Source organism: Haliotis rufescens, unplaced genomic scaffold (assembly GCF_023055435.1).
Source record: "Haliotis rufescens isolate VD_foot unplaced genomic scaffold, xgHalRufe1.0.p SCAF_9, whole genome shotgun sequence".
Lineage (NCBI taxonomy): Eukaryota > Metazoa > Mollusca > Gastropoda > Lepetellida > Haliotidae > Haliotis > Haliotis rufescens.
In genome coordinates this window covers 46,943,084-47,061,329 of record NW_025964383.1, presented here as the reverse complement: position 1 = coordinate 47,061,329, position 118,246 = coordinate 46,943,084, and the positions used below count along the sequence as shown (strand labels likewise).

Genomic DNA, 118,246 nt, shown 5'->3' with positions numbered 1-118,246 from the left:
GTATGGCAAATTAAACAATTTGAACACTTACAGGAGTCTTTCATCTGTTGCAAACCGAAATTGTTTCAGATTTGGTAAAAAACATAACTTTTCATTAAATCTTATTCAGTGTCACAGGAACTTTTGTTGTTCAGTATATAACACCTGATGGTTTACACATTTGTCATTTGTGTTTGCCGATGATTCAATACTAATTGCCGATTAAAAGAAAATACAAGTGTTACTTGATGGTCTGACAAAACAAATGTTTGTGATACAAACATACTAGTTACCGATAGATATAAGTACTCAGGAATTACATTTGAAACAAATGGTAAACTTACAAATAGTGCTAAACTTCTCCTGAAAAAGGCCCTCAGGCCTACCACAAGCTTCAGTCTTTATTCTTAACCTACAGATAGATATACCTACAGCTCTTACTTGAAAATTATTCAAAGCATTAATTGAGCCAGTAATCCTATGTAATAGTGATATCTGGGGTATAGAATCAATCCACCATTCATTCTCGAGAAACTGCAGCTCAGATTTTGTAAATCCATTACTGAAGGATTTTTTAAAGCATCTTTACCACCATATGTGCGTCGACAGATATTTTGCAAATCTTTTCATGCTCTTAATTTAAGTGCTCAGGTGATTTGATGCACTTCAGTAACAGCAGTCGACAACACTTCTCATAAACTGACAAACAAAGTTTGCTCCCTGCTGCGTCGGTATGTTTATGATAGTTTTCAAGGTTCCATTTCAATGTTTCGAAATGCATCCCGCTTCTCCGACACAATAAACTTCTCCTGCCTTTAGATTGCCGATTGAATGTATATATGACATCATCGGGGCGTGGTAAGAAATCTCGAATGTGATGCACATAACTTCAGCAAATTATATATCTAAATTAAAATATAGATGTAAGCAGCAATGTCATGTTGCAAGTGTTGTGCGTACACAAAAACATTCGGCCATATTCAAATCCTCAAATGTTTTTGCTAGTACCAACGCTGTTAAAAGTAAGGCACAGCTTGCAGTATATCGCTCCTATGGAATTCGCGTATGCCGGAGTGACCCAAGGTGTTCTATATCTATTTTCGACCTCTTCCCTAATCGAATTCTCAAATGGTTTCCTTGTACGAACGCCTTCAAAAGTTGGGCACCGGTTCCACTTGCATTGCCGCTACGAAATTGGCCAGAGCATTATGGATTGTTCTTCACCCAAGTCAGACCTCGACATCGTACAGCGATTCCCCTTTATGCAAATACCTAAATTTAAAAAAAAAAGTCTCCTACGTGCCAAAAAAACAATACAGCACGTGGTTGTAAAGGCCTCGGGTAACTCTAGCGCTTAGGGCAAAAGATGGTTAAACGGATCTATGTATTATCGATCAGATCGTCTTGACATGACGCCGCCATTTTGTTTGAAACATTTGCAAGTTATATGTGATATGTCGAGTCTGGACATTCCAACATAGTTTGGCAAGGGTGAAAACTGGCCTTTTATAGTCAGTTAACGCCCTTGCCCCGGGAAAATGTAAAAAAACCACTTTGATTAATATACGGATAGGTTGTGTGTACCAGCTCCGTCTATTCTTAGAAAAAACAAACAATAGTAAAAGTAATTCAGATTTCCTATCATCAGTATTCAACGAGACAATCAAGTCTAAATTATACTCTCTCTTCTAGATGCTAATGGAACCAAAGGCCCAGGGAACAACCTTGGGACATAAATGGTAGATAAAAATGAAATATAATTAGAACCTCATCTCAGTCACTGTAAAATATAGGAAATATCGAGTGCTCTTTTCATAACTAAGAAGAAGTAACCATAAATTAACTACTGAACTTGGCAGACAAAAAAAACTTCCCACTACATCCAAGATGTACATGTGCTCCACATGGTCAACCAACAGGCTGCGTGGGTCAAGCAAAGGGGGAAACCTTATTTGTTTATAGTAGTAACCTGATACATACGTTCTATACTGAGAGGAATTTCTGGAGGGTGGGAGGTGTCATAATAATTACTAAATAACACTTTCACTGCTTCTGTGAGATCCTAAAAGATAGGCATTTTTCTTGCGTTTGGCCTGGGACAATATTCAATGTTTAGGGCTTAAAAATGTGCATTGCGTAACAGACAAGAAATCAACGCAAAGGATGTAATTATTAATCTTATTATTTTATAAAATAAAACTAAATATATAGAAAATAAGAAGTTTAATTTCTCATTGGTGCAATGTGTTCAATAATAGTTTTTGTTTGATTGTTTGTTGTTAAATGCTGTATGCAGCATTATTCCAGCTATAATGACGGTGGTTTGTATGTGAGTTAATATTTAAAGTCACATCGGCAATAGTTCAGCCATATCGTGACTAAAGCGATAAATACATTAAGGAAACAGTAATTTAGTCTATATAAAAACCTGTCAGCAAAGGACAGTAAAATTACTAGACTTATCACAGATATCAATTTTTAAAACTAGTATGTGACCATAAAAAGCTATTACAAAACAGAACAATACCTTGTAAAAACGGGCTATAGATCGCCAGTAATTGAAGGTAGATCACCATACTAGGGACCATGGGGACTAATAGTACCTTTGCTACCTACATGGACCCCAGCAGGATTTACACCATCCCTTCAGTCGCTGGCGATTGTATGCAAGTTTAGCCATTGATTAAAACTAACAAATATACTACGAATAAAATCGTGGTAGGCCTAAATGTACTTCGAGTGACGTGGAGCTTACGTATCCTCCCCGGGGGACAATAATTTTACAGTGCTTTAACCCCCTTCGAGGATACAGCCACTGACAATCTCAGTTGCTTATTTAATCTACCAAATTTAAAACAACATTTATATATTTGGCTAATCAGATTAATCAAAAATGTTCAAACAATTATATTTCTTTTAAAAAACCAATGATTAAAAGAGAACTAATATTATTAAAAAGATCCTTGACAGATGAAGATTTGAAATACTTATTCCTTGTAATTGCAAAATCAACACTGTCAAGCAGAACATGCTTGACCGTGATTCTCTCATCACAAGGGAAACAAAATGGAGGATCGTCACCTTTCAATAAATGTTCATGTGTATATCTCGAGTGGCCAATAAGACATCGCCGCATTACGACCTCTTCAAATCTGGACTGACAAGCCAAGTAGGTGTAACATATAGTTGGTTTAATTTTATGTAATTTATTGATACCTACTTGGGTGTCCCACTTCTCTTGCATAAGATTGTTGATGTAAGATCTAATTGCAGGTTTAATATCACTGTATGGAAGTAGAAGTGGTGTCACAGATTTGTTGAGCGCTGCTTTTGCAGCTGCATCAGCCATTGTGTTACCAGTTATTCCAACGTGGCTTGGTAACCAACAGAAAATGATGTCGTATTGGCCAGTAGCAAGATCATTATATAATTCAACGACGTCAATTAAAAGTGGATGCGTACATGACATATTTTTGATAGCCTGAAGACACGAAAGAGAGTCGAAAAATATTATGAACTGCTTATGCTTAGATTGATTTTGAATATATTTAAGTGCTGTTAAGATGGCATGTGATTCTGCGGTGAAAATTGAACTGTCATGTGGTAAACTGGACGAGATGGTTCTGCATCCAATGATAGTAGCGCTAGAAACTGCGTCACCATCCTTGGATCCATCAGTAAATACAGATTTGTATGCGTCATATTTATTTCGCAGTTGGTTGTATTCTTGTTGATAAATTAGTGGATTGGTTTGTGATTTTTATAGTGCTGTTAAAGTCAGGTCTACCTCTGGCTTAATCAGTTGCCAAGGAGGTGAAGACAAAAGACGATAAGGAGAAATATTAGCAAGGTTTATAGATACAGCCGAAATGCCAGGTTTTATTCGTATTCCAAGAGGGGGAATAAGTGAGTATTTCTTCTGATAAAGTTCCTCGTAGAGGGGATTAAAAACGCAGTCGTATGCAGGATTAGATCGGTTTGAAGATAATTTAGCGATATACTGTAATGATAATTGTATACGTCGGAGGTTAATCGATGGCTCGTCAGCCTCTACATATAGACTATTTATTGGAGATGTTCTGAAGGATCCCAGGCAGAGTCTTAGTCCTTGATGATGAATAGAATCAAGTATTTGAAGATTACTTCTGCATGCTCCTCCATAAACGATGGAGCCGTAATCGAGTTTTGAACGTATGAGAGCTCTATACAGTTAGAGGAGGGTCTTCTGATCACCTCCCCAATTGGAATTTGAAACAACTTTTAATAAGTCGAGCACCTTCAGGCACTTTGCTTTCAGGTAGTTTATATGGGGTTTAAATTTCAAATGGCTATCAAAAAAATAAGACCCAAGAACTTGGCTTCCTTTACAATCTTGATAGGTGTGCCATCCAGATATAGTTCAGGATCTTGATGTGGCCTATATTTTCGACAAAAATGTAAACAGTTGGTCTTGGCTTTAGAAAATTTAAAGCCATTTTCTAGCGACCATTTTTGAATTTTATTTAGACATAGCTGTAATTGTCTTTCTATTGAATGCATATTTTTACCACGACAAGATATGTTAAAATCATCCACAAAAAGCGATCCGTCTATAGAATCATTTAAAACCTTAGAGAGACTATTTATCTTAATACTAAATAGTGTAACAGACAAAATACTGCCCTGTGGGACACCCTGATCCTGATGATAATGATCAGACAGGGTTGAGCCCACGCTGACTTGAAATTGTCTGTCAGTTAAAAATCTGGATATGAATTGAGGCAAACAGCCTCTCAATTCCAAATCATGTAAATCTTTCAAAATCCCGTGTTTCCATGTAGTGTCATATGCTTTTTCTAAGTCGAAAAATATAGACACTGCATGCTGGTTATTAATTATTGCACTTTTTACAAATGACTCTAACCGAACTAAATGGTCAACAGTACTCCTTTCTTTCTAAAACCACACTGAATATTTGTAAGTAAATTATTAGATTCAAAGAGCCATGTTAATCTATTGTTGACCATGCGTTCCATGGTTTTGCAAACGCAGCTGATCAATGAAATGGGTCTATAATTTGTTGGATCAGTATGATCCCGTCCCGGTTTCGGTATGGGTACAACTATGGCATCACGCCATAAAGAAGGAAATTTACCTGATGTCCAGATATCATCAAAAATTAACAAAAGGGTTTCTATAAACACGGTTTTGGTAAATGCTTCAGGAGTTGATAGTGTATATTATCAGCTCCTGTAGCAGTATCGTGAACCTGATCAAGAGCAGTATAAAGCTCATGGATTGAAAATACTTCATTATAATCTTCCCCATTATCTGATTTAAAATTAATAGTTTTCTTTTCGTGCTGTTTTTGGTATATTTGGAATTGAGGTACATAGTTTGAGGAGGAAGAATGTTTTGCTAACGTTTCACCGAGTTTATTTGCAATATCCGATTTGTTAGTTAATAGTTCATCCGCATTCTTAAGATGGTGGACGCTAGATTTGGAACCCTTCCCTTATTTTTCTGAATCATGTTTCATACCTTAGACATGGGCGTTCGTGAATTTATTTTTGAAACATAATCTCGCCAAGATAGGCGTTTATTATGTTTAAAAGTACGCCTGGCTTTAGCATTTGAAATTTGAAATTGATTCAAATTATAGATCATGGGATGGCGATGGAAATAGTGCTCAGCCTTACTTGCCTGCAGTCATTGTAAAACCATTGTTTACGGAATGTGTGGATTTGCAGAGGACTTTGGAATACATTCATCAGCTATTTTGTACAGTTCATCAGTGAACACCTTAATAGAATCAGGAACATCAATAAACTGAGCAGGATTTAGTTTGTTCATACAGAGTAATTTGAACAAAGGCCAGTTAGCCTTTGTGAAGTTCCATCGTGATGATGGAGGAACATCAGTTTGAATTATTGTTTGAAGAATAGTCAGAAAATGGTCACTTCCACAAAGGTCGTCGTGGACTGACCATTCGAATTCATTTAACAGATCAGAGTTACTAAGTGATAAATTGAGAGAAGAATATGTGCCTGTTCCAGGATGTGAATATGTTTTAGAGTTATCATTAAAGATGCATAAATCGTTGTTCGAAATGAAATCTTCTAATATCTTACCTTTACTGTTCGTATCAGCACTACCCCAAAGTTGATTATGCCCCTTCAAATCGCCCATAATGATACAGGGCTTGGGGAGCTGGTTGTAGAGTGCCGAAAGATCAGTTTGTTGAAGAGTAGAAGATGGAGGTACATAAAGCGAGCACAATGTGAAAACAATGTTGAGGCCTAAACGGACTGCAACAGCTTGAAGTGGTGTATTAAGTGGAACAGGGCCATGTATAACACCCTGTCTCACCAACACTGAAGATCCTCCAGTAGCCCTAGGTCCTGGAGGAGAAAAGAAGTTATATGCATCATATTGTCTCAAATTGATTTGATCATTATCTTTAAAATACGTTTCTTGTAAACAAAATGCTGATGGTTTAAAATCCTGTACTAGTAACTGTAAATCATTAAAATTATTCTTTATTCCCCTGCAATTCCACTGAATAATATTATTGGAGCCATTCATGGAGGCTCAACTGGAGTTCTTGAGCGAGAGGGAGGTCCACTCCCGCGAACCGGGAGTGAGGGACTGACCTCCATCGCTAGAGGCTCAAATGGATTATGAACCTCTACTGTGGTGTCAGCAAGAGAAGGCAATTCCAAGTGCTGGAGAGCCCTTATCTTTTTTAACTTCTTTTTTTCCGTTTTAGTCAGATGGGCTTCGCCCTGAATGTTTTTGTTGTCTTTCACATTGCTGGGTTCTGATGGACTTACCATTTTCTGAGTTTGCAGAATCTGAGGTGCTGATGTTAGATGTTCTGTTTGGGAAGCAGAAGTAGATTTCATAGAGTGAGATGTCTGTGCTTCGTCGATGGTAAACTGGTCATCCTTTACCCAAGAGTTCAAAGTCTGGCAGGATGTAGAGGCTGTAGTAATTTTGAGAACTGGAGTCGGAGAAGAGACTGCAGCTGAATAAGTTATATTTGCGGGTGATTTTGATGGAATTTGTACTAATTGTGTGGCAGCAGAGTAAGAAATATTTTGCGTGCGCTTTAGTTTTAAGATTTGTGATTCTGATACGAACACTGGACATGATTTGGACGAGGCCACATGCTCCCCGTCGCAGTTGGCACATTTGACATCATCTGTGCACTCGGAACCTTCGTGAGTTCCACTGCAACGGAAGCATCTGGCCTTGCGAGTGCAAGTTTTTGCCCTGTGTCCAAACTGTTGACACTTGTAACACCGGAGAGGATTTGGAACATAAACCTCCATTCCGATGTTAAAGTAACCAGCTTTGATGGATTTTGTTTTTTTGGCAAGACAAAAAGTGAAAAGATAGGTGTTGGTTAGAATAAATTTTCCATCTTCTGATTTTTCTGTTGAACCGCTTAACAGCAGTGACCCCTTGATGTTTCAATTCAGCAGGAATCTCTTCTTCTGCCATGTTAGAAAGACAGCGAGCGCGGTCCCTGACAATGCCTCTACTTTAATTCAGTGTCCTGTACACCGAAACAACAACCTGGGTGTTAACAAACTGCTGTAGATCCAGCAGATTAACAGATTGTTGTCTCCGTGTACATTCCACAAGAATGGAACCAGAACGAAGACGTGTAACATTGGTTACTTCTCCACAGACACTTTGAATGCCTTTCGAGATAGCAAAAGATTTAGTTTGAAAGGATTGCTATCAGCAGATGCGGTGCTGCAGATTCGGAAGTCACAGAATTCATTTTAATCACATCGGATGGTTTCTTCCCTATTAATTTCATTACTTCACTATTTAGCGCTGATACAACAGCTGATAATCGTGTCACCCATTCGGTTGATCTTATTCGTTATGATTTCATTTAAATCCCGTACTGATATCCAAACAAACGTTCCGCTAATGTCCGATTAAATCTTTCAACAATAGCTTAACTACGGTGGGCCTCTTTTTCACCACGGCTGATTGTGGTGTCGTGCTTTGTTAATAGTTCAGATACTGATCCCATAAGCTCGCGACCAGGATCTACTTGAAATAACTTGGGCCATTTTAGTGGTCCACATTTATATATACGGCTCAGTGCATTAGCTACTTCTGTTGAATCATTTGAGGTTAATTGTTCAGCCTCCTTGTAGCGACTAGCCACCTCCACTATGGTTAAAGCATATTTATATGTTTTGTGTCTTACCCTATCATCGGGAAGAAACAAGAGGTCAGCCTGATGAACTTCATTCGTTGTAAAAATATCAAACTTCTTCCTCGGTATATTACGCCGTGCTGGTAAGTATATTTGCCACATCGTTTGTTTTTTAGATACCTAAACCGCAGTGGCTTATTTTTGTATTGCTCCTATACCTTTCGAATATCCTAGTGGGCTATGGTAAATTTTATTAATTATTAATTAATATTGATGTTTCTTTTAATACGAATCATGACGATCGTTGAATCACATCATCATATTTGCATAAAAAATTCCCACTGTAGCAGAAGTTTAGGTATATAAATCTGGCTCTAGTAGGGTTGTGTCGGAACCCTCATTGTCTATACTACTCAGCACCCTCTCATATTGTTCTGGCAATACACATACTCTGTACAGGCATACATAAATGACTACGTGAACAACAACAACAACAGTGATATAAGTGACAATCAGCCTAATCAGTCGAGCGTTTCTGCGACAGCAAGAGGTCTCATTCAGGGCGAAAAAAGGAACAATCAGTACGTCACGTGACTAGTTGAGAAACTGACTAGTCAAACTACCGGCTACGCAGCATCCATACCGAGCCAATCAAAACTTGGGTAAAACTTTTAGACATCCGACCCACTCAGCTCAGTCTGGTTGTAGAGCTCTTTGAGCACAGGACAACCGACCCGTATAACCTTCTCAAGATTTGTTCACGTTTTCAAACCAGTTTCTGCAACACGTGTTAACAGGACATACGGAATATATGTGCCGGCACTCAATAGTTTTCTGTAGTATAACCAGTTTAGGAATAATACAGAAAGCAATAATCTATTTTGGTTATATCTAAACGTAAAAATCGCGAGGAAGTCGACTAAAGTGAAGAGACGACCATCACAAGTCAACATCTGACAGCAGTGGCAGTGACGTATTCGTCAACGTAGAAGAAAACATGAGTTCTTGGAGATCCCGCTTCAACGATGAGGTAAGAGTCACTCTGCTTCCCCCTAGCTATAGCCATGTGGACCTAATACTACCGCAGAGACTGGACACCCCCGGGTTGGATGCCCATACTTTGTGTTCATGAAGCACCAGTAAGTACCAAAGTTTTTCGCATGAACTGACAAAGATCACCGTTATGTTGAATTACCAAGACAACGTTTCTACCAATGCCGCTATGACAGTAATATTAAGTTACATTTCACATGTTGTCCAGCTGTTATCCTTACTTTTCTGTCTCTTTTCATAATCTATAATATGCATGGAACAATTTTGTTTCTCGGTTAATATTGGCGCATTGTATTTCATTGTTACAGTTGTTAACATCTGATATTTATTTTATAAAACTGATACCATGCCAGGTATATATAATAATATATTGACACGGGTGCAGGCTAAAACGGCACCTCAGCACTTTCGTTCCTTTTTAAACATATACTTAATATTTGAATGTCAGCCGCCTGTGTTTTTAATTTGATATGCGATGTTAAACGTTCGTATGTCGTATATTTTGTACATTTGTGTTGTCTTGTCACTTTTCTATATAGTTTCATATGTTATAGAATATATAATTCAATTATTCGCGGAGGCTCTTCTTACAAATCGAATGAAGAAACCATGTGTTTCTATGCTTGGACATAGTGTATCTCATTCATCACTAAATGCTCGCTAAATCCACAATTACCGGTGTTCTGAATGAGGTGCCTTGTGTCGGCCAATGTAAAACATCAGCCCTCCAGGCGTGGTCCCGAGTATATTCCCTCAACACCACAGCCTCCCTTCAGGCAACAACACAATGCTGAACCTGTTTCGTATTGAATCTATAATGTCATAATCCTTAAACTCTGAACTTGTTGACCTGTTTTTGTGGCGGACATATTCAGTAAACCCACAATGACGTTTAATTTGATATTGAAACACTGAGTCTCGTCGACTTAACAATACGACGCTGGGAATAAAGTAGCGGCTTGAATTTCTTTTCACCACAATATCCCTGAAACCCCATGAACATGTCTGTTGTCCTTCATTAAATATTGGAAGGTCTTAGTGAGGGTGGTAATAGGTGAGGTGAGGTGAAATTTGGTTTAACGTCGCGTCTAAGATTATTGCACTTATATAGCGACGTGCATGCACGTGTGTGTGTGTGTGTGTGTGTGGCTGCTTGTACTAGAACGGACTGATGCCGATTTATAGTGCTAGCCCACTGAGATACCATGCCGCAGTTTAACATTAATACCCCACTCAGACACAGTATACTGACTCCGAGCCGACCAGTCCTTGTTTTAACCCCTTAATGCCGAGCGCCAGACAGGGTAACAACAAGTACCATCTTTTAACGTCTTTTGGTATGACGCGGCCGGGGATCGAACCCCGGACCTTCCGCTCTTCGGGCGGACGCTCTACCACTAGACCACGGAGGCGGCCTGAGAGTGGTAATAATGGCCCCTGGACAGCTGCAGTATATTAATCTGAAGGCCTGTTCATACAGGCGACAATTTAAAGTCATGATATCTTATACATGGTCGACTCTCGTAACTGAACCTTTATTTATGATGTTTGTGACGTGTGTGATGTTGATGGTGTATTTTGTTGAAGACCTGAATGCTAAAAGCCTCGTAAAATATGGAAAAGTCTATAGTTAGTGAAATATATTACTTTATATTTAAAACTCATCTCTTCAAGCAAGCCGGTGAATAAATCTTTCCTAGTCGAAGCGCATTTAAAGAGTTATAAATTGGAAAGTGCGCTTTACACATTCTCATAATTCATCTATGAGTATGGATGATAGATATATATTTATTTTCTCTCAACTTATGAATAGACGGAGTATAAACCCGGAGCACGGCTATGACGTGGAGACGACGATATGGCATGACAACATGACTCTGTATTCCATAATCACAGATATTGAGTTGGGTTTATGTCATTTATTGACATACATTCAGAGATCAATCTCGTGTATTCTGGCCAATGCAGACGGGTCTATAGCAACTTTACCCGAGGCGAACAATGCGACAATGTGATGTATTAGGTAATGCACGAGATCTATGTTTTTGTTATGTGATTTGTGATTGGAGGAATATTGGAATACTGGATATTGCGTGTATGAAGTTCCTGATGCTATTGTTAATGGGTGAGTGAGTGCCGGTGGGTGAGCGAGTACTGTGCTATGATGGCCGGCGGGAGGGTCAGGTCACACTCATGTCCTTCTCTATGTTCCATCTTGGTCTTTAATGACGTAACAGAGGGTGGTATCAGACGTGGTGACCGTGAGCACAAAACCCTCTCGATACTTATAGCTTATACCTAGCTGATATAAATCTTTAAAACGACCTTAAAATTAACATACATTATCAACTCCTGAAGCACTTACCACAGTATCTTTAGAAACACTTTTGAATATCTTTGTAATTTGGACGTCAGGTAAGTTTCCTGCTTCATGGCGTGATGTTATATTTGTCCTGATATCCAAACCCAGTTGAGATCATACTGACCCAGCAAATTACTGACCAATATCATTGACAACCTGCGTTTGCAAAACCATGGAACGCATGAAATAATCGACTCGTCTGGTACTTAGAAACCAATAATCTCATAAGAAACATACAATGTGGTTTCCGAAAAAACAGAAGTATGATCGATCATTTGGTTCGCTAAGAATCATTTATTAAAAATGCAATAGTAAATAAGCAACATGCTGTGTCCATCTTTTTCGATTTGGAAAAAGCATATGACACTACATGGAAACACAGTATTTTAACAGATTTACATGAATTTAGATTACGAGGTAGTTTGCCTCAATTTATATCCAAATTTTTAACTGACAGACAATTTCAAGTCTATGTTGGTTCTACACTGTCTGATCATTATAATCATGATGAGGGTGTCCACAAGGCAGTATCTTGTCTGTCACATTGTTTAGTATTAAGATAAATAGTTTGTCTAAAGTTTTAAATGATCTGATTGATGGATCCCTCTTTTTGGGTGATTTTAATATTTCTTGTCGTGGCAAAAACATGTGTACTATTGAAATGCACCTGTAGCTATGTTTAATAAAATCCAGAAATGGTCTTTAGAAAATGGTTTTAAATTTTGGTTATTAGATAACACTCCCATTAAAGTTGTAATGGAAGCCAAATTCTTAGGTCTATGTTTTTATCATCATTTGACCTTTCTGCCCCACATTAAACACTAAAAGAGTAAATAGGTGATGGCCCTAGATCTGTTAAAAATTGTCTCTAATTTCAAGTGGGGAGGGGATCAGAAAACGCTCCTCCAACTTTATAGAACACTGATCCGATCAAAACTTGATTATGGCTCCAACGTCTATGGTGGAGCTTGTAAAAATAATTTAAAATTATTAGATACAATTCATCATCAAGGACTGAGGCTTTGCCTTGGTGCTTTCAGACCGTCACCCATTAATAATCTGTCCATAGAGGCTGATGAACCATCCCTCAAACAACGCCGCAAGAAACTGTCATTACAATATGTTACAAAACCTTTTATCTAATCACTCAAATCCAGCCTATGAGTGCGTTGTAAACCTCTGTTTGTGGATCTATATAATAAGAAACAATCCCTTATTCCACCCCTTGGATTCAGAATCAAACTTGACCTTTCTGCTGCCAAAATTCAGCTCAGTGGCATATCTCCCACCCAAGTTCTGTCGTCTCCTCCGTGGCAACTGGAAAAACCTCAGGTAGATCTCTAAACTAAAGAAATCAGACACCAATGAAATAATGTCCCAGCACGAATATCATCAATTAAGAAACAACTATCATACATACAACACTATCTTTACAGATGGATACAATGATGATGACGCAGTTGCTAGCGCCACTGTCGTTTGATCTAGAACCATATCATCCAGATTACCAAATGACAGTTCGAATTTTACAGCAGAATCAAAGGCAATCTTAACAGCTCTCAAATATATAAATACTCAATCGAAGCATACACACAGTTCATTAAATTTTCCCTTTCCTGCATTCAAGCCATTAAGAATATTTCCTGTCAACATCCATTAGAACGTGACTTCATAGAACTTCATAACGATCGAGGTACTGGCTAGTACGACATCGTCTGTTATTGGTTACCCAGCCATGTTGGAATAACTGGTTACACAATGGCTGATGTTGCAGCGAAGGCAGCACTCAACAAATCTGTGACACCACTTTTGATCCCATACACTGATTAAACCCTTTATTTGATGTTACATCCGTGATCTAATGCAGGAAGTGGGACACTCAAGTAGGTATAAATAAATTACATGAAATTAAACCAACTCTTGGCTACACCTACTTGAGTTGTCAGTCGTATTGGCCATTGCAGGTACACAAATGATTATTTATTGAAAGGTGAGGATCCTCCATTTTGTATCCCTTGTGAGGAAAGAATCACGGTCAAGCACGTCCTGCTTGATTGTGTTGATTTTTCCATGATAAGGGATAAATATTTCAAATCACCCTCAATAACGGATCTTTTTAATAGAATCAATTCTCTTTTAATTATAGGTTTTTTAAAAGAAATTGAACTTATTGATAAATTTTGAATTGTGCAAATAGCTATATGTTATATTGGTAATGTATAATTTGTAACTTAGATTGTTAGTGGCTATATCCTCAAAGGGGGTTGAAGGAGCATAAAATTATTGTCCCCTGGGAGGATATGTACGACCACATCTTTCAAAGTACAGTTATTCTTACCTCGGTTTTAAACGTAGTATAGTTGTTTATTGTAACTGTTGGCTTTATTGCATACCATCACCAGCAGCTGAAGGGTTGGTGTAAATCCTGCTGGGGAGCCGTGCAGGTAGCAGAAGTAATGTCAGTCCCCACTGTCCCTGATAAGGTGGCCCAACTTTGGTTGCTGGTGATCTATAGCCTATTTTTATATTGTATTATTTATTGGAAATGTATTCTTTTAAATGTTCTAAACTAGTTTTAAAATTGAAACTGTGATACTCTAGTTATCTTACTGTCCATCGTTGACAGCTTTTTATTAGATCAAAATGTAATTATTATAAATGTTTCGTCACAATATGGCGGAAATATTGCCTATATGACCTTAAATTTCACTCACTCACTCACTAATACGCCTTGCTACAGATGCAGAATGTTGTTAAACTACATATTGTTCCGTTCCAGTGGTGATGGAGAGACACTGCCTGATGGGAAGATGTAAACAACAAATATGCTCACTGAATGCAATTTGCTTTTATGTTTCCTTTGAACAAAAATGAACGTCATGAAAGAATGTTAACATCTAAGCCTACACATTTCAATTTCTCATAAAACATGAGACTGAATCCTTCTCCCGGCGGGGATGCTGCTTTTCTATGGGTTTTAATGGAGGCAAGTGCAGGTACCCCACTGCGCACGGGGATGATGACGTGGGATGCAGCTTTCTGCACTCGTGTGCAACGCGTGACACACTCATTAGAGGGGGGACAAACTTTTTGACCAAAGGAGGACCCGTGTTAAGCTGTACCTGGAGGTGATAACAAGGAGAGAAAATTTTGTTATCCTGACGAAAAATGATAAGACACATGTATTTGCTAATGTCTCCTTTTTAGATGTGATTTTGTGGGAATAACATGAATACTGTTGTGATTAAATAGATCTGTCTTGTTTTATACGACCATTGCTTCTAAATGCGATGGTGTTAAGAGAATACATGGTCCTGGAACATGTTATTACTTACTTACTTACATTGGAGATTTTCGTGCGCTTTCCGACTGTACCTTTTTTCGCACACGGGCCCGGCCGGGCCATTTAGTGTATTTCCGAAAAGGGAAACGAAAAAAGGCAACCCAGTGGGGGAATTTAGTTGTTGCTTATATAGAAAAGTTTGGAATTTTTTAGATTTGGAATAGATGCCAAGGGGATATGGTGGGCGGACTAAGGGAGTTGATTAAGGTGTGATTGTTGGTTTATGTGGTTTGTTTTGGTAGTTTGTTGGATATTAGATGCATTCTCGTGTTTGGGGTATATTTACCTCGTTTCCAAAGGTCGAGATCGCGAGAATGCGAGATCGCGAGAATGTCCCTTACAGTATTCCATACGATGAGCTTTCATCGTTCTTTTTGTCCGTTTGTTTAGGCTGAAGAAATGCATTAACATGCGCACTTTGTCTGAGATTCATAGATTACAGGTAACCAATCAGTGTTCTTGAAGACGGTAGCCAAGTCTCTTGTCACGCTCAGTGGCGTCAGCGAACTAATCGACTCACGGCAGATAGTGAGCCCCAGCTGGCAGTGTCAGACAGCCGAGAAGAAGATTAGTGCCCCTTTAAACCGACAAGCCGGGATATAACTAAAATATACACACTGTTCAAAGCAGTGTTAAGCCAAACTCACTCACTTATTCAGAGTCATGCCGGTCCCCAAGCCTGGATATTGGGGGTACTTTTCCAGTATAAGCGTGCCTGTCATTTAAATGTTAAGGCCGCTATAAAATTAATAGTTACAGTTTGATTGATTTTTTAAAAACATGGGAGACAGGAGGCATTTTATTTTTAACGTTTTTATTTTGTTCTTATCGACCTACTTTAGGCATAGGTGTACAATTGCTGTCGGCGGATGCGATTCGCATGCATCATGTGTGCTCAGTAGGGCTACGTGTACGGAGTATTTTATCAGGTAAAGAAAGTAGGAACACTCATATTAACGATACTTCTATTCCTAGGAATTTGAGGGCATTAGAATAATGTAAGGCAGGATGTTTTGTTGTCAGGCGGGGGCGGATGAAAATCTATTAATTAAAGTAGCGAATATGGTATCGTATAAAAAAACAAAAAAACAACATCGGACAATATCATTTTATCCGAATGCTACAAATTGGTCTGTGAGAATTTTATTTTAATGAATATTGTATAAAATTGCCTCATTGAGAAACTCACTGGTTTGTGATTATTTCTGTAACTGACAGTGTAGCCGCGAATAACTTGAATACTGCTGATGCGGCTTCAAGCAATATTACTCACTCACTCACTGACGGTAATAAATTTTTTTTCCAGCTTTCGGACACATTTATGTCTTCACCATCATTGGACATTCATAGACACAATTTCTTTTGTTAAATTATATTGAGCATGTTCAGGGTTTTATTATAAAGTACATAGGAAACTGTAACAACGGGAGATGACTCAGACTTTGTGTATGTAAATTACGTTATAGCATGTTCAAGCTCAAGTCATAAGTTTGCTAAATGCTACTTGGAGAATGAAGAGCATGAAAGAAGCATGACCAAAGGACTACTAACGTGGGCATGCGCTTGACCTTATGATATTACGCATGCGCACGGACAGCGTCTAAAACGCGAGAACACGAGAACGCGAGATCACGAGAAAATGAAATGTCGCATTCTCGCCTTCTTGCGATGTCGTTATTTTGTGGCCTAATTTGACAAGTCGAGATTGCGAGATTGCGAGATTTTGCATCATGTCCAAATGTCGCATTCTCGCGTTGTCGACTTTTGACAAAAAGTGCTTTGTACCAAAAACACGAGAATGCGAGATCGCGAGAACGCGATATTTTGGCCAAATCTCGCGTTCTCGCGACCTCGCATTCTCGTGTTTGGGGTATATTTACCTCGTTTCCAAAGGTCGAGATCGCGAGAATGCGAGATCGCGAGAATGTCCCTTACAGTATTCCATAATTTTACCACAATATCCCTGAAACCCCATGAACATGTCTGTTGTTCTTTATCAATTATTGGAAGGTCTTAGTGAGGGTGGTAATAATGGTTGTTTGGTTGTTTGTTTTGTTGTTTAACGCCGCACTCAGCAATATTCCAGTATATGGCGGCGGTCTGTAAATAATCCAGTGATTGACATCATTAGCATCGATCCACGCAATTGGGATCGTTGACATGCATCAACCAAGTCAGCGAGCCTGACCACCCGATCCCGTTAGTTGCCTTTTACGACAGGCATAGTCGCCTTTTATGGCAGGCATGGGTTGCTGAAGACCTATTCTACCCCGGATCTTCACGCGGCCTGGACAGCTACAGTATATTAATCTTAATTATAAGGCCTGTTCATGCAGGCGACACTTTAAAGTCATGATATCTTATTGCTGGTCGATTGTCGTAAAGTGAACCTCTATTTATGATGTTTGTGACGTTTGTGATGGTGATGGTGTATTTCGTTGAAGACCTGAATGCTAGATCTATAGTTTCTGAAACATATTACTATGAGTTAAAAACCCATTTCTTCAAGCAAGCCGGTGAATAAATGTTTCCTGGTCAAGGCGCATATAAACACTTATAAATTGGAAAGTGCGCTTTACAAATTCTCGTAATTTATCTATGACTATGGACTATACATAGATTTCATTTTTCTCTCAACTTATGAATAGACGCGGTATTAACCCGAAGCACGGCCATGAAGTGGAGACGGCGAAACGGCACGCCAACATGACTCTTTATTCAATAATCAAGCACAGATATTGAGTTTGGTTCATGTCATTAATTGACATACATTCAGAGATCAATCTTGTGTGTTCTGACTAATGAAGACGGGTCAAAAATAGCTTTACCCGAGGCGAACAATGCGTCAAAGTGATGTATTAGGTAATGCGCGAGATCTATGTTTTTGTTATGTGATTTGTAATTTGGAGGAATATTAGAGAACGAGATATTACGTGGATGAAGTTCCTATTGTTACTGTTAAGATGTCTAGGCCGGTGGGTGAGCGAGTGCTGTGGTATGATATCTGGCGGGAGGGGCAGGTTACACTTATGTCCTCTCTATGTTCCATCTTGGTCTTTAATGACGTAACAGAGGGTGGTATCAGACATGGTGACCGTGAGCACAAAACCCTCTCCATACTTATAGCTTATTCCTAGATATCAATCTAAAATTAAGTATTCAGGTGGGGACAGATCTAGATTTGAATGAATTTGGTTTAGTTCATTTTGGATTTGACATTGTTTGAACTATCCCTAGGCTTTCCCCGAGAAGAAATATGTGGTGTCCTAAATATAATGTGCATTCTCCTTTTCATGAACGTATACGGGATTTGTAAGAATTCAGTTGGCTCTGGAGTAAATCTAGAATTCAGTCACTTGGTTGTATGATTCCTTTCATGCCGTTCAGGTATAAAAAACAATCTACACCATGACACTACAGCCACCGAAATTATCGAATTTACCTACACAATGTGGAACAAAACGCTCATTTCAACGACGATAAACACGTTTACTTCCATCTCGCCAGTGAAGACGAAATCGTGAGTCATCACTAAACCACACTCGTCTCCAGTTTCTCAAATTCCAAGGCTGTGAGGTATGACACCAACGCAAGCACCACTGTCGATGTATCTGTTACAAAACAGGGACGATAACAGGTCTTCTGAGTCTGGTTCGATATCCTCCTCAAACCAGGGACACGTCCTACAGACTCCGTAGCTGTGGCATTGTGATGACATAGAATAGATAGATTATCTTTATTTCCTCCAAGAGATGAAGATACATTAATATGACATATTACGGTATTCTACAAATGTATATAAACAACGGGTGATATATTGTATGTACAGGCAGTTTCACATCGTTATCATATGTTTCTCAGTAGGTTGTTCAACATTTTAACAGTTTTACATACTAAAAGCATTATATTTGTCCATAGATTGTATTCAATAGCCATAGTACTTTCTGTTTCCAAGCCACCAAGTAGAAAGGACAAAAGGGTATTGTCATCGTCGTTCCCGATACTAGAAAAGGACTAAACAAGAATATTGCTGTGTTATTGATTCTTTTCACAATACATAAATACATATTTGTTAATATCAAAAGCAAATGCGCCGCATAAGCATTCATCGGATTGAATACTGTAGGTGCTTAGACATAATAAATATGCTAAATCATAGAAGTGATCCGGCCTTTCAATTGTTTGTAGCCATAGTATGTGTACCTTAGGTGATCGTGTAAGAAAGTATCATTTAAGGTTTTCTCTTGAATTAAGCTGTGCATAAATTACGTTACGGTCACATAGACTTATTTGTTCTTTAACTCGACTCGCCCATGCTTGTTTGTTGGGGAATTGAGAAGAGATGGTATAGGTGTTTATGTCATTATTGAGTTCATACTTGTTTACTAGTGATAGCATGTGGTATACGGGTGACATGTACTGAACAAGTCTGTGTTGTAATAGTCTTTTAAATGCAAAGTTAATGTCACTATTACAGAGTCTTCCAAGGAATAAGAGAGCTGATTGATCAATGTATGCCTGGAGAGAAATTAAGCCAAGACGTTCTCTGGTGACGACGAAAGGAGTGCGTCTAAAAATCATTAAATCTTTGTAAAAAAATAACGTTGACCAATTTCAAACATTTTGTTTACCTTTGGTGACTGTTAACCCCATAAACTACAAGCAAATAATCCACATGGTAATATTACCCTTTCCCATATACCAACAGCTGGGAGATGATTTCAACAACTAAAATATAGCCAATGATTATAATTTATATTGACTAACATTCTTTTTCACATATTAAATGGGTACGTTCTAAGGTTTTCTTTGATGTACTTGAAAGCAATCCTACATAAGTTACACTTTCTTTTTTAGGAAGTACTTGTGAACCAATGCAGAGACATTGACAGACCGATTTATTTTCCCAAACAGTAGATGGTATACTTAGTTTAGCTTCAGCATGTAAGGATTGTAGGATATAGTCGTGATATTTTTCAGTGTATTCATGAGGACAGGCGTACTGAGTCTCATCAAACTGAGCGCATCTAAGACAGTTTTCAGTTTCATATCGGTATAGCATAAAGTCTACATCATTAGCCTTACGCCAGTTCAGATGTTCATCGCCATAGGGGCATGGCTGGGAATAAGTACTCAGACATAGGAATATTGGACAATGGTCAGATACTGATTGACCTCCAGTATAACCAACAATGTTACTAACATGTTGGAGATATATGAACACATACATGTAATCTATCATACTTCTAGTAGTTTTACAATTGCTTGTGAAGGTGAAAATAGTATTATCATCAAGGGGTACGACAGAAATTAGATTCCATTCAGTGAGCACTCTTTGCAGACATTTCGCTCTGTATTTCAATGTAATTCCATGACGCAGGTCTGCATTGAAATCATGGCTTTACCACCTGCGCCTCTTTGAGATGAGCGCATTTCTTTTTTTGAGAAGAGATGAATAAACCCCATGGTTAATACAGACAGATTTATTGCAAACAACTATCTCTGCTGCATCATATAATGGGACACTGCTTCACATACTCTTAACTGCACCTTTTTGAAATACAGGATTGAATAATGAGTCCATGACTAAGGCTGATAAATCAGGTCAGGTGGAAACCATCTTTTAAACAGCAAAGCATGTCTTTAATCTAATCGTTGATGCAATCCGGTAGAAAACTGGGACAACGAAACAGGATAACTACACCATATGAGTCGACGCATATGAATGCCAGCTGTGAGAAAGAAATACTCCGCACATGCATGAATAACTCCAAAAAACATGCAAATGTGACCCTGCAGAAGCGACGATGAGATCGGCAGGTTTCTCACTTCCCTTATCATCTGATGACACCTTCCCTAATATCACAAATATTAGATGTTTAAACTACACTGAACACATGACGTTTGATATATCCTGAACACACTGTTTGAGACCCAACCCTATATTCCCGGTGATTGACGTCCAAATATTGACTCATTGTGGTTCAAATCATTATCCTGACATGTCTGAGGGAGAAATTATCTCTGAACTAAAAGATCAAGGTGTCATTTATGTTAAAAGATTTACAGCCCGTAGAAACAAAGAAACTTTTCAAACGAACAAGTACCTATTTTCGTTTTCATCCTCAAGTGCTCCCAAGTCAATCAAGGCAGGTTACTGCAATATCAATGTTGAAATTTATATTCCAAACCCTCACAGGTGCTTCAAATGTCTTATAAACCTATTCATTGGGATCGCTATTAAGTAAGAGACTTTTTTCTATAGGCATTAAAACCTATTGTGAGGTTTTACTTTCCAGTCGGGTTAAATCTTATAAACAGGGACGTTGTAATGTCCCTGCGATTTTATATATCACAGCGACAGGCCTTTGATAAATTAGAGAACACCTGGGGAACTACACAACCAACTTTAGCGAAGTCTGGGCTTTCGAGTAAAGTCACGGGTCAATCGTTTTGCCAGCTCAAACAAGAGTTTTCCGTGTACCTATAAAAACTGCTTGTTGTTGCTTATAAACCAATGAGGAAGCATTGATTGTGCAGGAAACAGCGTAGCGGTGGACACATCGCAGCTCGTTTAATCTGAGGCAGTGAACAGGAAATATGTACCTGACATCACACGATATGACTACCTTATCAAGCTGTATAGCTCATATTAATTATACATTGAAAGAGAGTCACGAACGCGTAGACATGGGCACTAAGCCCCCCTTTGACAGGCTCAAGCCCTCTTGCGGCAGATATACGCTGAAAACCTGCGCAGCGGAACATGCTTTGATTGAATATAGATTAGCGCTAAGGACACGAGTGGTAAGTAGGGGAAGGAGAGGGGAGCTGCCAGAGTTTGCTACAAACCAAGAATAAATAGGCGCTTATTTTCAAACAAATAAGAGGTAATTTTATACCTGTTAATAATGCTTTTAAAAATCTATCGCACATGTACCACACTTGTTAAGCTCGTTTTCGGGTTGAACACAAAATACGACGTTGTTCTCGAGTGTCATCTCACTATTCCTGGCTGTACGTCCAAAAGAAACTTGACACTGACTTTCAAAATGTAATTAAATGCAATTGTGTCAAAATAGGACACATAAGCCATAATTGAAACACTGTTTGAAGATCAATGTACACAATGTTCAAAACATTAATCGTGTCACCTAGACAGACACACGTACACGATACAGTTAATGTCACAGGGGTACAGAAAATATCAGTATCGGTTGTGCCCACACGTGCATTAATCATCGCTTGACACCGACGACCCATAGATGCAATCAAGTTGTCAATAACACGCTGTTGGATGTGCTGCCATTCATGCTGAAGTGCATCAAGAAGCGCCAGAAGTGTTTGGGGCGGTGGATTCCTTCTGCGAACGCGTCGATCCAACCCATCGCACAGATCGGGGACAAATCTGGTGACCAGGCTGGCCAAGGAAATGTCTGGATGTTGTTGTGCTGTAAGAAGTGCTGTAAGAAATGCTGACAAACACGTGCAATATGCGGTCGAGCGTTGTCCTGCTGGAACAGTCCGCCATGAACGTTGGCGTGAGGAAGAACGTAAGGCTGTAGGATCAAGTCTCTGTAACGCACACCTGTCAATCCACCTGCCACGTGCACGAGATGCGTCCTACCGCCGTGATGAATTCCGGCCTATACCATGACACTCCCGCCGCCACATGGGACAACCTGCTGCACACAGTTGGGGGCGTAACGTTCACCCCGACGTCTGTAGACACGTGCGCGCCCATCAACACGTGTAAGTAGGAAAGGGACTCGTCAGTAAACATTACATTTCTCCACCTTGCACGTGCCCATCTAACCCTCTGTTGGCACCAAAGCAGACGGTCCGCCAGATGACGTGGGGTCAATACATGACGTCGAACAGGTCTTCATGCAAAAAGTCCAGCCTCCCTCAATCTGTTGTGTACCGTTTGATCTGATATTCTGCGTACCCCAGGGATCTGTGTGGTTGTAGACGTGGCTGTGTAAGTGCGGTCTCAGGGGAGTCGCAGTCGGATGTATCGATCTTGTGCTTAGGTTGTCACCCTTGGTCTTCCTGACCTTGGTCTGTCGTCAACTCTGTTGGCGTTGTTGTATCGGGTCCTAAGTGCGGGGATTGTCTGTCTGGATACGCCAAAGTGCCTGTCCACTTCTTGCTGAGTTGCTCCAGCTGGTAATCTCCCAATGGCGTTCTTCCGTTGAGCTGGATTCAGTCTTGGCATTCTGTCACCGCCTCTACAACCGTTATAAGGACTGTATGAACAGCCGTTGATGTGGACTTTTATACTCATTTAACAGGGGGGCCTGCATGCCTAAATGCAGGATCCTGTGCTGCACGTTTTTTACAGGCGGTTGCGTTTGGATGAAGCTGTAAAATTGATCCCCAAACGCTACGTTTATGTGTTTTCGCGAATTATAGACACATCATCTTTCTGTTTGACTTCTTTGGATCTCATTTAATGTAATTATTTTAGATATTTGGCAAAAAGTGGTTTACATCTATGTCAAGTTTCTTTTTTTAAAGAGTACATATGTGTTGTTATGCTAGTTGGTTGGTTTATTGTTTAACGCCGCGCTCAGCAATACTTCAGCTTTATGACGGCGGTCTGTAAATAATCGAGTCTGAACCAGACAATCCAGTGATTGATAGCATGAGCATCGATTTTCGCAATTGGGATACGATGACATGCATCAACCAAGTCAGAGCGCCTAACCACCCGATCCCGTTGTCGCCTTTTACGACAAGCATGGTCGCCTTTTACGGCAAGCATGGGTTGCTGAAGACCTATTCTACCCTGTATCTTCACGGGTCAAGTTGATATGTAAAATGAATTATCATTTCCATTGGACCTGTGGCCCTAGTCGTCAAATAAACTTTTTTACTACCCTCTTCTTATGCATTTTAAAGCTGAAATGTTAACGTGTGGCAATAAAGGCACTTAACACTTATTTATTGCCGGTAACTGATCTCAAATTTTAGTTGCATTTATCCTTCACACACAAAAATACATCAAGGGAGGAGGATGAATTGGTTTAGTATCGAATATTTTGGCGGCAGGAAACCGTCATGACATTTCCACCAAGGCCACTTTCACTCACTGCATGTATTTAGTGATGATTTAAAAAAGCGAGTCCCCATTGTGGCATCAGGATCCATGCCTTTGCCTTCCTCGTTCCTACCATGAACAGGGGCAGTCTGGTAGCGTAGCGGTTAAAGCGTTCGCTTGTCATGCCGAAGACCCGGTTTCGATTCCCGACATGGGTACAATGTGTGAAGCTTTGTTTCAAAACTGACTTCACGTACTCCACTCAATTAAGTATGGAATATGGTTCGAACGATAAAAGGTAAAGAGTCTACTAGCAGTGTTCAACACTTAACAGTTGATAATGAGACATTTACTTCCAAAATGGACATCGCTAATAAGCTGGCCGAGACAATCAGTAAAAATTCATCGTCTGCCAATTATGATCCTAAATTTCAAAGGTATCGAAATCAGCAGGAAAAGAAGATTCTTAATTTCAAATCTGATAATACAATGATACTATACAATGAATCCTTTTCGTTATGTGAACTGCAAGAGGCTCTAAACAAAGCTCACGATACAGCATCTGGGCAAAATGATATCCATTATCAATTATTGAAACATCATCTCAGTTAACTCTCTTGTACATTTTCAATAGTATTTGGGAATCGGATAATTGTCCGTCTTCTTGACATGAGGCTATTATTATCCCTGTGCCAAAACCAGGGAAGGATCACACGAATCCTTCTAATTACCGTCCAAAAGCTTTACTAAGTTGCATCTGTAAAACCACGGAACAAATGATCAACAGGTGTCTTAACTGGTATTTTTGAATCTAATAATCTGATAACTGATATTCAGTCCGGTTTCAGGCACCAGAGGAGCACCATTGATCATTTGGTTAGATTAGAGTCATTTATACGCAAGGTTGTTTTTTTTAAATAATCAACATGTTGTATCAATTTTTTTTCATTTGGAGAAGGCATACGATGCAACATGGAAATATGACATCTAAAAAGATCTCCATAAAAGGGGTCTTCGTGGCCGTATGCTTGATTTTATTACAAGCTTTTTAGAAGAATTTAAAGTTCGAGTTGGCTCCACATTATCTGAGATATATGATCAGGAAATGGGGATCCGTCACGGCAGTATTTTATCAGTGACACTTTTAGCATAAAAATCAATAGCCTTTCAAAGGGTTTAGATGAAAACATTGATAGTTCGTTTTTTGTTGATGATTTCAATGTATCTTGCCATGGTAGAAATATGAATACTATTCAAATTCAGTTACAACTTTGCCTTAATAAAATGCAAAAATGGTCTCAAGAAAATGGTTTTAAGTTCTCTTAAACTAAAACCTGTTGTATTCATTTTTGCAATAAACGGAAATTACATAAAGATCCAGAATTGACTTTGAATAATATTCCTATAAAAATGGCCAAAGAAACCATGTATTTGGGTATTACCTTTGATCATATCTTATCTTTTATACCTCATGTAAAAATCAAAAGGCTAAATGTTTGAAAGCACTTGATATCAAATGCAAAATGGGGTGGAGACCAACAAACTCTGTGACATCTATTTAGAACATTCATTCGATCTAAACTGGATTACGGTTGTTTCATATATGGTTCAGCCCGACTATCATACATTAAAGAGCTTGACACCATTCACCATCAATGTCTTAGATTGTGTCTGGGTGCATTTCGAACTTCCCCTGTTGCAAGTTTATATGTTGAAGCTAATGAACTTTGTCTGGATATCAGAAGAATAAAACTGGCACTCCAATACGATACTAAACTTCATTCCAATCCACCAAATCCAGCTTTTAACATCGTTTTTAATCCTCCTTATCAGACTTTGTATGATAAGAAACCAAACTTAATTCCTCCACTTTGTACCCGTGTTCAACAGCACAAAACAGATGCGGATCTAAACATTTTTTTTTAACCTTGTCTGGATATCAGAAGAATAAAACTGGCACTCCAATACGTTACTAAACTTCATTCCAATCCACCAAATCCAGCTTTTAACATCGTTTTTAATCCTCCTTATCAGACTTTGTATGATAAGAAACCAAGCTTAATTCCTCCACTTTGTACTCGTGTTCAACAGCACATAACAGATGCGGATCTAAACATTTTTTTCATTTGCAACTTTTAAACTACCGGAAGTGCTACGGTGGCAGTCAATACAGCTTACTGTCAATTTTGAGTTAACGAACTTAAAAAAAAGCAGATACAAACTCCTTATCTTAGCAGGGGCGGTTGGGTAGCCTACTGGTTAAAGCGGTTGCTCCTCAGGCCGCAGACCCGTGTTCGATTCCCGACATGGGTATAATGTGTGAAGCTCATTTCTGGTGTTCCCCGTCCTGATGTGGCTGGAATTTGCTAAAAGCGGCATAAAACCAAACTCAGTCACTCACCTTATCTTACCAACAAACCTTCCTAGAACTTAGACATCTCCCGTTGGAAGCGGTTGTTGTTATCATGGCTCCCACAAACATCAGAGAAAAGGATTTGAAAAGAAGGTCAATAAGTGACAAAATCCTACTCAGTAAGCATGGGTGTTCCGATAAATATATGGAGAGTCCGGATCGGATGTTTTCAGCAGCCAAGGGGTCACGAACGGACTGAAAAAATGCAACCGTATCGATCAACATCGCAATGGACGCCAGGAACAGAAATGGCATATCGGATACTACTTTGTACAGTGTTATTACTGTCGATCTACACTTCAGGTATGATGATTGCAAACAACGCAAGCTACGTGTGTTCTTATCTGAGTATGTTCGACACCAGAATAAACTTTCATATATGTGAGTACAATCACAACCCTTTATTTACATTTGAAAAAACAGACTACTCTCGAGAGTATTAAATAAAGACCTAGAAGACATGAACTTAGCAATTATTCAGCAAAAAAAAGATTCGGAGGATAAACAAACAAACGAGATCAGTTCGATGAGGAACGACATTCAGTTGTTACGAGGTGACGTCACAGATCTTGAAAAACAACTCAATGAGATCAAAGAAAAACATAACATGATGAGGTTGGATATTGATGCTGTCAATGATAATGTTGATAAGATCCATAATGGTTTTGATGCCATTGATTCACGCAGAGAGGATATTGAGAGGCGTAGCAGAAGGAACAACATTATTATCTATGGTATCCCAGAGAGCGCAAACGAATCTTATTCTGTTTGCAAAAATAAAACTCTGAATGTTCTGAACTCTGCCAGAACTGATGACAATGAACTATTAACTCTGATGGATATCGAGAGGGCACACAGGATAGGACGCACGACGTCCAAAAAAAACCACGCCCAGTTATTGCGAAAATGGTTCATTGGGGCGATAAAATAAAGACTGAACTTGAGAGGTTCTCTTGTTCCAAAATTTTGATATTGAGTCACGTCACGAATCACAGCACCTGCCTATCACAATGTCATTACGAGCGCTTCATTCAGGTGGAAAAACATCATTTGAAAACGCCTACCATAGTCATTCAATGTTTAAGTGGGATAACAGCAAAGCAGATATTTTCCAAGAACGACTGTTATCAGACACCATGCCTCCTAAGAGAAGCTATTGATTCTGTTTTTCCAAATATTGATGAAAGTGTATCGTTATTTACAGAAGCTATTACATATGCAGGGAATGTAATGAAAAGGGAAGTAACCCCTAACAGAGAAAGTAAACAGTTGTTTGACTGGGAATGTGAGTTGTAAAAGAAGCAAAGATGCACTCTTTTAAACCATTTCAGAAAATTAAAGGATAAAGACTCACTTGCTAAGTACACTGATTCGAAAAGGAAGTATAAAGCTACTTGCAGAAAAAAAGAAACAAAATTTCATGGATAGAAGCAGAGAAAAACCAGAAGAAAATATCAGCTCATCAAAACAGTTTTGGACGACCTTGAAAAACATCAGCAAAAAGAAGGAAGCTAAAAGTAACATAGAAATGCATGAGTAGTTTTATTACTTCAAAAATCTTTTCAGCGATGATGATTCAACAAATAACTTCCAGTTGAACTCTTTTGATAATGATGAAACCAATTTTGCAACGGAAATATTAGATTCCCCAATCTCAAAAGAAGAAATTAAATCTGCTATTCAAAATCTGAAAAACTTGAAAAGTTCGGGATTTGATAAACTTATAACAGAATTCTTTAAATACTCTCTTGATAATACCCTGTCGTATTTGGAAATATTTATTCAATACAATAATTGATACCTCTTACTTTCCAAAAGGTTGGACACTTGGAACTATCGTTCCAATTCACAAAAAAGGCTCAGTGACTGATGTTGAAAATTATAGGGAGATATTCAGTAAGGTATTTCTTAGCATTATTAATAAACGCTTGGTATTGTGGTCGGAAGCACTTGATAAGATTGAGGAAGAGCTGGCAGGTTTTCGACAAGGTTACTCAACCACTGATAATATGTTTATTCTCCAGGCTCTTATAGATAGGTATATTCAACGTAAACGTGGAAAATTGTATGCTATATTTGTAGATTTTTTCGAAAGCATTCGATTAAGTCTGTAGAGATCAGTTATGGTATCTATTTAATTCACATGGTGTCAGTAATAAAATTGGTAAATTGTTATGTGGTATTTATAAGGAAGTTAAATCATGTGTTAAACAAAACGGCATGTATTCAGATTCTTTTATATGTCATACTGGTGTACGCTAAGGATGTGTGTTAAGCCCTTTTTTGTTCTGTTTTTTTATTAATGAGCTTGCAGCCCAAATCAAAAGAAGTTATGATGATGGTATACAATTACATCCTGAACTTATAAAAATATTTATGTTACTATTTGCAGATGATATAATCATGTTCTCGAGTACTGTAAAAGGATAAATCAGTTAGAATTGTACTGTGATACGTGGAAACTTAATGTTAATCTAGATAAGACAAAAATTGTTGTAGTTAGCAAAGGAAATACGCTGTCAAAAAAACGAAAAGTGGTACTTTCGGGGACAATTACTCCAAACTGAAACCTCATATAAATATCTTGGTGTAATATTTTCAAGTAAATTATCATGGAACCGAAATATATGTTATGCAGCAATCCAAGCTAAAAAGATGCTATTGGGCATTTTACAAACGTTTGAACATTTTAGCGAGTGTGCTAATAAATCTTTCTTCAAAATCTTTGACACAAAAATAGCTCCTATTCTTTCCTATGGTTCAGAAATATTGGGGTTTCAGAGGCTAAAGAAATTGAATCCGTACATTTATACGCATGCAAAAGATTTCTTGTTGTTAAACATAGTACGCCTAACGTAATGGTTTATGGTGAATGTGGTCGCATGCCCTTGTATATATATCACTACTTACAAAGCATAAGATACTGGTTAAAATTACTCAAAATGCCAGTAAGTAGATTGCCGAAAAAATGTTATAATATGATGCTATGTATGAAAAGAATGGAGATCAAAATTGGGCATACAATGTTAACTGTCTACTGTATAAATGTGGGTATGGTTACATCTGGGAAAACCAATGTTTCTTAGAGAATCATGCCATGTTCATATCGAAAATAAGGCAGACGCTTTTTGACATGTACTTTCAAACATGGAGATCTACTGTAGATGTTTCTAGCAAATGCGAATATTATAGATATTTAAAAATGCAAATATGCGCAGAAAAATATTTAATTGATGTAAATATAAGAAAATGCAGAATATCATTAATACAATTAGGTGCAGCTCACACAGGTTAATGGTTGAAGTTGGCAGTCACAACAAAATACCCAAATGTTTAAGATTATGTAAACAATGTTCTTTAAATGTTGTCGAAGATGAATTTCATTTTCTACTTGTATGTTTTAAATATGATAATTTAAGGAAAAAATACATTGAACAGAAATACTATGTACATCCAAATAAATACAAGTGTATCTCTTTAATTTCACATGTGAGCAAAACGGCTATACAAAATCTCTCTCTCTTTATATATCATGCTATGTTATTAAGAAATGAATCCTTGTAACATTCCTAACCGCTTCCACATTGTCATGTATTCTGTACTATGGGCCTGTGGCCTTACAGTTATGTATGAATAAACTGATTGATTGATTGATTACCACTACTACTACTACACCACTGTCACCACGACCACCACCACCACCACAGCCACTACTACTACACCACTGTCACCACGACCACCACCACCACAGCCACTACTACACCACTGTCACCACGACCACCACCACCACTACTACTACTACACCACTGTCACCACGACCATGCCACCACCACCACTACCACTACTACACCACTGTCACCACGACCATCACCACCACTACTACTACTACTACACCATTGTCACCACGACCACCACCACCACAGCCACTACTACACCACTGTCACCACGACCATGCCACCACCACCACTACCACTACTACACCACTGTCACCACGACCATCACCACCACTACTACTACTACTACTACACCATTGTCACCTCGACAATTACCACCACCACTACCACTACTACTACACCACTGTCACCACTACAACTGCCATTACATCACTGTCACCACGACCATCACCACCACCACCACAACTACACAAGCCTTGCTCCTTTCGTAGGACATCAGCCAGACAATGGAAATCAAAATCGTCTAAAAACATCCCACTCACAATCTTTTATCAATGATATTATTATCAGTTGATCATTCTTGATCCTTATCCTTGTTTCACCGTCCATTGTAAAATTCAGTCACCACCACCACCACCACTACTACTACTACACCACTGTCACGACGACCAACATCACCACCACTACCACTACACCACTGTCATCACGACCATCACCACCACCACCACCCCTACTACTACACCATTGTCACCATAACCGTCTTCACTACTTCTACACCACTGTCACCACTACTACTGCAACTACGGCACTGTCCCCACGACCAACACCTATGCTGCTACGACTACTCCACTGTCACTACGACAATCACCATCACCACTACTTATACATCACTGTCACCATGACCACCACCACTACTACTACTACACAACTGTTACCACGACAATCACCACCACACCACTACTTATACACCACTGTCACCATGACCACCACCACTACTACTACTACACCACTGTTACCACGACCATCACCACAACTGTCACCACGACCATCAACATCACCACCACCACTACTACTACTACTACTGCAACTATTACTACTACTTCAACCAGTACCATCACTACCACTGCATCTTCTACCTCTTCTCCCCACCCGTGAAGATCCGGGTTGGATTAGGTCTTCAGTCGTAAGAGGCGACGAATTGAATCGGTCTTTTAGGCTCAGTTGACTTGCTAGATGCATGTCATCGTATCCCAACTGAATGGATCGATGTTCATGATGTCAAAACTTGAGACAGAGATTTTTGTCTTTCAGTTACACGTGTATTATGTACCGTTTGACAACTGCAACTGTTTTACACACCAAGATTCAACTGTAAGTAATTATGTAGATCTAGTCCGTTAGCACTAGGCACGTTGAGTTTCATGGGTCCGAGTTCAATAGTTTAATTAGCAACTTTGTTGCAAATTATTATAGGTATTGGCCGTAGTCTGCCGGTTGGCTATTGGGGTGTCATGCATATTCATTAATTGTCGTTTTATTCCTGTTAAATATGATACATTGGTGGTTATTCATCTGTCAATGTGATATATTGGATATATTTCATCAGCAGAGATTCAGACAGGCATGACGGGCGGGCATTTATACATGACCAGGGTATATGCAGATTGCCGTGTTTCGGAATGTTGGGGTATGGCAATATTCATGTATTGACATCTGTGGTATACGTGGTTATATACCTGTCCATACAGGGCAACAGAGAGACGGTCATATCACTTGTGAATGCATTTTGAATGGGCGATCGCTGACAGCCTGCGTGTTAAGAAACTGGAGTTAAGTCCCTTAGTGCGTTGTCTGCTCGGCTGCCTTTCCTGTGACAATGTCTTTCAGGGTGAAAATGTATTGCATTTACTTGTGAACAGATACAATTTACAATTTGATATTATGGTATGTAACGGGTTGGGGTGGGGAACGTGGTTGTCAGGATGTTTTCTGTCCAGTCCCAACCGTCAGTTTCAAAAATATATCATTAAGACGGATTTAAAAGAAAACTATTACAATTAATAAATGTCAATTGAAACCTTTACTTGTTGTTATTATTTATGGCAGTTACGATGTCAATACATATATGAACTAACTGCAAGTCGTACTTTATTTTAACGCTAGTTGGGTTTGACAGTTAGATCTAAATAATTCATTTCTATAAATTCTACCTTTTGTTTATTTAATCTACTTGAAAAGAAATTTGGTCGACTGGTGATTATTGTGGGTAAATTGATATATTTAGGAACGTAGTGGGTGGGTTAGTTTAAGGGGAGTTGAACGGGTGGGTAGTACCTATCTTTGTAGTCCTTGTTGTAGCAGATTATGTCCACGCGGGGGTGTGGCTGGGAAGGCGTGACGATGTCACGCTCCTTGCATGCTCTGCTATGGGAAGCAATGATTGGGAGAGAAAGGAACGTAAGGAGCGTGTTCATTGGTTGTATCCGTTCTCCTGGTCACATGGTCCGCGTGTTGGCTTTATAAGCCTATCCGTGGTAGAGAACCGCCAGTCGTCGTGCACCAAAATCTGGTGAGGTACAGTCGACTCATGCGCCCGGAATCAGGACCATTTATAATGTATTACACTGTTTTAAATAGGTTCGTTTGGAGACGTTTTACATTCGGGAGTTAAGTAAGTGGGGTAGCTAAAAGAACAAGTTCAAGAAAGAGGGTTGAATTGTGTAACGTAGGTAGGGAAGGGGGAAAATATGTAGGTAATAATTAAGTGGAGGAAGATTTTGCCCCCTGTTGTTGTTGTTTTATTAAACTTTAAATCAAACTTCACTCCTTGTGCTATAATTTATCTATAATTAAAATTGGTAACTAGGTCAGGAGCCTCTTAGATCATTAAGACAAAAGAATACTGCCCAGCGAGAAGAGAACACAACGCAAAGCACCGCAGTAAAACATCAGACCTTTTGTCAACTTTTTGTATAGGTCTACTGTCACTGGGCGCCTTTTACGGCTTGGTGCCGAGACCAGTATCGGGTTGTATTTTTCAATTTCTAGTTATAGTCTGTTTCTGAAAACTAAATTAAAATTCAAGTGAAAATATGACTGAAGGTTTAGGCTTCAATTGGTCAGTTTTGTTCCAGACTGACGATGAACATTTTCTTGGTAGTGCCAGTGCTAATCCGCAGGAACCACTTATCAATTTGACAAGTGAGTTACCACCACCTCAGCAAAATATGTGTTCAAAATTTGCACCCTACACACTTCTGCCTTTTGCAGGAGATGCTGTTGGTTTAAGGAGTAGACAGGCTGGCGGGGATACATATTTGGGGGAGGCCCAAAACAGTCTATGTCTGATTTAGTGGGAGAATTTCAGGATGTTTTCGTCAGTGAAGATGGTTTGTGTCATGATGTGTAGGCTCACTAACGCTCCAGCTTCTTTCAAGAGATTAATGGACAGGGTACTGGGAAAATTAAAATGGAAAAAGTGTCTATGTTACCTGGACAATGTGATCATTTTTGGGTCAGATTTTCAGTCTGCTTTAAAAAATCTTAGGTTGGTTTCATTCAGTTTCGACAACCTAATTTAAAACTCAAACCTATAAGTTGTACGCTCTTTCAACCTGAAGTTGTTTTTCTAGGACACATAGTCTCAGCAAATGGCCTTAGATGTGGTCCAGAAAAGGTAGAAGCTTCCAAGGTCTGGCCTAGACCGGAAACCCGGTCAGATGTATCGCAGTTTCTTAGGTCTTATACATACAATATACATAGATTTTACACACATGTATGCAATAATAAATAATCATGGCTTGAACAGCTATAAAAGAACGTCAGCCATGCTTCCAACTGCAAATAAGGGGTAAGTAACGTCTGCATGAGATATGTTGTAACATCACTTTTCTATATTCTAGATACACCCTAGGAATCACCATCCATCATCAGCTTTCTTAGTCAGAACTAGAGTGAATCCCATACCAATCAACCATATCCACTAAATAGTTTAGAAAGCTTACATTAAGCCTGAATTTTAAATCCTTACCAAGTAAAAGATATGTTGCATTAAATTGTTGCATTAAACTTTCGTACCAGAACATTCCCCAGATAACATTTTGATCTGTTGCCTCTACAACGCAACCAGAATAGTCATATCTTCATGAAACTAAAATATAAAAGAGATCAGATAATATCATGTGTAGGGAAACAAGTGAAATATAATTGTTTTCAGATTCATTTGGAATAACAGTACACTAACAGTATGTGAGAATGTTGAAAATATGGTGTCAAATGTTCTTAATGTGAAAAATAAAACTAGTCTGTGAGAAAATGACATCACAAGTCAGTATCTCATGTGTCCGCCATGTGCATAGATACTGCCTTGCAACGTCGATACATGGAATGGATGAGGCGGTCGAGGAAGGCCATAGGCAGTTGAGCCAACTCTCTGAGGAACGCCTGGCGCAGTTCAGCTGCAGTTGTCGGTCTTGGACAGACGTCATTCAGCCGTCTTTGAATCTCGCCACACAGGACCTTTAGTCTTCCACTACGTGGTCTGTCATCTGTAGTGTTGGTGGTCTGGTACCGTTGCTGGAGCCTGTATATGTTTCTTACAAGGACTTGAAATGCCTTTTCTACTTGCCGGGCGGTTTGTCCAGCTTGCAATCGTCCAAGGGCTTGGTGTCGCTGATTTCTTGTCAATCTTGGAATATTGTGGCAACTCAATCACGAATGAATGTTATCCGATCAGGGTGGATTTTTATAGGGCAAGAAATGGGGGAACGTCTGTGAATTTCAATTTGCATGGAACGCACGTGCATCGGGTTACCATGGCCGTTGCCGTGATGCATTTGGGCGATTGGTTTTATTGTCATCTGCATTGTTTTTTATCATCAAATTTCATTTTTACGGACAAGGGAATGTTAGGTTTTCGAAACTTTGACAAAAATGATCTAGAAATGTAAATGACAACTTTTCATGCAGTGTAACTTGGGGTGACGTTCTTTTGCGGTTCAGTATATATATTACGTCAGTATATATATTACGTCAGAAGGTTAGTGATGTGTCATTCGGGCAGTGGCAACAGTCAATATAGTTCCAACTGAAACCTGTTTCTTATACAGCTGAATAACTACATATAGGCAGAACAACACTGCTTCACAAATTGTTTCTACTTGCCTTTCGCGGCAATCCATCGGTCTGTCTGCTAGGGTAACTGCCCTTTTTCAAAAGGAAGCTACTCTAACCCTAGTCTATGTGACGTTACGTTTGTTTACCTTGTCATGACATTAAGACGTGCGGTCAGGTGTACACACAGTGACAAAATGAAACAAGGTAACAATTCGGACATATTTTGGCCAAATCCAACTGTTTTAATGTGGGGAAAAGGTTCCAATCCACAGAGGCCCTGCCTACAAGCAGAGCTCTGGAAAATTGGAAACTTATCCCGCTTGGCTCGTGTCCTCGAGCTATATTGTTTCGCAATTTATATCTCCAAAGTTACCAAAACTTGTAAAATGCCTTGGCTACGTCGCAGTTAGACACTGTTTTTCAGTGTATTAAGATATTCTTTTGATAATGTTAGCAATAATCGCAGTCGTTTCTCCAGATGACCGATGGTTAATTCTGACTCAATCGCTGAATGACAAGGGCGACGCCATGCTTGTTTGTAAACACAAAAGTAGGTCCCAACTTGACCTTTGGCATTTGCATCTCTTTCCGCATATGACCAAAACGGATATCGTTTTCATCCGTTGGCTTTATCCTGCCGAGAAACCTACCCATAACTAGTATTTATATACACCATCAAGCAACTACCCATGCAGTTATCGTGACCTTTAGAATTGTATTTATCTGTGAAATCACGAAATCAATATTTTGAAATTTATCAGATCCGTGAAGATATGGGTTACAATAGGTCTTCAGCAACCAATGCTGATAGAAATCGACAATGCTGGTCGTAAGAGGCAACTAACGGTATCGGGTGGTTAGGCTTGCTGACTTGGTTGATGCATGTCATCAAATCTCAGTTCAGTGGATCAATGCTCATGATGTCAATCACTGGATGTGGGGTCCAGACTCGATTATTTACAGACCACCGTCATATAACTGGAATATATATTACCGAGTGCGGCGGAAAACAACAAATAAACAAACAAACAAACCAAGCATACGAGTCTTTCCAGACCAGCAAAATTGAAAAAGAATGGCCAAAAAGTCTATCTTAAGCTTTAGATAAGTGGATGCTTCGCTATCGTTCAATAATGGTCAACTAGCCACTTCCCTGCCACTGATGTATGCATTTGAGGTAGAAACAACAGTGACCAGTGAAAGTGCCTCAAGTGTTTCATATATAGACCTGTGAGTGACAGAAACATGCCCACAGAAGAAGGCATTATTTAAATTTTCGCTTTTGCTCAAGTAATATTCGATCGACTCCAGACTTCGTTGTTTACATTTCAAAATGTTTGCGGTACAAACATGAAACATGCAGAGCGTCATACGACGATTGCTCAACTTGTTTCATCAGGGTTACAGCACTGAAGGCCTCAGTGACATGTTTTATGATAGGCATGTGGCACAGCAAAATGTCTGATTCCCGGCTTTGATTTGTACTATATGTCACCTTGTTGTTTTAGTAGCATGTTTTGTGATAGGCATGTGGAGGACATTTCGCAACGTAATGTATCAGACACAACAAAATGTCTGATTCCTCATTTTGACCTGTACTTTATGGCACAATGCTATTTGAGGTGGAAAATTGACTTGCCTTTGCATGTGTTTGTAATGAATGCCACTGACGAGGCAGGATATACTCACGTTTTCGGGAACACCTGGTGTAATCACCACTTGATAGTGATTAGTAAACACATCCTTTTGATATAGTCGGAATCATACAATGTATTTTGCTTTAAGTAAATATTCACTATGATTATTGAAAAAGTTTCCAAGCTTTTATGCATGTGATAGCCATATGCATGTTGAGCACCAAATATTACTGAGTCAATGAGCTCATCTTTTACAAGCCCATTCAAAATAGTTGCGTTCATAACCTCGACAGCTTATTCAGCAGACAGATCGTAACACGTTCGTTAGGTGGGTACTGTGCTACATAAAGACGTTATAGTCGATGGTCTGACATGAAACATTAATTAGATCTGGTGTGCTAGTTCTTGATACATCAATATTGATGTTAACAATAGCATATAGGGCAAAGGTAAAGGAGTTACGTTACACAAAGCAATATAACACAATCAGTTTCTGTTCTCCTGCGGTGTAAATAGAGAATCTCACCCAAGTGTCTTTTGATATCAAATATGTCAACACGAGTTGATAAAAGTGGGAAAACTCTGAGGCTTGCCGAGGATTTTTTTCCACTTTTATCAACGAGTTTTGATATATTTGAAATCAAAAGACACGAGGGTGAGATTTTATTTATCATCCAACATCATTCTTCATACTTTTTTCAGTTTGTAGACAGTAATAAGCAGTGTCTTAAGTGTGAAAAGTACTGCTAACAGCTTCAGTAGCAGAGCCAATAGTGAAGTCATTTGATCGTGACGTCATGGTAACCAATGACGTCACAATGGTCTGCAAAGCATGGCGATGCAATTTCATTGCAGCGATATCTACAGTATAGATATCACTTGATCTCAACCAAGCGATATCTCCTGTGGGAGCCAGTTTTGGATGATAAATAGAGGTTATTACGCGAGTGTGTTTGGGGATTGTAAATATCCCGCATTAGGAATAAACATTGTATTTAGCGAGCCTTGGCGAGCTAAATACATAGTGTTTATTCCTAATACAGGATATTTACCATCCCCAAACACACAAGCGTGATAACCTCTTTATCATATAATGTCATTCTTTAATTCTGTGCTTGAAAATAGCTCTCCCTCTCTCACAAACATTACCGAAACATTGTTTTCCTGGAATGCGCGCATTAATATTTATTACGTCACAGGATAAGTGATGTGTCAGTCGGACTGTGACAGTAGCCAATATAGCTCCAACTAAAATCTGTTTCTTATACAGTGGCGAAGCAACATATACGCAAAACAACAATGTTTTTACTTGCATTTCGCGGCAAACCATCGGTCTGTTCAATAGAGTAACTGCCCTTTGTCAAAGGGAAGCTACTCTAACCCTTGTCTATGAGACGTCACGGCCACGTTCAGACGTTGTTGACAGTCGGTCTGTCCTGTCATAACGTCAAGTACAGTCAGATGCACACAGAGCGACAAAACGAAACAAGGTAACCATTTAAACATATTTCGGCCAAATCCAACTATTTTAAATGTGGAAAAGGTTTCAAGTGGCAGAGGTCGACAAGCACAGATATGGCTACTGATCCCGCTTGGCTGGGCCTAGAGCCCTCGCAAAATAGTTTCGAAATTTATATCTCAAAAGTTGCCAAAAGTTATAAAATGCCTTAGCTACATCACAGTTAGACACTGATTTTCAGTATGTTAGACTGTTCTTTTGACTCGGTCGCCGAATGACAAGGGCGACGCCATGTTTGTTTGTAAACACTGAAAGTAGTCCATACTTGACCTTTGATATTTGCATCTCTATCCGCATATGACCCCAATGGATATCGTTTTTATCCGTTGGCTTTATCCTGCCGAAAAACCTACCCATTATATGATAAAAAGAGATTACTACACAAGGGTCTGTCAGATACCATTGATCTTACAATGAGTTGTTTCAAAACGTATTTAACGAGCGAAAGCGAGTTAGATACGCTTTGTAACAACGAGTTGTAAGATCAATGGTATCTGACAGGCACGAGTGCAGTAATCTGTTTTATTACACACCCTAAAACCGCACCTTTTTAGCATCAAACCGATGCATTTTGTCTATTCTCATGATTGCAGTAGCGCATTAATACAAAACACCATTGTCATAAGTGACGTCATCCTATGTGCTGCTTACTACTCATAAATAATGTGACCCTACACAAAAAGGTTTCCGTCATATCTGTGGATTATCAAGGCGATGATAAAAATGCAAACTAGACAAAAACAAAGAACACACTGGGTGCCAAGTTGAAAGTTTACACCTCAAAGAAATGACCAAATATGTACAACAATGTTCACTTCCGTATGACATCACTACCGGTGACCGACTTTTACAAAATGGCGTGTTCACTGGCAACAGTAAGCGGGATTTCCAGAGGAGGATTTTCGTTGATTGAGGGATCGAACGCACATAAATGTGTTGCGTAAGTAATCAGAGACATTCTGACAATCTGCGTACTGTTATTTGTTTACCATGTTTTCCAATGTAACAAAAAGAATTAGTCAGAAATGCAGATAACTACCGTCATCGTTGTGCGTGATTTAGCGTCAGTCATGGCGCCACACAGGACGGAACTTTTACGGCTTCTGTTAAATTTACCACATCCTTGTAATGTATATATGTGTAATTCCATAATAAGTGCAACGATACTCTTCCCATGAATATTTTCAAACGCGTGATCGAGCCAATGTAAGACGGAAGTACCTAAAAAATGCTACACAGTGTAAAATCTGAATTTTGCTTTGTTTACATTTCAGCAAGTAGTTTTCCGAGCACAGTTTTCGTTTCCATACCTAATGTATTTCTCATGATTTCACCTCGATAATTTGCATTGGTGACAAAGACCATTTATCCATTGTTTCGAAAATGTATGAGGAATTCATGGATGCATGTATAGCAGCTGAGTTTGAAATATACCTGATCGAATAGGCGTCTCATAACCGGCATTTTGTAAACACAATCCAATATGGTGGAAGGTACACTTCGGCGTTCGTGTACGCGTATTTTCCCAAACATTCTAAGCGATTCTCGGCTTATCAGCGACGTTTCAGAATTATCGTTAGTGATTTGATACCCGTGATGCTATTTTTCTACTTCAGTTATTCGAGTAAATATCCGATATTTAGATTCCTAAACACACAGTAAATATTTTGCGAGATTTACAATGTACCTAATTTCCAGAAGTCACTTTCAGTAATTTTGAATTGCCTAAAATGACAGTAAATGATAAACAGAAGGGGGAATTCAAAACTGTGAAGTGTATTAGTCTGCGTGATGTATTTTGAATTTTATTCAACTTCGAAGTGAGTGTTGAAGAGGAGGGACATATGTGTCGCTGTGGCATCCAGGGGGTTTACACTCTGAAAAAAACGATAATGTTGACATAACAACAGATAATGTAACTGAATGATTAAAGACGGGGACGAGTTTGTTTATTTTTATTATTGATTACACGGTCCTGTTGTTCAATACAGACGTAGGTGAACATTCGACTGAAGCATGAGCAACTTATGAATGACTTACACTCAGGAAAGTAGTCCGTCATCATTTGACCCCAGGTCATCACCATGGAGTAGCTATTCAGGGGCCTGGAATTCGATCTCACACACATGTTTGATACCAGTTTTCTCAAATGGGTTTCTGACCCACAGGTGTGTAAGAAAGAAACTATGAACCGTGACATCGAGGCTGAACACCAGATCCATTGTGGCGTGTTGAACAACTATCACAGGTTGTTCGCGGTCAATTCCGTCCCGGAATCCCAAGAGGGGAACGAAAGGGCGTCCTACATGTGGTTGTAAGTCGTGGCAACAAATGGCACATAAACCTGAAGCTGTACCTTCATGTTTTAGGGATGAGCTTGTTTGTTTTACCGGTGTTCATTCAGTTGTGTTTATTGATTCATCTAACAATAACACAATTCGCATAGGGTAAACAGACACATTACCCTACTCCCTTGACGACTTGACTCGTTCGTGTTGTAGTGTCATTCTTTGCAATTCATTGTAGGTATTAACATATTGTCATGACGCCAAAGAGATATACAATTAGATACAAAACCATTCCCGCTGTACTCAGATGGTGTTTATACCATAATTGTGGCACGATTAGATGGACAACTGAGATATGTATCGATTGTTTTGGTATTGAATGTTTTTTAAAAATGGTTGGACAGGTTAATTCATTGTGAACCACGGTGTTTACAAACAGAATGTTATTTATAATTGTGGGCTTATTATGCTCTTGCTTGTGTCTGTCAAGACAACACGTGTGCACAGATGTGAACAGATTCCCCCAACTGAACAACAACTACACGGTGGTTGGTCTGCCTTTAGAGACTATTACTGTGGGAGGCATGTTGGGCTGTGTGCGAGAATGTCAAATGATGGCAACATGCAAAGCTTTCACTTACAAGAAGACAAGGAACTGCAGTATGTACGCCCAGTTTGAGTTTTCTTCACCAAACAACGTTGACGTCAGTGATGTTACCTCCATTATCAGCGACTGGAACACTGTGCAGGTATGTCATGTTAAGATGACGTGTTTGTCAATTCACCAAGATGTTGTCCGGAACCTCAAATTGTCCTGTTTTCTTCACTATTCCTTAAACAAAGGTAATGATTTTAGTGACAGGAAGTGGCCAATTGTGTGTTTCTCATTAGAATGATTTTGTTAATTTTGGTGCTTCCATCTCTGATGCGTACTCATGTCATAATACTTGTAGTTGTTCAGTTGATTAAGTCCTCCTGTAGATTTTATTGTATTTTGAGATTCCTTTGGTCGACATCGTTTTTGCTGCGACTCTAGATATCATGCTGATGTCACGGTTTCTCTGCCAAATTATGTTTCCAGTCGATGCTATCCTGCTAACGGCATACTTCTTTGCCAGAATTGCCCTTCTGTGAATACATCTATTTACCAAAGCAATCTTTCTGCTGGAATGTTTTGACCACCAACGTACTTAACAAGCAGATTTGTGTTAAAGGGCAAGTTCACACGGAAATTAACCTATTTTTCTTGTACTTTTTCCACATTAAAAGTGTTAACCTAGAAGTGTCATAGACAAAAATATAAAAATATCACAATTAATTAACATATTTTTCGCATTAAAACGATTTATATTTTTCACATTTACCAAGTGTTCTATTTCCACAACAAAAACACCATGGCTTATGCCCCTTGCAATATGACGTCATTGGTGCCAATTGATAAACATTATGACGTCATAATGCTTTGTTAGAGCCGCTTCACGTGGTGTAGGTCTAGGTGTGTGATTCTAGCGTCTCAGATGCCAGCCAGCATAGTGTTATGCTGAGTCACCACTGCGCCGGAGTGTGTCGTAGGCCATGTTGTTTTACCGCAAACTGGTACTTGATATCTTTTGCGTTGAGAATAGACAGGGACCCAGTTGAATTGGCACCAATTACGTCATAATCTAAGGGGGATAACTCAGGCCTGTTTAGCTCGAAAAACGAAGGCCTCATAACGACAGATCATTTTCACACTATTGTGAGCTTCCTACTTTCACTGTGAAAAAAATGAGTGTATATTTTCAAACACAGATACTAATTAATTCTAAAATTGCGTTTTGTTTAGAAAAAGAAAGAAAGTGATTTTTGCGTGTACACTTCCCCTTTAAGATTGTCGGAATCATACAGTGGACAGTTTGACAGCCCAACACGATGCAGTTGAGCATGATTGGGGAAACCTCGGTACTGACGTAGTGCTTATAAATCCAGAACAAAAGCGTCTGAAAGACCATAATCATAGGATTTTGGTGAAGCGGCATTTTCGACAGCAGAGCCACGAACCATATGTCCCGCTGCCATTAGAGTCCTGCCAGCTGTGTCAGTTCATGACATGCATGGTGCACGGGTGGCCCAGTCGTCTAAGGCACGCCAGAAACGTATGATTGTGGGTTCGAATCACGGTTCGCCCCCATAATGTTTCAATGTTTGTCAGAACCATATCCGTGCTCGTGGGTTTCACCGAAGTTGTAAACGTCTGAGACCTGCATCACTTCGGGCTTTCCACCCACATTAAGCTGATACGCCGTGATATAACGCGAATACTGTTAAAAGTGGCGTTTAACCCAACTCACTCACTTACTCGCTCACTCATGACGTCCACTGGCTGTTCCATAGAGCATCTTGACCACATGCAATTAGAAAATGATACTTTACTTATACAATCCTTTTATTGAGTGCATACAGTGCATCCAAATCATGTAGCACTGACATTGCATCCCGCGACCTTCATCTCAACTCAGACGTCCTCTGACTTGACTCCAGAGTTATAACACGAAGTCGATATAGACTTCCGATCATCCCTGAAGCAACGTGAAACTACCACTATCATTCACATGTCACCTTTTGATGTCTCGTTTATGTACATATGACCCCAAAACTAAAAATATAAAATCCAAATCATGTGACCAAACAATGATAATTGAAATACTAACACGCAGACCACAAATTTGAGCCTCTGTCCAGAAATCCAAGCGCAACGGTCCGTGACAGAAACTTTTATAAGGAAGGCTGGAGAAAAGAATTACACCCTGCTTCATTATCATATACAATACCGAGACAGAGGTTGCCTTTCATTTTTGATATTATGCATATTTCAAAATGCTCACTTTATATTTATCTTCTTGCAGAACTACACAAAATATCGAGTGACGGTAACTCCAGTATTGACGCCAGGTATGTTTCCAAATGTGGGTGACTGAGTGAGTTTTGGGTTAAACGCTGCTTCGAACAGTATTTCAGTTATGTCACTGCTTGTCAGTTTGACGTCATAGTAAAGGAATGGAGGTGTTTGTACTTTTACAACTTTGATAACAAGGACAGGCATGATACCGACAAAACTCGGACCGTATTAAGGGCTAATAACGGCGTCTAAGAGATCACAGCATTATATGCCTCCTATTTCCAAGAGAACTATTACCACTCTGCATAGAATTCCACGGCAGACTGACTTTGTGTCCGTGTTTTTGTACAGAAAGACTGCCATGATCAGATTGACATGACATCTGAATTTAAGTTCTAGTTGATTTAGGAAAACAAATAAATATACCTTATCGTTCTTTGGACGAATAAGGTAAATTCCGACATGGCTTTCAGCTAAATATAATTGTAAATTCAAGATAATAGCAAGTCTTGATTGCCTGCCGAAACAGATTCCATTTGGCGTATTAGGCTAAATAGCTGTGAAAATTATATGAATGGATAATTATACTGAAATCAGTGATGACACGAGGTGTACGCGAAAAAGGTAAGCATGCCCAACCAAACAGCCATTCATACAATTTGCATAAACAAGTCATCGAACAAATTCAAACCATTAAGCCTTGCATATTCCTAATCTGCCATCAGTAAAAACGCTAGAGGAGTAAGGAGCCAACTGATTATGGCAGTAACAAATCTAAGACAGTATGATATAGAAAGGTTTTATAGCATACGCGAGGTGCACACTAATGCCTGTTTGAGGAATGTAGTCATGGTTTGTTTGTTTATATGGTGTTTAACGCTGCACTCGGCAATATTTCATCTATATGGCGGCGTATGTAAGATCATGGACCACACTCAGCAATATTCCAGTTTTATGATGGCGGTCTGTAAATAATCGAGTCTGGGCCAGACAATCCAGTTTTGACATCATGAGCATCAATTTGCGCAATTCGGATACGATGACATGCATTAACCAAGGCAGAAAGCCTGATCATCAAATCACGTGATCGTCTTTTTCGACAATCATTTGTTGTTGACCATGCCGACATGTCAATTTCAACTTTTAGTAAGTTTTCAAACAGCTTCTCGTACACTGGATCCCTCGACAGAATGTATTGCACATCAACAGGTAACGCTTTTACTCAGGTCAAGAATGCTACAAACCGAACACGGAAGAGCTGCTTCTCAACGCGACTGTTGTCAAGACAAGAGCCTTCTGTAATGGCTATCATAGTATTCTTTTAGTAAACCAGATCCTCGTTAATCCAGATAGTTTCAATTGATTTCATACCGTGAAAATACGTACCTCTGTGTACATGCCTTGACTTTTGTATTTTATATGTCACGCTTTTGCTCAGGGCAAGATTGTTACATACCGGGTACAGAACAGCTGCTTCAAGACGGGACTGTTGTCAAGACAAGATCCTTCTACAATGGCACGTCAAATGTCACCCTTTCAGGCAGAGAATGTCAGATGTGGGCTGCACACAATACCCACAATCATCACGGTAATGGCGACGACCCTACACATTTCGCGACTGGAGAAACTATGGATGAAGTAGCGAACTACTGCCGTGTTGTACTTCCTGATCCAGAGGATATACCGTGGTGCTACACAACAGATCCCAGCAAGCGCTGGGACAATTGCACCATAACTGAATGCACCTAGTTGCCATGGGACCCATGCAGCATAACTGAATGCACCTCGCAGTCCCGGGACCAATGCAACATAAATGAATGCACCCAGCACTCTCGGGACCAATGCAACATAACTGAATGCACCCAGCACTCTCGGGACCAATGCAACATAACTGAATGCACCTTGCAGTCGTGGGACCAATGCAACATCACTGAATGCACCTAGCACTCTCAGGACCAATGCAACATAACTGAATGCACCTTGCACTCTCGGGACCAATACAACATAACTAAATGCACCTTGCAGTCTCGTGACCAATGCAACATAACTGAATGCACCTTGCAGTCTCGTGACCAATGCAACATAACTGAATGCACCTTGCAGTCTCGTGACCAATGCAACATAACTGAACGCACCTTGCAGTCTCGGGACCAATGCAACATAACTGAATGCACCTTGCAGTCTCGGGACCAATGCAACATAACTGAATGCACCTTGCAGTTTCGGGACCAATGCAACATAACTGAATGCACCTTGCAGTCTCGTGACCAATGCAACATAACTGAATGCACCTTGCAGTCGTGGGACCAATGCAACATAACTGAATGCACCTTGCAGTCGTGGGACCAATGCAACATAACTGAATGCACCTTGCAGTCGTGGGACCAATGCAACATCACTGAATAAACCTAGCACTCTCGGGAGCAATGCAACATAACTGAATGCACCTTGCAGTCTCGGGACCAATGCAACATAACTGAATGCACCTTGCAGTCTCGGGACCAATGCAACATAACTGAATGCACCTAGCACTCTCGGGAGCAATGCAACATCACTGAATAAAACCTAGCACTCTCGGGAGCAATGCAACATAACTGAATGCACCTTGCAGTCTCGGGACCAATGCAACATAACTGAATGCACCTTGCAGTCCCGGGACCAATGCAACATAACTGAATGCACCTAGCACTCTCGGGACCAATGCAACATAACTGAATGCACCTAGCACTCTCGGGACCAATGCAACATAACTGAATGCACCTTGCAGTCGTGGGACCAATGCAACATAACTGAATGCACCTTGCAGGCTCGGGACCAATGCAACATAACTGAATGCACCTTGCAGTCGTGGGACCAATGCAACATAACTGAATGCAGCCTGCAGTCGTGGGACCAATGCAACATAACTGAATGCACCTTGCAGTCGTGGGACCAATGCAACATAACTGAATGCACCTTGCAGTCGTGGGACCAATGAACATAACTGATTTACCAAGATATGTGGTAGCCTGTTACGAACAGCATACACGTAGGTTGTTAACCTTGAATCCACACCAGTGATGAATAGGAAACGCCGGTTTTAACGCAGGTACGGCGTGACGTCACAGTACTTAAACAACTAGCAAGGTGTTCTGCATCAAAGGGACGGCATTCTGATTGGTTAATCATGTCCGAGACGGTGAGCTCACACTAAAAATAGAGATCAGTAGCCAGTGTATTTCAAGGTGTGTTGCAATAACCGGGAAATCCCGCGCTATAGAGAGATCAACGGTTATACATTCAAACATTGTCTAATAAGTATCAAAGTCTGTAGTATAGTATGTATGAAATTCCTTTGAAATAATGAGGAAGCAATGTTGTTAGTTCTTTTATTTTTACATTAGTTGCATAGGTAGAGGAGAATTGTTTTGTTACTGTAAACAGAGTGATGAACTAGGTCACATAACTGCCTTGTCCACTGAAGGCAATCAGCTGTGTAGACAAACCTTTGTGGAAGGCAGCCCTCTGTCTGTATCCACACACAAGTACGTTTGTCATTGAATGTAGCCCAGCTCCGTCTCTATAGTTATGAATGGCTATGTAGTTGATAAATATTTAAGCTCTATTTACATCGTGTAGGCTTCATTTCACGTGTAACCATGCCTGCTGACGGATGGAAAGCATATGTGTCTACTATTTATTTTAACCTTGCTATAGGCAAATGACATTTGAGGAAATCATTATTATTTGGGGATTCGTTACATAATACACCGGACGCTTGGACAACGAGGTCGTGTTATCGTCCGTGAGGTCGGGTCTGATTGTATCAGTGTAGGGTTTCACATCTCCATGTCCCTGAATGTCATCTCTGTAGCGCATACATATCATCATGACCTGTTGTAGGACATGGAGGTCGGTTCTTCCAACTCTACTGATCCCACCTGATCTTCAGCACTATCCAAATAAAAACCCGTGTTGACGGGTCAGTGGGATGCGAATGCATGCTCCCCGTACCCTTAGACCAGCCTCGTGAAGTAGATTACACACAAAGTAGATACGTTGACATCACTGTCATTCCTCAGGTCATTTGTGTGTGTGCTGGCAGTCACGAAGTAATGACGTCTGATCTTTCTAAAATTAGAAATAATCTCCCTGTCGACACAGCAGTAAATCTGCAAATATACGTTTGGTATAGTATAACTTTGGACTTTGGTCGCAAGGAAAATGTTTGTCTATCTACTCCCTGTTGTACCATTCCAAAATATAAGTTAAAATTAAACCCTCAGAATCAGGCTTTCTATCAACTTCCCTGCAAAACTCTCACTGCAGTCCATCGAGGTTGGTACACTTTAAAACTACTCAGCCACAATCCTTTGTCCCAGATGATGACAAAAAATTCCACAGAATCCCAAGTCAGTCGCATTTAATCAAATAATTGCATCAGGACAAACATGACATCATCAAACTCACAAATCATCAAAATCATATTGATGAGTTACGATATTGACACGTTGGCTGATAACAGATATTTTTCTTTTCTTCTGTACGGTTCGGATTCGACACTCAAGTCAAGTGTCTATCACCGTCACATCAAGTTTCAATCTCAATCTTGCAGAAAATCTTGTTCGGTTGGTTTCTGTTATGTGTTGTTGTTGTTGTTGTTGTTGTTGTTGTTTAAAAAAGCAATCATTACAACGTAATGAATTGTTGCTTTAAGAAAATAATTGTTTGCCGTCTTTCGAAGAATATTTCTTTTACGTCACGTTTGGAAAACGTACCAAGGAAACCTACCACCCCTTTCCCAGACGAGTTCAATTACCATCTCGTGCCATTCCAGATTTCTCCCTGGCATGAAAGAGGTCGATATAAAATTGGTCATGGTAGAAGGAAGACCAACCTACAGTGTTTGAAAAATGTATGACGCCAGCGCTGCTTTGAAAAGAATACTTAATTGTTTAAATGTAAGATGTGTCTGAAGATGACTCAAGAAGTACTTAACGGTACTGGTATTTGTATTGCATGATCATGGGAAACATCGCTGGTAGTTCTGAGAGTTAAGTATTTGTGTCAAAATGTTGATGAATTCGTAGTGAAACAAGTTCTTCAATCCAATGTCTTGACAGTCACTGTAACAAGAAGCATGTCATGCTTCACATGTGATGTAATGAGTCTATCGTCTGTCAGAAGATTTCACTGTCTGGGTACATCAGATTGAATGTCATGCATCGGGGAACAATATGTGGTTACATAAATACACGTTTTTCTTGGTGTCAGTACCACATGCCCGTGCTCGTGCGTTTTACACAAGTGGTAAATGTCCATGCCCAATTGGGGTTTTCGTCCCACATCAAACTGACAAGGGTTATAACGGGAATATTGTAGAAAGCGGCTCTCACTGGTACCAGGGTGTCAAACTGTTACAACACTTAAATTGCGAGACATGCTATTACAAATAGACATTCAGGTTAATGTTCCCTTGAATGTACTCTGAACAATATTCAGGCCAGTCACTGCTGCAATGATGTTCGATGTTTACCATAACAACAACGCCATTACACAATGCTTCTGGAGACCAGTGAAGATCTGGGATAGAATAAGTCTTCAACAACTCACGCTTGCTTAAAAGGTGACTACGCTCATCATAAGATGTGACTGATGGGATCGGGTGGTCAGGCTCGCTCACTTGGTTGACGCATGTCATCGTATCCCAATTATCTTGATCGATGCTCATGATGTCAATCACTCGATTGTCTGGCCCCTACTCGATTATTTACAAACCGCCGTCATATAGATGGAATATTGCTAAATGCGGCGTTAAACAACACACGAAAAAAACAATGCTTCTGGGCTCTCTGGCATATGCTCTATACCCCCTATAGACCACGAAGGTGGTCCTTTGTTGTTTCCTGCCAGACTATATGTAATGGAATCGAGATCAGACAAACCAGTGACTTTAATATTGTTGGGGCGGAGTGGACAAGCGGTCAAGACAGTCATGCCAGCAAGCGCCATGAGCTGAGATCGTATCCCGCTCGTGACCAGGTTGTTATTTAGCCTTGGGACCAAGAATGTTTACAGGTTTTTTACAGTGTTGTCACTCTCCCTAGTGTACAGCGTATTCACCATTTGCAGTCAAAAGAGCCCACTCATGCAGATGGTAGAAACACGAATATGTTCATTCACCCGAAACACAAGTGTCAAAACCTGTGGTGTCCCCCTGGGCAAGTGACTTAGTTCAAATGTGATTATGTTTACCCTGAGGGAATGGGTACCCGATGTGTAAGGTGTATGTTAAAACACTATAGTACCTGTATACTCCCCAGGGATTTGAGAATGATAACGGTAATGCTTACGGATCCACTGGTAGGGGAAACGTCCCTCAACCTCTGGAGACCCTCCCAGCCAACGTATGACATCCACCCTCCCATCTCCTGTGACCCTATCATACCAACTCATGAGCCTCGCATAACATCCTCATTGGGGCGGTGCGTTCATTCGTCACGCCTAAGTGCAGGGTTTGATTCCCGACATGGGTACATTGTGTGAAGCCCATTCCTGGTGTTCCCTCCGTGATATTGATGGATTACTAAAAGCGGTGTAAAACCATAGTCGTGCACTCATTCACTGAACAACCTCATGATACCCGAGTCTTCTGCTGTTAATATCTCTGAGAAGCAACATATGCACCGAAAGGAAAAAGAAACGTCACTACTGAAAATACTGATAAAGCTTAACAGACACTGGCAGTTACATGTTCTGTGGTCAATAAACTCATTTACCGTTCTACTGCTTCTTCTTGTTGCCTTAAAGTCCAATTATCAATTGAGTTTAAAGTGGAGTGCTTTCCCCAAACGTAGCCTACAAAAGGGACTGTCAAAAACATGATGCATGTGCATATCGTGGATGGTATGGGTATAAAAGACACCCGAAACTGTTAAGCTGGCTTTCGTTATTTCGATTTATCGGCGGCCCAAGACTCATGGTTTGGGGTGGAATCGGACTGAACCTGAGAGTGGGACCTATGGTCTTTCAGAATATTGGTCCGGGCAGGGGTAATGGCATCACAGCTTTCCGCTACATTGACATAGTCCTCAGACCCCATATCATGCCTTTTTTTGCCCGTCATCAAAACCACACCTTTCAGCAAGACAACGACCGTCCCCACACTGTCAGAGTCACCAGGGACTTCCTCCAGCAGTACAACATCCAAATCATGCCTTGGCCTGCTCTCAGTCCGGATTTGAATCCCATTGAACACTTGTGGGATGAGATCCAACGCCGACTCAACGACGTACGCCCAAGGCCGACAACTGCAGCAGAGCTGTGTGCAGCGTTCCTGAGGATATTGGCCCATATCCCAATGGCCTTCATCAACAGGCTAGTCCACGCCATGTAAAGGAGATGTGTGGCTGTTGTCAACGCCCGTCGTGGCCACGCCAGGTACTGATTTTGAACCCCCCAGGTGTGATGTCTTCTGGTGCCTCCACAAATTCACAATTCGGAAAAACATTCCCCAGACTGTTAATTTCATGTGGGTCAAACACTGACTTTCTCCGATGTCTTTACTTACATATATAAGCATTTGAAAATAAAGATATTTATATTTATACATCCACATGACGTTTCTTTTGCCTTTCAGTGTATATGGCTGCAGTCAGGTATATCCACAAACTGTCGCTAAAGTCCACATCATGCTGCCAGCCCGTCACGAAGATAAGACAGATATATTGTAGCGTACACACCAAACCGATGATAAATTCCGCAGGTTTCATAGATTATTGTAAGATTTCAACAAATTTAATAAACCCTGTATAAATATTTTATCCATTTGTTTTGTTTAACATGATTTTAATACTTTATTGCATACGTTTATCACATAAAAAGGTACGCATGTCTGCTTACAATGTGTAGACAGGTTTTAAATTGTATAGTGATGACCTATAGCGAAACGACAAATGATAATAGAATAAAGAAGTTGTCATCTTTGAAATAGCTTGCCATTAGTGCAACTTGGTTTAAACATGTCATCCATACCAATTGTGTGGATCGATGCTCATGATTCCAATCACTGGATTATTTACAGACTCGATTATTTACAGACCTCCGACATATAGCAGGAATATTGCTGAGTGTGGCGTTAAACAAAAAAACAATCAATCAATACTAATTAACAAACTTCAGAAAAGCCAGTTAAACAGTTCTAAAGATATTCCATATGATCTTCAGAGTATTCAGAGCAATTTATTGTAAACAGTATCATTACTCCAAGAAGATACACTATCAGACAGAGAACATTGCCTTGGCTGGTGTCATCCATGAAATAGCTTGCCATTAGTGTAACTTGATTTAAACATGTCATCGATACCAATTGTGTGGATCGATGCTCATTATGCCAATCACTGGATTATTTACACACCTCCGTCATATAGCAGGAATATTGCTGAGTGTGGCGTTAAACAAAAAAACAATCAATCAATACTATAACCAACTTCATAAAAGCCAGTTAAACAGTTCTAAGGATATTCCATATGATCAAACAGTATCATTACTCCAAGAAGATACACTATCAGACAGAGAACATTGCCTTGGCTGGTGCTGAAAGCATACTGGTTGCACGATTGGCCCGGTGGAGAACAATCGATCAAAAGTTTTCTTAACAGAGGTTGATCGGGTTTCTTCACTGCTGTGTAGACGAACATTATGTTAGAGATTGTGGTTGTATTATACTCTTACTTATGTCTGCCAAGACAAAACGTTTGCAGAGATGAGAACAGATCCACCCAACTGAACAACAATCACACGGTGGTCTCTAGTAGAGACTATCACAGCAAATCAGCCCTCTCTATATGGATGACTTACTGTATCAACTGAACGACACCGTTTAAGGACATAATCTCCCCATGGGGACAGTGTCCCGGTGTACTCCTTGCAGATGATGCAGCCTTCTACTACATACTACTGAAATGAACCGAAGGCAGTTCAAATACAATGCAAGGAAAAGTGCATTACATATTACCATTCAGACGTGCACGAAAACTGGCGCCATCCTCCAACTATCTAGGAGAAATCAAACTCCCAGTAAAGGATTCTGTTAAATATGCTGGTGCATTTATCTGTACAGGCAGATCATTCCTTGAGCGTCCGACCCTAGCTTGTGAGAAACTGAGAAACATGAGTAATATTGATCACAAGCTTTGTTTGTACTTTGGTGATCTTAAACCAATTGCTGCTGTTCGTATATGGGAAAGTTTTACCATGTGGTCTATATGGCTATAATGTGTGGGCAAGGCTCTCGCTGAAAGACTATGAAATTTTAGAAATAAGACAATGATTCTTCTGCAAGAAAATGCAAGGGTTTCCAAAACAAACATATCCCTTCAAAGATATTTAGATAGATCAGTGTGTACCTCTTCTCTTGGGGAAACTTCTTAACACCAAAATCAATGTTTATCTTTAAACATCTATTCATTGCCAGGCCAGCACAGTATAAATGCAAAATAGCAGTCGTTGAAAAGCGGAACGGGATATGAAGTCGCCAATTTTTAACATGTTACAATAAAAACTGGGTGATGAAATAGACAACTTTGTATATAATTCTTGTTTTATTCAGGAGAAATGTTGGACCCAATTAGTAAAGCGAAGTGTACGCCACCATGATACATTAGCAATAGAAAGGGAACTTCAGACCAGTTTAGACCCGTGAAGATTTCGGGGTAGAATAGGTCTTCAGCAACCCATGCTTGCCGTAAAAGGTGACTATGCTTGTCGTAAGAGGCGACTAACGGGATCGGGTGGTCAGGCTCGCGGACTAGGTCGATACATGTCATCGATCCCAGTTACGTGGATCATGATATAAATCACTGGATTGTCTGGTCCAGACTCGATTATTTACAAACCGCCGTCAAATAGCTAGAATATTGCTGAGTGCGGCGTTAAACAACAAATCAACCAACCAACCAAAAATCAGACCAGATAACCACTGTCTAGATATATCGTCATCAGATCCGGTAGTGCACAGAGGTTATGAAAACTTGCTAACTTCCACTCAGAAAACTTTGCTGACATTGCTAGGCTTGCTGGCATAGGGTCATCCTCTGTACAGCCAAAAGAATGTCAATGTGGCACATTTGCTAATGATTTTGTTGAACACGTTTTTATGTCAAATCGACCTCAACGAAGGAGACCTCCTTTTAAATGAAGATGACGTATTTGTATCTCTGTTCGTTGGGGGTATACCTGCTTAATGTGAAACAAGTTTAGATTTCCATGCATCGCAGCAGATGGCCCTCACCATATGTCGCGCAAAAAGAAAGTGGGCGTTTCTGTTATAACAATGTATATATACTGTTACTGTTGATTTCCACTGTTACTGTAATAACTATACATATATATCCTGTAATCGTCTTATTACAGAGGAAGAAAATCTATCTATCATTCGTCTGCCTTTGATGATGTAATCAAACAACACCCATTTTTAATATTATCCAATGAGCTTGTCAAAACCTTTTTATTCTTTTGTACGTCTTGCTTCATAAGCTGTTATATTCATTCATTATCCGTGTGCTATTTGTAATGCTTACTGTACACTTTGCTTTATCTAATTATCTGTGTGCTACTTGTTATCTATTAGCTGTTGTCAATGACAATCTGTTTTTTATTACAACACATTATGTATATATACCTCTCATCACGTGGTTTGTGTCACTCCAGCTTGAGAACTCCGGCCCATTCCTCACCATTTGCTATTTTGAAGATTACCGAACGGGAAGAGTCTCCCAAATTGAATCGGAATCATTGATAAGTGACCATAGACTAAAGTTACGAGAGACAGTGCCTGCCCGTAAACCGTCACCTACAGAACCCTTTCAGCTCATTCCCTTAACCTCTTGAGGCAACTTGTCTAAGTGCGATGTGACCAACGGCAGAGATCGTCCTAAAGAGTGGCAATGGTACTGAATTCTAAAGGTTATTTCCTAATATTACAGAGCTCAAATTACAGCAGTTTGTGTAAACCAAAGGTTTAGCTTTCTGAGTGAGTGAGTATGGTTTTACGCCGCTTTGAGCAATATTCCATCGATATAACGGCGGGGGACACCAGAAATGGTCTTCAGACATTGAACCCATGTTGGGAATCGAACCCGGGTCTTCGGCGTGACGAGCGAATACGTCAACCATTAAGCTACCCGACCGCACCTTTAGTTTTATTCCTGGCACACATTATAAGTGGGGGAGGTGAAGTGGGGTTTAACGTGGCGTCCCAAGAGTTTTTTCACGTATATAGCACGTATGTGTGGTTACTTGAACTAGTCCGGACTGATGCCGATTTATAGTGCTTGCCCACTGAGATACCATGCCTCAGTTTAACATGAATACCCAACTAAGGCAAAGTGAACTCTGAACCGACCAGGCCTTGTTATAGCCCCTTAATGCCGAGCGTCAGACAGGGTAACAAGAAGTATCATCTTTTAATGTCCGTTTGTATGACGCGGCCGCGTATCGTTCCCCAGACCTTCCGCTCTCCGGCAGACACTCTACCACTAGACCACGGAGGCGGTCCACATATCAGTACATAGGCTTTTGATCTTAGTCCACATGCGTATGAGGTATTCCCAATGAGTAACGAGACATTTCTTGCAAAAGGTACAAGACAAAACAAGATCATATCTTGACTACTAAACTCCCATGAAAGCTGACAGTGTACAATGGATCACTTTGTCTGAACAACAACCACATATTCTCTCACTTTCCACACACACACCAACTCAACAACCCTCTCCCACCCCTCCATACACACACCAACTCAACGACCCTCCTCCACCCCTCCATACACACAGCAACACAACAACCCTCCCCCCACCCCTCCATACACACACCAACTCAACGACCCTCCTCCATCCCTCCATACACACACCAACACAACAACCCTCCTCCACCCCTCCATACACACACCAACACAACGACCCTCCTCCATCCCTCCATATACACACCAACTCAACAACCCTCCTCCACCCCTCCACAGACGGGAAGGTCCGTAGCTGAAGTCGCAAGGACGATGGGTTGTAGTCGACGGACTGTTTATGATTTACAGACGCGTCTACAGCAAACGGGTAGCACCGCTGATCGCCCTCGGCCAGGTCGACCATATGTGACGTCACATGCAGAGGATCGTCAGATTGTCTTACGTCTCCTCCTCCTTCAGAATGCAAGAGTCAACGTCATGGACTGGCCATCACCTACAGAACCCTTTCAGCTCATTCCCTTAACCTCTTGAGGCAACTTGTCTTAGTGCGATGTGACCAACGGCAGAGATCGTCCTAAAGAGTGGCAATGGTACTGAATTCTAAAGGTTATTTCCTAATATTACAGAGCTCAAATTACAGCAGTTTGTGTAAACCAAAGGTTTAGCTTTCTGAGTGAGTGAGTATGGTTTTACGCCGCTTTGAGCAATATTCCATCGATATAACGGCGGGGGACACCATAAATGGTCTTCAGACATTGTACCCATGTTGGGAATCGAACCCGGGTCTTCGGCGTGACGAGCGAATACGTCAACCATTAAGCTACCCGACCGCACCTTTAGTTTTATTCCTGGCACCTCTCACTTTCCACACACACACCAACTCAACAACCCTCTCCCACCCCTCCATACACACACCAACTCAACGACCCTCCACCACCCCTCCATACACACACCAACTCAACGACCCTCTCCCACCCCTCCATACACACACCAACTCAACGACCCTCCTCCACCCCTCCATACACACACCAACACAACGACCCTCCACCACCCCTCCATACACACACCAACTCAACGACCCTCCTCCACCCCTCCATACACACAGCAACACAACAACCCTCCTCCACCCCTCCATACACACACCAACACAACGACCCTCCTCCACCCCTCCATACACACACCAACTCAACGACCCTCCTCCATCCCTCCATATACACACCAATACAACAACCCTCCTCCACCCCTCCATACACACACCAACACAACGACCCTCCTCCATCCCTCCATATACACACCAACTCAACAACCCTCCTCCACCCCTCCACAGACGGGAAGGTCCGTAGCTGAAGTCGCAAGGACGATGGGTTGTAGTCGACGGACTGTTTATGATTTACAGACGCGTCTACAGCAAACGGGTAGCACCGCTGATCGCCCTCGGCCAGGTCGACCATATGTGACGTCACATGCAGAGGATCGTCAGATTGTCTTACGTCTCCTCCTCCTTCAGAATGCAAGAGTCAACGTCATGGACTGGCCATCAAGGTCTCCCGACCTCAATCCCATCGAACCCGTCTGGAATGCTCTTGGCAGAAGTCTGCGCACTCTCCAGAACCAACCACAGAATTTGCAAGATCTTGGCACCATTTTGCAGCAACAATGGCGTCGTCTACCCAATCATGTGTTCACAAGCATCACAAGGTCCATGCGGAGGTGCTGTGTGGCAGGATCTAATAGGTCATGTATCTACAGACATCGGCCTTAAATGATCCACTGTTTATAACGTATGTGACAAGCTGTATTACATAGTGCTGTGACACCGGCAGTCAGCCATTTTAGAAAACATATATGACAAACTGTACTAAATATTAGTCAAAAGTGCTGTGACACCGGCAGATATCCACAACAGCAAACGTGTATGACAAAATGTATACTCTGCAAAAAATCCCCAATCCATGTAGAAATGACAAATTTATTTTTGGTGTTAATTTTGTATGGATGTCGGCAATACAACCTTTGCATTTTTTGTTGTTGTTCTTTTTGCAGGGTATATTAAATATTGAATAAAACTGCTGACCATCGATAACATGAGTCTTCTAAAACAGACTTATTTACTGCTATACAATAGGTTACTTTCATAAAATATGCTTTGTTTAAACATGAATTTGGTGATGTTTGAAGTTTACAGGCCATCGGAAATAAAGTGAGTGAGTGAGTGAGTTAATATTTAAAGGCACATCGGCAATTTCCCAGCCATATAGTGACTAAATCAAGTTATATATTGATACATATAGACATTAAAATCTGTCGACAAAGGACAGTAAAACCACTAGACTATCACAGATGTAGATTTAAAACTAGCATATCATAATAAAATTCATAACAATTCAGAACAATACACAATAAAAATGGGCTATAGCCCACCAATAACCAAAGGTAGGTCACCATACTAGGTACCATGGGGACTTACGGTACATCTGCTTCCTACATAGTACCCTAGAAGGATTTACACCATCCCTATGGCTACTGGTGATTGTTAGATTTTTTTAGCCAATTTATTTAACAACAACAAATATTCTACGATTAAAATCTAGGAAAATGAAGCATACTTTGAAGGAAGTGGGACTTACGCTCGGAAATCAAGACTTCTCAATTCAAAGAGCACATGATCGAGTGCAATCGTCACTGTGGTGTCTTTCTTCGTATACCAATTCTAAACTAGCCACAAATTTCAGTTTCAAGCTATTGCTAAATGTTGAATAGCATCTATTGCAAATTGAACATTCTGTATTTCGTCGAGGATTAGCCACATTTAGATGTGGATGTCGTCACCTAATGATTGAGATTGGACAACACACAACAATAGGCAGGGAGATTTGACTCGACAGATTCTTTTTCGGCTGTGACTTAAACGCAATTGAAGAGGAATGTCATCTCTCATAAATATGTCATGCCTTCAATGATCTTGACAAAACTTTATACATACATTTTATATAGCCCCATCACGTGAGACCTTTGTAAGCCTTATGTCTACTTAGTGCGAACATATTATTGATCAACTCTCCAAATATGTTTATTAAGCAATGAAATTTCACCCGTGACTCCATAAAGGATGGACTGCAATAATTCCAATTTAAAAACGACGTATGTACCATTTATTTTGTGTATATTTTAAACACATGTAAATTATTCATATATTATTATTATATACACTTCAAAAAAGAAACATGACACTGACTTTCAAAATGTAATATAATGCGATTGTTTCAAAATAGGACACAGAAACCATAATTGAAACACTGTTTGAAGATCAATGTACACAATGTTCAAAACATTAATCGTGTCACCTAGACAGACACAAGTACACGATACAGTTAATGTCACAGGGGTACAGAAAATGTCAGTAGCGGTTGTGCCCACCACGTGCATCAATCACCGCTTGACACCGACGACCCATAGATGCATTCAAGTTGTCAATAACACGCTGTTGGATGAGCTGTCATTCATGCTGAAGTGCATCAAGAAGCGCCGGAAGTGTTTGAGGCGGTGGATTCCTTCTGCATCAATCACCGCTTGACACCGACGACCCATAGATGCAATCAAGTTGTCAATGTCACGATGTTGGATGAGCTGCCATTCATGCTGAAGTGCATCAAGAAGCGCCGGAAGTGTTTGTGGATTCCTTCTGCGAACGCGTCGATCCAACCCGTCTCACATATACTCAATCGGGGACAAATCTGGTGACCGGGCTGGCCAAGGTAATGTCTGGATGTTGTTGTGCTGTAAGAAGTCCTGACAAACACGTGCAATATGCGGTCGAGCGTTGTCCTGCTGTCCGCCATGAACGTTGACTTGAGGAAGAACGTAAGGCTGTAGGATCAAGTCTCTGTAACGCACACCTGTCAATGCACCTGCCACATGCACGAGAGGCGTCCGACACCGTGATGAATTCCGGCCCACACCATGACACTCCCGCCGCCACATGGGACAACCTGCTGCACACAGTTGGGGGCGTAACGTTCACCCCGACGTCTGTAGACACGTGCGCGCCCATTAACACGTGTAAGTAGGAAACGGGACTCGTCAGTAAACATTACATTTCTCCACCTTGCACGTGCCCATCTAACCCTCTGTTGGCACCAAAGCAGACGGTCCGCCTGATGACGTGGGGTCAATACATGACGTCGAACAGGTCTTCATGCAAAAAGTCCAGCCTCCCTCAGTCTGTTGCCTACCGTTTGGTCGGATAATCTGCGTACCCCAGGGATCTGTGTGGTTGTAGACGTGGTGTGGTAGTGCGGTCTCAGAGGAGTCGCAGCTGACCTTGGTCTGTCGTCAACTCTGTTGGCGTTGTTGTATCGGGTTCTAAGTGCGGAGATTGTCTGTCTGGATACGCCAAAGTGCCTGTCCACTTCTTGCTGAGTTGCTCCAGCTGGTAATCTCCCAATGGCGTTGTTCCGTTGAGCTGCATTCAGTCTTGGCATTCTGTCACCGCCTCTACTGCCGTTATAAGGACTGTATTGAACAGCCGTTGATGTGGACTTTAATACCCATTTAACAGGGGGGGGGGGGGGGGGGCTGCATGCCTAAATGGATCCTGTGCTGCACGTTTTTTACCGGCGGTTGCGTTTTGATGAAACTGTAAAATTGATCCCAAAACGCTACGTTTATGTGCTTTGCATGTGTTTTCACGAATTATAGACACATCATCTTTCTGTTTGACTTCTTTGGTTCTCTTTTAATGTAATTGTTTTAAAATTTTGGCAACAAGTGGTTTACATCTATGTCAAGTTTCTTTTTTTAAAGAGTATATATGTGTTGTTATGCTAGTTGGTTAGTTTATTGTTTAACGCCGCACTCAGCAATATTTCAGCTTTATGACGGCGGTCTGTATAATAATCGAGTCTGAACCAGACAATCCAGTAATTGATATCATGAGCATCGATCTACGCAATTGGGATACGATGACATGTATCAACCAAGTCAGCGCGCCTGACCAGCCGATCCCGTTGTCGCCTTTTACGACAAGCATGGTCGCCTTTTACGGCAAGGATGGGTTGCTGAAGACCTATTCTACCCTGTATCTTCACGGGTCAAGTTGTTATGTAAAATGAATTATCACTTCCATTGGACGTGTGGCCCTAGTTGTCAAATGAAACATTTTGCTACCCTCTTCTTATGCATTTTAAAGCTGAAATGTTAACGTGTGGCAATAAAGGCACTTAACAATTATTTATTGCCGGTAACTGCTCTCAAATTTTAGTTGCATTTATCCTTCACGCACAAAAAAACACCAAGGGAGGAGGATGAATTGGTTTAGTATCAAATATTTTGGCTGCAGGAAACTGCCATGACATTTCAACCAAGCCCACTTTCACTCACTGCATGTATTAAGTGATGAGTCCCCATTGTGGCATTATGATCCATGCCTTTGCCTTCCTCGTTCCTACCATGAACAGGGGCGGTCGGGTAGCGTAGCGGTTAAAGCGTTCGCTCGTCACGCCGAAGACCCGGTTTCGATTCCCGACATGGGTACAATGTGTGAAGCTTTGTTTCAAAAGGTAAAGGGTCTACACGCAGTGTTCAACACTTAACAGTTGATAATGAGACATTAACTTCCAAAATGGACATCGCTAATAAGCTTGCAGAGACAATCAGTAAAAATTCATCGTCTGCCAATTATGATCCTAAATTTCAAAGGTATCGAAATCAGCAGGAAAAGAAGATTCTTAATTTCAAATCTGATAATACAATGATACAATACAATGAATCCTTTTCGTTATGTGAACTGCAACAAAGCTCACGATAAAGCATCTGGGCAAAATGATATCCATTATCAATTATTGAAACATCATCTCAGTTAACTCTCTTGTACATTTTCAATAGTATTTGGGAATCAGGTAATTGTCGTCTTCTTGACATGAGGCTATTATCATCCCTGTGCCAAAACCAGGGAAGGATCACACGAATCCTTCTAATTACCGCCCAAAAGCTTAACTAAGTTGCATCTGTAAAACCACGGAACAAATGATCAACAGGTGTCTTAACTGGTATTTGGAATCTAATAACCTGATAACTGATATTCAGTCCGGTTTCAGGCACCAGAGGAGCACCATTGATCATTTGGTTAGATTAGAGTCATTTATACGCAAGGTTGGTTTTTTTAAATAATCAACATGTTGTATCAATCTTTTTTTCATTTGGAGAAGGCATACGATGCAACATGGAAATATGACATCTTAAAAGATCTCCATAAAAGGGGTCTGCGTGGCCGTATGCTTGGTTTTATTACAAGCTTTTTAGAAGATAGACAATTTAAAGTTCGAGTGGGCTATCTGAGATACATGATCAGGAAATGGGGATCCCTCACGGCAGTATTTTTTCAGTGACACTTTTAGCATAAAAATCAATAGCCTTTCAAAGGATTTAGATGAAAACATTGATAGTTCGTTTTTTGTTGATGATTTCAATGAATCTTGCCATGGTAGAAATATTAATACTATTCAAATTCAGTTACAACTTTGCCTTAATAAAATGCAAAATGGTCTCAAGAAAATGGTTTTAAGTTCTCTTAAACTAAAACCTGATGTATTCATTTTTGCAATAAACGGAAATTACAAATTAATGCAGAACTGACTTTGAATAATATTCCTATAAAAGTGGTCAAAGAAACCAAGTATTTAGGTCTCACCTTTGATCATATCTTATCTTTTATACCTCATGTAAAAATCAAAAGGCTAAATGTTTAAAAGCACTTGATATCATTAAGGTGGTATCAAATGCAAAATGGGGTGTAGACCAACAAACTCGGTGACATCTATTTAGAACATTCATTCGATCTAAACTGGATTACGGTTGTTTCATATATGGTTCAGCCCGACTATCATACATTAAAGAGCTTGACACCATTCACCATCAAGGTCTTAGATTGTGTCTGGGTGCATTTCGAACTTCCCCTGTTGCAAGTTTATATGTTGAAGCTAATGAACCTTGTCTGGATATCAGAAGAATAAAACTGGCACTCCAATACGTTACTAAACTTCATTCCAATCCACCAAATCCAGCTTTTAACATCGCTTTTAATCCTCCTTATCAGAGTTTGTATGATAAGAAACCAAGCAAAATTTAAAAAGAAGGGCAAAAAGTCAATCTTAAGCTTAAGATAAATGGATCATTCGCTATCGTTCAATAATGGTCAACTAGCCACCTTCCTGCCACTGATATATGCATTTGAGGTAGAAATAACAGCGACCAGTGAAAGTGCCTTATCTATTTCATATTTAGACCTGTGAGTGACAGAAACATGCCCACAGAAGAAGGCATTATTTAAATTTTCGCTTTTGCTTGAGTAATATTCCATCGACTCCAGACTTCGCTGTCTACATTTCAAAATGTTTGGGTAAAAACATGAAACATGCAGAGCGTCATGCGACGATTGCTCAAAATCAGGTTTGCAGTACTGAAGGCATGTTTTAGTAGCATGCTTTCGTGATAGGCATGTGGGGGACATTTCGCAACGTAACGTATCAGAAACAACAAAATGTCTGATTCCTTGTTTTGACCTGTACTTTATGGCACCATACTATTTGAGGTAGAACGTTGACTTGCCTTTGTATGTGTTTGTTATGCATGCCACTGACGAGGCAGGATATACTCACGTTTTCGGGAACACCTTGTGTAATCACCACTTGATAGTGATTAATAAACACATGCTTTCTATATGGTCAGAATCATACAATGGATTCTACGTTTAGCCTATATTCCCTTTATGATTATTGAAAACGTTTTGAAGTTTCTGTGTATGTGATAGCCATATGCATGTTGAGCACCAAATGTTACTGAGTCAATGAGCTTTTCTTTTACAAGCCCGCTCATTCAAAATTCGACAGCTTATTCAGCAGACAGATCGTAACATGTTCGTCGGGTAGGTAGAATGCTGGATAAAGACGTTATATTCGATGGTCTGACATGAAACACTAATTAAATCCGGTGTGCTAGTTCTTGATACATCAACATTGATGTTAACATCAGCACATAGGGCAAAGGTGAAGGACTTACGTCACACAAAACAATGTAACACAATCAGTTTCTGTTCTCCTGGGGTGTAAATGAATCTATCAACCGTAACATCGAGCCTGAACACCAGTTCCATTGTGGCGTGTTGAACAACTATCACAGGTTGTTTCGCAGTCAATTCCGTCCCGGCAACACAACAGGGGAATGAAAGCGTGGTTGGAAGTGGTGGTAACAAAAGGCACACAAACCTTCATGTTGTATGGATGAGCTTGTTTGTTTTACCGGTTTTCATTTAGTTGTTTTATTGATTCATCTAACAATAATACCATCGCAGATGGTAAACAGACACATTACGCTACTCTCTTGACGCCTTGACTCGTTCGTGTTGTAATTCTTTGTAATTCATTGTAGGTATTAACATATTGCCATGACGCCAAGGAGATACACAATTAGATACAAAACTACTCTCTCTGTACTGAGATGGTGTTGATACCATAAGTGTGGCACGATTAGATGGACAACTGAAATATGTATCGATTGTTTTGGTATTGAATGTTTTTTAAACACTGATTGGACAGGTAAATTCATTGCGAACCACGGTGTTTACAAACAGAATGTTATTTATAATTGTGGGCTTATTATGCTCTTGCTTGTGCCTGTCAAGACAAAACGTTTGCGCAGATGTGAACAGATTCCCCCAACTGAACAACAACTACACGGTGGTTGGTCTGCCTTTAGAGACTATTACTGTGGGAGGCATGTTGGGCTGTGTGCGAGAATGTCAAATGATGGCAACATGCAAAGCTTTCACTTACAAGAAGACAAGGAATTGCAGTGTGTACTCCCAGTTTGAGTTTTCCTCACCAAACAACGTTGACGTCAGAGATGTCGTTACCTCCATTATCAGCGACTGGAACACTGTGCAGGTACGTTATGATAAGATAACTTATTATTAATGCTGACGCTTCCATTCCCACAAGGACTAAAATCATGCATACACTGTTATCATCCTACTTCTAGCTCTTCTGTCGATATAGTACTTCTCTCCAAAATCTTTCTACTGACAGTGTTCATGTGACAATATTCCCCATGTTAACAGTATTTCGAGACACTTTTTCGTGAATATACGCAGATCATGTTGATCCTGTGCTGCCACAATAAGCTTCCTATCGATGCTATCCTCCTTCCGACTTACTTCTGTTGAAGTATTTCGATAAAGTCCTTCCGCTAAGACATCCATCTGCCAAATTAAACATTCTGATGGAACATTCTAATAAGTTGGTTGGTTGATATGGTTTGAATCGTACAATGGACAGTTTGGGGTGGGAGGAATACCTGATATGAATGAGCGATTAGCACTTTTGGTAAAACCCACAAGCAAAGGGCATAGTGCTGGCAAAACAAATAGCTACAACTGAGCAGCAAGACAGACTGGTTCCGTCTCCCTATCATTACAGTCCTGCCAAAGGCCAAAGGCCAAAGATATTTATTACATTTGAGGCCTCCGGCCAATATACAAAGGAGTTACATATAAGTAGTTTTACATATTTGGATATATACTAATGTCAACAACTAGTGTCAGAAGGAAATTGCATTTGTACCATATGTAGCCAGTCTTTATATCATAGGAGATTTCTTTTTAAGAGAAAAGAGAAATAAAAGCAGGAACAGGATAATTTGACCTTGTTCTTCCATCACGATAATAGGACATACAAAAGTAAAATGAATTTCATTGTCTATAGCTGAATGACATGATGGGCATAACTGCTTCGATTTTTCAGTGGACGTTCTCCTTCTTTCATTTATCATGAGATCAAACAACCCAAGCCTAAATTGAATAAATAGACGTTGAAGGGTTCTTGATGCTAATGTAGATAAGTTTTTTTCTGGTTGAATAAGACTCTTAAAAATTCTACACAAGTCATACCTTGAACTGCCCTGCCAGGCGTCTGAAGTACACACAGTTCCAAGTTTGTTCCAACACGTTTGTTGACAACATGCAATTAGAAAATAATAAACTACTGGGCAAAAGAAACTTATTGCCTTGTTCAGTAGCTCCATAAAAAGAAACAAAGACAAGTGTAAAGTATATGATGATCATTTTACTGACAGGAATAATTTTGTAGGTCCTTACAAAATTACAATGTCATATCAATAGTGCCCTTGCTATACGGCCGAGCGAAAGAAACATGGGGGTCAAAATAAAAAAATACATTAAAACAATTCAAACAGAGTCCACTCAAAAGGTGCTCTTAAAGTCAAATCTTGTGACAAGACATGTGTGACCACCCCCTGCATGATTCCACGCGAAAAAGTATCCTCGTAGGTGTTGTTAGTCGCCGGATGACGTCAGCAAGATTTTGCGCCACTCATGCAATAAAACCTTTCGAGCTGCTGTCTGCTGCAAGTGATATACAGAGTGTGGTTGACAAGTATATATACAAGTAGGAGGCAATGTTTGTACAGTAGAGTAGATATTGTTATACTGGAGTAGAGAAGCCTTTTATTTATACACAAGGGTAGTGATGACAATCGTCGGTGAAGTCAGTGACATAACCAAAGAATGAAGCCAGTAATAAAAACAATGGGATTATGGCTGATTGGGGTCTTTGATGAGTTGATGGTATGCCGGGGGTATAGCATTGGTCACGGTTGATGGACGGAGGGAGTCTTCTGATGTTGATGGCTTGTTGTAGTTTCCTGATTTTGAAGTCTTCGAGGTTGGTGGTGAGGGCTGTGACTATCTCCCACTGAATGCTGTGGTTTGGGTTGTCACAGATGTGGTCTGATAGAGCTGATTTTGAGTCATCTTTGGAGACTGAGCTTTGATGTTCTTTTATCCAGGTTTGTGTCAGCACAATGAGTGAGGAAAGCATAATATGACAGAACTCTAACAGAATACCCTGCTTACATTACCATATATAAAACCTATACATAGGTTGCCTTTTATTTCAATGATCTTGAGTCTTATGTCTGAGTGTTTACTGACACACTCTGAGCCTAATAGAAAGATAGAGTATGTCTCAACATGCACATAATCATTTTCACCTTCCAGAACTACCGCCGAGTAATGCCAGCACCACTGAAATCAGGTATGTTTCACGTGTGAGTGAGTTTGTTTTGGTTACACTGCTTTCAACAGTATTTCAGTTATATCACCGCTTGTCAGGGGAAAGGGGTGGGGGTATTCACATTTACCACTTTAGTGAACACCCCCCAGTACAGGCATGATGCTGACAAAGCTCGAAACATAATCAGGGAGAATCTCGGATTTAGTAAGCTTTAAAACCGTCAAATACAGCTTCTCGTACGCTGGATCCTTCGACAGAATGTATTGTACATCAACATGTAAAGCTTATACTCAGGGCAAGACTGTTACAAACCGGCACGGAACAGCTGCTTCGAAACGGGAATGTGGTCAAGACAAGGGTGAGTGAGTGAGTTGGGCTTAACGCCGCTTTTAACATTATTCCAGTTATATCCTGGCGTGTCAGCTTGATGTCCGAAGTGATGCAGGTCTCAGACGTTTACCACTTTGGTGAAACCCACGAGCACGAGTATGGTGCTGACAAACATAATCGGGGCAAACCACAATTATAGGTTTCTGTTGTGCCCAAGGGACGCATCTCTGCACAGCGAATCACGGCGCCTTAGACGACCTAGCCAACCGTGCCCCCTTGTCAAGACAAGAGCCTTCTACAATGGCTATCATAGTATTCTGCCTTGCAACGCTGTGTTTCATTTTCTACTTTTATCGAACCAGATCCTCGTTAATCAAGATTGTTTCGCTTGCTTTAATACCGTGAAAATACACGCATTTGTATTCATGCCCTGACTGTATGTATTGTATATCAACACCTAACGCTTTTACTCAGGGCAAGAGTGTTACATACCGGGCACAGAACAGCTGCATCAAGACGGGACTGTTGTCAAGATAAGAGTCTTCTACAATGGCACGTTAGATGTCACCCTTTCAGGCAGAGAATGTCAGAGGTGGGCTGACCACACTACCCACAATCATCCTGGTAATGGCGACGCCCCTGGCAGTTTCGCGACTGGTGAAACTATGGAGGAAGTAGCTAACTACTGCCGTGTTGTACTTTCTGACGCAGTGGACACACCGTGGTGCTACACAACAGATCCCACCAAGCGCTGGGAGCGATGCAACATAACTGAATGCGCTTAGAGGTCGTTGATATGTGGCAGTACTGAGTCTCATATCTTGCACTCACCAATATTCCGGCTTTATGACGGTGGCCAGACAATCCAGCGATTGCCGTCATATGCATCGAGCCACTTAATTGGGATACTTTGGCACACTATAATAAAGTCACTAACCCTGACCATCCTATACATTAAGTCGGTTCTTAAGGCCAGCATCATGATCAGGTGTTAAGGACATATTCAAACCTGGAATCTCCACAGGGAGAGTGGCCTCTTTGAGTCGTTGGCTTCACACCCATATTCAATAAGTTGTATCGATAGTTGTCTTTAATAAAGTAATATACATTGGCTTTTACGGAAAACAAACACAGCTAAATTTTCCAATGCAAAAGACCCTATCGCGAAAGAAAAAATTCAAAATTTGCACCCTACCAAACAGGTTTTCAAAAGCATCTTTCCGCTATTGATAAGAGTTTCATTATTGTTGCGAAGACATTAATAATAGAAATGCAGAGGTTAACCGAGCAATCGGTTCTCACATAACTAAATTGTGAATTCAGTCATGACCAAACTGGATAACAGAATAATCAATAATCTATTTTGAACTGTATTTTGCGTTATTTAATTTTGCAAAAAATTTTGATAATCAGTGGCGGCTGTGGAAGAAATTATTTGAAAATTGAATAAATAATAACTAATGTGTGCGTTTCAATGTGCCCGCGCGGGTGTGTGTTTGTTGTTTAACAGCTACACTCAGAATTATTGAAGTTATTAGACGGAGGACTGTGAGAGCAACGTGTTGGAGGGAGGGTTACGGCCATAAGCTTGTAGGATGGCACAACGATCCGCCCACTACCATACACTGGCAAGACTTCTCAACAAATCAGTAGAATACATAAGCACCAATCAGGCACTGATACTGTCTTCACTGGCTCCCCATCCTTTAGTATCATCCTCTAAGCTAATGGACGCGCCACCCTCAAACTATCTGGGAGAAACCAAACTCCCAGTAAAGGATTCTGTTAAATATGCAGGTGTATGTATCTGTGCAGGCAGATCATCCCTTGAACGTCCGACCCTAGATTGTGAGAAACTGAGACAATTGAGTAATATTGATCAGAACTTTGGCTTGGTCTTTGGTGATCTTAACCCAATTGCTGCTGTTCGTGCATGGGAAAGACTTGTTTTACCATGTGGTCTATGTGGCTGTAATGTGTGGGCAAGGCTCTCGCTGAAAGAGTATGAAATTTTAGAAATAAGACAACAATACTTCTGTAAGAAAATGCAAGGGTTTCCAAAACAAACACCTTATGTAATTCAAGCATATCCCTTCAAAGATATTTAGATAGATCAGTGTGTACCTCTTCTCTTGGGGAAACTTCTTAACACAAAAATCAAGGTTTTATCTTTAAACATCTATTCATGGCCAGGCTAAGCTCAGTATAAATGCAAAGTAGCAGTCGTTGAAAAGCGGAATGGGATATGAAGTCACAAATCTTTAACATGTTAGGGCTTGCCACAAAATATAAACTGGGCGATGAAATAGACAACTTTGTATATAATTCTCGTTTTATTTAGAAGAAATGTTGGACCCAGTTAGTAAAGCGAAGTGTACGCCACCATGATGCATTAGCAATAGAAAGAAAACTTCCGACCAGATTATCACTGTCAGATATATCGCAATCAGATCAGGTAGTGCACAGAGGTTATGAAAGTTGCTAACATCCACTCAGATAACTTTGCTGACATTGCTAGGCTTGCACGCATGGGATCATCCTCTATACAGTCTAAAGAATGTCAATGTGGCACATTTGCTAATGATATTGTTAAACATGTTTTTATGTCAAATCGACCTCCACGAAGGAGACCTCCTTTTCAAAAGAATTTGTGATTTACTTGATGTTAACATATTTGTAGAATATGGGAAGATGAAGATGACGTATTTGTATCTCTGTTGGTTGGGGGTATACCTGCTTAATGTGAAACAAGTTTAGATTTCCATGCATCGCAGCAGATGGTCCTCACCATATGTTGCACAATAAGAAAGTGGGCGTTTCTGTTATAACAATGTATATATACTGTTTCTGTTGACTTCCACTACAACTGGCTATAGTTAAGCTCTTGTGGTGTAATAACTATACACACTGTATATATATGCTGTAATCGTCATATTACGAGGAAATAAAGAAAATATATCTATCTATCTATCAGTCTTCTGCCTTTGATGATGTAATCAAACAACACCCATTTTTAATATTATCCAATCAGCTTGTCAAAACTTTTTATTCTTTTGTACGTCTTGCTTCATAAACTGTTTTATTCATTCATTACCCGTGTGCTATTTGTTAATCTTACTGTACATTTTGCTTCATCTAATTATATGTGTGCTACTTGTTATCTATTAGCTGTTGTCAATGTCAATCTGATTTCTTATCACAACACATCATGCATCATCACGTGGTACGTGTCACTCCAGCTTGATAACGGTGTAAGAATCTATATCGAAATGGACTTTCCCATTGCTAACATCTGTGTAATAGTTGGGGGTAAGACATTTGGGCAAGAAGTAGGCATCCCCATCAATGTTATTAGTCAACTTTCTCTTTATGTGAGGAATATTCCAGCAGCTCAAGCCTTTAGTGTCACATGTTTCAGCTTTTGAAGTACAGTCAAGCATGCTCTGTTTACGACGATTCCAAAGAGCGTCGTGCTACACTTACTCAAAAGTTGTTTGACTAAGTGCACAACATCCAAAGCCTTATAGACAACAATGAATGTAAAGTATGTTGTTGTATTATTCCATGTATGTTTACCCAATGTAAGTTTTTATTATATTGTACTCTTGTACAAACGTGGGTTTGAACAAATCTAATGATGATGATGTAACCATGCTTACGAATAAATACTATCCACTGATTGAAGTAAAGTCTGTAAATTATTGATACGCCGGAAAGTGTGCTCTTATACTCTATTATGTGACGGAGCGCACCCAAAGGTAAACAAGTTAATTGGAAATTATTTGCACACGCCATGTCAGTCAAGTACATACTTCTTACGGCCCGTGAAGATCAGGGGTAGAATTGATCTTCAGCAACCCATGTTTGTCGTGAAAGGCGAATATGCTTGTCGTAAGAGGCGACTAACGGTATCGTGTGATCAGGCCCGCTGATTTGGTTGAAGCATGTCATCGATCCCAAATGAGTAACATTCTTGCAAAAGGTACAAGACAAAACAATATCTTATCTTGACAAGTAAGCTCCCCTGACAGCTGACAGTGTACAGGGGATCACTTTCTCTGAACAACAACCATGATTTCTCTCACTTTCAACACACACACCAACACAACAAACACACTTTCCGCATACCTTCAACACACACCAACACAGCAACCCTCCTCCACCTCTCCATACACACACCAACACAACGACCCTCCTCCACCTCTCCACATACACACACCAACACAGCAACCGGCCTCCACCTTTCCATACACACAACAACACAACAACCCTCCTCCACCTCTCCACATACACACCAACACAACAACCCTCAACCAACCCTCCATGCACACACCAACACAACAGCCCTCCTCAACCCCTCCATATACAGACCAACACAACAACCCTCCTTCACCCCTCCATATACACACCAACACAACAACCCTCAACCAACCCTCCATATACACACAAACACAACAACCCTCCTCCACCTCTCCATATACAGACCAACACAACAACCCTCCACCACCCCTCCATATACACACCAACACAACAACCCTCAACCAACCCTCCATGCACACACCAACACAACAGCCCTCCTCCAACCCTCCATATACACACCAACACAACAACCCTCAACCAACCCTCCATGCACACACCAACACAACAGCCCTCCTCAACCCCTCCATATACAGACCAACACAACAGCCCTCCCCCACCCCTCCATATACAGACCAACACAACAACCCTCCTTCACCCCTCCATATACACACCAACACAACAACCCTCCACCACCCCTCCATATACACACAAACACAACAACCCTCCTCCACCTCTCCATACACACACCAACACAACAACCCTCCTCCAACCCTCCATATACACACCAACACAACAACCCTCCACCACCCCTCCATATACACACAAACACAACAACCCTCCACCACCCCTCCATATACACACAAACACAACAACCCTCCACCACCCCTCCATACACACACCAACACAACAACCCTCCACCACCCCTCCATATACACACAAACACAACAACCCTCCTCCACCTCTCCATACACACAGCAACACAACAACCCTCCTCCACCTCTCCATATATACACCACCACTCCATATACACAACAACCCTCCTCCACCTCTCCATATATAAACCACCCCTCCATATACACAACAACCCTCCTCCACTCCTCCATATACACCAACACAACAACCCACCTCCACCCCTCCATATACACAACAACCCTCCTCCACCCCTCCATATATACACCACCCCTCCATATACACCAACACAACAACCCTCCTCCACTCCTCCATATACACACCAACACAACAACCCTCCTCCACCCCTCCATATATACACCACCCCTTCATATACACAACAACCCTCCCCTAACCCCTCAATATACACACCAACACAACAACCCTCCTCCACCCCTCCATATACACAACAACCCTCAATATACACAACCCTCCCCCACCCCTCCATATACACACCAACACAACAACCCTACTCCACCTCTCCATATACACAACAACCCTCCTCCACTCCTCCATATACACACCAACACAACAACCCTCCTCCACCCCTCCATATATACACCACCCCTTCATTACACAACAACCCTCACAACCCCTCCATAGACACACCAACACAACAACCCTCCTCCACCCCTCCATATAGACCAACACAACAACCCTCCTCCACTCCTCCATATATACACCACCCCTTCATATACACAACAACCCTCCCCCACCCCTCCATATACACCAACACAACAACCCTCCTCCACCCCTCAATATATACACCACCCCTTCATATACACAACAACCCTCCCCCACCCCTCCATATACACACCAACACAACAACCCTCCTCCACTCCTCCATATACACCAACACAACAACCCTCTTCCACCTCTCCATATATACACCACCCCTTCATATACACCAACACAACAACCCTGAACCAACCCTCCATGCACACACCAACACAACAGCCCTCCTCAACCCCTCCATATACAGACCAACACAACAACCCTCCTTCAACCCTCCATATACACACCAACACAACAACCATCCACCACCCCTCCATATACACACCAACACAACAACCCTCCTCCACCTCTCAATACACACAGCAACACAACAACCCTCCTCCACCTCTCCATACACACACCAACACAACAACCCTCCTCCACCCCTCCATATATACACAAACACAACAACCCTCCACCACCCCTCCATACACACAGCAACACAACAACCCTCCTCCACCTCTCCATATATACACCACCCCTCCATATACACAACAACCCTCCCCCACCCCTCCATATATACACCAACACAACAACCCTCCTCCACTCCTCCATATACACACCAACACAACAACCCTCCTCCACCCCTCCATATAAACACCACCCCTCCATATACACAACAACCCTCCCCCACCCCTCCATAAACACACCAACACAACAACCCTCCTCCACCTCTCCATATACACACCAACACAACAACCCTCCTTCACCCCTCCATATACACAACAACACAACAACCCTCCACCACCCCTCCATACACACACCAAGACAACAACCCTCCTCAAACCCCTCCATATACACACCAACACAACAACCCTCCTTCACCCCTCCAAATATACACACCAACACAACAACCCTCCTCCACCCCTCCATATATACACCACCCCTCCATATACACAACAACCCTCCCCCACCCCTCCATATATACACCAACACTCCTCCACCTCTCCATATATACACCAACCCTCCATATACACAACAACCCTCCCCCACCCCTCCATATACACACCAACACAACAACCCTCCTCCACCCCTCCATATATACACCAACACAACAACCCTCCTCCACCCCTCCATATATACACCAACACTCCTCCACCTCTCCATATATACACCAACCCTCCATATACACAACAACCCTCCCCCACCCCTCCATATACACACCAACACAACAACCCTCCTCCACCCCTCCATATATACACCAACACAACAACCCTCCTCCACCCCTCCATATATACACCACCCCTCCATATACACAACAACCCTCCCCCACCCCTCCATATACACACCAACACAACAACCCTCCCCCACCCCTCCATATATACACCACCCCTTTATATACACAAACACAACAACCCTCCTCAACTCCTCCATATACACACCAACACAACAACCCTCCTCCACCCCTCCATATACACAGCAACCCTCCCCCACCCCTCCATATACACACCAACACAACAACCCTCCTCCACTCCTCCATATACACCAAGACAACAACCCTCCTCCACCCCTCCATATAAACACCACCCCTTCATATACACAACAACCCTCCACCACCCCTCCATATACACACCAACACAACAACCCTCCTCCACTCCTGCATATACACACCAACACAACAACCCTCCTCCACCCCTCCATATATACACCACCCCTTCATATACACAAACACAACAACCCTCCTCCACCCCTCCATATACACACCAACACAACAACCCTCCTCCACCCCTCCATATATACACCACCCCTCCATATACACAACAACCCTCCCCCACCCCTCCATATACACACCAACACAACAACCCTCCTCCACCCCTCCATATACACACCAACACAACAACCCTCCTCCACTCCTCCATATACACCAACACAACAACCCTCCTCCACCTCTCCATATATACACCACCCCTCAATATACACACCAACACAACAACCCTCCTCCACCTCTCCATATATACACACCAACACAACAACCCTCCTCCACCTCTCCATATACACACCAACACAACAACCCTCCTTCACCCCTCCATATACACAACAACACAACAACCCTCCACCACCCCTCCATACACACACCAAGACAACAACCCTCCTCCACCCCTCCATATACACACCAACACAACAACCCTCCTTCACCCCTCCAAATATACACACCAACACAACAACCCTCCTCCACCCCTCCATATATACACCACCCCTCCATATACACAACAACCCTCCCCCACCCCTCCATATATACACCAACACTCCTCCACCTCTCCATATATACACCAACCCTCCATATACACAACAACCCTCCCCCACCCCTCCATATACACACCAACACAACAACCCTCCTCCACCCCTCCATATATACACCAACACAACAACCCTCCTCCACCCCTCCATATATACACCAACACTCCTCCACCTCTCCATATATACACCAACCCTCCATATACACAACAACCCTCCCCCACCCCTCCATATACACACCAACACAACAACCCTCCTCCACCCCTCCATATATACACCAACACAACAACCCTCCTCCACCCCTCCATATATACACCACCCCTCCATATACACAACAACCCTCCCCCACCCCTCCATATATACACCAACACTCCTCCACCTCTCCATATATACACCAACCCTCCATATACACAACAACCCTCCCCCACCCCTCCATATACACACCAACACAACAACCCTCCTCCACCCCTCCATATATACACCAACACAACAACCCTCCTCCACCCCTCCATATATACACCAACACTCCATATACACAACAACCCTCCCCCACCCCTCCATATATACACCAACACTCCTCCACCTCTCCATATATACACCAACCCTCCATATACACAACAACCCTCCCCCACCCCTCCATATACACACCAACACAACAACCCTCCCCCACCCCTCCATATATACACCACCCCTTTATATACACAAACACAACAACCCTCCTCCACTCCTCCATATACACACCAACACAACAACCCTCCTCCACCCCTCCATATACACAACAACCCTCCCCCACCCCTCCATATACACACCAACACAACAACCCTCCTCCACTCCTCCATATACACCAAGACAACAACCCTCCTCCACCCCTCCATATATACACCACCCCTCCATATACACAACAACCCTCCCCCACCCCTCCATATACACACCAACACAACAACCCTCCTCCACCCCTCCATATACACACCAACACAACAACCCTCCTCCACCCCTCCATATATACACCACCCCTCCATATACACAACAACCCTCCCCCACCCCTCCATATACACACCAACACAACAACCCTCCTCCACCCCTCCATATACACACCAACACAACAACCCTCCTCCACTCCTCCATATACACCAACACAACAACCCTCCTCCACCTCTCCATATATACACCACCCCTCCATATACACACCAACACAACAACCCTCCTCCACCTCTCCATATATACACACCAACACAACAACCCTCCTCCACCTCTCCATACACACCAACACAACAACCCTCCTCCACCTCTCCACATACACACAACAACCCTCCTCCACCTCTCCATATACACACCAACACAACAACCCTCCTCCACCTCTCCATACACACACCAACACAACAACCCTCCTCCACCTCTCCATACACACATAAACACAATAGCAATATTCAATCGACACCAGTCTCTGATGTCTACATTTCACAATGTTTGCGGTACAAGCATGCATCCTTCTCCTACGAAGATTTCGAAGAGCGTCATACGACGATTGGTCAAAATTGTTTCATCAGGGTTACAGCACTGAAGGCCTTAGTGACATGTTTTATGATAGGCATGTGGCACAGCAAAATGTCTGATTCCCTGTTTTGACTTGTACTATATGTCACCGTGTTGTTTTAGGTGGACAGTTGACTTGCCTTTGCATGTGTTTGTGACAAGTGCCATCGTGGAGCAGAATACGCTCACCTGTTGGCGAACACCTGGTATCATCACTATTTGATCGACTCTGCGTTGGACAGAGATTAAAAAATAGGGAAATGGTCTTGTCCCGTTTATTTAGAAAACATTACCATAATATGTTTTGCAAATAGCACAAAGATATACTTTCAGTTTGTCTGCAATACTTTTACCAGCCCGGCTTAACTTGCGGAAGTAATCTGTCGATCCTTACATTCAGGGGTGCTAGGGTGGCCCTGACCCTTGGGCACGCCAGAAACCTATGATTGTGGGTTTGGATCCAGGTTCGCCCCGATTATGTTTCTAGGTTTGTCAGCACCATAATCGTGCTCGTGGGTTTCACCGAAGTGGTAAACGTCTGTGACCTGCATCACGTCGGGCTTTCCTCCCATATCAAGCTGACACCCCGTGATGAATGTGTAACACTGTTCAAAGCGGCGTTAAACCCAATTCATTCATCACTCACTCACTTCTCACATACATGCGTCAATGAGAACTCTAAATATAGCGGGGAGGTTGGGTAGCCTAATGATTTAAGCGTTCGCTCGTCACGCCGAACACCCGGGTTCGATTCCCGACATGGGTACAATGTGTGAAGCCCATTTTTGGTGTTCCCCGCCATGATATTGCTGGAATATTGCTAAAACAAAGCGGCGTAAAACCATACTCACTCACTCTAAATATAGCCTAAAGCATATTCAGAGTTCCAACTCACGCGGACTGCGGCGCTTTGGACGACTGGGCGCCCTGCGATCGTTATTGCAATGACTCAGTGACGGTGATTGCAGCGATCACCATGACGCACCGCACTGAACTCCGTGTCTGCCAGGGACCAGTCATCGGTACAACAGCGACACTGTCATTACCACTCACATCGCGCTGTTTGATCAGATACACCTTTGTGTTCTAGGATGATAGCGCTGGAGCCCATGCAACGTGAAGCAAATGGTCTTCAGTTACCTGCAGACGGACCTGATACAGACCAGGCCGTGGCCAGCGATATCCCCCGACCTAGAAGTTTGTTATTTTTGTTTGTTTGATGTTTAACTCCGCACCCAGCAATATCCCAGCTATATGACGGCGGTCTGTAAATAATCGAGTCTGGATCAGACAATCCAGTGATTGACATCATGAGCATCGATCCACGCAATTTGGATACGATGACATCTAGAACAGTAGGGGCATGCTGAACATATATGTACAGACACCACCAACCAGAGCCCTGCGGGAACTCATCCAGCATCATAATAGGATAATGTGGTGTGGAATCAATGCCAAGGTCACATTTAAAGGTGGGCCGATTCCATATAAATCACAGGATTTTTTACCCTATTTTCCCATGTGCACAATTCACCTTCTTGGAATATGTCGGAAACGGTCACTTGACGGACATCTAAATGTAGACTGCCTTCGTGGTAGTGGACAGAGCGTGTCATACCAAAATACGTCAAAAGATGGTACTTGTTGTTGCCCTGCCTGGTATTCGACATTAAGGGAAAACACAAGGACTGGTCGGCTCTGGTCAGTATAGTTTTTTTGAGCGGGGTATTCATGTTGAAACTGCGGAATGGTATATCAGTGGGCAAGCACGATAAATACAGCATGAGTTCGGTACAAGCACCCACCCGCGCACACACACACACACGAACACACGTGCATGCAAGTCACTATATAAGTCCCATAATCTTGAAAACGACGTAAACCCAATTTCAACTCACCTCACCTATAGCCTCAAGTGTGCAGATCGCTCTGAAATTTACAGAACCTAAACGCATAAGTTAAAATATGATTTATTTGGATGACATAACAAAAGTTAATTACAACAGAATAACAAAAAAGTAAGTTTACCTTTGTTACATGGAAATCTGTCGGGAGACCACGACAACAAGACCAGGAAGACCTTTAGCTTCACTAGTACCCCTCTCAGTTTTCTGTCAGAATGTGTTATTCAGCAAATCGTATGGAGCCCATTAAACTACATTGTCGTTTAAAAGATTTATGCTGCTTGCTTAACATTGAATGTGCTGATCATTCTTGTTTATACCGCACTAGTGAGTGAGTGAGTGAGTATGGTTTTACGCCGCTTTTAGCAATATTCCAACAATATCACGGCGGGGGACACCAGAAATGGGCTTCACACATTGTACCCCACTACCAATGTCGGGAATCGAACCCGGGTCTTCGGCGTCACGAATGAACGCTTTAACCACTCTATAGGCTACCCGACCGCCCCTTATACCGCATTAATGAGTTTTACAGCTACAAAAAAGGCGACAATAGAGACAAACCAGTGGCACGTTGTAAATGTTGGAATTGTACAATTTCTTATTGTTGTCATAAGTTGAAAAGTTTGACTGCGGTTTGTTTTGACAGTTTGCTCGCGTTCACGTGGTTTTGCAAAGGGACGTCCCTCTAAACGGACTTATTTCGCAAAACTGGGAAATGGCTCATTGTGGAAATGTTATTAACGCTATTTATTTAAGATTATGTCGAGGGTAATACGCTGTTTAGTCGTTCGCAATCTTTCAAGTTGGTCAGTCACTGATCTGTTACAGCCCTTAATGAAAAAAGTATTCTTTATGTAAAAATGGTTTAGCTTACGGGTTGCGGGGTTACTTGTGTCACAAATGTTGATGTAAAAATACTCTATGTGCAACACATTTTAACATCAATGGTTCAAGTGACATGATTTCTATCAAACTGACTGTAGTTCAAAGGCGAATCGTAGTTCTCGAGATTGGTAATGGTGCCATTATGTTTTTTGTAATTCTTTTTAAGAGAAACTTTTACATTAAGGCTCGTAAAACTGCACTGTAGTCATATACCTCGAATGTTACTGAATATGGCGTAAAACAACAAACAAACGCACAGTGTTTTAACAATGTTTTTACAATGTTGGGTGACATGTCGAAGTTCTGTTCAGAGGAAGCTACTCTTACCTTTCAGCTACTCATAGAGGGCGCTGCAGTTCGCGTGCCTCTCTTTGAGCAGACGACGTAAGGAACACACAAGCTTCGTCCTCGGGGTAGCATTACATGATTCTATGCATTTTGCTCGTTAATATATAATTAATGTGTTCAGCTTCATTTCTTAGCTTTAACAGAGAAGAAACAACTGTTCGTTCACAAATACCAGAGCGAGTCATATTTAGACAACATGAAACACAAGACCATGTAACTAATGAAAATGATTAACAAACTTGTAAACAAGGCCGAATTCCTCGTCTGCGAGTTTGTTATTATTATTAGTTACATGGCCCTGTGCATGAAAATACCTAGTTCATGCAATCGTGCCTAAAGCTGGCCTACTTGTTATGCATACTTTTAGTCATTTTCAACAAAAAATCATGACAGTTTATACAAAAAATACAGTTGACATTTTGACTAGATCAATCTATGTTCCTGCTTGCTCTGCTCCAGAAGACTACTGAAATGTGAAAGATTAGCATCCAAAAATTTACATCAGCAAAGGTCCTACAATAATATGGTTCATCGAATTGTCACAATGCAATTACATCTTTAGACAAGTGAATGCTTTTTTTTCAAAAGTTCTGTCTCTAGGTACTTTTCAGATACAAATCTTTAAACAAGAAATTAACTGGTCTGGTCAAGTGTGTCAAACATAAGTTGACAGAATTTAGATGAGTAAGATACCAAATCTGTACAAAAAAAACAAGTAGACTTCTTGTTGATAATTATTCAATGTGCGACTTTAGGTACCAATTCGAAACGTTGTAAAATTATGTCCAGTAATATTTTGAAATTATATAATAAGACAAGACAAAAGTGACATTGAAAACTTACTGCAATAAAGCCAAGTGACGGAAGTCATGTGGATATCTACAGAAAAGTCAGTGACATTGTACTCCAGTTTGTTTCAATATGTGAACTATTTTAGCCGCCAAGCTAATTGTATTCATGGGAGCAAATTGGCAACAAAGCAATAAACATTGGTCGTAGAATGGTAATTTACACTTAGAATGCTGATGTGGTATTTTAGGACTGTACAATATGGTGTTTTTCAACTGTATACCATATAAGACTATTTTTTGGTGTTTAAGGGCTGTATATGGTGTTTAAGAGCCATAAATATGGCATCTTTCATGAAGTAATGAAAAGCTACACACTCAGATAGTTTCTTCATCTGTAGGTACTTGGGGACATGACATGACATGACATGACATGACATGACATGACAATATGTGAGCTGGGGCAACCAGTACTGTATCTTCCCGAGGCAAGTGAGTTATTTGACTATGAAAATCCAGTTCTCACCCTTGCCGAACTAGGCTGGTATTATGGAGTTACATTTTGGCTGGACTAACGAGTCTATGCATAGTCCAATCAAAATCGTGCACCGAAATCGAAATCCGGTTAGTAGAGTATAATGCAGATTTCGGTCGACTGCAGGATTTGCAAAGCATGTGCACCGCTAACTCATTGTCAACAGATATTTTCTAAATCTTTTCATGTTTTTAATCAAGGTGCTCATGTGAATTGATGCACTTCACGATGTAAGACTCGTTTTATCACAATATAGATCTTGATTATCGATCAGATCGTCTTGACCGTTTTGTTTGAAACAAATGCAAGTGATACGAGAGGTTGAATCTGATTGGTCCATAGGAGAGGCATAGAAAAGACATGACTCGTAATAGCCACTGGTGGTGCTACGATCGAGGCCAGGAATTCCAGCCTTGTTTGGCAAGGGTGGAAACTGGACAGTTGACTCTTGCCTCGGGAAGCTGGCAATCTACTACCACAATTAAAAGTGACATTATAACAGAAACCAGACTTTTACCCTGGTAATCAATCAGTCAATCAGTGAACATATTGTCATACCAAACAATGAGCTCAAATGTGAGAATTAAATACTTTCCAAATCTACAAACATTTTGGCATGTACAAAATTCTAAACCAACCATGGATATACCGTGGCATGTAGTATATATATTTCAGACAGTGAAAATCCTTGGGACTCTCAGTAATAAACTATAGTGGATCATTGGCATTAAAATGGGGGCCCCAGTGGGACCACTCACTACACCAAACAAAATGGGGGCGGTGGGGTAGCCTAGTGATTAAAGTGTTCGCTCGTCACGCCGAAGACCTGGGTTCAATTCCAGACAAGGGTACAATGTGTGAAGCCTACTTCTAGTGTCCCCCGCCGTGATATTGCTGGAATATTGCTAAAAAACGACGTAAAACCACATTCACTCACTCACCAAACAAAACGTGATACAAAGTATGCATGATGCCTCAAGCTTATTATGGATGAGGATGTCCTTGTTTGTATCAAAACTAAGTGAAGAAAACCTGACACGGACTGTCTGAACATTGCTTGTATTTCTTATGAGAACAGACATCTCAGGCTCCTGGGGTCCTTGACATTTACGCCTGATGTTTGAATCCAGCGAACCCCTGAATCTTGACAGTTTAGCGTTAGGGCAATGACAAGGACCCCTCAACTTTCATGCTTAATTTCAAACACTGTACATGCTTCAAGTGAATTAGTTCAAAATCATTACCGGTATTCTAACATCCATACTCCTTTGGGTCCACAGGGACTTGCAGTATTTATTATTTGTGTACCCAGGGACTTGCAGTATTTATTATTTAAGTCCACGGGGACTTGCAGTATTTATAATTTGTGTCCACAGGGACTTGCACTATTTATAATTTGTGTCCACAGGGACTTGCACTATTTATAATTTGTGTCCACGGGGACTTGCAGTATTTATAATTTGTGTCCACAGGGACTTGCACTATTTATAATTTGTGTCCACAGGGACTTGCAGTATTTATAATTTGTGTCCACAGGGACTTGCAGTATTTATAATTTGTGTCCACAGGGACTTGCACTATTTATTATTTGTGTCCACAGGGACTTGCAGTATTTATTATTTGTGTCCACGGGGACTTGCAGTATTTATTATTTGTGTCCATGGGGACTTGCAGTATTTATTATTTGTGTCCAGAAATCTGCCCACTACTGTCCTGTCCACTGAGGTTCCACTGTACTACAGTTGTTAACGCCTAACATTCAACTGGGTCATTATGTACAGATATATCCACTCAGCTTTACAATACTACACACTACATCCGAGAGCATACTGACAGCAGATGTTGCGGGGATCAGCTGCCTGACACTTATACAGTTTATATAGATTCACACAACTGCAGATTTCTGACAAGCAGATGTGACCTTATTATTACATGCTTTTAGTTTCATCATTTGCACCAATGGAAGCTGTGACTGCATTATTGATAGCATTATATCACAATATTTGTCATTACATCAGCATATCACAGTTGCTGATTTCAAAATAGAGATGTGCAAATGTCAATATTCACACTTTTGTGGATGAATCACCTATATCACACACAGGAAGATGGAGAAGGATATGTCCATATACCCGGGCAAACATCAAAATAGGCAATATCTCCCTATATCACACAACTAGATGTCCATATACCCAGACAGACGACTAGTATAGGGGGCATCACCTGATATCACACACAACTAGATGTCCATATACCCAGGCAGACAACTAGTATAGGGGGCATCACCTGATATCACACACAACTAGATGTCCATATACCCAGGCAGACAACTAGTATAGGAGGCATCACCTGATATCACACACAACTAGATGTCCATATACCCAGGCAGACGACTAGTATAGGGGGCATCACCTGATATCACACACAACTAGATGTCCATATACCCAGGCAGACGACTAGTATAGGGGGCATCACCTGATATCACACACAACTAGATGTCCATATACCCAGGCAGATGACTAGTATAGGGAATATTGCACACACAAGTAGATGTCCACGTACCCAGGTGGGTCATCTGGGGAATATCACCCTCGTATCAAACATACATGTATAGATGTCCATATACCTAGGCAGTATAGGGAACATTGCACGCACAATACAATGTCCATATACCTAGATAGACAACAGGTATAGGGAATATTGCACACACAAGTAGATGTCCATGTACCCAGACATACATCCAGTAATGAAATGTCTCTGTCTGCTGTGTGGTTGTCAGAGTCCCCGTGGGTGGCTCACTGCCCATGTCTTCTCCCTTCTGGCTGTTCACAGTAAGTCTGCTTTATATGTCTTTTCCTTTGGAATTTTTAACTTTGAAAACAAACATCAGTATAAAACCTGAAATAAAACCAAACAACATCATTAAAAGAGACTCCTTCAGACAAAATACCAACTGAATTTAGTTTCAGGTTTATTTCTATGTGAAGACATGTCCTAGAGTCAACTACAAACGTTTCCTGACCTGAAATGGTCATCTTTGGTCTAAACTGAACATCCAGTTTCTGTAGCTATACTTAAGGATTGACTGTGTGTTTTTTTTTGTTCATTGAGGTATGAATCGAAAAAATATTGTCCAAACTGTATGAATCCGCACTGCAAATTCTTACAAATGTTTTTGCTAGGTGCCCTGTGCATGATGATACATGTGAGCAGAAAGGGAATTCCCTTGACTGCAATATTGGGATTCTCCAACATTCCGTAGCAATAAATGTAGTCGGCTCCGGTAGGCGTGGCGTAAACACAAGGAAAATTTAATTATATAGTGTTGTTTTGAGGAATCTGATTGTTGTTTTATGTCATTGGCAACAAAAGTCAAGCAATTCTATGGAGGCCTATTAACAAAAGAACGTTTGCCATTCATATTCATTAAGGAGGAACACATACACTACAGCTCCTTTGGGACCCGTGAAGATCCAGGGTAGAATAGGTCTACAGCAACCCATGCTTGCCGTAAAAGGAGACTATGCTTGTCGTAAAAGGCAACTAACGGGATCGAGTGGTCAGGCTTGCTGACTTGGTTGATGCATGTCATCGATCCCAATTGCATGGATTGATGCTCATGATATCGATCACTGGATTGTCTGGTCCAGACTCGATTATTTACAGACCGCGGTCACATTGCTGGAATATTGCTGAGTCCAGCGTTAAACAACAAACCAAACCAACAGCTCCTTGACTACAACATGTCTCAGGGAGCCTGATTACTGTTCCAGAACATACTACACTATATACTATCTGGAGAAAATAGCATCAGTCCACCATCCTGACAAAATGAAGGGCTGGATTGGAAATTAAAATCAAAGTTAATTTTCTGCAGATATTAGTTCTGGGACTGAGACTGAGCATTTTTCAGTCCGGGCTTCAGAACATAAAATGTGTTCAGTGAACGATGTGTGTGTAAAAACACCATAACAAAATATTTTTTCACAGCATTTTCCCAGATTATAAGTGAGTGAGTATTGTTTTACGCCGCTTTTAGCAATATTCCAGCAATATCAGGGCGGGGGACACCGGAAATAGGCTTCACACAATGTACCCATGTCGGGAATCGAACCCGGGTCTTCGGCGTGACGAGCGAACGCTTTAACCACTAGGCTACCCGACCGCCCCCAGATTATAAGAGGGTGGAACTTTTGGCTGACTTACTGCTAAATGAGAATCCTGACACCACAAAGAACATCCCGTACCAGCCTATGATGCTCTTCAGCTGGGAGGTAAGTATGGCACCCACAGGGGCTGTGATCACCTGAAGAAAAGCTGGTCTGGTTACTCAGAGTACAAGTATTCTGTTGCCATTCAAAGCACACTTTGGTCACACTGAACTACTCAGAAAGCACACATTCAGTCATGTCAGTCAGGGTTAGAAATTGGCACTATTCCTATAGTCCTTGCCAATCTGCCCAATAGTTAAGGTATCATAAGGACTGGTAGATATTTGCCATTTTTAAGGGTTTTGCTATATATTATCATCATAAGGACTAGTGGACCAAAAATGTTTCTACCACTGTCATTACACCCTGCACCCATCAAATCGGTCATGTTAACACACCGCAGGCACAAAATAGGTCACGTTAACACACTGCAGGCACACAATCGGTCATGCTGCACCCATCCAATCAGTCACGTTAACACACTGCAGTCACACAATAGGTCACGTTCACACACTTCAGCCACACAATCGGTCACGTTAACACACTGCAGCCACACAATCGGTCACGTTAACATTCTCTGCAGGCGCACAATCGGTCACGTTAACACACTGCAGCCACAAAATAGGTCACGTTAACACACTGCAGCCACACAATCGGTCACGTTAACATTCTCTGCAGGCACACAATTGGTCACGTTAACACACTGCAGCCACACAATCGGTCACGTTAACACACTGCAGGCACACAATCGGTCACGTTAACACACTGCAGCCACACAATCGGTAACGTGTGCAGGCACACAATCGGTCACGTTAACACACTGCAGGCAGACAATAGGTCACATTCACACACTGCAGCCACACAATCAGTCACGTTAACACACTGCAGCCTCACAATCGGACACGTTAACACACTGCAGGCACACAATCAGTCACGTTAACTCACTGCAGCCACACAATCGGACACGTTAACACACTGCAGGCACACAATAGGTCACGTTAACACACTGCAGCCACACAATCGGTCACGTTAACATTCTCTGCAGGCTCACAATCGGTCACGTTAACACACTGCAGCCACACAATCTGTCACGTTAACACACTGCAGGCAGACAATAGGTCACGTTAACACACTGCAGGCACACAATCGGTCACGTTAACACACTGCAGCCACACAATTGGTCACGTTGACACACTGCAGCCACACAATAGGTCACATTAACACACTGCAGCCACACAATCTGTCACGTTAACACACTGCAGGCACACAATCTGTCACGTTAACACACTGCAGCCACACAATCGGTCACGTTAACACACTGCAGGCACACAATCGGTCACGTTAACACACTGCAGCTACACAATCGGTCACGTTAACACACTGCAGGCACACAATCGGTCACGTTAACACACTGCAGGCAGACAATAGGTCACGTTAACACACTGCAGCCACACAATCGGTCACGTTAACACACTGCAGCCACACAATCGGTCACGTTAACACACTGCAGGCACACAATCGGTCACGTTAACACACTGCAGCCACACAATCGGTCACGTTAACACACTGCAGGCACACAATCGGTCACGTTAACACACTGCAGGCAGACAATAGGTCACGTTAACACACTGCAGCCACACAATCGGTCACGTTAACACACTGCAGCCACAAAATCGGTGACATCAACCGATACACAGTATCACACACCATCACACACGTTACCTGTGACGTAAACAGCAGCCCGTAGTTGAGAGGGTAGTGAAGCTGACCAAATGAGCGAGCTGTAGCGACGGGGAACAGGGAGAAGTTGCCGGAGAATGTGCCAAATATGAGACACACGTAGATGAAGAACAGCCACTTCCCTGCCATGCTGGTCAGCCCTATCGTCAGTAACAGGGCCGTGAACAGAGCACACAGGCACATCATGCTAATCTGAGAACACAAGGACATCATGTCAGCTGTCACAAACATGGAGTGATTTTGATGGGACATACACAGGGATAGAACTAAACTCAAAAGCTTTACTAGTCCGGATAAAGATAAAACACCCTTGTAATGTTAAAGCAATGGGGAAATTAGAAAACTTGCACAAGCCCACAGGAATTTGTATTAGCCGTGGGCTAGCGGGCTAATGTTAAGTTCTAACCTGTCAAATGGCATTAGGACATTCTCTCTATATGACAGCTCTTGTAAAGAATCCTTAGGACATTTTGGAAAATAAACTGTCAGTCCTCGGATATTAACAAATCTTAATCCTGCAAATTGCATATTAATAGTTAAACATAGAATTCCCACTTATATAGTGGGGACTCCTCAATTCTGTCTTAACATACTGTAAATCCTGATATTAATGCATCACGAAATTAATGCAAGAGTCGACCCCTGGGCTATTTTACATAGATACCCACAGTCCATACTGCTTGATGAACTTGACCCTGAACTTTGTGAGAAGCACTAATCTAGGGTTGACATTGTTTGGTGTGATCTATGTTATATGTCATTGTTTCCGCCAGTGACCCTGGCATGACAAGAAACTCAGTATGTCCAGTGAAATGTGTCTCCTGACTAATGCAAGCAAGGGACACTTGCAACTTCAGGCTCATGATGCTAATGTCATGATTGACAGTAATTACAGATGGCAATATGATGCAAAAATGTTGAAATTACCCATTCGAACATTAATGACTCTGAGTCTGACCACATTGTTGCATGAATTGAGTTGGTGTGTTCCTACCCCCTACTACATGGCCATGTCAACAGTCACAACATTACATGATAACAATGAAGAAAATAGTTTTATTCGGTCATTAAATATTACAAAACTATTTGTAGTTAGGCCAATGATTATTATTCGATAATAGCCAACTTTCTTGGCGTGAGTGTGTGTTTAATGGAATATATTTGTTGACATACAAGTGCCAAGATGATGGCTGACAGACTATAATAAATTGCAACTGCTGAAACTATCGATTCGTACGCGTATGCATACTCTCGACGATACGATCAGCATTATTAAATTCCTCCAGTTATCTTCCTATTTCATGGCCAACAATTGATATTGTTTGATATATCGCTTCACTCTTTACTGTTACTCTGCTGACTGTAATACTTGTGTCTTATGAATATTTTATTATTCTCACAGCAGGAAAAGCTGCTGTGATGGAGGCCTAAGTGTAAGCGTAAGTGTAAGCTGTGCTGGCGTTGATGGGGATAAGGATGTGCACTACAAGGAGCTGAATCTCTCCATACTGTACCTTGAATGAAAACCTATCAGCTAAGTGTCCCCATGCAATTCGTCCACCAGCATTAAAGACGGCAGCGAATGCTCCAACTGTGGCCAGGAAGACGTCGTCCTGTATAAACGTCTGTCCATAAGCCTGGATATGAAGAAGACGTGAACTGATGTAAACCATTTGACTTTGGTACCGCAGTGAAACGTGGAAGTGTGTCAATGTTTATAGTTTAACATATACCACACCAACTTTAGTTTAGTTAAACTTGTGAGTGAGTATTGTTTTATGCCGCATTTAGCAATATTCCAGCAATGTCAGGGCCGGGGACACTAGAAATAGGCTGCACAAATTGTACCCATGTGGGGAATCGAACCCGGTCCTCAGCGTGATGAGCGAACGCTTTAACCACCAGGCTATCCCACTACCCCTATCTGCCAAAGAGTTGCTTTACATTGCAGAAAGAGAGGACAGGTTGCATAACCACACACCTGCATTTATTTTTTTAACTCTCATAAAAACACATGCTCCCCTGCACATCCCTTAGGGAGCATCTCAAAACAGGATAGGAAATTAAAGTTAGATTCCTTTGATAAAAAAGTTGTCAGGGACGTGATTCGGCGGTTAACACGAGAAAATGAATTTATTTTAACACGAAAACTAAAACAAATTCTCCTTACAACGCATGACTTAGATATTTCCAAATGGAAAATTTGTAAACTCCTTTCCAAATTTGGATATCAGTACAAAAAGACGAAAGGGTCGAAACTAGCAATGTGTGAACGACCAAATATCATTCGTTTGCATATCAATTATTTGCGCATTATTAAAAAGAAACGAGAAGAAGGCTATGAGCCTGTCTATTTGGACGAAACCTGTGTTAACGCCTGCCACACAGCGGCTTACCAATGGTCTCACCCAGATACCAGAGAGCCACAGCAAAAAATCCCCCCTGGTAAAGGGGAGCGCCTGATTGTCCTCCATGCAGGCTCCCACAGAGGTTTCCTCCCAGGGTGTGATCTAGTGTTCAGATCCTGATCTACAGATGGCAGAGACTACCATACCGAGATGAATAGTCAGGTTTCACTGCTTACTTTAGGGAGCAGCTCTCCTTAGCTCTCCCTGATAAATCCTTGGTGGTTATGGACAATGCTCAGTTTTCGGGATCCTATTAACCGTTGTGCAACCTCAAATTCCACCAAAGGTGAGATATGTCAGTGGTTGGACAACAACCGCATTGCTCGGCCCACGAAAGCCAAAGAAAACTGACAACCACCAACTGGTTCTTCAGAGCAAACGCCCGCCCCCTTATTGATTTACAACATGTTGAGAGAACACGGTCACGAAGTGCTTAGACATCCTTCTTACCATTGTGACTTGAATCCCATCGAACTAATCTGGGGTGATTTGAAAAATATGGTCGCACGGCAAAATAAGACCTTCAAGTTTGCCGACGTCAAGCAGATTGTCTTGAAAGGGATGGGAGAAATTACAGATGTACGTTGGGTAAACTGTGACCAACATGTTATCAAAGTTGAGGAAGAATATTGGAAACAAGACTGTATCCGACCAGATACTGTCCAGCCTGTTGTTGTTCATTTAGGTGACAGCACAGACTCAGAATCTGATGACGAGGGCATTGCGTGGGACTAAGAATAGTGCAATACATATACACCTGTTTCACTACGACATGTAATAGCCCTAATTACCACGGATATGAATTCTTACATATTCGTACATATTCTTAATCATTTCTTAAGAATCTTTAATATATCCTATTTGATTCACAAACATTCTTGTAGTTTGTGGGATTCGTGAGAAAAAAATTGTTTATCGAAGAATTTCTAGGATTATATGTTTGTGCTTTGTAGTACATGTCGTAATCGGATCTTGTCCACTTTGTGCAATTCTTGGTTCAGAATTTGATTCTCTTTCACCCGAAACAGCCCCGAAAGTCTCTAATTATCTACAAAAATATTAAATATTTTCTTCCAAACCATAAAGCAATGATTTGTCTAATTATGTATGATATATGACACCTAATAACAATATGCATGAAATATAATAATGTGGCAAGGAATGATACATTCAAGTCAATAACACTGACCTGAAAAAGAATGCAAAAATAATTGGATAAATATTATTAAATAACTGCTTGAGACGCCCAACGCTAACACCGTATTCGTGCGTGCGTGATTCCCGTGCAACCTTTCGAGTTGAGTTGATTAGTTCAACTGTGTCATATGACCCTGTGACGCAGGGGTAGCATTATGCAGATGGCTGTTACAATGAATGCTCGTTCTACCCGTGACGAACAGGTCTGGTTGTTGATGAAATATAGTGATAACTAAATAGACAGATTTTTTATTCATGCACCGATTGTCTTTAAATGTAACATCCAGTTATGTATGACTGTTTAATAATCTCATACCAACTTTGACTGGAGTAGGTCCAATAGTTTTTCAGACATTGTAGAAAACGTCGTTACCTTAAATTACCTTCCAGACTATAGATACCTATTCTCATAATTTGGAACCGATCACTTTAGTAGGCTTATCTCTATTCTACCGTAGTACTTTGAAAATGGTACTCATTTTGCTCATGGGGAAAAAGGTCTGCTTCCTTAATTAAAAAAAATTCAAAATTATGCTTACAAAATATATGATTTTCAAAGAGAATTGATTAAATAACCTTACTTAGATATCTATTAAATTTCATTGCAACCTGTTGCATATATTGAACTATATGGACTCAAACAATTTATTTCGCGGAAATCAACATGACATCTGTGACAGGTTGTAGCGATAAAAAAATGCTGAACAACAAACTTTATTAAATGACAGATATTAGTTATTTTGAAGTTGTACTGAATTAAAATATTGTTTTTAGTACCAGAAGAATCAGAAAATGTGCTCTCATGTTACTAGATTGTCTAGTCAGTCTGGTAATGACTCGATTGTTTACAGGTGGGTTTAATGTGGTAGTTTAATGTGGTAGTTGTCTTAGACCCGTTGCAGTTACATTAGAATTGGTTCCCCGCAACCCATGCTGGTTGTAACAGGAGACTTCATGGATGGTCCTCCTCAGGCACATTCCAATACATCACCTCTTAGGACCAGTGTAGGTCCTTTATAACGAACAAGCTTATAACGAACTGACGGATATAACAAACTGCTTTTTGGTTCGGTCCGTTTGCTGTATATATGCTTTGTATATGCTGTATATATGCTGTGTATATGCTGTGTATATATGCTGTGTATATGCTGTGTATATATGCTGTGTATATATGTTGTGTATATGCTGTGTATATGATGTGTATATGCTGTATGTATGCTGTGTATATGCTGTATGTATGCTGTGTATATGCTGTATGTATGCTGTGTATATGCTGTATGTATGCTGTGTTATATGCTGTGTATGTGCAGTGTATATGCTGTGTATATGATGTGTATATGCTGTGTATATGCTGTATGTATGCTGTGTATATGCTGTATGTATGCTGTGTTATATGCTGTGTATGTGCAGTGTATATGCTGTGTATATGCTGTGTATATGCTGTATGTATGCTGTGTATATGCAGTGTATATGTTGTGTATATGTTGTGTATATGCAGTGTATATTATGTGTATATGCAGTGTATATGCTGTGGATGTGCAGTGTAAATGCTGTGTATGTTGTGTATATGTTGTGTATATGCTTTGTATATGCAGTGTATATGCAGTGTATATGTGTATATGCTGTGTATATGTTGTGTATATGCAGTGTATATGATGTGAATGTGCTTTGTATATGCTGTGTATATGCTGTGTATATGCTGTGTATATGCTGTGTATGTGCAGTGTATGTGCAGTGTATGTGCTGTGTATATGCAGTGTATATGCTGTGTATATGCTGTGTATGTGCAGTGTATGTGCAGTGTATGTGCTGTGTATATGCAGTGTATATGCTGTGTATATGCAGTGTATATGCTGTGTATATGCAGTGTATATGCTGTGTATATGCTGTGTATTTACACATATCGAACTACGGTTAAAACGAACTAAAGTTAGTGATCCCTTTGAGTTTGTTATAACCGTAGTTTACTGTACCTAGAATTAGGGACGAGTATTTCCCTGGAAGAAGGAGGTGAGGTATTTCCCGGACTGACCTTATACAGTGAGGAGAAGAACACCACGCCCTGTCCATTGAAGAGAAAGATGAACCACAGGATGTAGAATGCTCGGTGTTTCAACACTTGCTTCGGGTTCAGGACAGCATGCTCATCATCCCTGAAACATTGCCCGTTACGTTCATGACCGAACTGTCGGTAAACAGTTACTCATACAAACCATGTCGATGCCTTTTACCTGACAAATAAAGGATGAGTGGGAGTTGTTTATTGTACAAAAAAATCACTGAAGCCCCTCATGATTTGTTCTCCCTGCAGTGTTTTGTTGTACGATGCCTGCAGTGTTTTGTTGTACGATGCCTGCAGTGTTTTGTTGTACGATGCCTGCAGTGTTTTGTTGTACGATCCCTGCAGTGTTTTGTTGTACGATCCCTGCAGTGTTTTGTTGTACGATGCCTGCAGTGTTTTATTGTACGATCCCTACAGTGTTTTATTGTACGATCCCTGCAGTGTTTTATTGTACGATGCCTGCAGTGTTTTATTGTACGATCCGTGCAGTGTTTTATTGTACGATCCCTGCAGTGTTTTATTGTACGATCCCTGCAGTGTTTTATTGTACGATCCCTGCAGTGTTTTATCATAAGATAAACAACCACCACAAGTCATTTATTTCTTATAGGAGATATCAATATTATGTAAATCCTGCTTAAGGATGTTGATAAAATGTACAAGCTTTAAAAACAATTTCCCAAATTTGAATAATGATGACTCCCAAAGTAGAATCCGACCTCGGAAATGTCGGACATGGTGGGTTAAGTTTGGTATTTCCCACTTATTCTCACAATCCTCACGTCGATTATCTGTACCTTTTCTCCTAAAACCGATTGTCATATCTCTCCCACTTTTGGAAGCGATCATTCGGCCACTGCATTTATCTGCTTAGCCCAGCTAAAACTATCGGTAACAACTTAGTAGACACTTCCCTCTCAAAATTTACTTTGTTCAATATATGACGTGATCAAGTTGCCAGCGCATATTCAAATCTTCAGAAATAAAAATAAACCATTCTTCGTTGTTCTTTGTGATTTATCACTTAGCTATCTCATATTTTGTATTACTTGACTTTCAGACTTTCTTGGATTACTTTACAGGTGCACATATATTGGAAACTGGTCATTTCCATGAATATTCCGATCCAGCAACATTCCAGTGTTTGCCTGTCAATTTCATTGGGTTAAGAAAAATAGGTTCTACAATATCCGAAGATGGACTCAGTACTTCACAACTGCCTGCTCCAATATCTTGGTTGTCTCCCTTTGCTCCAGCCTTCCCTCTTCATCCGAGTTGGTTGCAGGGATCAAGGCTTTGGTCTCGCTGTCCTCCCTGTCAGGGTTCAATGTCACATCCATCACCTGCAACATCAATTTCCTCTGCTGCAATATCACATGGGACAATACGATTTCGTCGACACATTATCGTCTCAGATCACAAACATACAACTTAGTGCGCACCCCCCCTTTTTATTTCGAAAAAAATCTTTATTTCTGTATAAATTACCACCAAAGACAATAAATAGATCTTAATTGTGCACCCCCCCTTTTCAAAAAAGCTGTATCCGCCCATGAACAGCATGTTATTCTTCTGGTCACACACAACATGGAGTCAGTATGAGCCATAATATGCAGGTGGTATCACATACAACTATAGCATTCGCATACTTATGATTATATAATACACAAAACTGAAAACTGGAAAGCAGGCTCAAAGTCAAAGCAAAGATTGTCCCTCTTCCGTAACAGAATACAGGCTTTCTTTGCCATATGAAAAGTACCAATACCTGTTACATGCAGTCAGAGAGCAGCCAGTGACAATGCAGTGGAAAGCCAAAGTGATCAATAATATAAGCAGCATAACAGCAGCCAATAACCTTGAAGTTTGGTCAAGCAAACAGTGGTTGATAGCATGAGCAACAATTTCCATGATCTCTGAGAAGTTATCATCCAACACTGATTTTATAGACCAGTGTGACGTCATCGGTTACCAAGATGTCACAATCAAAAGACATGACTAATCTCTTTCTCTGAATCTGTACTATTTACACTGAAGATACTGAAGATTGTTACTGTTTACAAATTGCAAAAGTTGGAAGAATGATTTTGGATGTTAAATAGAATCCCACCCTCTTCTCTTCCAAGGTTAAATGTATCAATTATATAATTGAAACTTTTATCAACTCATCTTGATATGTATGATCTCGGAAGACGTGGCTGAGATTCTCTACATGCCAGAACAAGAACTGTGACCCCCAAATCCTCATATTCAGCAACTTTAACGGCAAGTAGAGGGATCCCCTTTTGCCCCAGAGTCAGAACATCAGGCAGACAAGACATTTGTGAAGCCAACAAGCAATGTCTTGGTGCTGTCAATAAGCACAAATATTTAAACCCACTAAGGCACAGCACACTGCACAACCCCCCCAGAGGGCACTGTACAGCACACTGCACAACCCCCCCAGAGGGCACTGCACAGCCCACTGCACAACCCCCCCAGAGGGCACTGCACAGCCCACTGCACAACCCCCCTGAGGGCACTGAACAGCCTATTAAGGCACAGCACACTGCACAACCCACTGCACACACACACACACACACACACACACACACACCCCAGAGGGCACTGCACAGCCCACTCAGGCACAGCACACTGCACAACTTCCCAGATGCCACTGCACAGCCCAACCAGGCACATCACAACTCCCCCAGAGGGCACTGCATAGTCCACCCAGGCACAGCACACTGCACAACCCCTACAGGCAGATAGCACTGCTCAACCCCTACAGACAGAGAGAGATATATAATGACTTATCAATGTTACAAAAAAGTTCTGACAGATGGAATCTGTGTCCTTAGAAGTAGGGCTTCAACGGGTCCAAAAATATGGACTCTAGTACCCGAGGGTTAAGACTCGAGTACCCGCAATTACACATCAGTTCAATAAAACTGGCAATTATCCTATCCTATACAAAATGAAAGAGTCACAATGACATCGTAGATCACTTAGAACACCAATGTGATCGTGTATCAAATAAAATACCTTTGAAATTTGTATGAAGCTTCATTGAAATAAGAATTGTCTTGGGAAAAGAACTGTTTACATCTCAATGTAACACACGCCATGTTCAGGGTGAAAAAAAAATATTGCACATGTGATCGTCATGTGATGTATGTTGAGATTGGTGATAGACGGGATGGCTTCTTAGGTATACCTTATATGAAAAATAAGATCATTTGATGCCAGCAGGAAATTGTCAATAAATGACAAAATATAGATAATAAGTTAAAAGTAACATTTTCAATGTTATCACAAATTCACCAGTCAGTATTTAACTTTTTCTTAATTGAAAACAAAACATGAAACAATTACTAGGCTTGTAAATTTTATAGTTGACTTCTATAAGACGTTTTCCCAACATTTGAAGAGATAATTAGAATGGGATACAGTAAAACAATGTTAATATTCAATAAAGTGATGTCCAGTTATGAATAACTTATGAAAATATTAAATTAATAATGATTAACGTTACAACGCTTAATTAGAATGAATAGGTCCACTGCTTGCAACAGTTTAATAGCTTCTTAAAACATCACTTTTAAACAAGAAATAAAGTATGTTTTTAAACTGGGAAATATCCTTATGAAATGGTGGTAAATAAGTATTGTTTCGAAAAATAACTAAACGAAAAGCTATTTACACTTTTATTTGATTTAATTGATTACTCATGAAAAAGAAAGTTACATAAAGACACGTTTCTATTAACTTATTGAAAGTCGGACAAATTAGAGTTATCTCCCTTGGTCGAGTACTCGAGTCCTTCAAACTGGACTCGAGTCCCATTAAACTCGGCCCGTGCCTGAGTACTCGAGTACTCTTTGAAGCCCTACTTAGAAGTTAAGAATTTTCACATAGATCAAATGATCAAAAGTGTTAGTCATATAGAATTACTACAATAAACATTACATGTGAATCAATTAAAGCTGATAGTGAGTTAGTTGAAGCAAAGACTTATATAGAAGTATATACGTCCGTGGTTGAAGCCATTTCAGAGAGTTTAAGTTCTTGTGAGTGAGTGACTAGATCATTGCTGCTTTGAACAATATTTCAGGCATATATAACCTAAAGGTGGAGGAAAGCCTGAAGTGATACAGGTCTTAGCTATTTACCACATTGGTGAAACCTATGATCATGAGGATGGTGCTGACAAAACATACGGACAATCAGGGAGAATCTGTGATTTGAACATACAATCACACTTAAGGCCTACACCTCTGCTGAGAGAGTTCCCCCACCTTAGTTGTAACACTACCTGCAGTGTGATGAGGTGAGGTGAAATGGGCACTTATATAGCGAAGTGTATGTGCCTGTGGCCGCTTGTACTAGTCCGAACTAATGCCGATTTTATAGGGCTAGCCATGTGAGATAACATGCCGCAGTTTAACATGAATACCCCACTCAGGCACAGAGTACTGACTGTCAACCATCCTTCCATGCATGCCATCCATCCTGTCAACCATCCTTCCATTTATTCATCCATCCTGTCAACCATCATTCATTCATGAGATCACCCTTCCTGTCAACCATCATTCATTCATGAGATCACCCTTCCTGTCAACCATCCATCCATTGATGACCCAATCAATCATGTCTGTTCATCATCTGCCATCACGGCCACCGCCCCACACAAGAGGATGCAGCAGAGACCCAGGCAGAAGCTGCTATGATCGATGTTAGAGCACGATATCAGAGCACGATATCGGAACATTGTTAGTCAGGTCAGAATATAAGCGAAAAACAAAGCTGGAATGTTACATCTTCTGGCTCTTCTGATCCATTTCCTTTTGGGTGTGGCACATACGTTGTCCTTACCTATTGTGAAAATTTAAAGAGTGAGACAAAGTTGCAATATGTCGCGCGTATTCAGCTCAATCATGACAGAAGGCTCTGTAGCTCATCGGGACCTCAACTCACAACCTACTACCTCAAGTTTTTCAAAAATTGTATGACAATCATACTGAGTGTGTAAGATTGTTGTGGGTTAAGATCCGAGTTCAGCCAGATGACCACCCATGCTGTGTCAGCACTCTTCCTCATGACCACTCACCTCAAACAGGGTTTTACCACAGGAAACATGTTGCTTCTTTAATGCATACACGTTTGATGGATGTGATTTCACAATAACTGTGTTTGTTTTATAATTTGCAAGGATTGCCTCATTTTCATTTCGAAATGTTAGGGGGTCAAACACAGGTTATTTAAAGAGAACATTTTGCTACACATTTTAAAGGCAGACACTCATTTCCAGTTCTACATAGTAACAACACAGGCATGCACACCATGCAAGACTTGCTGCTACAGCAGCCTCACAAGTCAGTGGATTACCTCAGCCTGTGCCCCGTCAGCAGAACAGCTTGAAAAGTAAGAGAACCAGGTTAACAGAGGAGCACATGTACCACTAAGCTACTCTCATTCCACAAAACTTCCATCACCTCATACAATACTACCTTGGCCATGGTGATGGCTGTATCACCTCCATTGTCCTGTTGAAACCACACAAGTATGAATGCTACATCACCAGCAGAATGCAATGCTGATAACTCAGGTTTATAATAAACTAATAATTCTGTATGGCTGAGGATGAGGTGTGATCATGACATTAGAGTGATTTTTCACCCACTGGAAACTTAAATTATGGATTTTTTTCTTCTAATTATTATTATTATTATCATTAAACTATTCTGCATTCACCTGTTCACATAGACACTTCTCCTAAACTTAAATGGTTTTAAAAAATGGCACCAAGGTCAAGGTATGACATGGTCCGTATTTGTTCCAATGAATCTGTATACCGTAATTTATTATAGACATTGTACACGCTAAACTTTCAGAAATTATTATGAATGTTTCCTACAAATGACTTGACATGTTCATTTCAACAACTTGCATGTTCTGACCTGCAACAACACTAAATGTATAAACAAGGCTGGTTTTGAAGGTTTTCAGGAAGTGTTTGAACATAAGCAAGTCTTAACCCAAACTTATTTTCTCAGGAGATGAAGACAGAGGCAGTACAAACATAAATAAAACTAACATGAGTGTAAATCCTACTGACTTATGAAACTAGTGTGAAACTCCATGTATCTTCCTTGCCCTCACAAAATACACATATTCTCAAACTCATTTTGTAAAAATCAGCAAGACAGACACACTCATTACATATGTGAAGATCCGGGTAGAGAGTAGGTCTCCAGCAACCCATGCTTGCCGTAACAGGCGACTATGCTTGTTGTAACAGGTGACTAAAGGGATCGGGTGGTCAGGCTCGCTGACTTAGTTGATGCATGTCATCATATCCCAATTGCGTGATGTCAATCACTGGATTGTCTGGTCAAGACATGATTATTTACATACCGCCATCATATATCTGGAATATTGCTAAAGAACAAATGTCGTTAAAGAACAAACAAGCAAACAAACAAACAAACAAACATATGACACTAATACTGATAATATTCTCTCGGGCCACAGAGATGTGTCTCACCTCAACAGGAGGCGGGTCTGAGATGAAGAGGATGCCGATGACCTGCATCACGATGTAGCATGCTCCCAGTATCAGGAACATCTTGGGCACTTTGTCCAACACCTCAGGCTGAGTGAAATAACTGTCAAGAAAAAGGAAAAGTGTCAGAGGATGCGCATACCCACATGGCCTGATGTCTTCCAGTCTAAGAGTCTGCACAGCCTTGCAAAGCTGATCGTTTTGAGAAACCTGCCACGGTTCAATTCTTATCCCCCAGGGAGATGAAAGCTTACAAAGTACTTAACTCACAGTACCTTTCTCCACCAACTTCTTCTGCTTGAGGTTTCAAGTTGTTGTGGTTGATGTACGCTGTCTGAACCTGGTCAAAGATGAAGGCGCCGCCCCCGAAGCCGGCCACCACACAGCCACTGACCAGCCCCTTCTTCTGGGGTAACCACTGGAAGCACAAAGGTCAACATACATGTGTGACTAGCAATGGTGAATCCCATGACAAGTATCACAGTGCTGGAATGTTGCTGAGTGTGGTGTTTAACATCAAACAAACATAACATAACTTTTATATACTCGTCAAATTAAATAGGGATGTTTGTTGTATTTAAAGACAGCTATGAACTTTTAAGTGGTCACACCATTTGCAACAGCAATGACAGTAAAGGTGTTGATTATTCCTAATTTATCTATTTTATGAACTTCAATGAACACATACATAGTCTACGCTTGTGAACATCGCATACATCAACAGTTTGATAAAAAATCATACCCCCACATTTCCACATCTAGTTCTTGTTATTTCAAAGGCAAAAGTACATGGGACATATTTCACTTCCAGTAATACATGCATGAAAATCTCCAAAACTCCCAGTTTCAGATGTGTGTGGTACATGTGCTGCTTGTAACCACAGGCTTGATAACAGTGCAAGGTGTGGGGAACCTACCTCAATGGAACAGACAGTGGGAAGTGTAGGGGGACCTAGCTTTTTTGCACAGGCGGGGCAATTGGGTAGCCTACAGGTTGAAGTGTTTGCTCATCACACCAAAGGCCCTAGTTCGATTCCCCACATGGGAGCAATGTGTGCAGCCCACTGTGATATTGCTTGAATATTGCTAAAAGCGGTGTAAAACCATACTCACTCATGGCACAGGCTATGGGTATTGCAGGGGACCTACCTTCATGGCAAAGGCTACTGGTATTACAGGGGACCTACCTTCATGGCACAGGCTTTGGGTATTACAGGGGACCTACCTTCATGGCACAGGCTATGGGTATCGCAGGGGACCTACCTTCATGGCACAGGCTATGGGTATTGCAGGGGACCTACCTTCATGGCACAGGCTATGGTTATTGCAGGGGACCTACCTTCATGACACAGGCTTTGCGTATTGCAGGGGACCTACCTTCATGGCACAGGCTATTGGTATTGCAGGGGACCTACCTTCATGGCACAGGCTATGGGTATTACAGGGGACCTACCTTCATGGCACAGGCTATTGGTATTACAGGGGACCTACCTTCATGGCAGAGGATATTGGTATTACTGGGGACCTACCTTCATGGCACAGGATATTGGTATTGCAGGGGACCTACCTTCATGGCACAGGCTATGGGTATTGCAGGGGACCTACCTTCATGGCACAGGCTATTGGTATCGCAGGGGACCTACCTTCATGGCACAGGCTATTGGTATTGCAGGGGACCTACCTTCATGGCACAGGCTATTGGTATTGCAGGGGACCTACCTTCATGGCACAGGCTATTGGTATCGCAGGGGACCTACCTTCATGGCACAGGCTATGGGTATCGCAGGGGACCTACCTTCATGGCACAGGCTATTGGTATTGCAGGGGACCTACCTTCATGGCACAGGCTATTGGTATTGCAGGGGGCCTACCTTCATGGCACAGGCTATTGGTATCGCAGGGGACCTACCTTCATGGCACAGGCTATGGGTATTGCAGGGGACCTACCTTCATGGCACAGGCTATAGGAATTGCAGGGGACCTACCTTCATGGCACAGGCTATGGGTATTGCATAAGCTATACCGACGCCAAGTCCAAACATCAGTCCGTAAGTGAAAACAACTGCAATGAAGGAGTGCTGCACTGCTATGAATGTCAACAGGACTCCGGCACTGGAACACCAAAATATATTCTCAAAATAACCTCCTGTATTCTTAGGTCATGAGTTTTACATTCACCCTTTCCTTTCATCAAATGATCCCTGACAACATTTATACAAGTTATTTATACAGTTTTCTACAATACAGACTGTCATCATGTTAACACTCAGGATCAGCTAGTAAGGGGTGCTTTTAAAGATTACTTGCATATAGGTCTAGAACCACGTCAGGGGAGATCACTGGAGCAGGAGCTTAATACGGTGAATGTGGTCACCCATAAAAACATGAATACCAGACACAAAGAGTGAGTAAGACAGTGAAGTAATGTTACCCCTCATGGACTTCTGGTACTGTCCATGTCTAACAATTCTAAACAGATACAAGACAACTTTAAGCATCTTCCTGAGGCAAGGGAATTAACTGACTATAAAAGTCCAGTTTCCACCCTTGTCAAAATAGGCCACCAGAGACTATTACGTGTTATGTCCCTTCTATGTCCCTCCTATTGATCATTCAGATTCCACTTATTATTATACTTGCATTTGCTTCAAACAAAACAATCTGATCAATAATCAAGACCTATATTGTTAAAAAACGGGTCTTACCTCACAAAGTGCATGAAATTACTTGAGCACCTTGATTAAAAACATGAAAAGATTTGGAATACATCTATCTATGCCCAGTTGACGGTACACATGCTTTGCAAATGTTGCAAGCAAAGAAACTTACAACGGCAGTTTACGAACAGGATGTTGATTTTATTACGCAATTTTGATTGGTTGGTTGGTTTGTTGTTTAACGCCGTACTCAGCAATATTCCAGCTGTATGACGGTGGTCTGTAAATAATCGAGGCTGGACCAGACAATCCAGTGATAAATATCATGAGCATTGGTCTACGCAATTGGGATCAATGACAGGCATCAACCAAGTCAGCAAGCCTGACCACCCAATCCCGTTAGTTGCCTCATATGACAAGCATATGGTCGCCTTTTACGGCAAGCATGGGTTGCTGAAGACCTATTCTACCCCGGATCTTCACGGGTCCAATTTTGATTGGACTATGCATAAACTAGTTAGTCCAGCCAAACCAGAACACTGAAATCCCAGCCTAGTTCGACTTTTATAGTCAGTTAATTCCCTTGAGGTGACTAAAAAAGTCGGATCTCATAACTTCTGGTAGTGTCCTTGTCTAACCATTCTAAACAGATACAAGACAACAAAAAGTTGCACCTCATTAGCAATGAGCCGAGAAGTGTGGTGAGTCGGGGCCCGATGAATCGGTTGATGATGCCCCCCAGGAACATGGACAGCCCCTGGCCCATGGCTGACATTGAGAAGATCCACACACTCTCGGCATACTGCAGGTCACTTGGGCTGCTGTACTTCCGAATGTATGACGTCAGGTACGGGTTCAGGTTGCCTACAACAGTCATCACATCACATCAGCCATTCTGTGTAAGAATATACATCCTAATTTACCAACATGTTAACATCTTCTTCACGATCCTCTGTGGGGATTTCAGGGTTAATGAAAGAACATTGTAGTGTATTTACACTTAATTACATATTTACTAATTAAATGGGTACTAATTAAAAAGAATACCACACTCATTCTCGTTCGATACCAATTTTACGAAACCTGCAAACTTTTTATGGGATCTGACCTCTCCTTTTACTGGTCAGATACCACAGAAAGTCCTCTTGTTTCATGAAAATTGTATCTAACAGCGATAGAAACTAACATTTTTAGTTCACTGTTCCTTATAATGCAAACGTATAGCAAAACACTTAAAAATGGCAAATTTCTACTAGTCCTTTAATGATACCTAAACTATTGGACAATTTGGCGAGGACTGCAGGACTCGTGCCTATTTCTACCAATGAGAATGAGTGTAGTATTCTCTACTTATTCATTAGATCATGGTGCAATATAGCTTGTTTTCAACACATACCGGGGTAGATAGATTACCATCAGTGATTCAAGAAGCCAGCTGCAGTTTCAACTCAACGGCAAAATGACTTTCATACAAATAAATAAATAGCTATATATTTTAATTTCAACCAACCTTGTGTGGAAAAGCTGGAATAAATCTATGAAACATAAAATTAAAAAATGGTGGCCTTACTTTGCAATGGATAGAGTCTGGACATGTCTTCTTGGTGATTTTCATCTATACCATTTCTATGACCAGGTTTTATTTGTCTTACTTGAAAGTTGGGAGTATAATAGAGTGAGTGAGTGAGTTGGGTTTAACGCCGCTTTTAACAGTGTTCCAGTTATATCACGGCGTGTCAGCTTAATGTGGGAGGAAAGCCCGAAGTGATGCAGGTCTCAGACGTTTACCACTTCGGTGAAACCCACGAGCACGGGTATGGTGCTGACAAACCTAGAAACATAATCGGGGTGAACCGGGATTCGAACCCACAATCATAGGTTTCTGGCGTGCCCAAGGGATGCAACTCTGCACAGCGGAGTATAATAGAGAAATCTTTAAATCCCTGTGTTTGTTAACTTGCAGTAACACAGGAGCAGACATTTGGAACAGGGAGGGTGCACAGATTCTGTGAAAAGGAGGGTGCACTTGACAACGAAAAATACTAGTACATACTTTGGGAAAATAAGTTGTAGGTATATGTGTCTGTAGGTTAACATGAAATAAAGTAATTTCACAACAGGTTCACTGTCTGACTGACTCTGAGCTTGTGACAAAATATATTAAAGTTCAAATTCCAGGAAAACTTGCAATGTTTAGGCTCTGTTTGTGAGAGAACTTAAAATGACACCATATGATAAAGAGGTTATCATGCTTTTGAGTATTTTAGGATGATAAATATCCTGTATTAGGATAAACATTATGTATTTAGCTTGTCAAGACTCGCATAATGTAATGTATATTCCTAATACAGGATATTTACCATCCCAAAACTCACAAGCAATATGACCACTTTTTCAAATGATTGTTGGATCGTAAATAATTATATAAATTATAATGGAAGCATTAAAGCTCATCAAAAAGCATTCATGTGCAAATATTAAATGGTGTGTAGATGAATTTCCAATGAAAAAGGGCAGCCACTGTGATATCAGCTGCTCACATCTGCCTATTTGTTATTGGTTCTATTTAAAATGTAATTGGCAATAAACATCAACCAACCAGCCATACAATCCTATTATATATCATATTTTTCAAAAGCCTGCAAATATGTTGGAGAACGTATGCTTGTGTTGTACAGGTACTGTTAGACTAACATCTAGTCTCTTAATGAAAATATAATAAGAAGGAGCCCAGGGACTCTCTTCATTTTTACTTTTAGATTCTAGACTTGCCAAACATTATAGACTTGCATGGGCTGTATTGGATACATTTGTTGCAGGGTCTGTATGACAGACTAATGTTCTGTCAGTCTTTGCCATAAACTTTTGAATCTACTTGACACCGGACATCATTTTCAGTAGATATTAGTGTTAATGCATGGACTTTATTAGTAAAGCTTACTAGACCACAATACATTTTACTAGACTCTGGCTACGGACTAGTGGTTAAATTCACAAACTGTGTACTCCTCACACACAAATCAGCAACACAAATGTGGAGATAACCTATGTATTTATGAATACAAGATGCACCTCTCAAAGTACCAACAAACCACACTGTGCATGGTGTTTTCAAGGACAGCTGTTCTGGGGCATCTTCCCGAGGCAAGAGAGTTGACTGACTTTAAAAGTCTAGTTTCCACCCTTGCCGAAATAGGCTGGAATTACTGGGCTCGATCGTAGCGCCACCAGTGGCTATTACCAGTTATGGCCCTTCAAAACCTCTCCTATGGACCAATCAGATTCCACTTCTCGTATCAATTGTGTTTGCTTCACACAAAATGGTGGCACCCAGTCAGGACGATCTGATCGATAATTATTTTGATTGGACTATGCATAAATCATAATTCCAGATGGTATGTTTACTGAGCCCCAGAATAGTGCGAGCATCTCATTCTCTTCAATTTGAACATAACTTTCGACATCCAGTTTGTCAGTGAGGGTGGAGAAGAATTCATTTCGATCATTTATAAAATATCCACAGTGTAGAAGTACGTCTGTCATAAACATAGGCATGTCTGCCACATTTAGAACATCCACGTGATGTAATGGGTCGGGAAGCTATCTTAAGGGAATGTTGGATGTAATACCTAAGATGAGGATAACTTAGTGCTAGTTTCCATAGTACACGTAGTTTAAGTTTAGAGTGAACTGACCTGTATCGGACCAGATCCTCTCTCAAAAACAGTCTGAGTTTCCACCTACCTTCTTCATATGAGGTACAGTGGGAGTTTCCCAATGCATTCCGTATTGTATTTCAACTACTGCATGCATACAACACATTGCCCCGCTAAACAGAAGCATTTTAGAGAACTACTAAAATTACAGTAACGAAGATCATTGAAGATTGGCCTGAGCGAATCATTAGTTGGATATTGAAATTATTAACGCCAGGCCTCGATTAAAGGCCATGGGTACAGATTGTCTGAATGAATTTTACGCCAGGGCATTTAATCCAGGAAATATGGTAAGCAAGATAATTTTAATTCCTCAAAAAAACTTTTCTGAGGAGCTTCAATTTCCTGTGTGGTATTTGTTTTTCATGAACAGTAAAAAATATATAGTAGAGTCAGCAGACTCTATTTAAAAATAATTTGAGGAGTTATTACACAGGCCTACATAATACTTACAATACCCCTACTGGAAATACAGACACGTGCTGATACTGATCAGGAACACTGAAGTCCTGGAGCTCACAACATCTGCTCCCTCACATCACAGACATCACAAACATAAATACCGTATTCAACGTAATAAGTGCCCAAGGCGACATTTGCTAAGATATTGGCTAGTGAACAATCCCAATTAGCACCCCTTCCGATTGATCAATGTACACAAGACTTATCTATTAGCGTATAATACGCACTCGTGTGTTATATGCACCCTTAATTATGGACATTTAATTCTGGGAAAATATATCTGTCGTACATATACATTTCAGGCTGTCAGCATAAACCACGAAATTTATCTTTCAACTCTGTTTTTTTCACCAAAATAACATTCTAGTAAGAGCCCCCTATTTCTAATTTTGAGAGCGCCCTGGGTGCCTATTACGTCGAATACGGTATTCATACATCAAGTCTCAGCTCAGGAAATGTCACATGTGCACCAGATAATTCACCACACCATCGGGCAGCTGCAGACTTGCACATTACAAAAAGCTTATCTCATCAGTTGAGTACAATCAGAGTCAGCAGATCAGATATACCATACATTACTTTATGAATTTTACCTAATTTATTTATGATATTTTGTTTATCATATCATTAAAAGCATCTACTACCTACATATGCACACATACATGTACCAGTCTCCTACTTCAAACAACTTCTCATTAAATGTAGGCTATTTGATAACATTTGTCTGAAAAGAAACATATATTTATTTATTATGCCTCAAAGTGAGATTGACCAATAAGAGAGCATTACTACTAACCCCATCCATATGAGCCTGTATACCATCAGTAAAAATCCAAGTTGGTTGTTACTGACCTAATATGAGACCTATATCGTCAGTAACAGCCACTTGGATTTTCCAACACCCATCTCACATATTTGTAATTTCACATAAAAATTCTAGTACAGAAATTTGTTATTAGACAAATTTCATTGCCATTAATTGTGATGTACAAAGCCATTAATTTTAAAGAAACCATGTTTGTGACTTTATTTAAAACATCGTGATAAAAGCTCACAATGGAGGTCACTGTTTTACAAATAGTAAAATCATAGAAAATAATACAGGATGACGTCAAAAACAAGAGACGTGATGCTAATAATGTCACATAGCAAAAGAATAGATAGCAGTCTGTCATTAGGGGAAAGCAGACTGCTATCAAGTTACAGTGGCTCGTAGATTTCTGATAACATACAGGTATTTTTATAATTCTATCTATTTTAGCTATAATAAACATTCACATTTAATGCATCGTGTGTTCCATTGTTAACGTTTGTGTTTACATGAAAGCTTTGTATTGGAAACATATGTACTGGTCCTGTCACATAAATTTTCATATTATTAGGTTTTAAAGGGGCACTAATCTCTGGCTTCTTCTCGGCTGTCTGACACTGGCTGCTAAGACTCACTAGCCGCCGAGAGTCGATTTGCTCGCTAACTCAACTGAGCGTGATTGCAAGAGACTGGGCTACTGTCGACAAGGACAGCTAAATATACTTGGAGGCAATATATGTTTTACTCATTTTTGAACACTGATTGGTTACCCGTGATCTGTGAAGATTTTGACAAAGGGAGCATGTTAATTAATTTCTTCAGCCTAAACAATCAGACAAAAAGAACGGCGGAGCTCATCGGATGTTGATATGTGGAAATACCCCTGATTGTTATAGTTTAATAATAATAAAAAATATCCATGCAGTGAAAGCTTTTTCAGATTACATGGATAATATGATTACTACTCCCTTGTTGTCATCCGTGTTTTCTGGTATAACCCTACACTTGTGTATTTGTCGTCTTTCACTTGATGCTCAGTTAATGAATTTATTACAGGTATAATTAGTGGTAGCATCACTCAGATTACCTGACAAAGGTTCTCATTCAGCATTTGTTGTGTCTGGGGTAATTATTCAATCTAAGTCCAGGTTTCAAGTGAGGTGAAAAGTGTGTCATGTGTGCACGTGGCAGCCCAGCAAGAGATGAATGATCAGTTGATTTACTTTTGGTAAATCAACGGATCATTCCTAGCCATCAAAGGATCAACCCAAAAAACATTGATTGATTAATCACTGTTATCTTGCACAGTGGATATGTCAAAAGTATTTGTTTATATGTAAAGGTTTACTAAAGCAAAGGGAATACACTCATATCATGGCGTGAAGTGCTGAAGTAAAAACAACATACTTTGGATTAACCGATAATACGATGATTGATTGCTCATTGTTATCTAACTCAATGGATTTTTAAAGAACTGTGGACATTATGAAAATAGTTGTCACGTGGGCTTTCTCTGCTGACCTTTGAGACTTGACACCTATGTGAAACCACTGAAACAAACTAAGTGATCAGTTGAGAAACGAACACGGGTTGTAATATCCCAAATGATGTTACAGAAACATGTGACATCGAATAAATTTCATTTTACAGCCGCAGACGTGTGGGATATTGTTCCTTTATGTGGATATTCACGGATACATTTCTTAAAAAAAGGAAGCTGCCTAAACTTATACACATAACTTTGGTAGGTTGTAATTATGATATTTGCATTTTGTTTTCATTCATTTGCTGTAGCAGTGAACAGAATTATTCTCTGGTAGGTTGTAATTATGATATTTGCATTTTGTTTTCATTCATTTGCTGTAGCATTGAACAGAATTATTCTCTGGTAGGTTGTAATTATGATATTTGCATTTTGTTTTCATTCATTTGCTGTAGCATTGAACAGAATTATTCTCTGGTAGGTTGTAATTATGATATTTGCATTTTGTTTTCATTCATTTGCTGTAGCATTGAACAGAATTATTCTCTGGTAGGTTGTAATTATGATATTTGCATTTTGTTTTCATTCATTTGCTGTAGCATTGAACAGAATTATTCTTGTTCCTCGACGTCTTCGTTGGGAAGTTCTTAGATGCGCAATAGGTCTACGTTGTTTTCACAAGTCTTTGCCTTTGTGAGTGTGTTTAAAATGTGATTCACTCAGGCAATGGACATATTTTTCAGTCAATTTGTAAAATAAATGAATATTTTGGTGTTTAATAAATTTCCTAAAGCTCAGGTGAAATATTTACTTTGTGTTGCAAGTCAAAATAGTGTAAAGATATATCGCACAATTACCAAGCATGTGACTTATCAAAACTTCATTACCTTTACCGATGCTACCCACAAAGATACCTACATTTCCTTATTATTTCCAAAACTCTTTTTCATTTTGTTGATCAATGTGACCATACATCCTTATACTATCAATAAAAGTGACAAATGCACTTACAAATTGTGCAGCACAGGTCGTGACCTAGTCTACATTTCTGCTAGATCTATGTCATCCGGGTACTAATGGGAAAAAACAATAACAAAGGCAACAACCAGTCCCGGGGGAATTGGTCAGACCAGTGCCCCTTTAACTGATAGGTTTATAAGTCACACTGTTATGAATGTGTCTGTGATATTCTGTAAAAAACAATTTGGACAATATCTATCTAGCCTAGATCTATCTGCATCTATTTTTTCATCAGTTTATAAGCCTCGTGATTCCCTTTTTCTTGGTGTGTGTTTATGACAGTCTAGAATTTTGGGCAAATGAACTTTTTATTTGATATTCAGTGAATATATTTTTATTTCTTTTCTAGATTCAAAACACATGTGAGAATACTAGTATTATTTAAGTCGCATAATAATAATACATTTGTTGGCTTATAGCCTAGATACAAAACATATTTGTGCAACTTATTCCTCGGAAGAAAAACACCCTTGTCGATTTAGGCCTCATCAATAAGGGAAAAGTTTGATATTTCCTGATAAGAAAACCCTGACCTTGGCCTATCTGTTAAATATCATAGCATTTTTTCCTCCACATCTGCCTGCCATGTAGACCGACCGCGTTAAGACATGGAATACTTCTGTTGATGTAAACATATGTTTAGATCAGATTTGCCGTTATGTCCGCTACTCTGGTGCGGTATGAAGTCACGCAACAGGTGTTCGCCTCACCAGTGACAGACACACTTAGTCTGGATATTTTAACGACAATTACCGGAGCGCATAAACAAGCTATTACAAATCTTACCAAACGTATAAACTGTGCCGAGAGTTAGATGCACGAGCACCCCGCCCACAATCACAAGATATCCACGCCACCTGTCAGGTATCGCCATTCTTCGCGACTGTCAACAAACTAATGACTGATCCCTGTAGGGAGGAATCATTGTAGGAAACTGTCGCCTGTCTGTCACATGGTTTTATTTTGATTCACGTGACCGCCCGGAAACGCCCAGTCATGATGGAGGTGCATGAATCTGATAACAAAAGATAAACACATGTCAACATGCCTCTTATGATGACCTATTTCCACTCAAATATCAGAACACAGCGAAAAAGCCCGTGAATGTTTTGTTTTTTTAAATGTGATGTGATAACATATTTTATTCTATCGACAATAATATTATATAATTTCAGAGTGACGGAAAAGTACACTCAGTAAAATACGTTCATGACGAACACGCTTGTAACGAGCTGACGGATATTACGAACTTAATTTTTAGTCCCGGTCATTTAAAAAAATGCTGTATAGATCGATGTTGTATATAACGAACTACGGTTATAACGAATTAAAATTAGGGATATACTTCATACTAGCTACACGCATGTTCGACATTCACTGAAATCTGATCTGTTTCGTGTCAATCATACTCACAGCCATGCGATTGTGGTTGAGAAAGTGACAATGCTTTGAATTATCTTTTCTTGAATGTGCGGAAGGTAGGTAGGTCTATACCAAATTCCGTTTTCATTTTCAAAAAGTGGTGTAAAAAATTGTTCGGAAAATATAGAGGAAGTCTTTGTTTAGAGCAGTGAATTGTATATCTTTTGTTTGTTAACCACGTGTATTTATTAAGACACGTCTTATTTAAAAAAAGGCATATATAGATATTTAATATTATTGCAAGCGAAAGATATTCCATTATTTTCATGATATAAACGATTGTATTCACAAAATATATTTTTTTACATGTTATGTTACATTTACAAATGCATTTTCTATTTTATATGTTTATGATGATAATTATATATTGGTATGATGTATTTCTAGAGAGTTAACAAGATGTGCGTTTCCCTAATCCAGACTGACGTGTCAATAAAATGTTCAAATCAATAAGCTCTATGTATAGTGATCTAGACAAGCTATCATATATATATATATATATATATATATATATATATATATATATATATATAATACGGACATGAAGTTACGTGACGTATATATATATATATATATATGATAGCTATATATATATATATGACGTCACGTAACTTCATGTCCGTTATTCAGTTATGGCCTGATGAGACTCGTACGTGGTACGAGTTCAAAGCTCTAGCCAATAATGAACACCGGCCCAAGCCTTCGGGGACGACGACGCGCAGTCAATCAAATCTGCGATCCTGACTAACGGTTCCATGAAATCCTCTCTAATGTAAGAGGTTGCTACATGAAGACTTAATTCTAACTGGAATTACCACGACCAGTGTCTTATTTAAAAGTAATATTAATGAGACGTTCAGCAATAACCAAGGTTGACAAGGATTGGAATGAGCGGACTTTACAGGTACATATACCAGGTACATATAAGACCCGTGAAGAGAAGTAGACTGTGAGCCGGTAGAGAACTAGACTGTGAGCCGGTAGAGAACTATAGACTGTGAGCCGGTAGAGAACTAAACTGTGAGCCGGTAGAGAACTATAGACTGTGAGCCGGTAGAGAACTAGACTGTGAGCCGGTAGAGAACTAAACTGTGAGCCGGTAGAGAACTATAGACTGTGAGCCGGTAGAGAACTAGACTGTGAGCCGGTAGAGAACTAAACTGTGAGCCGGTAGAGAACTAGACTGTGAGCCGGTAGAAACTAGACTTTGAGCCGGTAGAGAACTAGACTGTGAGCCGGTAGAGAACTAGACTGTGAGCCGGTAGAGAACTAGACTGTGAGCCGGTAGAGAACTAGACTGTGAACCGGTAGAGAACTGGTATAGACTGTGAGCCGGTAGAGAACTAGACTGTGAGCCGGTAGAGAACTAAACTGTGAGCCGGTACAGAACTATAGACTGTGAGCCGGTAGAGAACTAAACTGTGAGCCGGTAGAGAACTAATCTGCGAGCCGGTAGAGAACTATAGACTGTGAGCCGGTAGAAACTAGACTGTGAGCCGGTAGAAACTAGACTGTGAGCCGGTAGAGAACTAGACTGTGAGCCGGTAGAGAACTAAACTGTGAGCCGGTAGAGAACTAGACTGTGAGCCGGTAGAAACTAGACTGTGAGCCGGTAGAAACTAGACTGAGAGCCGGTAGAGAACTAGACTGTGAGCCGGTAGAGAACTAAACTGTGAGCCGGTAGAAACTAGACTTTGAGCCGGTAGAGAACTAGACTGTGAGCCGGTAGAAACTAGACTGTGAGCCGGTAGAGAACTAGACTGTGAGCCGGTAGAGAACTAGACTGTGAGCCGGTAGAAACTAGACTTTGAGTCGGTAGAGAACTAGACTGTGAGCCGGTAGAGAACTAGACTGTGAGCCGGTAGAGAACTAGACTGTGAGCCGGTAGAGAACTAGACTGTGAACCGGTAGAGAACTGGTATAGACTGTGAGCCGGTAGAGAACTAGACTGTGAGCCGGTAGAGAACTAAACTGTGAGCCGGTACAGAACTATAGACTGTGAGCCGGTAGAGAACTAAACTGTGAGCCGGTAGAGAACTAATCTGCGAGCCGGTAGAGAACTATAGACTGTGAGCCGGTAGAAACTAGACTGTGAGCCGGTAGAAACTAGACTGTGAGCCGGTAGAGAACTAGACTGTGAGCCGGTAGAGAACTAAACTGTGAGCCGGTAGAGAACTAGACTGTGAGCCGGTAGAAACTAGACTGTGAGCCGGTAGAAACTAGACTGAGAGCCGGTAGAGAACTAGACTGTGAGCCGGTAGAGAACTAAACTGTGAGCCGGTAGAAACTAGACTTTGAGCCGGTAGAGAACTAGACTGTGAGCCGGTAGAAACTAGACTGTGAGCCGGTAGAGAACTAGACTGTGAGCCGGTAGAGAACTAGACTGTGAGCCGATAGAAACTAGACTGTGAGCCGGTAGAGAACTAGACTGTGAGCCGGTAGAGAACTAGACTGTGAGCCGGTAGAGAACTAGACTGTGAGCCGGTAGAGAACTATAGACTGTGAGCCGGTAGAGAACTAGACTGTGAGCCGGTAGAGAACTAGACTGTGAGCCAGTAGAGAACTAGTGTGTGATGTTTTTAGAATATGAACCAAATGTAGATCTGGACCTTCACGTTCAACACAGAGAGGCGCGTGACCATGACGAGGCACGAGGCCGGACAGAGTTGTAGCTGTGTCAGCCGCAGCATTGTATTGGCGGGAATAAAGTACTTTAGTGAGCGATCCATTTACAACAGAGAAATGTGCTTTCGAATAATTGGATGCAGTTACCCTCTGACTGGCTAATTATACTGAAAACTGTAAAAAGTTGAAGTACACATGTGTGTGATGTTTATACTGTAAAATAGAATTATTTCGAATTGCTTTCGCGTCGAAAACTGGTTTTCAGATCATAGCCGGCCACTCTTTTATGTCGATGAGTGAAACTTCTCGAAGGGTGTCAAGATTGGGACGGCCCCTGCTACACCAAAAATGTGTCTAGAATGTAAACATGTACAAGACATGTTTAGATCGAGACGACTAGTCCTTGCTTTAGCCCCGAGCACCAGGCAGGGTAACAACAGGTACCATCTTTTAATGTCCTGGTATGACGGAGGCGGGGATCGAACCCCCGTCTTTCCGCTCTTCCACTAGACCACGGAGGCGGTCCTTTTTTAAATTTCCCACCAGCAATGACGGTATACACATCAAGGTTTCAGGAGGGTATACGTGTTTTTCCCCACACTTAGACCACAAACACGTTAAGCTGTTAAACAACAACCATGTCAAAATTATGGGAGAAAGGAACGTGTTTAAGTTTGTTCTTGGGATCTAAACACATGATTTATAGAATAGTATAGCCATGTAAGTCGATTAGTGATGACAGACCAGGGTTGACACCTAATCCAGGTACTGCATGGTGGCCCATTGGTCGAAGGATCCGCAAAGTTGCGTCCCTTGGACGTGTCAGCATCCGCTTAATTGTCTCGTTCGAATCTCAGCTTCGCTGTGATTAGGATGATACACAACAACTCTGTGTACAAATTAATTCCAATCCTAATATCGTCGAACATAACTAGACTGTTTTTTATCATTTGACTTGCAAAGGGTCAAAGCAGATATCCCACACTTACCAACCGTGGCAACTACTTGAGAATAAAAGTTTACATTAAAAAAAATAAAAATAATAAAATAAAAGGTCAGTTTAAGACTTAAACAAAAAGAAGTATAATGTCAACTTAAGACTTTAAAAAAGGACGTATAACGTCAGCTTAAGACTTTAAAAAGAAGTCTAATGTCAGCTTAAGACTTTTAAAAAAGGAAATACAATGTCAGCTTAAGACTTTTAGAAAAAAATAGCATTGGCAGCTTAAGACTGTAAAAAGAAGGCTGATGTCAGATTTAAAAAAAAAAAGAAAGTATAATGTCAGCTTAAGACGTTAAGAAATATATAATGTCAGCTTAAAACTTTAAAAAAGGAGTATAATGTCAGCTTAAGACTGTAAAAAAATAGACACATCCCGAGTCGCTCATCGTCCCGAGGCAAGGGAGTTAACTGTGGAAACTGGACTTTTACAGTCAGTTAACTCCCTTGCCTCGGGAAGATGGGAGTCGCTCGCCAATCCCCCAGACTGTGCCTGTTTGTGTTACGCGCGACCTCACATCTACACATTGGTCAAATATGTGTAAATGTTTTGAAAGCGTTGTGACATTTGAATATGTCTTGATGCATTTTGTTCCACCACGTCCTCATTATTCTGCCAAATGCATATTATACATGTGTTAAATGTATTAATATTCTGTCTAATTTTCGTAACCACGGCTCCCGCGAGTCCAACTTTGCAGTAAGGACAAACCTTTGTGTATATTCTTAAGCTGCCAGTTATCTTCGCCTCTTGTCCAGTTAGTCCCTTAATTGCACGTCAATTTAAAAATATTCTGTCTTTAACATAACACATTTTATATTTGGGATTTCATTATCTTACTAAAGTTCAAACTCTTGCACCATCCGGGATTCGAACCCTCACAGGGTGAGGCACCTAATAGCCAGAATACAAAGTCAGCGATGTAACCCACTTAGCCACCGAGGGAGACACACTGTGTTGAACCGGGGACACGGGTGGCCCAGTCATCTAAGGCGCCGCGATTCGCTGTGCAGAGTTGCGTCCCTTGGGTACGCCAGAAACCTATGATTGTTGGTTCGAATCTCGGTTCGCCCCGGTTATGTTTCTAGGTTTGTCAGCACCATACCCGTGCTCGTGGGTTTCACCGAAGTGGTAAACGTGAGACCTGCATCACTTCGGGCTTTCTTCCCACATTAAGCTGACACGCCGTGATATAACTGGAATACTGTTAAAAGCGGCGTAAAACCCAACTCGCTCACTCACTCGCTCACTGTGTTAAACCGCTTGCAACTGACCTGCATGGCATACTGACTGATTGTCATGCGCTTAACATCATATTCATGGTGAGATGCTATTGTTCCGATGAGGACTTTACATGCATTTACTCGACATGAAGAACAAAGCCACATTTAGAGCTCATCGCTGCGCTCAGTTCTGTGAAGTGATCTGACGTTGGAACCCGCGTGGTTAGCACACTTCACAACAAAATTATTGTTTTCATGTCTTAATTTTTTATGCTGGAATTACTTTACTTTTTTGGGCGGTCGGGTAGCCTAGTGGTTAAAGCGTTCGCTCGTCACACCGAAGATCCGGGTTCGATGCCCCCCCCCCCCCCCCCCCCCCCCCCCGTTATATTGCTGGAATGTTGCTAAAAGCGGTGAAAAACAATACTCATCCATTTTACCTTTCACGTATTAAGCACATCCTGCCTCTAAACCATTATCAAACTATTCCTAGTCTGAAAAACACTGCAAACTTAAGGTCCAAAACACAACTACGATACCCATATCAAATACATCACCATCGAATAACCATGTCATGTTTGTTTCATTTTAACCACTCACAATCATCATAGGTGTACACATTATTTTGCCTGGCAGTTGTTAACCTAGATGGGCTGTGGTTTGGGTTTGGGTTGGGTGTGGGCCGTGGGGGTAGCGGATTAGCTCTAAGTATTAGTTAGTACTTGCTGTACGAAATACTGTTTTTGTGCATATCGTCTTTGTCCCACGGCATATGTAATGAACTTTATCTTGTCTTAAGTCGAAAACATATTCATTTCAATGACAGTACTGTTGCAAGTTTAGTCAATTCATAGTGATTGTTTCATATTAACACGAACGAAAACCTGAATAACAAACACGTTATTCCCCAGGATACCCTGGCTAACGTCATCTCACCGATGTGATCATCTGTATGTCTGATGCAGGGTTAGGGTCGTGGTGGTGCACAAAATACCCTGGCTAACACCATCTCACCGATGTGATCATCTGTATGTCTGATGCAGGGTTAGGGTCGTGGAGGTGCACAAGATACCCTGGCTAACACCATCTCACCGATGTGATCATCTGTATGTCTGATGCAGGGTTAGGGTCGTGGAGGTGCACAAGATACCCTGGCTAACACCATCTCACCGATGTGATCATCTGTATGTCTGATGCAGGGTTAGGGTCGTGGAGGTGCACAAAATACCCTGGCTAACACCATCTCACCGATGTGATCATCTGTATGTCTGATGCAGGGTTAGGGTCGTGGAGGTGCACAAGATACCCTGGCTAACACCATCTCACCGATGTGATCATCTGTATGTCTGATGCAGGGTTAGGGTCGTGGAAGTGCACAAGATACCCTGGCTAACACCATCTCACCGATGTGATCATCTGTATGTCTGATGCAGGGATAGGGTCGTGGAGGTGCACAAGATACCCTGGCTAACACCATCTCACCGATGTGATCATCTGTATGTCTGATGCAGGGTTAGGGTCGTGGAAGTGCACAAGATACCCTGGCTAACACCATCTCACCGATGTGATCATCTGTATGTCTGATGCAGGGTTAGGGTCGTGGAGGTGCACAAGATACCCTGGCTAACACCATCTCACCGATGTGATCATCTGTATGTCTGATGCAGGGTTAGGGTCGTGGAGGTGCACAAGATACCCTGGCTAACACCATCTCACCGATGTGATCATCTGTATGTCTGATGCAGGGTTAGGGTCGTGGAGGTGCACAAGATACCCTGGCTAACACCATCTCACCGATGTGATCATCTGTATGTCTGATGCAGGGTTAGGGTCGTGGAGGTGCACAAGATACCCTGGCTAACACCATCTCACCGATGTGATCATCTGTATGTCTGATGCAGGGTTAGGGTCATGGCGGTGTACAAGATACCCCGGCTAACATCATCTCACCGATGTGATCATCTGTATGTCTGATGCAGGGTTAGGGTCATGGAGGTGCACAAGATACCGGTGTTGAAAGTAAGTAGCTACTTCTATGTGCAGTGCTTCAGTAGTTCTGTTGGAATGAAAATTAACTTCCATTTAAGTTAATTTCTACATATAAGCAGATGTCCGAATAATGGCAAGAATAAAGCTTCGGTCACATATCTCCCCCGTCTTGAAGTCATGAAATTGGCTGCAAATCCGAGGGAGGATGGATTTTAACAAACTCTCTCTTGTCTACCAGTATCTTCATAACACAAATCTACCAGAAATATCCGACCAAATAACCAACTTCTCATGTCTGTACCAAAATACAGACTTAAGTCCTTCGGTGCTGGATCCTTCTCTCATGCTGGTGCCTCTCTATAGATCTCCCTCCCCTTCAGCCTCAATAGTTCTCTGTTTCACTGTGTGTATGTCTGGACTCAAAACGTACCTTTTTGAACGCTACAACTGAATGTGTATATTTTTTTATCTTACGGCCCCCTCTCTGTTGAACAGACATGTATGTACATATGTGGTGTTTGCGAATTGAGCGTGTCGCTTTGTGATGTGGAATTTTGCCCTATAGAAATAACCTTATTATTTTTATGTCCTCTCTAGACCAGGCCGTTTGCTTAATCGGGTATGTTAGTGTTTGTAAATGTCATTGCTATCCAAGATGAAGAAGTGTAATTCCTGATTTTCTGTATTGAATGTTTTTTGTAGATCATTATGTGTTTTACGAAGATAAGCGGTCTCGTAGGCAGCACAAGTGAGTGAGTGAGGATGATACATGGTTTTACGTCTCTTTTAGCAATATTCCAGCAACACCAAGGCGGGGGACACTATTGTAGCCATGTCGGGAATCAAACACGGGCCTTTGGCGTGACGAGCGAACGCTTTAACCACTTGGCTATCCCACTGCCCGTAGGCAGCACGATTGAATATGGTATATTATTTTTAAAAATGTTTTAATGTAAAACCTGTAAAATATTCATTATGTGACACAATACTAAAACCATCTTCTTTGGCATGCAGATCAAATAGCATGGAGTTTGTTTCAGCTGG

The 118,246-nt window shown here is 40.9% G+C and overlaps 3 protein-coding genes across 7 annotated transcripts; 2 read left to right on the top strand and 1 right to left on the bottom strand.

Moving 5' to 3' along the window:
- Positions 1-8,752: 8,752 nt before the first annotated feature.
- On the top strand, positions 8,753-49,090 carry LOC124149979 (plasminogen-like). 2 transcript variants are annotated; one of them, XR_007219690.1, is made up of 3 exons: positions 8,753-9,170; positions 43,473-43,518; positions 44,904-49,090. XR_007219690.1 is itself a non-coding variant. In XM_046521851.2 (3 exons), the coding sequence occupies exons 1-3, from the start codon at positions 41,028-41,030 to the stop codon at positions 45,212-45,214; spliced, it is 666 nt and encodes a 221-aa protein (XP_046377807.2). In that variant the 5' UTR covers positions 40,986-41,027; the 3' UTR covers positions 45,215-49,090. The 2 variants fall into 2 exon arrangements, 1 of the variants encoding a protein (XP_046377807.2); XM_046521851.2 differs by lacking the exon at positions 8,753-9,170 and adding an exon at positions 40,986-41,336.
- Positions 49,091-63,303: 14,213 nt separating this feature from the next.
- Positions 63,304-70,313, top strand: LOC124149978 (plasminogen-like). The gene is made up of 3 exons (XM_046521850.2): positions 63,304-64,123; positions 66,253-66,289; positions 67,073-70,313. The coding sequence occupies exons 1-3, from the start codon at positions 63,812-63,814 to the stop codon at positions 67,381-67,383; spliced, it is 660 nt and encodes a 219-aa protein (XP_046377806.2). The 5' UTR covers positions 63,304-63,811; the 3' UTR covers positions 67,384-70,313.
- A 12,659-nt stretch (positions 70,314-82,972) lies between these two features.
- On the bottom strand, positions 82,973-109,886 carry LOC124149976 (oxalate:formate antiporter-like). Of its 4 annotated transcripts, XM_048390871.1 has the most exons (13): positions 109,729-109,886; positions 102,125-102,314; positions 100,779-100,905; positions 99,069-99,211; positions 98,776-98,896; positions 97,739-97,774; positions 97,047-97,103; positions 93,459-93,592; positions 92,220-92,340; positions 88,097-88,219; positions 86,565-86,774; positions 84,838-84,937; positions 82,973-83,529 (listed from the first exon to the last, which is right to left on the bottom strand). In XM_048390871.1, the coding sequence occupies exons 1-13, from the start codon at positions 109,814-109,816 to the stop codon at positions 83,474-83,476; spliced, it is 1,506 nt and encodes a 501-aa protein (XP_048246828.1). In that variant the 5' UTR covers positions 109,817-109,886; the 3' UTR covers positions 82,973-83,473. The 4 variants fall into 4 exon arrangements, with proteins under 4 accessions (XP_048246828.1, XP_048246830.1, XP_048246829.1 ...); XM_048390873.1 differs by lacking the exon at positions 97,047-97,103; XM_048390872.1 differs by lacking the exon at positions 97,739-97,774.
- Positions 109,887-118,246: the final 8,360 nt, after the last annotated feature.

Bases quoted from the DNA above. Each gene is read 5' to 3' on its own strand.
- LOC124149979 (XM_046521851.2), top strand. From the start codon at position 41,028: ATGTTATTTATAATTGTGGGCTTATTATGCTCTTGCTTGTGTCTGTCA. The intron at 41,337-43,472 runs GTATGTCATGTT...ATCTTCTTGCAG, and splicing joins GCGACTGGAACACTGTGCAG to AACTACACAAAATATCGAGT. The intron at 43,519-44,903 runs GTATGTTTCCAA...GCTTTTGCTCAG, and splicing joins AACTCCAGTATTGACGCCAG to GGCAAGATTGTTACATACCG.
- LOC124149978 (XM_046521850.2), top strand. From the start codon at position 63,812: ATGTTATTTATAATTGTGGGCTTATTATGCTCTTGCTTGTGCCTGTCA. The intron at 64,124-66,252 runs GTACGTTATGAT...TTCACCTTCCAG, and splicing joins GCGACTGGAACACTGTGCAG to AACTACCGCCGAGTAATGCC. The intron at 66,290-67,072 runs GTATGTTTCACG...GCTTTTACTCAG, and splicing joins GCCAGCACCACTGAAATCAG to GGCAAGAGTGTTACATACCG.
- LOC124149976 (XM_048390871.1), bottom strand. From the start codon at position 109,816: ATGGCGATACCTGACAGGTGGCGTGGATATCTTGTGATTGTGGGCGGG. The intron at 84,938-86,564 runs GTAACGTGTGTG...GCTTTTCTTCAG, and splicing joins GGCTGCTGTTTACGTCACAG to GTGATCACAGCCCCTGTGGG. The intron at 83,530-84,837 runs GTAAGTCAGCCA...GTTTTATTTCAG, and splicing joins GTCAGGATTCTCATTTAGCA to GTTTTATACTGATGTTTGTT.